At 55.8% G+C, this 119533-nt stretch overlaps 6 protein-coding genes across 15 annotated transcripts; 2 read left to right on the forward strand and 4 right to left on the reverse strand.

Moving 5' to 3' along the window:
* Positions 1-2449: 2449 nt before the first annotated feature.
* On the reverse strand, positions 2450-11845 carry SMCR8 (SMCR8-C9orf72 complex subunit). The gene is made up of 2 exons (XM_058703762.1): positions 8991-11845; positions 2450-2915 (listed from the first exon to the last, which is right to left on the reverse strand). Exons 1-2 carry the CDS (start codon positions 11348-11350, stop codon positions 2462-2464), a joined length of 2814 nt encoding a protein of 937 aa, XP_058559745.1. The 5' UTR covers positions 11351-11845; the 3' UTR covers positions 2450-2461.
* Positions 11846-12136: 291 nt separating this feature from the next.
* Positions 12137-39420, forward strand: TOP3A (DNA topoisomerase III alpha). Of its 2 annotated transcripts, XM_058703760.1 has the most exons (19): positions 12137-12518; positions 15585-15644; positions 17079-17152; positions 17965-18040; positions 19421-19529; positions 20547-20690; positions 20844-21014; positions 21290-21390; positions 23015-23089; positions 24611-24693; positions 25750-25957; positions 28022-28207; positions 28399-28528; positions 31219-31332; positions 31434-31599; positions 33056-33199; positions 35692-35814; positions 36823-37466; positions 38831-39420. In XM_058703760.1, exons 1-19 carry the CDS (start codon positions 12339-12341, stop codon positions 39007-39009), a joined length of 2967 nt encoding a protein of 988 aa, XP_058559743.1. In that variant the 5' UTR covers positions 12137-12338; the 3' UTR covers positions 39010-39420. The 2 variants fall into 2 exon arrangements, with proteins under 2 accessions (XP_058559743.1, XP_058559744.1); XM_058703761.1 differs by lacking the exon at positions 23015-23089.
* Positions 39421-45523: 6103 nt separating this feature from the next.
* Positions 45524-50720, reverse strand: MIEF2 (mitochondrial elongation factor 2). Of its 6 annotated transcripts, XM_058703767.1 has the most exons (6): positions 50471-50720; positions 49482-49657; positions 48444-48598; positions 48077-48257; positions 46456-47550; positions 45524-46070 (listed from the first exon to the last, which is right to left on the reverse strand). In XM_058703767.1, exons 3-5 carry the CDS (start codon positions 48585-48587, stop codon positions 46496-46498), a joined length of 1380 nt encoding a protein of 459 aa, XP_058559750.1. In that variant the 5' UTR covers positions 48588-48598; positions 49482-49657; positions 50471-50720; the 3' UTR covers positions 45524-46070; positions 46456-46495. The 6 variants fall into 6 exon arrangements, 5 of the variants coding, with proteins under 5 accessions (XP_058559750.1, XP_058559751.1, XP_058559746.1 ...); XR_009254982.1 differs by lacking the exon at positions 49482-49657 and having other exon boundaries at positions 46163-47550; positions 49695-50720; XM_058703768.1 differs by lacking the exon at positions 49482-49657 and having other exon boundaries at positions 50075-50720.
* A 1233-nt stretch (positions 50721-51953) lies between these two features.
* On the forward strand, positions 51954-66748 carry FLII (FLII actin remodeling protein). 2 transcript variants are annotated; one of them, XM_058703754.1, is made up of 30 exons: positions 51954-52096; positions 53778-53888; positions 54197-54268; positions 55471-55551; positions 55855-55940; positions 56067-56228; positions 56523-56626; positions 58450-58625; positions 58720-58877; positions 59697-59781; positions 60197-60344; positions 60516-60652; positions 60851-61063; positions 61361-61540; positions 62191-62273; positions 62407-62481; positions 62704-62787; positions 62904-63075; positions 63620-63724; positions 63815-64006; positions 64194-64382; positions 64471-64610; positions 64718-64967; positions 65114-65268; positions 65384-65444; positions 65530-65658; positions 65742-65848; positions 65942-66047; positions 66166-66231; positions 66316-66748. In XM_058703754.1, the coding sequence occupies exons 1-30, from the start codon at positions 52034-52036 to the stop codon at positions 66448-66450; spliced, it is 3825 nt and encodes a 1274-aa protein (XP_058559737.1). In that variant the 5' UTR covers positions 51954-52033; the 3' UTR covers positions 66451-66748. The 2 variants fall into 2 exon arrangements, with proteins under 2 accessions (XP_058559737.1, XP_058559738.1); XM_058703755.1 differs by having other exon boundaries at positions 60519-60652.
* Positions 66749-67171: 423 nt separating this feature from the next.
* Positions 67172-84732, reverse strand: LLGL1 (LLGL scribble cell polarity complex component 1). Of its 3 annotated transcripts, none has more exons than XM_058703756.1 (23): positions 84558-84731; positions 80981-81078; positions 78717-78798; positions 78499-78629; positions 77399-77557; positions 77157-77319; positions 76940-77075; positions 76561-76615; positions 76244-76398; positions 75910-76133; positions 75647-75714; positions 74409-74562; positions 74231-74335; positions 73230-73522; positions 72749-72896; positions 72326-72479; positions 70043-70338; positions 69265-69529; positions 68963-69077; positions 68653-68765; positions 68243-68363; positions 68009-68088; positions 67172-67380 (listed from the first exon to the last, which is right to left on the reverse strand). In XM_058703756.1, the coding sequence occupies exons 1-22, from the start codon at positions 84636-84638 to the stop codon at positions 68010-68012; spliced, it is 3195 nt and encodes a 1064-aa protein (XP_058559739.1). In that variant the 5' UTR covers positions 84639-84731; the 3' UTR covers positions 67172-67380; position 68009. The 3 variants fall into 3 exon arrangements, with proteins under 3 accessions (XP_058559739.1, XP_058559742.1, XP_058559741.1); XM_058703759.1 differs by lacking the exon at positions 84558-84731 and adding an exon at positions 81394-81533; XM_058703758.1 differs by lacking the exon at positions 67172-67380 and having other exon boundaries at positions 68008-68088; positions 84558-84732.
* Positions 84733-93849: 9117 nt separating this feature from the next.
* ALKBH5 (alkB homolog 5, RNA demethylase) lies at positions 93850-115496 on the reverse strand. Its single transcript, XM_058706009.1, has 4 exons — positions 113939-115496; positions 105614-105694; positions 96454-96609; positions 93850-95591 (listed from the first exon to the last, which is right to left on the reverse strand). The coding sequence occupies exons 1-4, from the start codon at positions 114706-114708 to the stop codon at positions 95414-95416; spliced, it is 1185 nt and encodes a 394-aa protein (XP_058561992.1). The 5' UTR covers positions 114709-115496; the 3' UTR covers positions 93850-95413.
* Positions 115497-119533: the final 4037 nt, after the last annotated feature.

Here is a 119533-nt window from a genome sequence, read left to right on the forward strand (position 1 = left end):
CAGAATCCTGGGGCCTCTGGAACCATCCTCGAGGCAGAGCTTCCAAGCAAGCACCCTCCAAAGTGACTTCTACTTCAGACTACCGTGTTGCATGGCCTTAGCTTCTAGAAGGCCAGATGTGACTGACCTTCTGCCTTGATCAGTTTCCCAGGTGACAGCAATGTTAACTGTAGAGTCCGTGATGCTGTGGAACAGGATGAAAAACAATGGTGGTGCCAACGATCGCTTTCAACTTTGTCAAACGGACCCCACAGACCCTTCTTTCCCTTGGAGATAAAGTGTCGTAAGGTCATGTCCCCGGAGGCCTGAGTAGACAGCAGTGAGCCACCCGCTTAGGAAACAGAGCAGCATCTTGAACACGAGGGACACGGGAGGCGGCAACGAAGAGGGGAGCCCATGGAGAGAAATAGGCATCCTACGCAGCCTTCCCCACATGCAAACACACGCTTGACATTTAAAAGCTGCCAAAACATTCCTGGCGACTCTTCTGTGCGTGAACAAAGTAACGGGCACGGGTACAAGGAACACCCGTGAGATGTAGACAGACCGTCTACCTTAAAAGGTCCTCAGTTCCAGCCTCGGGAACGAAATCACACACCCTCTGCCAGGAATGTGGACCCTGACCGGAAGCCGGCGGCCAGGAGCCAAGGGGCCACATCCTTGTGTGGAGGACCCGGGCGAGGAAGGGGCCACGGGAGGGATGTGACGCAAACCCCCCTTGGGTTCCCGCCTCCGCTACCCGACCTCGACGGTAGGCCACAAAGCTGACAGACCAGTCTCAATAGCAAGACCCCAACTACCCGGAACACGGCACCGGCAGGTGCACACACGCGTGCTCAGGAGCAACCGCCCGTGGCTGGGTCGGGTCTGTTTTATCACAATTTTCTTGGAACGAATTAAAAAGCAGAAATACTAAGAGTTCTCCCTAGTTGGAGGAAAAAAAAAAAAAAAGCAGCCATACAAAAAAAAAAAAAAGTGTAAAAACTTCAAGGTTGCAAGAAACTCTATCAAGAAACCAACAGCAACTGAGTAAGGAGCCTCAGGGGGGTCATGGTGGGTGAGTCGGGGATTGTCTCCTTCCCTGAAGGGAGGACTCACACGGGACGGGAGTGAGCTGCCGAGAGGTGAATGTACTTACGGGGGCCCGCATGGGGGCGGGAGTGAGCCGCAGTGAGGAGCATGTACTTGGGGGACCCACATGGGGACGGGAGCGAGCTGTGGTGAGGTAAGCACACCTGGGGGACCCGCGTGGGACGGAGTGAACAGTGGTGAGGTGCGTGTATCTGGAGGGCCCGCGTGGGGGCAGGAGTGAGCAGCGGTGAGGTGTGGGTATTCCAGGCCCGCGGGGGACAGATCCACGAAGACAGCCAGCCACACAAGGAGGCTCTCCTCCTTCCTGGGGGAGACCCTGCCCGCCCGGACCAAGCAGCCGGGTGGAACTGCGCCGTCACTGTGCCCACAAGACCCGCAAGAGGTAGTGAAGTGGTTGCAAAGGTTTGCTGTGGGTGGGGGACTGGGGTGTGACCTCGGCCGAGTGCCAGCAGGTCTGCAGACCTTCCCCAAGAGGACAGCGTGGACTCGCTCCCAGAAAGGCTGGTGGGCCGGGCCCCAGAGGCCCGTCCGGCTCTTCGTCACTTGCACGGGGGCGATGGCACCGTGGCCCCGGGCTCTCCAGCTGCGAGAGCAGTTCTCACTCACAAGCAGGGACTAGCGACTAACGCTAGTCCCTCCTGCTGACCCGGGGGAGCAAGGTGAGAGGCCCCCCCCCTCCCCCAGGCACTTCTGTGCCTAGCGGGGAAGCGAGGACCAGACAGGGTGCTGCTCGCTCTGCCTGCAGCCTCGGGGCGCAGGTCACGCGTCTGCCGCCACCCATCTGAGGCACGGCTGCCTCCCCTCCATGTCACTCATTCAGGGGCTTTCTCTGGGATGATGGGCTCTAGGGGGCCGAGTAAAAGACCCTAGCCGGGATCCGAATGGGGCAATGGATGTTCCGTTGTCCGGTTTCCCACCAAACCATTTCAGTTAACGGGGCGCTTCCCTTCATTTTGCGGCCCATGTGTCTGGGAGCTGAATGCGTAGCCTGCTCCTCCCGCGTGGGCTTCACCTTTCCACCCCTCACGCCCCCCACCCCCACCCCCCGCACCGTCAAAAGGGCGCTGGCTCTCTTCTGGCCTGGCTGCCAGTCCTCAGCGAGCCGAGCGGCCCCCCCTCCTCGCCAGGGGGGCCGAGAGGCCTAGTGCCGTCCTTACCGACGCCTTCGGAGAGCCAGGCGCCCGCCTCTGCCAGGGTCCCGACTCCCACACCGCCCGAGGCCACGTGGGAACCTGCGCCGCCACCTTGGTTTCCTTCCCACTCAGGTCACCAGCAGCCTAGACAGCTCAGAGGGCCGCCTGCTCGTGCCAACCCCTCCCCTCCCCGTACCCTGAGTCACAGGTCTTGGTCACAGTGGCTGGGACTGACCTCAGATTTTGTACAAAAAGCTGGGGACGTAGTCGAACCTGAGCGTGGGGTGGCCGGTCCCGGGAGGCTCCTGCACGTAGTGCAGCTTCAGCAGCTCAGCCAGGTACTGGACCACCTTCGTGTCTTCGTTCACCAGACCCAGGTTCAGCTTCAGGAAGCTCGCCCGGCGGCTGGCCAGCAGTTCCTCGGTCTCCCTGTCGTGGGCAGGCAGGTGCAGGTGGTGGCAAAAGGTGTAGAGGAAGGCCTTGGAGCAGAGCTGGGTGAGCACGCTCTGGACGTGCAGGTAGTAGGTGCTGCCCCGCTTGATGTGAGTGCGGTGGTCGGCCAGCCGGGGCACCAGGGCGCCTCTGTAGAGGGGGCAGCGCAGGGTTTTGCTGTCCAGGTCCAGGATGCTCGTGTAGCGGCTGTAGCGGCTCAGGGTGTGGAGGGTGCCGGCGGCGGCTGGGGACGTCACTCTGAAACACACAGGCCAACGTCAGGAGGAAAGACTCGGGGCGGGGCGGGGCGGGGGAGTCTTCCCGCTTCCAGGCCGGCCTCCGCCGGCCAATACTCACTGGCTCTTTCTGGAAGGCAGATCTGATCATGATGCTCTTCAAAGGGCTCCTCGCCACCCCCGTGACCAAGTTCAAGTGCCCTGGCATGGCCCACGGGCCCTGCTTCCTGTTGGCCTCTGAGGCCCCATCTGTTACATCCACGACTTCCTTGTGGCCACGCCAAGCTTTCAGAAGGGCCTCAAAATCACCGGCCTTCGTGCTCTGCCCAGAATGCCCTTCCCTTCCATTGGTACTTGGTTTATGGCAATTCGAGCCTTACCCAGCCATCCCTGATCCCCTCCTCTGCTTCCCTGCTTTCTTTGCTTTGTGACCCTGGCCAAGTTCCTTAGCCCTTCAGAGCCCCCTCTGTAAAACAGAGATCACTGGTCCTGCCTCAAGCGGTCACCGCAGAGACAAAATGGGCTGTGCTTAGGAGAGTGCCTGGCCCTCAGTATTACCAGCCCAGCAATGATCAGCGTGGGGACTGCCATTCAGCTCTTGTCTTTCCCACTGGACAAGGCTTCTGCAGACCCAGGACCATCTGATTTGGCCTCCTGCCCCACTGCCCACTACTGTGCCCATACATCAGAGGCAGGCAAGGCTTGTTCAGTGAGGGAAGGGGTCAGGGTGATCAGCCCTAGTAGCTCTGTACAATCCTCTAGATCAGGGGCGCCTGGGGGGCTCAGTCAATTAAGCATCCGACTCTTGGTTCTGGCTCATGATCTCACGGTTTGTGAGTTCGAGCCCTGCGTCGGGCTCTGTGCTGACAGCTCGGAGCCTGGAGCCTGCTTTGGATTCTGTTGTCTCCTTCTCTCTCTGCCCCTCCCCAACTTGTGTTCTGTCTCTCTGTGTCTCTCAAAAAATAAATAAATGTAGAAAAAAAAAAAAATCCTCTAGTTGAATTTTCCCAGAGAGTCACCCTGCAGTCTGGCAAATGTCTGCCTGACCAGAAATTTCATAGGCGGACACAGTTCTGGAATTCAGGGCTTGTGCCAGACCTGAGATACTGTGGACAAAGGGCTGACAATCACTTGGGACCAAGGTAACCTCCTATTTTTTCCTTCCTGGGTGCTGTCATCTTCTCGTGTAGTTAACAGCATCTACTACATACCAGGCAGTGACCTAGGGGCTGAACAGGCAACGAAGAATGAGCCTGGTCAGCTGGGAAAAAAGGACAGGCACACGGTAGGTACACTGAGTAGAGATGTGGTCTGGGTCTCCACGGGGAGGCCCGGGGCCAGGAAAATCCTGGAAGAACGGCCTCGGAGCTGGGCCTTACAAGAAAGGTGGGCTCCGAGAACCTCAGGGAGCATCCAGACCATACAAGAACAGGACCACAGAGACGGGAAAACAGCCACATGGGCCATGTGTCGTGAAAACCACGAGGAGAGCAGTGGGGTGGGGACCCCATCACATAGGTGATGAAGAAGCAGGGCTTGCAGGTGGCTCACTGGCTTCTCGGGGACACCGCCTTCTCAGTCCACTCCTGAGGCACCCTTACCTCCCTCGGAAGGGGGCCCAGGCCGCAGGCCAAATGCCTCCTCAACCTCGGCACATCCAGCCCCCCGAGGTTCTGCCGCAGCAGAAAAAGCCAGGCCTCACCCCATCTTCCTGTCCCTCCATTCCAGCCACCTGTCCTGCTGGAACACCCTGCCTCGGCCCTGCCACTCCCAGGAGCTCTGACACCCCCACACCTACCCCTACCTACAGAGGCACCACTTTTTTTAAAAAATTTTTTTTTTCAACGTTTTTTATTTATTTTTGGGACAGAGAGAGACATAGCATGAACGGGGGAGGGGCAGAGAGAGAGGGAGACACAGAACCGGAAACAGGCTCCAGGCTCCGAGCCATCAGCCCAGAGCCTGACGCGGGGCTCGAACTCACGGACCGCGAGATCGTGACCTGGCTGAAGTCGGACGCTTAACCGACTGCGCCACCCAGGCGCCCCTAGAGGCACCACTTTTTAAGAAGATGCTGCTCCTTCTAACTCTCCCTCCGCCTGTTTCCCACGAAGCTCGTCAGGAGGCGAGCCAGCACGGAAAGAGGAAAAGCCCCAGGCCTTTGGGCCTCTGCTCCTCCCACACCTGTCTTAGGTTCATTACCGCCCATCCCAACACCGGAGGCAGCCTCTGGACACATGTGGACACTGAAGCCCAGAGAGGGGCCGTGGCTCACACCAGGTCCCCCAGCTAGAAAGTGGCTGAGCCAGGACGCAACCAGGGCCTCTACCCGCCCCTCCACCCCACACAACTAGCACTCCCTCCCGTGAGTACTGAGCTCTGTTTTTCAAACAGTCCAGCGCTTGTTCCTGCTACCTGGAAGCAATACAATTACCCCTCATTTTGATTTCAAATGGGAAACCAACATGAGTATTTACCCATCTCTTATACCCACGTGTGATAGATCTGATGGACGAGCATTTCCAGGCAGAAAGCCTACTTCAGTGGAAAAAAAATCCAAGGGCGGTGAAACCGGCAGTTTTGGGGTGAGAGTCTTTAAAAACAGGTTATCATCTGAGCTGATTTTGGCTGGAGTCAAAGCACCTGAGAGGGGACAGACCCTCCTGGGTCAGAGTTCTCGGATTCCAGATTAACCCAGCACGGGGGGATCAACCCCTGCCATTGCTGAGCAACCCATCCCTGGGCAGGAACTTCACGGCCACTCTTCTACTCCTCCTCTCGAATGCTGGCCCTCGGACGGGCCTCAATCTGCCTCGCGGTTTGAAGACTGCTTCTGCCTGCTGGGCTGCCTCACCACCTCTCCGCAACTCTGAGCATGTCCAAGGGCAGGGTCCACACGGGGGCTCTGCGACATTCCGGATGCGCACCTTCCCCACGGCTGCACACGGTAAGCATCTTAAGCCCCGCTCACAGACGTGTCCAACAAGCTTTGCGAACGAACGAGAAGAGAAGACTGGCCCAAATTCACACGGCGGACAGTGGCAGCGTCAGGACCTGAGCTCACAGCGCCCACTGTGTCCCTCCCTAACCACAAGGAACCACGACTCCTCGGGTTTTCATCTCAGAATGAGAATGAGAATTTCATTCTCAGAATTCATACTGGGTCGACTGCTCACCTCCCAGGATTTCTTTGGGTGAGCGGTGGCCAAACCAGTCCCCACTCGGGTGACGTGCCCCCTAGGGAACAAGGCCTCCGACCCCTGCCCACCGTACCTCGTACCAGAGCGGGACCCTCTGGAGGCAGACGCTGCCAATTCCCAGCGTGTGCGCACGTCCAGAAGGTCTGAGAAGCAGAGCAACGGGAGGCACGTCCCCCCCTAGGGAATGTCTGCAAAGCTCTCGCCTGTCACTTCTGATGGGTCCCTCGCCTTCACAGAGGGATGCTGAAAGGCTCTAGAGCCTGGCCGGGGAGGGCCACGCTCAGCGGCTGCTGCCTTGGCCCGCCTGCCCTGAGTCGGTACGCGTCCCTGCGAGGTTATCCGAGAAAGGCTCACAGTGATCAGGTACAGACCTGACGCGATGGGCCCTTCCACACCTGCTCTCACGACGCAGGTCTCGTCAGCTCCGTGTGCAGATACAAACAGGCTCAGAGGTCAGGCTGACAGAGCGGTGACAGAGCTGGGGCTGGCGTGGGGGGCCCCATGAAGACAGCGCCTGTCCTATCACGGGGATGCACCATGGCTGACTCACCTTACAATTCTGGCAGCAGGCCGGGTGGCCGGCATTTAATAGCCGCCTATAAACTTTTGACAAATGGTCATTCAGTGATCCAACCCTCTCATCTGCTCAGGAGGGAACAGAGTCTCGCGTGGAGGAGTGACCTGTGGCTAAATACTGGTAGGGCCGGCCCCAGGACTCAGACCAACTCGAACCCTTTGCACCTCGGGGAGCCCGTCCGCCAGCTGCTCTCTCGCACCCACAGACTTCATTACTGGATCACAGCAGGTGTTCCAAGGCAGACCAGCCTAGGCCTCAGAATCCTCAACACAGCACTCCAGCCAGGTACCCAAGAGAGCAGAGCTGGTGTAAGAGATGAACTTCTTTTGCCGTTCTGGCACATTCTAAGGAGGGAATTTCAGGGAAAGCAGAAAGGGCGACACTGTCCCGAGCCTGGTCCTGGATAAGCGGGCCGTCAATAGATTGATGTGCGTTTTAGATTCCCATCTTTAGAGGTGAATAAGTGGAAAGGTCAAAGGTTGGGGTGAAGGGGTCAGCTGGAGAAGAGGTGTGTTTAAGGAACACCGACGCGTTATTCCACCAAGACAAGTAGCAAAGACAATCCATGAAAAGTCCTTCCCTTCCTATAACAGATGGGTTAAACCCGAGCATAGGGCTGGCATCAGCCGAGGGACGGGATCCCGAGAGGAAGGACAAAGCCCACAAGGGCACCCGGTGCAGCCCTCTAACTCCTGATTCTGCATCCACAAGCAAGGACTCAACTCGGTGGTTTCCTGTGTGGCCCAAGGAGGGGACTGTTCCAGGTGTCTTGGCCATGTCATACCAAGTCCCCATGACACGCTGGCAAGCCCACCCTCCTGGTCACTCAAGCCGAACACCTCAAGCCTTCCCCAAGCACCTCTGTCCCTCATTTCCCACACTTCACTAACCTGCCCCGTTGGTTTTCTTAGAACACATGATGCTGTTGGAACTCTCCTCCCTGTTCAGCAAGGCTCTGGCCACCCGTCTCTGCTCCTGAACTATGAAGTCTTCCAGGGCAGCGTCCTTGCTCAGGTACCCCCAGATGGTACCCCAGCACCCGCCAGCGTGGCCAACGAGCCAAGTCAAGACGGGGAGACAACACTTGCTTGAATCTCGGCACCACGACCCCAGGGAAAGCCTAACGCAGCAAGGGTTAGAGTGAGGGCCGGGTGACTTCTGCAAGAGGAGCAAACAGGGCAACTCGGGACACGGCGACCTCACTGATACCGAGGACCTCAGCAGAAGGCAAGACGGAAAATCAGAACAAACGGTTGCTGATTGCAGCGGGGCAGAAATTCCTTTTGCTCTTTCCATGTGACGTGGGAGGTGCAGGCTGCCTGCGTCAGCGCCTCTGTTTTACAGATGTGCAAAGTGGGCCGCTGGGAAGAGGAAGAGGGCACACCCTGAGGGAAAGAGACCCTTAAACCAGACAACTTGTCAAGCAGTATTTGGAAAAAAACAAAAGAGAGTCTACTAAACCTCCAGTAACTTGGAGAAATGAAAGAGCATTCAAACAGAGAAAGTAGGAATTGGGCCTTGCATTTCCTTATTATTTCAAAGCAGGGGAGGGGCAGAGAGAGAGGGAGACACAGACTCCGAAGAAGGCTCCAGGCTCTGAGCTGTCAGCACAGAGCCCGAAGCAGGGCAGGAACTTTCGAACCACCATGAGATCATGACCTGAGGCAAAGTCAGACACTTAACCAACTGAGCCACCCAAGCGCCCCTTGCATTTCCTTACTAAGACAGACTTCTAAGTTGGGGGGCGGGGGGGGGGGGGAACAGCCTTCTAGGGCGAACAGGACAGTGGAGTAAAAGCCACTGGACCCCTCCGATGTCCCTGTCACCAGTGATGGCTGCCATCTTCTAGGAATGCCACAGACCTTTCTCAGAAGCAGGTCTCTCAATCATTTATACCATAGTGTGAATTTGAGGATCACCAAGAACCTGAGATCTGGAAGTCAGCCGTCCCCCAACGCTTGCTGGTATACCAGATAAACTCCATGTCCTACTGAGTCAGAATCTCTTGGGAGATAGGGCCCAAAAATTCACGATCTAAACAAATTCCCCTAAATAATTCTGACCCGACAGGTTGCAGACCTCAGTTGGCAACCACTTAGGAACTGCAACCCCTCACGGGAGGGACAAGGAAAGAGAAGATCAGAGAAACGGAAGGATGTGCCCAAAGTTACAGAGTTAGTGCTGGGGGTCCGGTCTGGAAGCCAGGTCTCCCGATTCTGGCCCCACCACGCGGACGCGTTAACCTCACCCAGAGGGATGGATGTTCAAAACCTCGTCTCTAACTGGACAGGGCCCTTCCCCACCCCCGATAAACAGTTACCTCTGCAGGCCGATCAGCTTCCACTTCTGAAAATCTGTGATGTGCAAAGGAGAGGAGACCCAGTGCTTCACCGGTTTGGCGTGACGGCTGTGGTTGGGGACAAAGATGGACAGCGCCGTCACGAGCTTCCTCACTATGGTCTCATCCTCCCCCAGGACCACAAGGGTCCTCCCGCTGAGCAGGGAGTAGATGGCTGGATGGGCAAAGGGGTACTGACGGATGAATTTTAAGGCGTTCTGGCCAGCCCTCTTTTTATGCCTCTCAGAAGAGGGCCCGGTGGGATGAGCAGAGGAGGGAGTCCTGTCTGAGCTGGTGGAGGCTATACTGCTCATATTACTGGTAGTGTCCGAGTAGTTGTCCAGGCTGGTCTTACTGACATCCCGGCTAGCCAGCAGGCGGCTCGGGTCCAGCTCAAAGGCAGGGAAGCCTTCAGAACTGTTGTCTCGGGAAGGGCTGGCGTTTTCCCCCGCAAAGTCCACATGGAACCCCTGGTCTTTCTGCCTGTAGCGCTGCGGGGGGCTGCTCACTACTCCGTCCGGGTCAGAGTGTGTATGGGCTGGCGTGGAGAGGGGCACCCGCAGACTGTCACTCTCCTTCCCAATGCAGCAGGAGGAGTCCGTTTGGGACAGGGTGTTTTCTAGGCTGCCCTCCTCTGCCTCAGCCAGCTCTGGCGGGCTGAGGCTCGCCTGGAAGTGGATGGCTCCCTCGCTGTCATCTGCGTACGATTCTTCTTCGTTAATGGCACTTGGGTAGGTGGCCTTAAAGTCATCGGGGATGAGGGCCTCAGAGGGGCAGGTGCTGAGGACTTCGATGCTGTCCTCGCTGATGGTCCTGTGGCTGACTGCTTTGCTCCGGACCACCTGGGGGCTCAATGGCACCGTGAGGCTGGCCTGGCTGTCAGACTTAGACAGCACAGAGGTGGACTTCTCCGTGCCCAGAACCTCGATGCTTTCGCCACTGCTGACGCTCCCTTTCATATCCATATCCAGGCAGTCCAAGTTTTCCTGGGGGTCAAAACTGCTCAATTCTGTCACCTCCACTTCCTTGTACTCCTCATCCCCAAGTTCCTGCTCCATCTTGATCGGCACAGACTCCACACTGGACTTGTAAGAACCGACGCTAATGAACACTTGAGGAATCGGACACTCTTCCGGAGACCTGGAAGGCGGCCTGCCTGGACTGGGCTTAGGGGGCGTGCTCTCTTGTTTCTCTACCATTCTGTCGTCCCCCTCCACAAAATCTTCAAAGAGGAAGTTTGTTATGTGCTGTTGCTTTAGAAGCGCTCTGTCAATCTGGCTGGTCAGGAGGTAGCACAGGTCTCCTCTGAACATGTGCTCTATGTGGCTGAGCTGAGCCAGGGTCTGGGTGAAGTACTCCGTGTCACAGAGCTCTTCCAAGGTCTTCAACTTCTTGTCAAAACACTTGGTGGACTTTGCTTTGATGAGTTTGGGGGTGTAGGCAGGTCTGCAGGCGTAAAGGTCCGCGTCAGCCGACTCATCAGGGTTAGAGGTAGTGGCTACCTGGTCGGCCTGATCCTGCGTGTGCTCTGTCTCCGCAGAACACAAGGCAGACCCCTTCGACTTCCGATGAGGGTATGAGCGGATCTGCCTCAGCAGATCTTGGTGTTCAATTATGGACTTCTCTACACTGGCCAGCTCGTTGGCTTTCTCAATTGCCTGAGATGAGTAAAAGCCCTTGTCGTTGGCCTTCTTCTGGATCTCTGTTTCGGTGTGCAGCACTGTCCTGGTGTAATCCAAGTCTTTCAGCTTTTTTTCAAGTTCTCCCGCAAATGCCTTCCTGTTGCCCGTCTTCAAGCACTCAGAAGCTTTGGAAAACTCGGCTGAGAGCTCCTGAAACTGCTGCATGATTTTGTGCTGGTCCGCTGAGATATAAGCCATGCAAAAGGGCCTCACAAAGCCCCGGGCCTCCAGGTCGTACAGGGTAAGGTGGTGCACGTACGCAAAGGCTCCCTCCTTGGAGTCTCCCAGCACCACCTTGGAGTCCTCCACAAAGTTCAGCTTGGGGTAGGCAGAACCCGGGGGATGGCCCACAAAGGAGGCCTGGTAATCCACAGACATGATCCGCAAGGAGAAGTAATTGAGATCAAAAGTACCAAAAACTTTGGTGTCATTGGGGATGGTCAGCAAGGGTTGGGGGCCCACCTGCTCGGAGAACTCGGAAATAAGGATGAAGTCCCGAGAGAACTTGGCCCCGGACAGTTTGGACCATGGGTTGGCTCCTTGGCTGGCGAAGGGGAAGAGTGGCACCGAGTACTCCTCGGGCAAGGCGGGCTCATTGTAAGGCTCCTCCTCGTACTCCTCCTCTTTGGTGAAGGCCACCACGTCAGGGGCGCTGATCATATTTCCAGATGTATGGAGAGAACATTGAGAAGAAGTGAGAAAGAATGCGGGGTAATCAATGCAGGGAAGCCATGCCTCTGGAAGAGGAAGCAAAGTCCTTGCGGTCTTCTTTGCGCCCTCAGGGGTACTAGGCTGTCTCTCGCACACTCGAAGGCTCGAACTCCCACAATCCCGTCAGAGATACAGCTAACTCTTCCAGAGCCCCGAGGGGCCTCATGAAGGCCCGCAGGTCCGGAAGACCGAGTAGGCGGGTTACCCTCCTTCTCCTCCTCCTCTGGCGAGGGCGTCCGGCGCAGGACACCTGCAGCGAGGTCACTCGCACACCCGAACCCGCCGCGACAGCAACAGCCCAGCCCTGAACCGGTGCCTAACGCGGGACTACGGGCCGCCGCAGGGGCCAGTCAAGCGCTGCCGCCCCCACGGCCCGAGGGCAGAAACCGTCGCGGCTCCTTGGACGCCACAACCTGGAGCAGGCTACCGCGGCGCCGCCATCTTGGCATCACATGACTCGCGGTGCCTTGCGCCGCGTGACCCGGAAGCGTCCGCGTAGACTTCCGAGCGGGAGAGAAAAGGATTGTGAGCGAACGACAGGTTTGGGCGGAACTTTCCAGCGGCCTCTCCCAAGGACAATCGATTTACCAACCACTGTCGGGAAAGAAAGGAAGTGGGGCGGGGGAGCGGAAACGTACAAGGGGTCCCGAGCGCGGGGTCGTCTGGGAGTTGTAGTTCGCGGTCCCGTGGCGCTCGCACCGGGCGGATGTAGCCCGAGAAGGCGGGCGGAAGCCGGACGCCTAGGTGCGGGATTCCCTGTCGAGGCCGTGGGTCCGAAGCCCCGCGGGCTTAGGGGTGGTGGCCGGGACGCGGCAGGTGGCGCTGGCGGCTTTCGGGGGCCCCAGTTCCCTTAGGGTGGACGTCAGGTGGGCGTCACCTCTGGCTTTTCCAGCATGCTTGGGCACCCGGCGGGCGGCAGCGGGCGCGGGGCCTAGGGATGATCTTCCCTGTCGCCCGCTGCGCTCTCCGCTGGCTGCAACGGCCGGGAGCCAGGACGTTGTCCCGCGCTGCCATGGAGGTGGCCTTGCGAGGCGTGCGGAAAATTCTCTGTGTGGCCGAGAAAAACGACGCGGCCAAGGGGATCGCCGACCTGCTGTCCAACGGTCGCGTGAGGCGGGTAAGGAGGCGTATTTCCGATCAGCTGTGCGGGTGAGGGGGCTGTCCCGATCACCCAGCGGGACAGCGCGGCGAGCGCTGGGAATACAGACGGAGGCCGCTTCTCCCACTTCTGGGTCATTGCAGTGGCTTCCTGTCTTCTTTTCGGACTGGTAGGCATTTAAAAGCGAAGATGCTTCACCCATGTGCTTGAAAACCTTGGCTCCTCCTTGCGCACAGCCGCGGTTCCCAAACTAGTCTGATAATCGGTACTAGCTGGGACACTGGCTATTCTGTGGGTTTGGGGTGAGACCAGGGAAGGCTGTGTCTTTTTTTTTTTTTTCAACGTTTTTAAATTTATTTTTGGGACAGAGAGAGACAGAGCATGAACGGGGGAGGGGCAGAGAGAGAGGGAGACACAGAATCGGAAACAGGCTCCAGACTCCGAGCCATCAGCCCAGAGCCTGACGCGGGGCTCGAACTCACGGACCGCAAGATCGTGACCTGGCTGAAGTCGGACGCTTAACCGACTGCGCCACCCAGGCGCCCCGGGAAGGCTGTGTCTTAACAGTATTCCCTGTGATTTGAAATTTTAAGTTATTGGGAACCCCTGTTCACAGCACTTTAACTTGGCGGTCAAGCCGTCAAGCCCTGTCCCAGCATTCCCAGCTAACCTGGCTCTCCCCATCAACGGTGCATCCCCTGGGTTCTGCGGCCCCACTGGCTTTACAGTCTGTAAATGCGTATTAAGAGGGCAGTGCTACCTAGGCTATGGGATTAGAGGGAACCGCTGCCCTATTCCTACTAGTACAAAGTCACTCCCGAGAGATAGGCAAGTAAGGGATGAAAATTTGTTCTGGACACACTGGAGGTGCAAAGGAAGGGAAAGGTAAAAGAATTTGTAAAAGGTGGCATGGAGATGATAAGAACTGATCAGGAAAATCTGTCAAATAAAAGTGGATTGCGAAATGGTTTTCTGGAGGCAGAAAGCAGAAGTTCCCTGCTCTTTTCTTCTTTCAAGATCTCAAGGTCCTTAGACCTCCATTTCTAGCTCGTGGAGAGTGGGAGCAAGAGCTGAGGTTGTGTCTGTAGAGTTCAGACCTCTGGCCCCTCACAGGGAGAACTCTGATAGCTTTCTCCCTAACCTTTCACTATTCAAATTCTGGGCAGCCAAAATGACTTTATAAAACACAAGTGTGACTCCAGTAATCTCCCACTTAAAACCCACATTGCTTATCTCAACTGATGCAGGACAAACATTTGATAAAAATTTAATCCCCTTCGTGATCTTACAGAATAGAAATCCTAAAGGAGCCACAAAGAACCATTGGTGCTAATAAATATGTTCAGCCAAGTTATGGGATACAAGATCAACGTACACAAATCAGTAGCAATGAACAATCTGGAAAGAAAATGAAAAAAAAAATTCCATTTACAATAGCATTCAAAAGCACACTGAAAATTGCGACCTTCTTTATCTGGGTAGTTTTTTTCATGGTTTTATTTTTATATTTAGAAAGATGCATCTTAAAGAATTCTGTAGATTTAGTGGCAGCAGTATGGGAGTTCCTACAGATTACTTAGAGAAGGGACTTGTATTTTTTTTTTTTTTTTTTAGAGTGGACAGCACTGCAAAAAAGATCACAAAAGCAGGGGCTCCTGGGTAACTCAGTTGATTGAGCATCTGACTCTTGATTTCTTTGGCTCAGGTCATGATCCCAGGGTCATGGGATCGAGCCCCGTGTCAGGCTCCTGTGCTGAGCCTGGAGCTTGCTTGGGATTCTTTCTCTCTCCCTCTCTCTCTCTGTCCCTCTCCCCCGCTCACATGCTCTCTCTCTAAAATAAAAAGAGAAGGAGAGATCACAAAAGCTACATTCTTGATCTATCAACCGGGTGTTTTTTCTTTCCCCAGACTCCGAAACTGCTCTAAGTTTGGCGTATCCAGTTTCCCTGAGCACCTCACCCACACATGGGATCACACATAATTGTGTGCCACCCCAAAATGGGAATTACGGGGGGGGCAAGTTTGAAATGTCAGGAAAGACATTTCACATCCTCGAGGCTACCACTGATAGAGGAGACTGCCTGGTGGAGCTCTGGTTGTGGGATCACACACATGTTATCGGACAAGTTATTTACCTGGAGAGGATCAGAACGGTGGTTTTAGACTGTTCCCAAGAGACACAAGGGACAATGGATGTGCCCCTCAGGAGTCACTTGGGACTGGACTGGGGAAATGTACCTGTAAAAGTACTTTTTTTTTTTTTTTTTTAACGTTTATTTATTTTTGAGACAGAAAGAGACAGAGCATGAACGGGGGAGGGTCAGAGAGAGGGAGACACAGAATCGGAAGCAGGCTCCAGGCTCCGAGCTGTCAGCACAGAGCCCGACGCGGGGCTCGAACCCACGGACCGTGAGATCATGACCTGAGCCGAAGTCGGCCGCCCAACCAACTGAGCCACCCAGGCGCCCCCCTGTAAAAGTACTTTTAATGCTGCTGTGGAGGACGGTGGGATCTATTCAGAGAGGGTCTGATTCGTCCACGCTCGCAGCTAAAGAATTGCTTTATAGACTGGCTTCCAGTGCTGACTGGGGCTTGTAAGGTTACTGGATTTTAGAGCCAGAGGAGCACTTAGAGGTAACTTTATTCAAAAATAAATTGACATTCAGAAAGGCGAGTGATTTGCCTGTGCCCAGCAGTTTTACAGGCGCAATTGTACAGCCAAAAAGTAGTAGAAGGATATGGGGAAGAGGGAGGAAGTGGGCAAGAGAATTCCGTCCTAATCCTTTCTCTGCCTCTAATTTGTGACTTGACCTTGGACTCGTCCAGGCTCATCTATTCGTCGTTATATTAGCTGACCTCAGGGTTACCTTCTGGCATAAAAACTCCATGGACTGTCCCAAGCGTGTGCTCGTAACTGTTTTGAGGATCCTCTTGATAACTGGCCTTAGTAATTTAGCCTAGTTTTTATCTTTAGGAAATACTGTTATTTTTCAGTATGACCACTTATCAAGGTTCTACTTGATCTTTAGGCCAAGGAGTCATTTGTTTTCAACGTAATTTATTTATTCTTGTTTTGTGTTACAGAGGGAAGGATTGTCTAAATTCAACAAGATCTATGAATTTGATTATCATCTGTACGGCCAGGTAGGTGCTATCATATTTCTGTCCTGCAGCTGAAGTGTGCTGCTGTTAGATCCATGGGCCATTTTGGTATATGTCCCTCGAGTTTTTAGTTATGGCTATAAAAATAGAAGTTGTTAACTACAGGTTGCCGCTGAACTGCTTGTACCTTAAGAGTTATTTCAAGGGGCGCCTGGGTAGCTCAGTCGATTAAACATCCAACTTCAGCTCAGGTCATGATCTTGTGGTTGGTGGGTTCGTGCCCCATGCCGGCCTCTGTGCTGACACCTCAGAGCCTGGAGCCTGCTTTGATTCTGTGTCTCCCTCTCTGCCGCTCCCCCACCCACACTGTGTGTGTGTGTGTGTGTGTGTGTGTGTGTGTGTCTCTCTCTCTCTCTCTCTCTCAAAAATAAACATTTTAAAAAAAAGTTATTTGGGGGTGCCTGGGTGACTCAGTCGGTTGGGCGTCTGACTTTGCCTCGGGTCGTGATCTCGCCGTCCGTGAGTTCGAACCCCGCATCGGGCTCTGTGCTGACAGCTCAGAGCCTGGAACCTGCTTTGCATTCTGTGTCTCCCTCTCTCTCTGCCCCTCCTTCATGTTCTCTCTCTCTCTCTCTCTCTCGCTCGCTCGCTCTTGCTCAAAAATAAGTAAATAAACGTTAAAAAACTTAAAAAAAAAAAAAGTTATTTGATCAAGAAGAACGAGCCTGGCCATCATAGAAGAAGTCACTGTCTTTCACGAATAATTGTTAAGACCTAAAGATCTCTGGTTACAAATGAGTATTTTGTAATTTATAAGGAAGTCTCTTTTTAATGAAATATGGCCCCTTCTCTTTATAACAAGAAAGAAACTACAACACAGTAGTTTGAGGAAACTTTAAATCCTATAAAAGGCATCATGGTGCTAGAATTAGAACGGTCGTTAGTTTGGTATTCGGCTTCAAAGAGATACATTTATGTTCATTTTTTCCCAACTAGGTTTTGTTTTGTTTTGTTTATAGACTTAATTTTTTTAGAGCCATTTTAGGTTTTCGGAGCAAAATTGAGAGGGCGGTACAGAGATTTCCAATAGACCCCTGCCCCCACACATACACACCCCCCCCCCCCACCATGATCAACCTCAGATCACCAGAGCAATGCATTCTTTACCATCACAATTGTACCTACACTGACACATCATAATCACCCAAAGTCCCTAGTTTACATTAGGGTTCTCTCTTGATGTTGTGCGTACCATGGGTTTGGACAAAAGTAGGACATGCATCCGTCATTACAGTATCATGCAGACTATTCCCACTGCCCTTAAAGTCCTCTGCACTCCATCTCTTCCTTCCTCTTCACCTCCTCCAACCCTCGGCAACCCCTTTTTTCTCTTTAACAGAAGCTCCTCCCTTTTATTTGAATGATGTGGCAAAATATAATTGCCGAAAGACTAACTCGAATTTTGTTATCCTTCAGAATGTTACCATGATAATGACTTCGGTTTCTGGACATTTGCTGGCTCATGATTTCCAGATGCAGTTCCGCAAATGGTCAGTACAATGCCTGGGGGAAGAACTTTCTGATTATTACAGTAAGCTGTGACATGCTGCCGGGATTTTGAGGCATGTTGATCTTACTATATAACTTCTAATACCCAGATGACTGTCTTTGTCCATTCGGGCTGGTATAACAAAATGTCGTCAACTGTGGGGGGGCTCATAAACAATAGAAATTGATTTTGCCTGGTTCTGGAGGCTGGAAGCAGGAGATCAGGGTACACGTAGACTGCTGACCTCTCACCATGTCCTCAGCTGATGGAAGGAGCGAGGGAGCTCTGTGCGTCTTCTTTTATCAGAGCATTAATCCCATTCATGAGGTACCACTCCCGTGACCTAATCGCCTCGCAGAGTCCCCACCTTCTAACACCATCACATTGGTATTAAGATTCCAGCATGTGAATTTTGAGGGGACAAACACCATGGAGACCACGGCAGTGACCTAAGATTAACTGAACCATTGTGGATTTTTACCGTGTGTTGAGAACAAACAACCACTTTGAAGTGTTATTTTCCTTAGAATAGCCAGACCTATTTCATGTAGTCACTGTGTTACATTTATCCTATTGCAGACGTGCGTGAAAGGGCTCCAGAATTTCTTCTTAGCAGCTGCTGCTGTCACAGAAAGCAGAAAGTGCTTTGTGCAGAGGGTCATAGCCTTGCTTTTAATTCTCTGGCATTTTCACGTGGGACTTCTGTTGGGGATCCATCCGTGAGCTCACTGAGCAATTTTTTTCTTATAAAAATGGAGGACTTTCCATCCTGTGCTGAGGTTGGATGTTTTGTGTTTTCATCCTCTTTTCTAGGCACAGCTGCAATCCCCTTGTCCTCTTTGAAGCAGAAATTGAAAAGTACTGCCCAGAGAATTTTGTAGACATCAAGGTAGGATCTTTTGGAAGACATACAGCGCTGGAGTTGAACAGCTCCAGAGTGCAAAATAATTGAACAGTGACTTCTGTATTTTGAATGCATCAGAATTTAGAGATCGCGTTTCCCACCAAACTTAGTGCCATGATTTTAAAAATTATTCCTACTCAGGGCACCTGGGTGGCTCAGTCGGTTAAGCGTCTGACTCTTGATTTCAGCTCAGGTCGTGATCTCATGGTTGGTGAGATCAAGCCCCAAGTCAGGTTCTGCACGGACAGCCTGCCTAGGATTCTCTTTCTCCCTCTCTCCCTCTGTTTCTCCCCCTCCCTGCCCCCTCAAAATAAATAAATAAACATTTAAAAATTCTTCCCACTCATCGTATAAATGAGGCCACTTACTTTTTATCTGTTTATTTTCAAAGAGTTTAGTTTAAAAAAAATTTTTTTTAACGTTTATTTATTTTTTGAGACAGAGAGAGACACAGCAGGAACAGGGGAGGGGCAGAGAGAGAGGGAGACACAGAATCGGAAGCAAGCTCCAGGCTCCGAGCCATCAGCCCAGAGCCCGACGCGGGGCTCGAACTCGCAGACCGCGAGATCGTGACCTGAGCTGAAGTCGGACGCTTAACCAACTGAGCCACCCAGGCGCCCCTCAAAGAGTTTAGTTTTAAATAATGTCTCCACCGATGGAGAAGTCACAACCCCAAGATCAAGAGTCACAAGCTGTCCTAAAAATAAGCCTTTTTATTAGTAGTGGTTGTTTAAATAAATCCTAGGAATAACACTGTTAAATGATTAATTCTAAGTGATGAATCACTGAATTCTATTCCCGAAACCAATACGACGCTATGTGTTAACTAATTAGAACCTAAGTAAAAAAAAAAACTTGACACGTTGAACAAGTTAAAAAACATTAATCCTAGCTTCCATCCCGAATTAGCATGGAGAGACAACAAAGTGTAAATGGTCACGTGACAGGCAAGTTATGAGTGCTCAGGGCACCTGTAGCAGTGGTCTGCTAGCTGGGAAGCCTTCTTGGGGTGAAACTCAATTAGGGATCAGTTTCGTTTTTGACCAGGACGTGATCAGAACCACGAGAGTTACAAGTGTGTGTCAGAGCTGAGGTTTAGGTCTTGTCACACTAGGGCAGGTGCATTAAACCCTCCATCTTCTAGAAGCTCACTTTCGGGTCCGTGATTCTAAGCTGGAGGGTTGTGGTAGCAGCCTCCGCATCCTTACAGGTAGTAAGAGCAGTTTCCTCAGATCGCTCCCTCTCACCAAGGCGGCACATTCCGATAACATCACTGATGTTCGGTTTGGTCACATGTCCTTAGCGTAGAGGTGTCACCTCATGGCGACTGCGCTCTCACCGCTCTTCCCTGGCTGGGAATTTCAGAAAACTCTGGAACGAGAGACCCGGCAGTGCCAGGCCCTGGTGATCTGGACCGACTGCGATAGAGAAGGGGAAAATATCGGGTTCGAGATTATCCACGTGTGCAGGGCTGGTAAGTGACGTGGCTTCCGGGTTTCCACATGCTGGGACCACAGAAGTAGATGGTTCCCCTGTGTGAGTGGGTCAAGGCTGAGTTCCTCCTTACAGACTCTCCCCGCTGGATCCATCAGGCCTCACCAGCAGTGTGTCCAGAGCAAGTTACTGAACCCACAGGAGCCTCAGCCTTCTGGAAAGTCAGGCCAGTCTGACACAGTTCCTAGGGTGGCACGAGGACTAAAAGAGTTACCGAGTGGCACAGACCCCACAGCCCAGGGCTTGTTTCGAGTCAGGTCCAAGTAGATTGCCAGCTGCTTGAGAGCAGGGACTTCTTATCATACCTTTTATAAGTATAGATTGAATATTTGCAAGAGAACGCATATGCCGTACGGACAGTACAAAGAGTAATTCTAGAATGTTGTTTATCTGCTGTATTCTTTGTATGCTGCCTGAATATTAATAAATACTCACTGAGGTGAATTTAAATGCCTTCAACGGGGCTAATGATTGCAGGTAACTTAGTGGAAGTGATGCACAGGTCATTCTCAGGCTTCAGAGAGTGGATGGTTTCTATTTTCCCTGAGTGTTTCTGTGTTGAAAGCTGTAACGACTGCTGGGAATTTAAGTACGTTAACTTTCAGGGACAGTGTGTATGTCCTATGTTATTTCCGTGCCAGGACATGAAATTCCCTTGTAGGACCTTCTAATTGACAACATTTTATTTTCCCTAAACATCTAAGAGAACGAGTGAGATTAGAATCTTGAGAGGCTCATAAGGAGAATAGCTGAAATTCACTTAAATAGCTAAAATTCACACCACTCTTACTTCTGACAAAACTAAGCTTAGCGGTTATAGCAAAGTTTCCTTCTTAGGTGGCTAGCATACTGTTAATTTCACCTAATCAGAAAATTGGGTGCCTCACAACATCTCGAAATGGCTTATCTTTCATTCAAGGTGGTTTAAGAAAAGCGAGCCCTTTATGATGGGAAGGCAGTGTGGTTTGACTTTGATCTTGGTGACTCTGTTCCACAGTGAAGCCCAGTCTGCCAGTGCTGAGAGCCCGTTTCTCTGAGATCACCCCCCGAGCCGTCCAGACGGCCTGTGAGAACCTGACCGAGCCCGATCCGAGAGTGAGCGATGCTGTGGACGTGAGGCAGGAGCTGGACCTGAGGATCGGTGAGCCACTGGCAAACTCCCCTGGGGGTCTGCGTGGCACATTGGGGGTTGGGTTATGAACCAAGAATGAGGCTTGTGTGTAGATACGCGCAGCTCGCTTTGATCTTATGGTCCACTGCTTTCTCCTTCCTTCCTTCCGTCCTCACTGCCTAGGCGCTGCCTTCACTAGGTTCCAGACCCTGAGGCTGCAGAGGATTTTTCCCGAGGTGTTAGCGGAGCAGCTGATCAGTTACGGCAGCTGCCAGTTCCCAACCCTGGGGTTCGTGGTAGAGAGGTTCAAAGCCATTCAGGCTTTTGTGCCAGAAGTCTTCCACAAAATTAAAGGTATGGCCGGGGGAGTTGTTTATGGTGTAGAACCTAAGGGCCTGGGAAGCACCAGGAGCAAAAATGGCACTAATTAAATGTGTGAGTTGTTTAGTCTTGCTGCCCTTCGTCCCACCCCATTACGATGCTCAGAATCCACTTGGTTTCCTGAATGACCCATAATCCCAAAGCCATGTTTCCTATTCCTTTGGAATTTCAGTGCAATGTGCTTTCTTCTCTCTGTCCCATCATATGGCTTCTCTGAGTCATGGCCTTCCTGTTTGTCCCCGATACAGTAACTCATGACCACAAAGATGGTGTCGTAGAATTCAACTGGAAAAGGCATCGCCTCTTTAACCACACAGCTTGTCTTGTCCTCTATCAGCTGTGCATGGAGGTAAGAGATAGTTGGAATTTTAATGATCGAGGAAAACTGTTCTGGAAGTTCCCAGGCCACTCCTTCTGTGTTAGCAGAAGTGATCCTGCTCCCTTTTCCCACTGAACTGTAGCTTTCAGCTTGCATCTCAGGACCTCACTTTTAGGGAACCTGTAGGACGAACTCCATGAAAATGGTACTAAACAATGTGAAACCACAGGAGCTGCAGACCTTTTAGATAAAGGCAGAAATTTTAAGAAATACATAGCTGAAATCTCTCCCTAAAGTAGAATGCTGTTAGCAGAGGTCACTCAGGATCCTCTAGACCTGTCTGGAACAGTAGACTCCTAGAGCTGGAAGGGGTTTGGACAGCATCTGGTCCAGCTCCCTCTTCCCCCGGTTAGATGAGATCTAGAAAGATGAAAGTCACAAACGAGCAAGTTAACTTCATCCAGGGGCAAATGCCAGGAAGGAAAAGTAGCGGGAAGGAACAGAGACCAGCCTGGGGGGGGGGCAGGGAGGGGACCGTTCTAGGCATGGTGGTCACGGAAGACCTCTCAGGGCCACATCTGAGTGAAGGCCAGAGTGATTAGCAGGAGACAGCCAGCCACAAGGGGGCCGGGGGGTGGGGGGGTAGGGAACACGTGTCAGTAGACAAGTAGAGAGAGCGGCCCATCAGGACCACAGGCCAGTCGGTGGCCGAGTTGCGACCCTCATACTGATCGTCCACCTTGTGGTGCTGCTGCTTTTCAGCCAGTACCTGACTGCTGGCTTTAACCTGGAGGCTGCACACAGTGGTGCCTGAGAGAAACTCTGAGATCTCTACTTCGATGAGTCACATGTGCTCCCGGCTGTAGCGCCCCGGCAGGTTTATTAATTGATTTGGCGAAGGGGGACCGATGACCGGTGAGCACCGGCTGCGGTGCCAGACACGCTTTATGTTACACTATCCTGTTTAGTCCTGATAGCGCCCGTGAGGGTGGCGATCCTGTCCCCGCCTCACAGGTGAGGTGGGAGAGAGTGAAGTAATCTGTGCGCACTCTAGAGCCGGTAAGGGGCACGGCACAGCTAGCTTCTAGCGTACCTGACTCTCCAGCTCCTTCCGGAGACCACCCTGCGTCCAGGAGTCACTCTGTCCACGCCTCTGCCCTTTGACCCTAGAGGTCACGGAACTACCTGGCACGTCTCTGACACTGCACATTTACCCGTTCGAGAGAAGGAAACACCCCTGTTCGCTGGGGTGCGGTGAAGATGGTCTCCACATTGGGCTTTCCAGCTTGTAGTGTACGATTTCTCCTATTTCTAACTTGGTATCATCCTGACGTTTTAAAATGTAACACCGTGCACGTGTAGGTAGGAAACAGTGCTTAGGAGATGCAAGGCTGTCGTGTTCCGCGGGCCCTGGAAGGCACCTTGGGGCTTGTGAAGTTGCCCCTCAAAGTCTTGGTTTGAGCGGGAAGGTGGTGAGGTCTCCGCCACACCGCAGGCTTCGAGCCCACCTCACTCGAGGTGCTGTCGTGGCTGGAGCAGGGGCCTCTGCTCGTGGTGAGTGTCCTCCAGAATGGTGAGCAAAGGCTACCGCAGGACAGCTAGAGAAGGTGCGCGAAGAGGTTAACGTGGCCTCTGCTTTTTTCTGGCTCCCTAGGATCCCAGGGCAACCGTGGTAGAGGTCAAGTCTAAGGCAAAGAGCAAGTGGAGGCCTCAAGCATTGGACACTGTGGTATGTTCCAGATGACTGCACCAGGCGCCCAGGCACTCTGATTGCCTGGTGCTGGGACCAGGTTTCTACGGCAGACGGTGGCCGGTGGCACAAAGCATCACCCTTCACGAGGCCAAGCGGGAAAGCCCTTGGGGAGAACAGAAACCCCAAAACAGAGGCTGCTTAGTCTTTTCGTGCTTTTTTAAGTTAATAAATGCAACGTAGCTGCTTTGTGTGGGGTTTGGCAAACAGAAAGAGGAAGACACATCCCCCGTCATCCTTACGTAATCTCTTTTTTTTTTTTTTTTTTTCAATTTTTTTTTCAACATTTTTTATTTATTTTTGGGACAGAGAGAGACAGAGCATGAACGGGGGAGGGGCAGAGAGAGAGGGAGACACAGAATCGGAAACAGGCTCCAGGCTCCGAGCCATCAGCCCAGAGCCTGACGCGGGGCTCGAACTCGCGGACCGCGAGATCGTGACCTGGCTGAAGTCGGACGCTTAACCGACTGCGCCACCCAGGCGCCCCATGTAATCTCTGATCCAATGTGAGCATCTCCTCTTCCTGTTTTTTCTCATACACGTGATTTTTACATTGTTTTGATTAGGATAGCTGTCTTTTTCCACCCAAGCATTTTTCTTTAACGTGTGCCTAATCTATGTAAACGTTTTTTAAAATCTGTATTAACAGCCTACCTTAGGACAGCGTTTCTCAACTTTTTAGACCCACGAAGAGCCACCCTGCTGGACACAAGTTGGAGTTAACTACCTTAGGAGTGCCCCTTCCCAGTCACCACCAGTCAGGACAATTCAGGGTACAGTTGCCGTCAGGATTCACCCTGGAGGTTGAACATACAGAACAAACAGGCTAAGAAACATGTGGGGATTGGTGGGCAGTGTGGTCTTTACCTTGGGTGTGGCCCAGTGTGTGTGTGCGCACGCACGCGCGTGTGAGTGATTTGTAGGAATGACAAGGGGAGAGTTACAGACCAATTGCACAGGACAGGCATAAGTGTATTGGTCCTCACTGGTTAAATAGGCTTTGACATAGAGCCGCTGACATTGGTGGAATGTGACCAAGGGGAAGGACAACCGATTATCTCCCAGGAGTTTTTGAAGAATGGTATTCATCATCCAGAAGTTAGTAGGGCTCCAGTGGTTTTCCCAAAGTGTGGTTCCCAGACTGCCTGTATTAGAATCTGTGTATTGGCTTGCTGGTTTAAAAAAAAAAAAAAAAAAAGCAGATTTCTGGCCTCTGTCCCAGCCCTCTTCTGTCAGAATCCCTAGTGCTCAGGGCCCGGGAATCTTTTCTCTTCCTAAGTGATTCTTGCTTCTGCCCATCAAGAGCCTGAGAACCACTGGGTTGGAATCTGCTTCTGCCTGGCAGGCCCAGAAAGCTTTCTTTGCTACAGTCTTTCTCCCTCTGCGTGACAGCAGCTGGAGTGACAGTGGCCAGACATTTGTGAAGATGAGTTGTGTGGCTCTGTTGTGCCCTCTGACTCCCACACTGCACTCTGACTTGCCTATTGACACATTTAACAGGAGCTTGAGAAGCTGGCTTCTCGCAAGTTGAGAATAAATGCTAAAGAAACCATGAGGATTGCCGAAAAGCTCTACACTCAAGGGTAAATATTTGGGAATAGAATTTGGTGCATCTTTGTCAGGGTGAAGTATTTTATTTTGCTTCATTTTCTTTTAAAGATTTTATTTTTAAGTAATCTGTATACCCAACATGGGGCTCAAACTCACAATCTGAGGTCAAGAGTTACATGCTCCACCCACTGAGCCAGGGTGAAGATATTTTAGAGCTTATGGGTAAATACAGACTGTCTAGATATCACCTGAGCTCTGAAGTAGAAAAATTTTGACATTGACTTTTCTGATAAGGAAAAGAGCCCGTTGAGTGAATTCACATCTCAGTGTTGACCTCTCAACAGTCCCCCCCGCCAGGGCCTTGGCAGGTGGCAGACCACACCTTTAGTAGTCGTTTGCCATCATAAATCATCGCGCTTCAGGGGTTGTGAACATCCCAGCACCATCCAGTGACGGTGCGGTCCATGCTGTGGACCGCTGTGGCAGCCACTCGCCACAGGTGACTATCAGGCACTTGAGATTTGGCTCGTGCGAATTGGGACATGCTGGAAGCGTAAAATATGCTCTGGGTTTTGAAGACTTGTATGAAACAAAAGGATGTAAATGATCTCGTTAACACCGTTTAAGTGGCTAGTAAAAAATGGTAAATTACACGTAGGGTCCACGTGAGGGTTTGTTAGGCAGCATTACGCTTTCTATACCTGAAAAAAATTCGTAGGAGCACACTCTGTTGCTGCTCTCAAGGCCATGGGGGGTCACTGGCAGACCATTCATAGATCGGGCCAGGGCTGTGTCCCGGCCACACAACGGCTGGCAGGCTGAGCCTACTGTGTTCCCCGCCTGTGCTTCCCCTGTCATTTATCTTGTGGCTTCTTGGGGCATCTCAGCAAGAGAGCCTGCTGTCTCTCACCCCATCAGGGGGTCCCATCCGAGAACTTTTGTCAACGTAGGTAAGCTAGGTTGCCTTCGGTTGCGTTGGCCAGCTCAGATGGGACATTGCAGGTGCCACCAGGTGCTTTCAATCGAATTCAGTTGTTTCTGGAGCAATTCTAGCAATTTCTTTTTCTATTCGTTTGCCTTTGTTTTAGGTACATCAGCTATCCTCGAACTGAGACAAACATCTTCCCCAAAGACTTAAACCTGACGGTGCTCGTAGAGCAGCAGACCCCGGATCCACGTTGGGGGGCCTTTGCCCAGAGCATTCTAGAACGGGGCGGCCCTACTCCACGCAATGGGAACAAGTCTGACCAAGCTCACCCTCCCATCCACCCCACCAAATACACTAGCAGCTTGCAGGTTGGTTTCCCTAACTACTGCCTCCTAGAACCCAGGGGGAGGTGAAGGGTTAGCGGCACTTGAATTTAGTCTGTGGGCTCTTACTTGAGGAACTGAGTGATTTTGAAATATCTCTCCATTTTAGCAAAGAAATGTCAGTGTCCGAATTCTGCTGCTTCAGTGTTCTGCTTGGTGTCCGTGAATCCCCGCCCCCAGAGCAGGCTCCGCTGTCCAGCCCACTTCCCGCTCTGTCAGACCCCCTGCAGCTTTGCCGAGCCCCCCACACGTGGACTAGGAGGTTCGCCTGCCCTGTGCCCTTGCACAACCCCCACGGAGCCTCCCACAGAATCGCTTGGCCTTCTTGGCCCCTCGTTAACTGGAGGAATCCGGCCCCCATCCTCCTCAGACTCGATGGGTTTCCATTGCCATCCTGACACTTGGACGCTGTGACACCGGCCTCTTGTCTTTGGTCCGGTGGTGGCTGCAGGGCTCTGCCGTGTGTCTTGCCTATTGTCCTTCCTCAGCTGGAGAATGAGCTCCAGGAGGGCCCTGAGGGCCAAGCTGGTTAGGCTTGTTTGACAGATGCAGGCTCGTTGCAGAGCTGAACCACATTTGGTCCTTGTTTCCTTTTTTTTTTTTTTAATTTTTTTTAATGTTTTTTATTTATTTTTGGGACAGAGAGAGACAGAGCATGAACGGGCGGGAGAGGGGCAGAGAGAGAGGGAGACACAGAATCGGAAACAGGCTCCAGGCTCCGAGCCATCAGCCCAGAGCCTGACGCGGGGCTCGAACTCACGGACCGCGAGATCGTGACCTGACTGAAGTCGGACGCTTAACCGACTGCGCCACCCAGGCGCCCCATCCTTGTTTCCTTTTTTTATTAACACGCGTTGTTCTCTGGCCCTAAATGCAATACAGGTCCATTTTAGTTTAGAAAATTCAGAAGAATATGAGGAAGAAAAAAACTTAACCATTTTCTCATGTGCCAACTTTTTTTTTAATAGATGTTTGTTCATTTTTAAGAGAGAGTGTCGGAGCGGGGGAGGGGCAGAGAGAGGGGGAACAGAGGATCTGAAGCGGGCTCTGTGCTGACAGCAGAGAGCCCAGTGGGGGGCTCGAACTCAAACTGTGAGATCATGACTTGAGCTGAAGTCAGACGCTCAATCAACTAAGCCACCCAGGTGCCCCTGAAATATTTTAAAGTATGATATTTAATGATTGCATAGATGTACCATAATTTCTTTTGCCAAATCTATTTTTTTGTTGTTTGTTTATTTTTTTTTGAGAGAGAGAGAGAGCACACGTGCACAAGCGGGAGAGGGGCACAGAGAAAGAGAATCTGAAGGAGGTTTCAAGTGTCAAGCTGTTAGCGCAGAGCCCGACGTGGGGCTTGAACCCACGAACCGCAAGGTCATGACCTGAGCCAAAGTCGGATTGCCAGCCAACTGAGCCACCCTGCTCATCTGCAGGGTGCAAGATCACCCCTGCAGAAAGCACCCCTGCAAAATCTGTTTTTTAAGATTGCTTTCAACTTTCTGAGACATAATAACCATTGACCTTTGTGTAAATATCTGGGTGGACCTTTCGTTTCCTTTGGATCCATTCTTAGAATTATTGGCTATGAGTATGAGCATCTTACGGGCTTTGACAGATTGAGCCTCGCTCAGTCCTTGATTACTTCACTGGTAGAAAGTCCCATGAACCTTGTGAACGTGATGGTGTAGGGCTGCTGGCTGTAACTTTACTGTGTCTTCTATACAAGGGATCCCTTATTAGTTTATTATGTTTTTACCTTGTCTCCTCCCTTGGTGGGGTTTATGTCAAAAGAAGCACCCCTCAGTCTGGAAGGTAGGATGCCTTCCTTGCTTATCCTCACCTGATTAGGGTTGTGTCTAAGTCCACAGCACACGGCGGGTATGCCCAGCGCTCCGTGCTGCTGCGGGGGCTACGGGAGCCACGTGCCCTGTTTCATGTGGAACTTTGGGCCGGAAGGTGGCCTTGGCCACGTCAGACTACTGGTGGTGCTGCGATCCTTGAGAGGCTATCTTCTGGAGGGAGTTTCAGACCCTTTCTCTTTCTTCCTAGGGAGATGAGCAGCGACTGTATGAGTTCATCGTTCGTCATTTCCTGGCTTGCTGCTCCCAGGATGCTCAGGGGCAGGAGACCACTGTGGAGATCGACATTGCTCAGGAACGCTTCGTGGCCCACGGCCTCATGATTCTGGCCCGAAACTACCTGGATGTGTACCCATATGACCGCTGGAGTGACAAGGTACTAAAGCACAGGCCCGGCCGGAGGCCAGAGGCCACGTCTCACCCCGTGGGCCTCGGGGAAAGGGGAAGACAGCCGTGTTCCCGACCCCAGTGCCATCTGATGGAGCGGGGCCACGTTCTTTGAAATGGAAGTTGTCTTTTGCCTAAGTGCCATGCGGAACGATCTGACGCTTCTGCTGCTCTCCGTAGACCCTCCCCGTCTACGAGAGAGGCTCCCGCTTTCAGCCCAGCACTGTGGAGATGGTGGACGGAGAGACCAGTCCCCCGCAGCTGCTCACCGAAGCCGACCTCATCGCCCTCATGGAAAAGCACGGCATTGGTCAGTAGCGGCTCCAGCGCCCTCCGTATGGGCCAGGCACCGTGTCTCTTCTGGTCTTTGCCACGGGCTCTAACGTGGCCATTGTATTCTTCACCCCCTTTGTAGCTGAAGTGAGGCTTAGAGAGGTTAAGAACCTTGGTCTGAGTAAGTCCGCACATTGTGCTCTCAACCACTGCTTTACAGCAGCCGAATGAGGACATCGATGTGTCCCAGGACTCGGGGGCGGTGCGCTGGGAGCACCCTGGCCAGGTCCTGTCCGTGGACTCAGGATATTTGGCCCACACAGGGATTTGCTTCTATTTTGAATAAGTTACCAACATTTAAGGCCTGAGAGATTCCACATAAAAAATCCGTGTCTTCGTCTTGCGAGGCGTCGGGTCTGGCAGCCCGCCCCTTCGCGCCCAGAAATGGAATTGGAGTTGAATTGGAGTGGTGGCTGTCCCTTCCCCATCGCTCACACTTGGCTCCGCTCTCCGCTCGTTACCTGCCAGGCCCCTGCGGGGTCTGAGTTTGCTGCCCTGCGGCTAGCCACATGCGGCCGTGCCCTTGGTGTTCCTTAAAGCATTCCTCATAACGGTATGAGAACTGGAAATTAGGTTAAAAGGAAACTGGGCCAGAACTGGCTTTCCCGGTAAGCCCTGTGGCCTTTACAGGTTTACAGGTGGGTCCCTCGGGACAGATCTGCCACCCCTCGTCAGTTTTCGTCACGGCTCTGTGGATGGTCTCCGGCAAACCTAGTTCAGAGGGGCAGCGGCACGATGGAGAGGGAAGTGGATGGAGGGGAAGTGGGAGTTCCCTGGGCGTATTCCTGGGGCACAGCTGCCCGCCCTGGGGCACAGCCGCCTCACTACACAGTGGGTTTTGTAGTCCTGGGACTTGGGAAGGAGTGCCCTCCTGGAGTCCTCTGGCCATCGCTATACTGTCCGCAAAGTTGCAGGGTTCGCTAAAATTAAAGTTAGTTCACCCATCAGGATTCACTCATTAAAAATCTGAGGCTTCCACAGCTAGACGTTGGTCTAGGCCCCGGAGACACAGACAGGAATCAAGCCCGGTCATTCCATTCCCCCAAGGGCTCATCTAGCCGGAGAAAGAAATCAAAGCAACACTTAAGTCCAGCCCGATGGGCTCTGGCAGGGAGCGGCCAGGGGCCTTAAACCTCATAGGAAGGATTCCTGGCGAGTGAAGGCAAGCCAGGCACCGGCCGAGTCTGCAGGAGGACGGAGGCCCGGGAAGCACATGGCACTGTGGCCGGGGCTGTGCGTGGAAGGTGACGCTGGGAAGATGACTTGAGCCTGACTGCGGGGCCGGCGTTGCCCGCCTAACGAGCTCGGGTGTTGGCCTGTGGCCAGCAGAGCGCAGTTTAGGATTTCTGAGGAAAAGAGCAAAGGCTTATTTTTTTATTTTTATTTCTTTTGAGAGAGAGTGAAGGAGGGGCAGAGAGAGAGAGGGAGGGAGAGAATCTCAAGCAGGCTGCACACTGTCAGTAGGGAGCCTGATGCGGGGCTCGATCTCACAAACTGAGATCACACCCTGAGCCGAAACCAAAAGTCGGCCACCCAGGCGCTCGAGAGAGCTACGTTTTTTAATATGTTACCAGCTTTAAAAAAAAAAAAAACCTAAAAATGTTACCAGCTTTATTGAGATGTAATTCACATATCCCACGCTTGACTGATGTAAGACGTACAAATCAGCGTCCAGTATATTCACAAAAGCGTGCAACCCTCCCCACAATTAAACTTAGAACGTTTTCGTTGTCTCAGAAAGAAACCCCGTGCCCATTAGCAATCACACCCCATCCCCCCTTCTCTCCGGTCCCTCCAGTCCTGGGCAACCATTCATCTTTCTGACTAGAACGATACGGCGTGTGGCCTTCTGTGACCGGCTTCTCCCACTTAGCGTGTTCTCAGGGGTCATCCACACCGTGGCGGGAATCAGCACTTCTTTCCCTCTTGGCTGGTGCTGTCCCGTTGTGCAGGTACACCCCGGTTTGTTTATCCATTCCTCAGTCGATGGACTTTTGGGTCCTTCCCATTTGTCCCGGTGCACATTTGTGTCCGGGTTTGTGTGTGGACAGTTTTCGGTTCTCTAGGGTGGATAACCTAGCAGTAGAATTTCTGGGTCCTATGGTAACTCTGTGTTTACCTCTTAAGGAAGTTCTGGACTGTTTGCCGTGGCGGCTGCACCGTTTTACGCTCTGGGAGCAACGCTTGAGGCTTGAGGTTTCTCCGTGCCCTCGCCAACATTTGCGGTTATCGGTGCTTTTTGGTTATACCCATTCAAGTGGGCGTGAAGTGGTACCTCTGTGGTTTTGATTTGCATTTCTCTGATGCCAGAGCTACGTTTGCAGAGAACCCTTTGGCCACAGCATAAAGAAGGGGTGGGTGGAGGAAGCAGCCAGAAAGGAGGAGACCGAGCACATTGCACTGATGCAGATGACATGACATGGGCTCCAGCCGTGGCTCTGCCACATGGAGCAGAGGACAAAGACGCAGGAGTTGCGAAGCTGACACTGACAGCTTAAGTGAGGAAGTGGATGCGAGGGAGAAGTGTGGTTTCTGCGTGGGCCGGATGCAAAGGGAGGTGTCTTACCGAGAATAAGAAGTCCAGGCAGAGGAAGGTGCCCACAGGACCCGGGGGCGGGGGGGGGGAAACGGTCTGCATCACCCCGAGTAACCAGGACTGGCTTTCAGGTACTGATGCCACTCATGCGGAGCACATCGAGACCATCAAAGCCCGGATGTACGTCGGGCTCACCCCGGACAAGCGGTTTCTGCCCGGGCATCTAGGCATGGGGCTTGTGGAAGGTAAGGAGGAGGAGCTCGCGGGGGTATTGGCAGAGCCGCGTAACTAAAGTCCCCGAAGGTGTCGCCCGGGGCCACGTAGAACACCGCTCTTGCCCCTGCAGGCTATGACTCCATGGGCTATGAGATGTCCAAGCCCAACCTCCGGGCTGAGCTGGAAGCTGATCTGAAGCTGATCTGTGAGGGGAAGAAGGACAAGTTGGTGGTTCTGAGGCAGCAAGTCCAGAAATACAAACAGGTTTTCATTGAAGCAGTGGCCAAAGCAAAGAAGTGAGTCCGGGTCCGACTTGTGTGCGCACGCGGTCATTTAGCTCTGCCTCCTGGGCCGTAACCTCTCCCTGGGCAGCGGGAGCGGGTGGGGGTGATTCGGCAGAAACCGGGCGGCGCGCCTCCTCGCGCCTCCTCGCGCCTCGCGAAGTGTGCACCGCGGGTGGTTAGATGTCCTCGGGCCAGTTCATCACAGCCGGCGGTGTGCCTGGCAGGGCCGTCCCCATGCAGCTCCTTCCCCTTCGGACTTTCCTCCCGAGGGTTCCCCTTCCGCTAGAGCTTCGCCCGCATACAAACGGTAATCGGAAAGACCTGGTCCCGTCGTGCCAGGCTGTTGGCGCCAGATAGAGACGCCATTCTCTTGATTTTATTTATTTATTTTTTATTTATTTTTTTTTTTTTTTAATTTTTTTTTCAACGTTTTTTATTTATTTTTTTGGGACAGAGAGAGACAGAGCATGAACGGGGGAGGGGCAGAGAGAGAGGGAGACACAGAATCGGAAACAGGCTCCAGGCTCCGAGCCATCGGCCCAGAGCCTGACGCGGGGCTCGAACTCACGGACCGCGAGATCGTGACCTGGCTGAAGTCGGACGCTTAACCGACTGCGCCACCCAGGCGCCCCCCATTCTCTTGATTTTAATTGTCCTGAGTTAACAGGCAGCGCAGCCGTGGGGCAGGAAAACCTAGTGCTGGTGTAGGACACGTTTGCTCTGTGGAGTATTTCTGGGAGGTGGCCACGCAGCAAGCGGCACGTGTGCATGTTGTTAGATGCAAACCTGTTTCCTACCCCATGCCAGTTTGGCAAAGAAGCGGATGAGCCAGGGCACCCGGCGGGCTCTGTCGGTAGACCCTGTGACTCTTGATCTCAGGGTTGAGTTCGAGCCCCGTGTTAGGTGTAGAGATTACTTAAAAATAAAATCTTAAAAACAGAAATGGATGAGCTAGTTTATTTATTTTTAATGTTTATTCTTGACAGAGAGAGAGAGAGACAGGGCATGCGTGGGGGAGGGGCAGAGAGAGAGGGAGACACAGAATCGGAAGCAGGCTCCGGGCTCCGAGCTGTCAGCACAGAGCCCGACGCGGGGCTCGAACTCAAGGACCGCGAGATGATGACCTGAGCCGAAGTCAGACGCTCAACCGACTCAGCCACCCAGGGGCCCCAGGATGAGCTAATTTAAATGTAAATCCAGACAGACAGACACTTCTGGAGTGCATGCTAGGACCCTGTGCAGTTTTGTTTGGTGCGGGGCTGGTGACAAGGCAAAAGTACCTGCCTGTAGCTGGATCACTCCCGGGAGCTGCCAGGAGCCAGAGAGGAGCCAGGGCCGCTTGGCCAACACAGCTCCGTCTGCCTCCGTTCTCCACATCAGGGCTGCGGCGAGCAGCCCGCCGGTTCCCCTGGTCATGCTCATGCTGTGCGCACGTAAGAATATCGTAAATGTTTTGCTCTTTCTTCAGATTGGACGAGGCCTTATCCCAGTACTTTGGGGAAGGGGCAGAGGTGGCCCAGCAAGAAGCCATCTACCCAGCCATGCCAGAGCTCATCAAGAAGTGCCCGCAGTGCAACAAGGACATGGTCCTCAAGACCAAGAAGAGTGGCGGGTCAGTGCCAGACTTGTGGTGCTCACCCAGCACTTGCTGGGTTGGCCATACAGCCCCCTGCAGGGCCCTGTCGTTTCACTTCTGTGTCTGTCTTTGTTTGTTTGTGTATTTATTTATTTATTAATGTTTATTTTTGAGAGAGAGAGAGACCAGGTGCTAGTGAGGGAGGGGCAGAGAGAGATGGAGATACAGAATCCAAAGCAGGGTCCAGGCTCTGAGCTGTCAGCACAGAGCCCGACACGGGGTCGAACCCACAGGCCGCGAGATCATGACCCAAGCCGGAAGTCGGCCGCTTAACCGACTGAGGCACCGAGGCACCCCTCTGTGTCATTATTTAAAGGCAGGCGTGCTGCTGCCGGCCCCTGCACTAGGTATTGGAGGTAGAAGGCTGGCTGACAGGGACCCGGCCTTGGAGTCGTGACATGACCTGGGATCCAGAGGAGGTGGGGGATGACGGCAGATTTGCGTCCCTTGTGGATCAGACGCCGCCCACTCACCGTGTGGAGGACGGTGGAGGAGCATGAGCTGAGGACCCCGTTGGGTCTGAGTTCAAATCTCACTTCTGCCACACACAAGTGTTGTGCCCCAGAGCAGGTTACTTAACTACTAAGCACCAATTTTCCATAAACCTGGGGCGGTGGGGTCTACTCTGGGAAGGGTGAGGGTTTGGCGTCATGGGTCAGAAGTCTAGTAGCGCAGGGCCTGACGTGTTAGAGATACTCAGCGGCACTGCTTTTCTTCTTCCGGTTTTGGCGCTGATTTGGACCTGGACGTGCCACATCCCTTCTCACTCTTAGTGCAGCAGTGGGTAGGCAGTTTTTCGCGAGGCTCCCCAAGCCGGCCCCCAGCCGCTGGCAGGTGTTCACAGCAGGAGTGGGGAATGGAGAGGGTGGCCGTCATTTATCACGTGCCATCCCTATGGGGGGCACGATGCACGGTCCTCGACGTACATTCTGGACTCCATAACCACACAGCAGGGTGGTGTTTTTACCTCAGTTTCGTACGGAGTGGAGGCTGAGGCTTCGTGGGCTGAAGCGACTTGTCTACAGCAGGCAGCCCTGGGGAGCGGGAAAGGCAGAATTTGATCCCAGGTCTTCGCGGCCCTTCATTCCTTCACCCCCTTTGGGCTGCAGCCGTGTGCCGCCTCTGTGCTGCCTTGGGAGCGGGTGGCATCCCCGACTACTGACCCGTCACTGGCCTGGGCGAAGAGAAGGCCAGGCCGGCTCTCAGAAACCAGAGGCTAATGGGCCCAACTTGGCAGCGGGCAGCAGGTGCACGCATACGAGCCGGTGCTGGTACAGGCTTCGCCCAGTGCGGACTGCCACATGCGAGGGCTTAGTAAGTGCTGTGCTGTGAACTCTGAAGTTCTCTGAGTGCTTGAGTCACCGGGGGGGGGGGGGGGGGGGGGGGGTGTCTGGGGATTGTCTTGTGGAATTTACCGCTCCAGGGCTTATCTGATAGTTGCCGTTTCTCAGTGGATTAGCTGTTTGAATAATTGGGGTTTGGGGTTTGGTTAGTTTTCCCCGGTCTGGTCGTACCCAGGCATGCTCAAAGGACATCGTAAACTGTGTTCACGTTGGCTAGTCCAGCCCTGAAGTTTCGTGGCTGGAAGCTGTAAGGAATTGTTGGCCAAGGGGCACCTGGCTGGCTCAGTCGGAAGAGCACACAACTCTTGATCTCCAGGTCGCGAGTTTGAACCTGACACTGGGTGTAGAGATTACTTAAATAGATAAGAACCTCAGAATGATGTGGTGCAGGTGTCCTGAGTAAAAGCTCTTTCATCAGACAGATAGGGTTCTATTCCCAGCTCTCTTACTCACCGCATGTGCATCCTTGGGCAGGTTTCCAGACTGTTCCCCACCTCAGTTTGCCCCACTGTAAACTGAGCGTGTCAGCGGTTTCCGTCAGAATTGTCGTGTGGAGAAGTTGGGGAAGGTCTGAGAGCACACAGCCCGGAACCTGAGCAGCACCTGAGCAGAACCCTCAGGTCGTGGCCTTGCTATGGCCCGGGTTGGTCAGTGGGTTGTTTTTTGGTTTTGTTTTATTTATTTGTTTTGAGAGAGAGAGCACGGGCATGCGTGCAAGAGCATGGGGGAGGGGGAGAGAGAATCCCAAGCAGGCTGTGTACTGACAGTGCAGAGCTCAACTCGGGGCTCGACCCCCCGAACTGTGAGATCAAGACCTGAGCTGAAACCAAGTCGGACGCCTAAGTGACGGAGCTCCCCAGGCACCCTGGTTTGGTGCTTCTAAAGAAAGCAGAATCAGCAATATGTATTTCTTTTTTTCAGGAAGATGGGAGATAAATGCAGGCTAGTTTTTCTCATTTAGTACCAGCAACTGTGTATCCATTTACGTGTCCTTCAGGAAAATCAAGATCTCCCTTAATCGACTGAGGAAAAGTCTCCCTGCCAGATGGGCGACAGTCTAGGAATGTTTATTTCCTGCATGCAGTCTGGTGGCTCCTGCCTGACGCTGCTCCCTTTCCCCTCCAGGTTCTACCTCAGCTGCACCGGTTTCCCAGAATGCCGATCGGCCATGTGGTTCCCTGACTCTGTGCTGGAGGCCAGCAGGGATGGGACTGTGTGTCCGGTTTGTCAGCCGCACCCTGTTTACAGGTGAGCTGGCCCCTGAGTCGGCTGCAGGAAGAGCACAGGTGGGAGGGAATCTCCTGCGACTTTCATTCCTAGACCACTGCGTGGCCGGGGGCGAATCGGTGCTCTCAGCAGCAGCTGGGTTGGCAGTCCTAAATCGGTCTGTGTCCCTTCCCTTTCCAGCTAGATTGCTGCCAAGTAGGGCATGGGGAAGAGAATATTCGTGTGTCAGCCGTGGCTTCCAGGCTCCTCCAAAGGCCCAGAGCCCTCGTGTAGAACCGGTCCTCAGACCTTTTGGCCATAGGACCCCTTACACTGGTAAAAATCATTGAGGAGCCCAAAGAGCTTTTGTTGTGGGTTAAGCTCATCGATAAGCTTATCAATTTAGATTAACTTATCTAATTAACTAACTTATCTAATTAACTTAGGTTAAGCTTATCGGTAAGCTTATCAATTTAGATTAACCATCTAAATTAAAGTGGAGGCATTTAAAGACACATGTATTAATTTTACAATGCATACACTGCATACTGACATAAATGGCATGTTTTTACTTATTTCCAAAGCAGACCAAACAAAACAATGCATTGTTTTCCATTTCTCTAAGTCTAATGTCTGGCTTTAGATAGGACTCCGGCCTCTGCTCCCAGGCAGTGTGCTGGGCCCGTGGCATGGGCTGTGGCCTTTGGCAGAGTCGCATGCCTACAGCAGGGAAGAATGACCGCTGTAACTTCCTAGCCTTGTAACAAAATACCTTGAAAGGGCCCAGGAGCCTCCAGGAGCCTGAGAGCCGCTGGTGTTATGGGAAGTGAACCTTTCAGAGACTTCTGTATTTTGGTGGTTAATTGGGATCTTAGATTTCCCCTGCCTCCCCCCCTGCCCTCGTGACAGCTGGACGGGCTAGCGGTTGGCAGGTGGCTGGCGTGAGCTCCTGGGGCACCGAGGGGAGGCCCAGGGTGGGCGCAGCCCTTTTCGGACCAGAAGACTTACAGCTGGTGGTTCATGCTTTCACTCACCTTCTGGCCTCACTAGGTTGAAGTTCAAGTTTAAACGTGGCAGCCTTCCCCCGACCATGCCTCTGGAGTTTGCGGGCTGCGTCGGAGGATGTGATGAGACCCTGATGGAGCTCCTGGACCTAAGACTCTCACGGGGCGCCCCCAGAGCCAGCCAGCCAGCCAGCCAGCCCTCTAACCACCTGCAGGCTAGCCAGTCCCTGAACAGAATCGACAGCGCCCCGCGGGCCCTGCCACCACCCGCTGCCACTGGTGAAAGTGACTCTGTGACCTGCAACTGTGGCCAGGAGGCCGTGCTGCTCACCGTCCGGAAAGAGGGTCCCAACCAGGGCCGGCAATTTTATAAGTGCAACGGTGGCGGCTGCAACTTCTTCCTGTGGGCCGACAGCAGCCCCCCGGATGCAGGGGGGCCCCCCCCCTCGGCACCAAGACCCTCAGGTGGCTCGGCAGGACGCCCGCCTGGCCCGGGGCATCGCCGGGGTGGGTTTGGCAGACCCGGCGATGACAGCGGAGGGGGCACGTCGTGCCTGTGCAGCCAGCCCACCGTCACCCGGACGGTGCAGAAGGACGGGCCCAACAAGGGGCGCCAGTTCCACACATGTGCCAAGCCAAGAGAGCAGCAGTGCGGCTTCTTCCAGTGGGCGGACGAGAACGTGGCCCCAGGTGAGACGGGACGTGTAGCCGGGCCAGGGCTCTGCTGCAGTTCTGCATGGCGTCCACCTCCTAGAGCAAGGGCGGCCCCTGAAGGGAGGGCGGGGCAGCGGTGGGCCCGGCAGGTGCGCGGGGTCTTCATACCAAATTCAAGGCCGGCTGCAGCCCACAGAGCTGCCCACTGTGCACCCGGCACTACGCTAGACACGCTATCTGTGCGTCTTCCGCCCCCGTCAGCTCAGCATGTGCTCACAGTTGTACAAACGGGGCAGCTGAGTCCCAGCGAACCGCCTCTGCTGGGGGTTGCACTGCAGCACAGCCCGAGGTCGGCCGGACCGCTCTGTTCTGCGCTCCTCTAGCCTTGGTAGGCTCGCAAGGTCTTTGTCTTCAGCTGCGGAGCCTGGCCCTGGGGATGTCTAGGAACCTGCCCAGAGTTACATGGTTTGGGCCCGGTAACTGGGTCTGGTGAGAACCACCACCCAGACGTTGGAGCAAGGCAGATCACTCGCCCGGAGGCACTTGGAAGCGGTCCCGCCCACCCCAGTGCTCGGCAGAAGCTTAGTTGGTACCTGAGAATAGCCGAAAGCCCTGTTGTCGGACAGAGCTGGTCCCAAAGCCTAGCTATAGAACCTTGAACGAAGGGCCCGGCCTCACCGCCTCAGTTTCCTCGGTGAGCTGGGCACTTGCCTACCTTCCTCAGGGTTCCTGTCTCAGAAGAGTTTAGTTAAGTCTCAGACGGTGATTCTAACACACGTTGCCAGCTCTGCTTGTACAGGAAGAACCTAGAAGGCTGGGGAAGGCACAGGGCTGGCTACCAGTGCCCGAGGGGGCTGGAGGCAGCCACTGCCACGACAGACTCGGTTTGCAGTGTGTGAGAGGTGGTCCAGGAAGTGGTGTCTGACGTCCAGGCCAGCTGACCAGTTGTCCCGGGTGACACAGGGCGCTCCAAACTAAGAGGCCCATTTGAGGGCTGGAGGAATCCAGAACTCCCGTTTCCTGGCACGGACGGTGGGGAGCAGGTTGTTGGTCACAGGCCTGCTGGGTTTCGCTGCTTCTCCATGTGACCTCAGGCCAGTTGGCAGGATGTTGCTTCTGTAAAGAAGGCCTGTGTGAAGTGACAATAGTGCCCTCCTTATCAGGATAGTGATGGTGGGCCAAGGCCTTCAAGGACACAGGGTCCTTTAGGGAGTGGTGTCGGGGCAACGGAAGCGGGGGGACACACCGTGTGTGGCGAGGAGGGAAGGGAGCCTGGCCTGTGGGCGGACGCGACCATACAAAGGCCGGAGGGACACCCCCCGCCCAATGCTGGGACCTGTATTTCTGGCCACTTCTGTGTGTCTGTTCCAAAGTCAGCCTTCCCCTGACTCTTCCCGCAGGGAGTCTCGGAGTCCAGACCTGGCCAAGAGACAGGGGCAGAATCCAGGGGCCAGAGGCCAGAAGCAAAAGAGCCCGGGCCACTTCCTCAGACACGGGCTCCACGGCCAAGAAGCCCCGGAAATGCAGCGTTTGCCACCAGCCTGGACACACCCGTCCCTTCTGTCCTCAGAACACATGAGGCAGGGGAGGGGAGAGAGGGCCACATCCTCACACCTGCCCCTTCCGTCTCAGGAATAAGCTGTTTTCACCAGGACCAGGCTGCCCTTCGCTGCCCTGGAGGCTTTGCGGAAAGTGGCGGCTTTTGGAGTCTCGCCGCCTATCGTGCTCGGGAGTCCGGATCCGGACCGCTCTCTCGAGAAGTCCCGTCTCTGGTAGACAGTGGCTCCCCGCCTGGGCTTCTTGCTGCTGGCGCCGCAAAGCATTTACCAGCGGGGTTGGTGCATCCCGCGCTGTGGCTCCAGGCAGCCTGGAAGGGGCTTCACCCACAAACATTCTGAGAAGGGGATGGGAGTGGCTCTTGTTCTAGAATTGTGTCCGTAGAAGCAGCTCCCACAGCTCGTGTGCCTTAATAAAGAATTCCGTCCCTCTCTTCTGGTGGGTGTGGTGCAGCGTCTGGTGAACAGTGGCAGAAACGACAGACACAGACGCCAGCCAGTGCTCGGGGGGACCTCTCGCCTGTCTCTGGGCCCCTGCGCCTCTCTTCCCGGCCCCTGCCCGTCCTCCCTGTCCACACAGCAGGCAGCGAACCCAAGCGCTCCCAGCCCCACAAACGGCTTGCCCCGCAGAGCAGAGACACGATACGAGATTCCGGATGCTTCCACGCTTCGCAGAGGTGGCCGTGTCCCTGGTCTGTCTTTACAAAACCCTCTGAATGATACATAACCGTGTGGTTTGTTTCACTGGTTAGAAGATAAGCAGAAACGGGGTGTGAGTTGCCCGGAGTTGCAATGCTAGTAGGTGACGAAGTGAACTCCCTTTGGGTTTTGGACTCCTGGCCCTGTACCGTTCGGTTTGACCGACAGCTCCGTTCCCTGCCTGGATGGCAGTGGGCAGCGTTTTTGTAAGAGCAGAGGGTGGCCCAGAGTTGCTTGTGGAGCGTCCGGGCGGCGGGGTGGGTCACGGCCCTGCTGTTGTGTTTTATTCCCCTCCCCCCAGCCTTCGGGAACCCCAGTCTACTTTCCATCTTGATGGTTTTCCCTGTCCTGAACATTTCTTATAAACGGAATCACAGAGCATGCGACTGTGGCTTCTTCCGACTTAGCGCGTCGTCTTCCAGGTTCATCCACAAGCGCGTGTCAGTACTCGTGACCGGGTGATATTCCATCATGTGGATGAACCACACTGTGTCCCTCCGGGCAGAAGTTGACGGACATTTGGTCCGTTTCCACATTTTGGCTCTCGTCAATAGCGTTACTATACGCTCAGGTACAAGATTTGAACATCGTGGGGTGCCCGGGTGGCTCCGTTGGTTAAGCATCCAACTCTGGATGTCAGGTCAGGTCCTGATCTCGGGGTCGCGAGTTTGAGCCCCACTTTAGGCTCCGCTCCGCGCATGAAGCCTACCTAAAAAAAAAAAGACGCGACACCCTGTTCTCAATTCTTTGTGTGCACACCTGGGACTGGACCTGCCGGCTCTCCAGGTGATTCTGTGCAACCGCCAAGCGGTTTTCCACAGCAGCTGCCCCATTTTACGTTCCCGCCAACAGCGCACAAGGGAGTTCTCCGCATCCTCGCCAGCACGTATTCTCCTCCTTTGGATTATTATTTTATTACCCATCCTAATGGGTGTGAAGTGTTCCTGTGGTTTTGACGCGCATTTTCCGAACGGCCGTTGACGTCGCGCATCTTTTCATGCGCTGTGTCTTGTTGTTGTCTTGTTGCGTAAGAGTTCTTTATAGGTTCTAGATTTTACGTGCGTATCTGCGGATTTTAATCTTCCCACAGGTAACTCCCGTGTGTGCCAGGACCAAACACTACCGGGTTGGACTGTCCCCGGGTCAGACCTGGCTGGGGTGCTGACTCTCCACCAGCCTGCGGTGCCTCCCCGGACTTGTGCCCTAACTGCTGAGCCGGAGAGGCCTCATCCGTAACTGGGTGATGGTACGCACCTGGGGGCTTTTTGGCGGGAGGGCAGAGCCAGGCCTAACTGGCTGCAGTGAGAACGTCACCAACAGAACCCGCGGGGGAGTTTTCCAGGTCCCTTGATGGCCTGCTCAGGCTGGCAGCGTTCAGGCAACAAGAAATTGATCTGTCCCCCTCTAATGGTGCCTGGAAAGGTATGGACCCCCACGTACAGCTTGTGTGCGGTGCAGGGCCGAGGCGAAGACCACCCCAGCTCGCTGAGTCCTGGTTGCAGCTGAGCACTAGGCCAGGCGGATCACGCGCCGTGTTAATCGGCTTCCCAGCCTCCCTGCAAGGCAGCGCCTGCTGCCCGCCTGATGGTGGAGATCGCGGCCCGGATGGGGACCTGCTTACCCCTAGAAGCTGTCAAGCAGGAGTTCACGTCGGCTGCCATGCCTGCACCTCGGAGCTCTGGGAGAGTCCACACTGTTCTCCACGCTGCGGGGCGAGCCGCCTGCCGCCCCTCGGAGGAGAGGAAGCCTGGCTGATACCGTGCACACCTCCCCGTCAGCTGGTCTGCCTGCCCCGGGCTCACAGAATCCATCTCTGATGCTTCCTGGTCTTAGAGCAGCTGGAAACTACAGATAAGTCCCCTTCCCCGCCCCCTGCCGCTCCACGCGTGCCGGGCACACTGGGCACGAGCTCCTGGGACAGCGGCAGGAGACGCTGCAGCCCTTTGGGGTGAATCACAGCCCACGCTTGCCCCAGGAACACGTCAGCTGCTCAGACCCCGGGATCGCACGTGGTGTTCGAGTTCCCGGGACTAGAATACAAAGTGGTGCAGGTTCAGCGAGCGCGCCAGGTGGTACCACTCTTCGCCCCTGGCCGTCCCTTCCAGGGTCAGATGTGTGCGCCCCATCCCTGCCTCAGACTGCCGTGTTCATGGTGGGTGAGCGGGGCTCCAGGTTGCGAAGTCACGACTGAAGGCGCTGGGGAGTCTGGCCTTCCCACCGGCCTGAAGGCGCGGCCCGATGGACTGTGCTGTCCCAGGAAATTGGCAGGAGTGCAGAAAGGACGCAAAACAGCGTCCTGGGAGCCCGTCTTTGGGGTACACTCTGGGCTTCGTCCGCTACAGCCTTAGCGTCCTCAACAAAGCGAGTGCAATCAAATGGTCGTGTTGCTGGGGTTTGCTTGTTTTTTTAAAAAAAATAACTTTATTTTTCTGATTACAAAAGAAAAATTGACTTCTGAAAAATGTAAATGCGTAAGACATATGCGATGTGCCAGGTTGAAGGCCTCCGTTTTAGGGTGAACAGGCCGGAGGTGGAGCAGTGGCCTTGGCCTACAGGCTGCTGGGTGGGCAGCTCCAGCCCCCACCCCTGCGCCCCAGCGCCCTTTTGGGCCCCTCCAGCCACATAAATCTGAAGGGGAAGGGCCCTTTGCCACCAAAGCTCGACAAGTGCCTTCCTCGCGTGCCTCGTAAGCTAGCTCAGAGGCAATTCTCGAGGTAGATTCTGGCTCGTGAAGGAACCAGGTGGCCCCTCAGCTGACACTGAAGTGACAGCTTCTCGGCGCGGTCCAGGTAGGTGTGGAGAGCCACAGACAGCCGGCACGGCTGGTGGGAGCGTGCATCTCCGAAGTTGTGAAGTCTGCTGGAAGGAGGTTGGGAGCCGCCTCGATGGGGCAGAGGCGTGGGCGTGGGCCCCGGGCTTCCGCCTCCCCGACGCAGACACTCGCCCTTCCTGCCCGGCCGGCCGGTGTCAGCTCGGTGCTCTGGGCCAGTTTTATGGCCTGCTGGCCCACGTCCTTCCAGAATGCAGTTTGGCCGGATCCTTCAGGGTCTGAACACTGAATGCTTTGCACTCCCAGGAATGTCCTGTGCCACAGTTTGTGTGCACAGAGACTTTCTTCATGGTTTGTTGTTGTTGTTGTTGTTTAATGTTTTTTATTTATTTTTGAGAGACAGAGAGAGCGAGAGAGCAAGCAGGGGAGGGACAGAGGGAAACACAGAGTCTGAAGCAGGCTCCAGGCTCTGAGCTGTCAGCACAGAGCCTGACATGGGGCTCGAACCCACGAACCGTGAGATCATGACCCGAGCTGAAGGACGCTTAACTGACTGAGCCACTCAGGCACCCCAGGGTTTATTGTTTTTTTTTTTTTTTTTTTTTTTTTTTTTTTTTAATTTTTTTCAACGTTTTTTATTTATTTTTGGGACAGAGAGAGACAGAGCATGAATGGGGGAGGGGCAGAGAGAGAGGGAGACACAGAATCGGAAACAGGCTCCAGGCTCTGAGCCATCAGCCCAGAGCCTGACGCGGGGCTCGAACTCACGGACTGCGAGATCGTGACCTGGCTGAAGTCGGACGCTTAACCGACTGCGCCACCCAGGCGCCCCGGGTTTATTGTTTTTTAAGTACAATTATCCCGTTTATGGGTGGGGGATACGTCCCAAGACCCCCCCGCAGTGGATGCCTAAAACTCCGGATAGTACCAAACCCTATATCCTCTGAGTTTTACTATGCCTTTTCCTAGAATACACGAGAAAGTTGGAGAAAGTCCAATTTATAAATTAGGCACAGTAGGAAATTCACAATAACTTATAATAGAATAACTATAACAATATATCGTAATAAAAGAGATGTGAATGTGGCCTCTCTCTCCCTCTCAAAATACCGTATGTCACTTGTACCCACTCTTCCTGTGAGGATATGAGATGCCAAAATGCGTGATGAAGGGAGGTGAATGGTGTGGACCTTGTGACCTAGCGCCAGGCTGCTATTGACACGACGATACAGCAGGAGGGTCATCTGCTTCTGGTCCGCAGTCGACCAGGCAGAACTGAAACCGCGGAAAGCGAAACCATGGGTAAGGGGGAACTACCGTCATGGCGAAGATTGGAACAACTGGACAGGTCGGCTCTAGGGAATGAAAGGCAGCCCCACTTGGTAGACTGTTCTGCAGCTAAGCGTTTCCTGAAGAGGAGTGCAGACAAGTGGATTTACAAAAAGGATACGTTTTATGTACAGTAAGATTTATTCTGGACTCAGGGTGGAAGGGGTGTCGGTGACATGTTTTAAATCAGTAAGTTTCTATTTGCTGTTTTGGGGGGGGGGGGCTGTTTTTTGTTTTTTATCTGCATCGGCGATTGTCTCTGAGCAGGTAGCATCTGCTGTGCCACAGTCATCAGAGCTCCTGGCTTTGGGTCACATGGTAAAAAGCTAAGTCAAGGACACAGATTGCCTGCTTTTGCCACCGTGGCCAGAGTCTAAATATTAAGACATTTAGACCCTGGGCTGAGCCCGCAAGTGGCTCAGACTTGGCGTGGCCCTTGCTTCGTTAAAGGGGTGCGTGAAACTGATCACCAACCGCTCTGGGCTGGCCCAGCACACAAGGTCCTGAAAAGGCTCTTAGCAAAATGATGATTTGTTTCCAGTTCTCTGGCCAGCAGCTGAAAGTCCCAGACACTAACCTTGGGTAAGTGATGTAGCCACGAGCACCTCCTTTCTCTCTTTTTTTTAATTCATCCTGGGTTTTTCTTGCTGAAATCATAGTGGGAGAATTTCTCAGAGCTACCTGAAGCATGGGGCTTCCACGGAGGGCACCACGTGGTGGGGTTTGATCATCTACGAAGAGGGGCTCTGGACTCAGCTGGCTTCCAGACTGCTGCCCCCGGCTGTGCCCAGCCAGCCCTCCATGGGGGTCCTGAGGAGCACGGCTTGGTCAGACACAGGCCTGGCACCGGGAGCCCCTTGCTGTGTCGGTGGGGAGGCGGCAGAGGCCAAGAGTCTGGTTCCTATGTTAGCCAAGCCCCGCGCTAACACCACTCCAGCAGTTACTCCGGGCACCTGCCTGAGAAGTTGGTATTACGTAATTTACTTTACCAACAAGAATACCAAGGCCCAGCCTCTGTCTGCCTCCAGGCTGCTCCCTTGCCAACACCCGGCTGCCATTACAGCGGCTCAAAGCTCCCTGTGCACCGGTTCCCAAGCCAAGTGACCCGAATGGACCTTGGCTAAGCCAGTCTCCCGCCCTCTGACCCTCACCACAGCCTCTCCGTGGAGCCATCCAGCTGTCTGAAGGCCCGTGGCAGGGCCCTCATGACCTTCAGAGGCAGCCCACGGTCCCACATCCAGAGGTCCAGGCATCTCGTCTATTCCATGTGCAGGCTCTCAGACGAGAGGGGACATTGATCCTGCTCCTTGTCCTGTACTCCCGGTTCAAAGGGGTGGGTTCGCCTCAGGAAACACACCAAGATGGGAAAGAAAAGCAGGACGGGAACAGTGGCGGTGGTGGCCACACCCTGAGCACTCATGGCCCAAAGCACACGGGGGTGGGAGGTGGGAACCTCACATTTCTCTGAACACTGACGAGCTGGCTGGCGGGCAGCCCTGGCTTGCCACAGAAGACATGGGGGCTTGAGGAGTTGAGGCTTTGGGGGGAAAAAAAGAGTCCCTAACTAGTTGGTTCCCATTACTAAAGTGAAACGTCACACCAGGAATCCTTAGTATTATCCCTCCGCGTAACCTACCTTTCCAGTTCGGTCCTAACACCTCCAGGCTGATCCCGAGACCTGTGGCCAAGCTTCCAGGACTCCAAAGACCGGTGTATAAGGGCCCAGCACAAATCACACAGACGTTTGAATTTTTCCTTTTATTCTCATTCGCATTCTTTGAGGCATAGCTTTGCTTCAGCAAGAAGGATACCAAAGACGGGAGGGATGCCTGGGAGGTGGGGCGGCCCTCCCTCCCCACCTCTGCCAGGCTTCAGTGAGGACACAGGCGTCAGCGGGGAGCAGTTCAGGTTGGCACTGTGGAGGTCAGGCCCGCTCAGCCGGCTTCCCTGGGAAGGCGCGGCCTCCGCTCTCCGGCCGGACCCAGCAGCAGCTAGTCGGACAGCCCTGCCTCTAGGCAAGGTGGGCAGCACAGGGAACCTTGGCTCCCCCAGCAGCGGAAGGGGGCTCTCCCAGGGGCCTCTCTGCCCAAAGAGAAAAATGGCCCGGTTGGAGGGAGAGGGGCCTTCCCCTGAGGTAGGAGGTGGGCAGCACGCCAGACTGAGCTCCTGTTCCAGGCTAGAGGGGAGAGCTCGACAAGCCAACTAGACACGCAGGTGACCTCGGGAGACGCGGCCTTTAAATCAGCCCCAAAGCTGCAATCCGGGGGTACCAGGTGACTCCGGCCCCTGGGGGACAAAACAAACACGTCGTATTTACCGTCCAGCACCAGAAGCCTCGAGATGCCTGCAGCTGGCACCCGAGGAAAGCGCTAACTCACCCTCTCGACAGAAAAACGGAGCTGCCTTTATCCCCTGCCTAGGACAGCAGAAGCCGTGTTCTGTCAGTGCGTTCACTGCTGGTGACGACGGACCGAGCCCAAGGTCCTAGGGTCGGCCCGAGGGCTGACGGGGCGGGAGAGGCCGGCTGCCCCAGAGGCCCGGGCTTGGGGCTCCCCGGACTGCTGCCCGGGACATGCTAACCCCGCGGACTTAGAGCACCCTCCTCTATTCTGGCTAAAGCAAGAGAAAAAGTGCTCTCCAAATTCCTGGAGGGGAGGCGCACACAGCTCACCAGCATCAGCACGAGTGCCGGCCGCCCTGTCCCCACCCATCTAGAGCAGACACTCGGGGGCCTGCAGGCCGCTGTAGAGCGCGAAGCCGATGTCGTCAATCTCCTCCTCACGCAGGCCGCTCAAGAGGTTCACGCCGGGGTTGAAGTGGCAGGGCAGGCTGGCCCGCTCCAGGCTGTCGATGAGCGACTCCAGGGCCTGCAGGAAGCGCTCCCCCAGGGCCGCCTCGGCCCAGTCCACCTCCTCCTCCCCCAGGCGCAGAACCACCTGGGTCAGATGGCAGCGGTCCAGCCGCCCCAGGGCCGGGTGGCCACAGCAGACCCCGCACAGCAGCCGCAGCAGCCGTCGGCGGGTCCCGGCATCATGCTCGTCCAGGGCCCGCAGCCTGGTGGCCTCTGCAGGGTACAGGTCCTGCAGCCAGAGGTTCCCGGCCAGCCCCTCCAGGGGCCAGGCCAGAAGGAGGCGGTCTTCGGCGTCGGCACCGGTGACCGCCAGGAGCACGGCGACGGTGAGCTCGAGGCGCTCGTGCTGCACGTCGAGCAGCAGCTCCTCCGAGGCCACGCTGGGCCGGATCAGGCACCCGAGGAGGCCGCCGATGGCCGGCCAGTTGACGGAGGAGGCCAGGGCCTTGCGGAGCAGCTCCAGCAGGACCCGGGAGGAGAGGTAGCCGCCCACCAGGAAGCGGTCCCAGGGGCTGCTCCCGCGGGGACGGAACTCAAGCTGAGTCCTCCGCACGGCCCAGCAGCGAGGGTCCCTGGCCACGGTGTCCACGCCGGGCACCAGGCCCCACAGGCCCACCTCCAGCACCAGGGGAACCAGGAGGCGCACGCGGCTGGCGGCCCCTCCCTGGAGCCCGTCATAGAGCGGCCCGCCGGGCACAAGGGCCCCGAAGGGCAGTTCCGGGAATTTGTTCCGCAAGTAGGCCTGCAGCTCAAGGGCGATGTCACCGGCCAGCTGCTTGGCCAGAGCCACGTGGGCCTCTGGGATGGTCACGTGGTCCCGCTCGAACGCCAGCAGCTTCTCCTGAAACGTCAGGCACAGCGGTGCTGGGGAGCTCGGCTGAGGCAACGGCTGAGGCTCCGTGTCTGAGGGCCCCTCTGCAGAATGAAGGGGTCAGGGACTGTGTCAGAAGACCCCGCGAAGAGCCAAGAGGACTCTACCCAATTACCAGCCGTGTGACATCCTGGGTCTCGTCTTCTTCGCCTGTGAAACAATCACCTGAGAGGGCACTTAAGCTCAAGTCCTCACGCACAGGGAGCACATGGTGACAAATTCTCACTGCCCCAGATCCCCCGCACCCTAAAACAGCTTCATGTAGAAAGGGAAAACAGGTTACTGGCCTCAGTTTCCCCACCTGGGGCCCCCCGCCGTCGTAACGCTGCTGCCATGCTCTGGTACCACCCTCCCAGTCGCGTCTTGGTGGCCGGAGCCTTGACGCCACCCAGGAGGTTAGCAGGGCAGAGAAATACGCCACCATTAATCATGCAGGGAGACGGTACCCTGGAGGAGCAGGGACTTGCACGGGTCACACAGGGCAGTCGAGGCGGAGTCTGGGTTGCATCTCCCAAATGTGACCACCAGAGGGGGACCTACCCAGGTTTGGGGGGAAGGGGTGCCGCTCACCGGGGGCAGATGGCAAGGGGGCGGGGAGCGATGCTGGCTGGCTGAGGGCAGCAGGTGGGGTCCGGGGCTGCAGGCGTGGCGTGGTCTTGAGTAGGGTCAGTTCCTTCCAGCTCTCCTCCAGGCATGTGGTGTCCCCTTTGGCATCATCCTCGTCTCGAGGGCTGGTGGCCCTGTCGATGAGCTGCAAGCCGAGTGACAAAGATCAGAGCATCTGAAGCCTGGGCAGCCGTGCCAAAGCCGGTGGCAAAGCCGAGGTTGCCGGGGTAGAGAAGCAGGTCCCAGCTGTGGGCTGTCCCCACCACCCTCTGGGGCCCCACTGCAGGGAGGACAGCGGTCCCCAGCTATAAGTGGCTCAGCCTGGCCTTACCCGCTTCACAGCCAAGGTAGCAATTCCCAGCACAGCGGCCCCACCAACGCCCAGCACCAGGCGGGCATTGGCCAGGAGGAAGTCCACAGTGCTGCCCAGGACCTCGTCACGCTGCCTCCCCCGTTTCTGGGAGAACTCTGCCATGGTCTGTCTGCCTGTAAAAGAGCGGGGTGCAGGGAGAGCTAGATGGGGGCGGCCAGGCTGGCAGTGGGACAGACCCCATCCTGCTGGGGTCGCTGAGAGTAGAGCCCATGAGAGGCGATCCTGGGAACTTCTCAGGAGAAAGGGTTTCTTGGGAGGAGACAGGGAAGGTCACAGAGGCCTGAAACTTGTAGCAGGTCAGAGAAGGAGGCCCATCTTCTCCATCCCACCCTCAAGGACCCCCTGCATCACCTCAGACCGCGAGGTGGGTCTTATCATCACGACCGCCATCTTAGAGAGAAACAGGCTGCCAGACCACACAGGGAGCGGTGTGGACTCGGACCCACGACTGCAACGCTTCCTGACTCTTGCCCACCCCCAGCGTCCAGTCAGTCTCCGGGGGCCTATGGCCAGGTCCTAGAGGCTGCTTCATCCTGGTTCTTAACAAGGGCTGGGCAGAGCAGGAGGAAACCGAGGCCTAAAGACACAGCTGGGGTCCCAGGCAGGCTGCTCTGGAGGGCCCCTCAAGCCTTTGAGGGAACCTCAGTGAAGCTCAGGGGGCCTCAGTTACCACCACCCCCCCACCCCCCCCAGATCTCAACAGGGTAATAGAGGTATCAAATCAAAGGTTGGGAGGAATGAGATGGCCCAGGCTGCCCAGGGAGGGCAGGAGACACTCGTCAACAGGTAGGTGCCAGTCAAGGTTGAAGACCCAGTTGTGGGGACAAGCAAGCAAGGTTTCTCTAAAGACCCCAAACAGAACTGGCTTAGTGCATCTCTGGGCCCCTCAGGTTTAGAATAATAACGGGGGGGGGGGGGGTCGTGGCCGCTGTCCTCAGAGGCTGGGAGCCCAAGCAACAGAGAGAGAGGAGGGTCCGAAGCCCCAGCTTTGTTCACCTGTAAAATGGCACAGGCAGTGGTGAGGAAGGATTCACAAGCGAGGAGCCCAGAACTGTAGCGTTGGTTAGGGCCGGGCACTTGGGAAGCAGAGGCAGAGATCCTTCCCAGACCCAGGCCACCAAGCTCCAGCCTCAGGTTCTTCCAGGGGAAATCCTGCCCTCAGGCCCTGAGAGCTGAGGGGGTGTGTGACCAAAGCACAAGCTCACATACCAGGCAGTACCTGACCAGGCAGAACCGTCTTCTGTGCAGATGCCTGAGCAGATGACCATGGGCCCAGAGCCATCTTGGGCACCAAGGACTTCTGCCCTCCCTGCTCAGCTGTGGGTGCCCACGGCTCAGTTGCCAGGTGACCAGATGCCTAGAGCAGCTAAAGCCTGAATCACTTCGAGACTCAGCCCCAACACCGCCCCCAATTTGGCCAGACTAAAAATAGGACAAGAGGGCTCTGGGGCCTGGGTTGGTCAAAGGCTAGGGTGATGACCCACCAAGGCCCTGAAGCCATTTTTAGTCTCCTTATCGGTGATCAATATTGTCACCCGTTTCCAGAGGAACCAAGAATCAACTCACAAACTGTAAAGCGCTTTAAATACCTCCTATCTAAAGTGGACTCGGAGCAATCCTTGGCGGGGTCGCACAGGCCCCAGACAGAAGCCTTCCAACTCCCCGAAGGGGGAGGGGGCGCGGGTGGTTAAAAATAACCGGACTCTGGGCTTCCGGGCCCCACAGCGCTCTGAGATGCCTCCCGTCTTTCCCTTCCTCCGCCACACCTGCTACCCAGGGCAGGGGCTGAGCGGGCCGCGCAGCAGACCCTAGTGGGCCTGCCACGGCCCCTTTCACCGAGATGGCACCCAGGCCCTGAGAAATGCTGAGCGGTACGCTAGACGTCATGGGGCGGAGTCGACATTCGAACCCCAGCCTGGGGCCCAGAGCCCTTCCCTCGTTCCCGGTCCTTGACCAGGGGCCCCGGCGGAGACCACGCCCCCGACCTGCGTCCGACGCACGCTCCACGCCCGGGACTGGGTGACCGGGGTCGACCCGTCACACTCCGGCTGTACGTGCGTCGCGGCTTCAGCACAGCGACCGGAGGACACAGCGAGTCTGCTCGGGCCCCTGAGCCCGGACCCGCCTGGGAATGGAACTTGGAGGACCCGGGAACCGAACACCGAGGCCCAGTGGACTGCCGCTGACCTCCAACGCTTGCAGACAAGCAAGCCCTGCCTCCAATTGGAGCGCTCGAGGCCCCGCCCACGTCCGAAAATACTGCGCAGTTTAGCCAATGATATGTAGGCCACGCCCCCTCCGGCAATCGCCCTCCCTCTTGGGCGGGACTCTTGGACGCACTCCGGATTTAAAGGCGCAGGGCCGAGTTTCTCCCCCTCGCCCCCACTCGAGACCCGGCGGTGTGGTGGTGGTCATTAGAGTTCAGAATGTTCATTAGAGTTCATTAGAGGCAGTCCCAAAGGCCCGTTGTGAAGGCGTGTGTGCTTGCATGTGAGGCAGCGGTGTGGAGAAAGATATCTGAGCTTACGTTCTCTCCCGGGCCTGCAAACAGGTGTTACCTGGTCCCAAGGCCCGCTTGCCTGACCCTTTAAATCACCTCTGAGGGCGCCTCGGTGGCTTCGTTATTTTATCTGTTGGTCTGCTGGGCACACAGTGTGACTCAGGAGGCTACCCATGCCACCTGTTCCGTATGACCTTGTGCGGGCCACTTTTCCATTCTGGCCTCAGTTTGCTCTCCTGGAAAATGGGCATTCAAGGCCGCCTCCTCTCCTGCAAAGGATGATTATGCATATAACCTGTGGCTCCCTCGGCATTTATTTATTGGGGACCCACTATGTGCCGGCTGGTGGGGGAGTAAGGAAATAGATAAGGGTGGGTGTTGACTCTAAGTGGGAATAATAATAATGTGCCACTTACTGAGTGCCTGCTGTATGCTCCAAGCTACAGTTTATTTGTTCCTGGAGACAACCTTAGGAAGCATTTCACAGGTGAGAAAACTGAGGCCAGGAGCAGGCCTGGGGTTTTCCTTGAGTCCTAGGTCCCAAGGACCCAGGCGTCATGCTACCATTGGTCGCCATGCAGGGCCCAGTGCGGGGATAGAAGCTCCCAGGTCTCTGCGTCCCTGGGGCCTCGGTCTATAATCTCTCCAGAGGTCATGGCCAACACCAGCTGACGCAGCAGCCCAAGGGACAGTGCCTGGACCTGCAGGGCCTGTGACACCCCTCCCCCCACCATAAGTCGCTGGAATTTAGCCTGGGGGTTATGAAGCCTTCGGGAGCACAGGGGGAGCCCGGACTTTTCGAGGCCTCTCGGGTTAGCGAACAGACGGGGAAACTGAGGCCCAGAGAGGTCTAACGCAGAGTGGGCGGGCCCGGCGCTTCCCCGTGGCGCGCCGCGTGCGCGGGCAGGCGAGGGGCGCGGCCCGGGCTCCGCCTGCCCGCGGGCCCGGGCGAGGGCGGGTTAAAAGGGCGGAGCCAGCGTTGGCCCAGCCCGCGGCTCGCCCCGCTGCCCCCCCGCGCCCGGTACGGCCCCGCAGCAAGAGCGGCGCCATGGAGGCCACCGGGGTGCTGCCGTTCGTGCGCGGCGTGGACCTCAGCGGCAACGACTTCAAGGTGAGCCGGCCGGGCGTGGGGCCGGGCCTCCCTCCAGGCCGTCTCTTCCGCCCGGGCCCGCGCCGGTCTCTGCTTCCTGTCCCGCCCGCCTCCGGGCCCCGCGCCGCCCAGGACTGAGGACGGCCCGGGGTGGGGCTCCCCCCGGGCCTCGGGACCTTGCCGGGAACGGACCCCCGACGCCTCAGCTCAGGGCCCGCACGGGAAGAGCGAGGCCGGCCTGGGCCTGACGGACGCTTGGGGGCGGAGTCACGCCGGGGAGTGGTCTGGGGGCCCCCACCCCGCGTCCCAGACCGGGCGTCTGGGCCCCGCCAGGGCCGGAGAGTGGCCTGGGGGGCTGCGAGCCTCCGCTCCCGCCTCCCCGGCCCTCCTTCCCCGCCCCTCTGAGGTCATACGCCCAAGCCAGGCCCTGACTCATGGCCGGCTACCGGCTGTCGGCTGGCTGTCGGGGGCGGGTCTGGAGCACACTCATCACTGCCCTGTCCCTGCCACCGCCACCCCATCCTGTGTGGTCTTGGGCAAGTCACTTCCCCTCTCAGAGTCTGGGTTTTGTCATCCGGTGAAGGGACTGTAATGTAGACGCATGGATTAGTTGGTGTGGAGACTGTCAGGCTGATGTGCAAGGCCTTGGGGTGGCTGCTGTCTGAGCAGCTGCTGGACTGGTAGACTAGGGCCTCAAGGAACTGGAGCCCAGCCTTCCAGCCAGTTGCTGGGTGAGGGGGTTCTAGGGGGTCCAGAATGAGGTGGGCAGTGCTGGTGACCAGAGGAGTGGGAGGAAGAGCTGGCCCAGCACAGGAGGGGTCAGTGAGCAAGCAGACTGACGCTGGGGTCAGTGTCGTGTCAGCCTGGATCTTCAGCACTGGGGGGGCCCAGGCTTTGACTAAGGTTGGGTTAGACCAGGGCTGAGGAGGCTGGCGGGTCCTTCCTGCATTTACCCACATGTACACATACCTTTGACCCAGGGCCCAGGCGGCCACACCACTTTCCTCAGTCCCCATCCCTAGTGTCCTCACCTGAGGTCTCCATTGTCCTCTCCAGACTGGGAGAGTCTGAGTCACCAACTGAGAATGTGGCTCTAGGGGAATGGGGACACCAGCCCAGGGCGCTGAAGGCACGTGATGCCTCAGACTGCCTGCCATAAAGGCTAGGGGTACTGAGGCAGGCATTCGAATGTGGGGAACGAAGACATGAACAAGGCCTTGCACAGGGGGTTGGACCTTGGCAATGGCTTGTATGCCGATGGCAGGTTGGGGCACAGTCAGGGCCTTGTTGGAGCCTTAGGAGTCCCCCCATCTCTGGCGGCCTAGGTAGGGCCTGGAATGGCAGGCAAAGGTATTTGAGCCAAGCTAACCACACAACTGAGCACTGGGATGTCCCCTGGAACAAGCCAGTTCCGTCCTGGCCCTTTGAGGGCTCGGAATCCAACAAGAGATCTTAGGCCAATAGCCATCCTGATAATTAGTCGGTCCTAACACTTTTATCATGAGGAGCTCTTATTAGCCCTGTTACATTGATGAGGAAGTTGAGGCACAGAGTGGCAAAGTGACTTGTCCAGGGTCACACAGCTGGTGAGAGGTGGCTCTGTTGCTCTCCCAAGGCTCCCATGCAAACGGGGGGACACAGAGGGTGGTGGAGCAGGGGCGCCCGTCATCCCAATCAATCTCACCATGACACATACCCCCAGGGCGGCTACTTTCCTGAGAATGTCAAGGCCATGACCAGTCTGCGATGGCTGAAGCTGAACCGCACGGGCCTCTGCTACCTCCCAGAGGAGTTGGCAGCCCTGCAGAAGCTGGTAAGGGGCTCTGGGCAGTCAGGGAGGGTCCCTGTGGATTGGGCTGGGCCAGGTGGGCAAGCCTGCACAGAAGGCAGTCGACATAGAGGAAGATGCTGACAGCCATGAGATGGAGTGAGCACCCTGTGTTGGGAGGTATGCAAGAAAAGGCCGCCATGGGAGGGAGGGAGGGTGGGAGGCTGCAAGGGGTGGGCTGAACGTGTGTGGCTGAGGACCCCCTGGATGGTACAAGGTTCTGGTGGCAGTAGGGGGACTCTGTAGACACCTTACCCACACTGCTGAGCCTCTGCTCCCCCGTCCTGGCCCAGGAGCACTTGTCTGTGAGTCACAACAACCTGACCACGCTTCACGGGGAGCTGTCCAGCCTGCCGTCACTGAGGGTGAGTGCTGCCAGAGGCCATCGAGCTTGGGGGCTGGGGCCAGAGTCCAGCCAGTGGCGTGAGGGCAGGGCCAGACCCCAGGCTGGACCGGCACCTCTGCCCATCCTGTGTCAGACTCGGGGACCTGTTCCTAAAGGGGAAAGGACGTCGTAATCCGCTACATTAAGTAATGCATGGGGGGGAAGAAATGTAAAAAACCCAAACTCCCACCCATTTTAGACAAATACAGTGAGAACAGTTGATACCAGCCAAGCACTGTTCCAACTCTTCCCTAATGGGTTTTTTTTCATATCGTCCTGACCTTCGCCAAGTTCACAGATGCAGACACTTGGCCACAGAGCCAGGTCACTTGCCCGAGGCTGAGGTCACTCGGCCAGGCAGGGGGAGAGCTGGGGTAGAGTGCGGTTTGGTCAGAGCGGTCCTCTCGCCCCTCTGCTCTCCGTGGAGCCTCTGACGTCCCAGAACGTCAGGTCCCCATCCAGACCCTTCGGGCCTCGGTGAGGGTTTTTTCTGTCCAAGGCCAGAGCCCTGAGCTGTTAAGAGTACAGCCCCTGGACTTGGGCTGCCTGAGTTCTAATCTGGGCCCTGCCACTTCCTGGCTGCATGACCTTGGACGAGGCCCCTTCCGTATTCTGGGGAGGGTTCCGTGGGTGACGCTGGGAAGGGGCAGTGTGGTGCTGCACAGACACGAAGGCTGAAGGAGAATTGGTCGCAGCCGGGTTGTGGCGTCGCGGCACAGTTCTCTGGCCTGTTCTCTCTCCCCCTCAGACTTTCTCTGCATGTCTGTAGATGAGGTTTCAGCCCCGAGAGGAGGAAAACAGACTTGCTCTCAGTCCACACTCTGATTTCTCTTTGGTCCAGCCCCCTTCCTCTGCCCTAGACACTCTGCCTCAGAGCTACGCATTTATCTCGCTCTCTGGACTTGGGAAGAAGAGGGATTGTTCAGTCAAAAGGGTTCCCTGAGCATGCTGTACTGGGCTCCAGGGCACACTTGAGCTGGGGCTTTGAAGCGTGCATAGGAGCTCATCAAGGGGGGCTAGGAAGAACTCTCCAGGGAGAGGGACTATGAGCAAAAGTCAGGGTGGGACGGCACTTGAGCCTGGCCTCTGGTGGGTTTCCTGGGGAGGTGTCCTTCCCTGATCTCTCTGCTGCTTCCTGGGGGTGGAAGCCAGGAATCATGGACTCTCATGGTGTATCCCCAGGCCATTGTGGCTCGAGCCAACAGCCTGAAGAATTCCGGAGTCCCCGATGACATCTTCAAGCTGGATGATCTCTCGGTTCTGGTCAGTGGCTACCCACCCACCTGGTGCCTGTGTTGGCCCACCAGTCAGTTCTCCTCTGTTAGAGCGGTCTCCTCAGCCGCTGTTACACCGTTTTATAGATGGAGAAACTGAGGCTTTAGAGTGCCTTGCCTGAGCTCATTCACGGAGTCAGATCCCTAACCTGGGCACCCTTCCTCTCGGGGTTCTGACTGTCTGCTTTTGGCCCCGAAAGCTCCTCAGCCACTCCTTCCTCAGTCCCCCATCTGACCCCCAAGGCTGGCCCGTGTTTAACACCCCTGACCTGGCCTCGCCCGTTCTACACAGGACTTGAGCTACAACCAGCTGACGGAATGCCCACGGGAGCTGGAGAACGCCAAGAACATGCTGGTGCTGAACCTCAGCCATAACAGGTGCCTGTCGGCTGGGGTGGGGGGGGGCAGAGTCTGGGGGGGGACTGCAACACGGGTTGCATCCATCCAGGAGGGGTACGTCTGGCCCTGACGGCCCCTGCCTGCCCCACCCCTACCCACCCGCAGCATCGACACCATCCCCAACCAGCTCTTCATCAACCTCACTGACCTGCTGTACCTGGACCTCAGCGAGAACCGTCTAGAAAGCTTGCCCCCACAGATGCGCCGCCTCGTGCACCTGCAGACACTGGTGCTCAATGGGAACCCGCTGCTGCACGCACAGCTCCGGTGGGCGCCTCCTCAGACCACGCCCCACCCCCGAACCCACCCTGGGGAATCTGGCCTCGTCCCTCAACTCCCCCGTAGCCCTGGCCCTCCCTGCTTCGGGCCCCCACCACATCCCTGCCCCTCCTGTGTGGGCTGGGCCCCTCAGGCCCCATCTTTCCTAAGTATCAGGTCCTACCTCAGTCCTGAGTCCTGTCTACCCCACCCTGCAGCCGCCCTTGACCTCGTCTTCTGAGACCCTCTCAGCCCCGTGCGCTCGGGCCTGCCCCCGGCCTGACCACCCACGTCTCCCTGCAGGCAGCTCCCAGCTCTGACGGCCCTGCAGACCCTGCACCTGAGGAGCACCCAGCGCACCCAGAGCAACCTCCCCACCAGCCTGGAGGGCCTGAGCAACCTCGCAGGTTGGCAGTCCCTGGGTGATCTCGGGCTCTCGTCCCCTCGGGTCCCTTGCTTCCTTGCTCCCTTATGGAGGAAGGAAGGGATAGATCCTGCTTGTCTGCCCACCTGCCGGAGGGCAAAGGACGCGGTTATGTTAATGAGTAGTTCTTTCCTTACCGTGACAGCTAGTGGTAACGCCAAATTATGAGCACTGGCTTTTTTTTTTTTTTTTCCCTTTTAATTTACATCCGAGTTAGCTAGCTTATAGTGCAACAGTGATTCCAGGAGTAGATTCCTTAATGCCCCTTCCCCATTTAGCCCATCCCCCCTCCCACAACCCCTCCTGTAACCCTCTGTTTGTTCTCTGTATGTAAGAGTCTCTTATGTTTTGTTCCCCTCCCTGTTTTTATATTATTTTTCCTTCCCTTTCCTTATGTTCATCTGTTTTGTTTCTTAAAAGTCCTCATATGAGTGAAGTCCTATGATATTTGCCTTTCTCCGACTAATTTCGCTTAGCAAAATACTCTCTGTTTCCATCCACATTGTTGCAAATGGCAGGATTTCATTCTTTTTGATTGCCAAGTAATATTCCATTCTATATATATATATATATATATATATATATATATATATATATATACTGCATCTTCTTTATCCATTCATCCGTCAATGGACATTTGGGCTCTTTCCATACTTTGGCTATTGTCGATAGCGCTGCTGTAAATATCGGGGTGCCTGTGTCCCTTGAATCAGCATCTTTGTATCCTTTGGATAAATACCTAGTAGTGCAGTTGCTGGGTCACAGGTAGTTCTATTTTTAGTTTTTTGACCAACCTCCATACTGTTTTCCAGAGTGGCCCCACCAGTTCTCATTCCCACCAGCAATGCAAAGGAGATCCTCTCTCTCCGTATCCTCGCCAACATCTGTTGTTGCCTGAGTTGTTAATGTTTGCCATTCTGACAGGTGTGAGGTGGTATCTCAGTGTGGTTTTGATTTGTATTTCCCTGATGATGAGTGATGTTGAGTATTTTTTCATGTGTCGGTTGGCCATCTGGATGTCTTTGGAGAAGTGTCTATTCGTGTCTTTTGCCCATTTCTTTGCTGGGTTATTTGTTTTTTGGGTGTTGAGTTTGAGAAGTTCTTTATAGATTTTGGATACTAACTCTTTATCTGATATGTCATTTGCAAATACCTTCTCCCATTCTGTCGGTTGCCTTTTAGTTTTGCTGATTGTTTCCTTTGCTGTGCATAAGCTTTTTATCTTGATGTGGTCCCAATAGTTCAGTTTTGCTTTTGTTTCCCTTGCCTCCGGAGATGTGTTGAGTAAGAAGTTGCTGCGGCCAAGGTCAAAGAGGTTGTTGCCTGTTTTCTCCTCGAGCATTTCGATGGCTTCCTGTCTTACATTTAGGTCTCTCATCCATTTTGGGTTTATTTTTGTGTGTGGTGTTAAGAAAGTGGTCCAGGTTCATTCTCCTGCATGTCGCTGTCCAGTTTTCCCGACGCCACTTGCTGAAGAGACTGTCTTTATTCCATCGGATATTCTTTCCTGCTTTGTCAACTATCCATTGGATATTAGTCGGCCATACATTTGTAGGTCCATTTTGGGCTTCTCTGTTCTGTTCCATTGATCTGAGTGTCTGTTTTTGTGCCAGTAACAAGCACTGGCTTTATGGCTAGACTCAGCGGTGTGAGGAAGTCTTTCCACATGTGAGGCTCAGAGAGGTTAAGTCACTGGCTTCAGGCCGCAGAGCCTGGAGGCAGTGGAGGTGGGGCTCACATTAGGGCTGGCTGCCCCTGGAGCGGGCTGCGGGGGCCCCAGCTGATGCACCCCACTCCACACCCCAGACGTGGACCTCTCCTGCAACGACCTGACGCGGGTGCCCGAGTGCCTGTACACCCTCCCCAGCCTGCGCCGCCTCAACCTCAGCAGCAACCAGATCTCGGAGCTGTCCCTGTGCATTGACCAGTGGGTGCACGTGGAGACCTTGAACCTGTCCCGCAACCAGCTGACCTCGCTGCCCGTACGTCCGGGCCTAGGGTGGGGAGAGGGAAGGCTGCCGAGCCGCCCTGGCTCCCGCCCCTGACTCCCGCCCCCCGCCCGTGTCTCCCCTCTAGTCAGCCATCTGCAAACTGACCAAGCTGAAGAAGCTGTACCTGAACTCCAACAAGCTGGATTTCGATGGGCTGCCCTCGGGCATCGGCAAGCTGGCCAACCTAGAGGAGTTCATGGCCGCCAACAACAACCTGGAGCTGATCCCTGAAAGCCTGTGCAGGTGCCGGGGCGAGTGGGGGCGGGGAGACTTATGGCACAGAAAACCCCAGATTCGTAGTCAGAGCCCCCCCTGCAATCTCTGCCCATCATGCAACACGGATGGGTTAACTTGGCCTTGTGGGTCAAGACCCACGTCCTGTGCCAGCATGAGTTTGGTCTGTCTCCTTCTGGAGGTCACTGTGTCCGCTGGCATGGCCTCCTCAACACTCTGAGAAGTCCTTCAGGCAGAGAACAGAGGACCCCTCAGCAGCTTCCAAGCTAATTTGAGGACAGAGTACGGTTTGGTTTGGTTTTTTTTTTTTTTTAAGTATATTTGTTTATTTTTCAAGAGAGAGGAAGAGAGCACCAGTAGGGGAGAGAGCAGAGAGGGAGAGAGAATCCCAAACAGGTTCCATGCTGTCAGTGTGGAGCCTGATGTGGGGCTCCGTCTCACAAACTGTGAGGTCATGACCTGAGCTGAAATCAAGAGCCAGACGCTTCACCGACCGAGCCACCCACGCGTCCCTGAGAATGATTTTTAGTGTCCTGTTGGTCACGTGCAGGAGCCTTTAACTCTGCAGAGGGCCTCTTTGAAAACTGCTGTTGCGTAGAAGCCACTAGAAGATCTTCCCCGTCACGTAGCTTGAGGAGACTCCAGTCCCACTTGCTTTAGCCTTTCCTGCCTCTCTCGGCCTGTTTAAACCCAGTGGTTTCGTAACTAGCTGGGCTACTCAGTGCCTCTGGTCTCACCCGGCTCCCCGTCTCTGGGTCCTGGAAGTTTCCCTGCCTCCCCTGCAACCTCCTCTGTCACCTCCCTGAGGCTCCGGCTCTGTCCTCACAGGTGCACAAAGCTGAGGAAACTCGTCCTGAACAAGAACCGCCTGGTGACCCTCCCAGAGGCCATCCACTTCTTGACGGAGATCGAGGTCTGGGCGGGCCGGGGCCAGTGCCAAGAGGGGCCTGATGGGGAGGGTGGAGGTGCAGACAGACACCCCCTCAGGAAAGAGCACACAAAGCAGTGTCACTGGGGTGGGGACACCCAGCAGAGGCCCCCTGGAGCGGCGGCAGGGCCACAGTTGGGAGAAGGTGAACCGCATCCCGTGTCCGTCCGTCCCGTGCTTGATGGCATCGTTTTAGCCCCGTGACCAGCCTGCAAGGTCCCGTTTCACAGATGGGAAAGCCAAAGCCCACAAGGGGCGGCCGCAGAGCTGGGATGAGAAAGAACCCCAGCCCCCGCCCTGGACCTCTCCGCACTAGCAGCTGCCGAGAGCGACAGACAGGGGTGGGCGTGACGGGGCAGTGGATCTCAGGCCCACCACCTCTGCTCACCCCGCGAGGCAGGTCCTGGACGTGCGGGAGAACCCCAGCTTGGTCATGCCTCCCAAGCCCGCTGACCGTGCTGCCGAGTGGTACAACATCGACTTCTCGCTGCAGAACCAGCTGCGGCTGGCAGGTGCCTCCCCTGCCACGGTGGCTGCGGCAGCAGCTGGTAAGCAGAGGAGGTCGGGCTGGTCTGGGAGCCCGGGGCATGCTTCTGCCGGCCTCAGCTTATCCATCTGCAAATTGGGTGGGACACACATAGCTTCTGGATCCTGCGAGATGGGGCTGGCCCCTGGTTGGCTGGGTGCCCGAGGGCCCAGCTATTTACTCCTCCCCTAAGCAGTAAGTGGGCCCAAGGACCCCCTGGCTCGCAAGATGCGGCTGCGGAGGCGCAAGGACTCAGCCCAGGATGACCAGGCTAAGCAGGTGCTGAAGGGCATGTCGGACGTGGCCCAGGAGAAGAACAAAAAACAGGAGGTAAGCCAGGTCAGAGCCTGGGAGGGGACAGGTGTCCCTGGGCTCTTCTCAAGACAGACTGTGTGACCCAGACCAAGAGGGAGAGTGGGTCCTGGGTAGAGAGGACAACCCATGCAAAGGCCCTGAGGTGGGTAGCAAATAGAGATCTGCCTGAGTGACTGTGACGAGGCAAGCCATGCCTTGTGACCGTGACCCCAGGAAAGTACTGACGCGCGAGCCCCTGGGGGCAAGGCACGGCGCTGGGACCAGAGCCTGGAGAAGCCGCGCCTTGACTACTCTGAGTTCTTCACGGAGGACGTGGGCCAGCTGCCGGGCCTCACCATCTGGCAGATCGAGAACTTCGTGCCTGTGCTGGTGGAGGAAGCCTTCCATGGCAAGTTCTATGAGGCTGACTGCTACATTGTACTCAAGGTGAGAGTTGGGCGTGTTGTTGGGGGTTAGCCCCCCCCCCCCCCCCCCCCGTAACCTTATCTTAGATGGCTCAGGGCCCCCAGCTCCACAGTTTTGTTCCTTGAGGCAAGCTGGGAGGGGGAGGGCTTTGCAGAGCAGGTGGGGTGGGGATGTCCTAGGCAGAGGTGTGACAGCTCAGCCCACCGTGGGAGTGGGGAGTCTGTGGCCGCTAGAGTGGCCTTTGGGGGGGTGAGCTGGGAAGCCAGGACACCTTGGCCAGGGCTGACACGGCCTATGCTGCCCGCTGCCCCCCACCAGACCTTTCTGGATGACAGTGGCTCACTGAACTGGGAGATCTACTACTGGATCGGCGGGGAGTCCACGCTGGACAAGAAGGCCTGTTCTGCCATCCATGCCGTGAACCTGCGTAACTATCTTGGTGCCGAGTGTCGCACCGTGCGGGAGGAGATGGGCGATGAGAGCGAGGAGTTCCTGCAGGTGCCAGCCAGCCAGAGGGCGGGGCCTTGGGTGGGGTGGGGCCGGGAAGTGGGCGCGGCCACAGGCTGAGGGCGGGCCAAGACCTCTGGCTCACCCTGCCGACCCAGAGGTGTTAGGGGTGGAGACCGAAGGCAGTCAGGGGAACTGGGTGAGGCCAGAGGTGGGGAGCCTGGGCCGGAGGCCAAGAGAGAGCTGGGGAGCTGGGGCCGATAGCGCCAAGGAGGCGGGGCCACGCGCAGGACCCCGAGTCAGAGAGCAGGGTTAGCAAGCTGTGCTGTCCTTTCGGCCAGCTGGCTACGTGGAGATGCCCATACACACGACGCTTTACTCCGCTCTCTTCCGTGAACCTGCTTGGTCCTGTGCCCTGACACGCGCGTATCTAGACATGCTGTGTGCGGCTAAACCTTAACAAGAGTGAACGCACCACGAACACATAGTTTTGTAGCTGGTAACGTTGAAATAACGAGTTTACGTTTATAGACACAGATCGTGTTCTTCTTTGTTGTTGTTTTGTTGAACTTCATCACGGATCTGTGGCACTTGATGCAGGGACGGGCAACTCTGCCCCCCCTGACAGGAGGTATTTGAAGGAGGGCCGGGGGGCGGGGGGGATAGCTCAGTGACAAGGGACCACACCCTCACACACACAGGTGTTTGACAACGACATCTCCTACATCGAGGGAGGAACAGCCAGTGGCTTCTACACTGTGGAGGACACACACTATGTCACCAGGTGAGGGGGTGTGTGGGTGGGTGGCACTAACCTGGACTCAGCTGGGAAGGGTTGGGGGAGAGGGTGTTAGGGCTAAATCGGCCCCTTCGTGTCCCTACCTCCCACCCCCTGGTCACTCTTGCTCTGCTGCCAGGATGTACCGTGTGTATGGGAAAAAGAACATCAAGTTGGAACCTGTACCTCTCAAGGGGGCTTCCCTGGATCCAAGGTAGGCCCCCATGACCTGAGGTGGGAGTGCTTGAGCCCAGACCTCCTCCCCACTAGTGGGGGGCAGATTTGGGTTTTAGAAGAGGCCTTCCAGCAATCCTTTTGACCCCTGTCTTATCGAGTTTCGTGGTACCCACAGGGGCATAAACCCCATAAGGAGGGATTGGGGCCGGGTCTAGGGCATGAGGGCAGTTGCTGCCCACGTTCTGCCCCTCCCATCCAGGTTTGTTTTCCTGCTGGATCGAGGGCTGGACATTTACGTGTGGCGGGGGGCCCAGGCCACACTGAGTAGCACCACCAAGGCCAGGTACGAGGACTACGCCCTGCTGGGACATGGTGGGGAGTCTTCTGCAAAGACCGACTGCCACCTCTAAGAAGGGGCACAGGACTCACCAAGGGCTTTGCACACCACTCCCCCTCCAGGCTCTTTGCAGAGAAAATTAACAAGAACGAGCGAAAAGGGAAGGCAGAGATCACACTGCTGGTACAAGGTCAGGAGTCCCCAGAGTTCTGGGAGGCGCTGGGCGGGGAGCCCTCTGAGATCAAGAAGCATGTGCCTGATGACTTCTGGCCACCTCAGCCCAAGCTGTATAAGGTGAGCTGTGGTGCTGGGTGCAGGGCTGGCCTGACTTCCTGAGCCTCGCACCACTGTGGTGGCTGTGGACTTGGGTGGGGAGAGGGTGCCACCTTCTGGACAGGAAATAGCCAGAGCAAAGGTCTAGAGGCTCTGAGTGAGGCCGTGAGAAACAGTGTTAGGGTGTGTGTTTCCAGGAAGGTGGGGCTAGAGAGAGGCTGCAAAGTGCCTGGGTTCCAGGGCTGAGAACCTGGCCTTAATTCTGCAGGTGACAGGAAGCCCGTGGGGGTTTTGCAAGCAAGAAAAGGACGAGTTAGAAGATTAGAAAAGACAGTGAGGACCTGGAGAGGGTTGGCAGGGAAAGCACCATTTAAAAGCCCTTCCACTGATAGAATGCCCTTAAAACACTGGTGGAGGGAGGAAACTAAGGTCCAAAGAGGAGCAGGCAATGGTCCTGAGCACCCACAACAGGGCAGAGGCCAGACTCCAAAGCAGGGGGCTGCTGGTGGGTTGGGCTCCTTCCCCCAGACCCTTCCCTGCCACGCCCACCTGTTCATCCTGCCAGGTGGGCTTGGGCCTGGGCTATCTGGAGCTGCCACAGATCAACTACAAGCTCTCTGTGGAACATAAGACACGTCCCAAGGTGGAACTGATGCCGAGGATGCGGCTGGTAAGACACACAGAGGGAGGAGGGCGAGGGAGCCAGGACCCCTCCGTGGTGGTGGCGCATCAGCATTGACCTCCAGCCTTTGCCCCGCAGCTGCAGAGCCTGCTGGACACGCGCTGCGTGTACATCCTGGACTGTTGGTCGGACGTGTTCATCTGGCTGGGCCGCAAGTCCCCGCGCCTGGTGCGCGCCGCCGCCCTCAAGCTGGGCCAGGAGCTGTGCGGGATGTTGCACAGGCCGCGGCACGCCACCGTCAGCCGCAGCCTGGAGGGCACGGAGGCGCAGGTGCGTGTGTACCTCTCTGGCGGCCTCTAACCGGCTATCCTGCCAGGCCCCGCCCCTCCGGCCACCAGGCCCCGCCTTCATTTCTAGACCACACCCCGCTTTTCCGGACCCCGCCCCCAAGCCACCCGACCTCTGCCTTAACCGCATCAGACCCCCACTCCAGCTGGTGTTGTCATCCCTTTGGCAGGTGTTCAAGGCCAAGTTCAAGAACTGGGACGACGTGTTGACAGTGGACTACACGCGCAACGCAGAGGCCGTGCTGCAGGGCCCGGGACTCACCGGGAAAGTGAAGCGCGACGCGGAGAAGAAAGAGCAGATGAAGGCTGACCTCACCGCGCTGTTCCTGCCCAGGCAGCCGCCCATGGCACTGGCGGAGGTGGGGGCGGGGCCCTGGGGGCGGGGCGGGGGAGGACTTGGCCCAGGACCTGCCCTGCCCGGTGGTGACTGGCGGCCGTGGCCTGCAGGCCGAGCAGCTGATGGAGGAGTGGAACGAGGACCTGGACGGCATGGAGGGTTTTGTGCTCGAGGGCAAGAAGTTCGCGAGGCTGCCGGAGGAGGAGTTTGGCCACTTCTACACGCAGGACTGCTACGTCTTCCTCTGCAGGTGCCAACGCGGCGCGCCTCGGTCGCCCGGCCCCTCCCCTGGGGCTAGGGGCCTCGAGCCCCCGCCTGCCGCTCTCTGACCCCCCCCCCCCCCCACCCACCCCCCAGGTACTGGGTCCCCGTGGAGTACGAGGAGGAGGAGGAGGAGAAGAAGGAAGAGAAGGAGGAGGAGAGAGCAGGGGCGGAGGGCAAAGAAGGCGAGGAAGCCGCGGCTGAGGCAGAGGAGAAGCAGCCGGAGGAGGACTTCCAGTGCATCGTGTACTTCTGGCAGGGCCGGGAAGCCTCCAACATGGGCTGGCTCACCTTCACCTTCAGCCTGCAGAAGAAGTTCGAGAGCCTCTTCCCCGGCAAGCTAGAGGTAGGTCTGTCACGCCCACCCCAGCTCCAGCCACCCCCCACCCCCACCCCTGCACCTCCTGAGAGGGACTCAGACCCAGGGGAGGCTTGGCCTGAGGGGCAGGGTGGGGGTCCAAGGAGCTGCCCTTAACATCTCCACACCCCCAGGTGGTCCGCATGACACAGCAGCAGGAGAACCCCAAGTTCCTGTCCCATTTCAAGAGAAAGTTCATCATCCACCGTGGCAAGAGGAAGGCGGCTCAGGGTGCCCTGCAGCCCAGCCTCTACCAGATTCGCACCAATGGCAGCGCCCTCTGCACCCGGTGCCTGGCCCGGGCAGGGGGAGGGGGGCGCCGGGGGTGGGACTGGGAGCACAGGGTGGGCAGACGGGGGTCAGTGGCCAGCCGCGCCTCCCTGCTGACCCCTCCCACTCCCCAGGTGCATCCAGATCAACACAGACTCCAGCCTCCTCAACTCCGAGTTCTGCTTTATCCTCAAGGTGGGTTGTGGGTGCCGCCAGCACTGTGGCTCAGGGTGGTGGGTTGTAGGCGGGACCTGACTTGAACCCCCTGCACGCTCCCCAGGTTCCCTTTGAGAGCGAAGACAACCAGGGCATCGTATACGCGTGGGTGGGCCGGGCTGCGGACCCGGACGAGGCCAAGCTTGCGGAAGATATCCTGAACACCATGTTTGACGCCTCCTATAGCAAGCAGGTGACCAGGGCGGGTGGCAGGTGGGCAGGCGGTCGTGTGAGGGCCGACAGGGGACCTGGGCCAGACAGACGCTTTCCCCACAGGTCATCAACGAAGGTGAGGAGCCCGAGAACTTTTTTTGGGTGGGCATCGGGGCACAGAAGCCTTATGATGGTGACGCCGAATACATGAAGCACACTCGGCTCTTCCGGTGAGGCCAGAGCCCATACCTCTCCCCGCGCTCCCTCCTCAGTCCTGGCAGGCTCCTGCGACCCTCAGCCTCTCCCTGACCCTTGACTTCCAGGTGCTCCAATGAGAAGGGCTACTTCGCCGTGACCGAGAAGTGCTCTGATTTCTGCCAAGATGACCTGGCGGATGATGATATCATGCTGCTAGACAATGGCCAAGAAGTGAGCCCCCTGCCCCCCCGCCCATTCAAGGGGCCTACCCGCTGGTAGATGGGAACCCGGGGCTGGAATGGGGGTACTCTCAGGTCCCGTGAGACCACCTGTCCTGCTGTCCCCACAGGTCTACATGTGGGTGGGGACCCAGACGAGCCAGGTGGAGATCAAGCTGAGTCTGAAGGCCTGCCAGGTGAGTCGGTGGTGGGGGGGGCCGGGGCTGGGCCTGGCGGTCCCGGTGCACCGCCCAAGACTCACACCTTCTCCTGTCGGTCAGGTGTACATCCAGCACATGCGATCCAAGGAGCACGAGAAGACCCGCCGCCTGCGCCTGGTCCGTAAGGGCAACGAGCAGCACGCCTTCACTCGCTGCTTCCACGCCTGGAGCACCTTCCGCGAGGCCCTGGCCTAGGGTGGCCATCACCCGCCTGCAGTGCCCCCGCCGCGACCCCACGCCAGGGCGAGGAAGGGCCTCTGTCCGTCCACTGCCTGCCAGCAGAGGCAGCCCCCGCTCCAGCCACCACCCCCAGCGCCACAGTCCCCAGCGCCACAGTCCCAGCAGCACCGACGGGGAGACCCTGACCGGTGCCCTCAGGCGTCTGGGCACCTGGAGTCCCTCCCTCCTGAGCTCCTGTGTGACGCCTCCTCCCCACCAGGGATAAAGCAGGTGTGGCTGCCTTTTAAGAGATATTAAATGCTTTTATTTTCAATATTAAAAATCAGTATTTTTAATATTAAAACAGCGCTAATTTTAACAAAATGACAGGAAAAAAAACCCCAAGGTACAATCTACAGGGAAATCCATCCTGACCGACCTCCCCGCCCCCCACCCTCGTACACACACGCACACGCACGCTCGCACACGCACACACACACCCTGACTGGGCCCCCAGTCCTGGGTGCCCGGCAGAACTCCCAGTCGTATATATGCGCACATCACAGACTTGGGCGGGGGGGGGGGGGGGGGGGGGAGTGGTGGGTGCTGGCCCAGGAGCAAGTACCAAAATAGTTTTAGAAATGCCTGTCCAGCCCGGCACAGGCGTTAGAAAAATATTCTTTGCAAAGGCAGTGGGGAAGGACGGTGTGCTGAGTGGGAGGTGGCATGGGGCTTGCCAGGCCCAGCAGTCCTAACTGCCTACTGGAGCGGCCAAGGTGAATCTACCCCAGAGGCTCTGGGCTGAGTCCCGGGCCCACACCCCCCCCCCCATACCGCACTGGGGCAGAGGTGGGCCTGTCCCTCTGGAGGCTGTAGGTTAGCAGGTGTGGGTCTATGCGGAGGGGCCAGGGGTCCTGGATCCCAGCTCCCAGAAGGGCAGTGGGTAGCCAAGCAGTTCTGGCCTTCCTGGTAAAGGAAGAGAAGAGGGGTCAGAGAAAGCCAGGGAGCCGAAAAGTGTAAACGGCCTGGCTGCAGAAGTGCCACCGTGCCCCCTCTAGGGCAGGCAAAAGGGCCACCCCACCCATTTAGGAGCAAGGGTCTTGCAGGGACAGCCAGAGGTGGGCTTGCTGACTCTGACCACTGACCACGCTGGGCCCACTGAGGCCCAGGGCGTGGTCAGGGAGGAGGCAGCAGCAACCCCGGCAGCAGATGAAGAGGGAGCTTGGGGGTGGGGGTCTCTGCCCGGCGTAGGGCCAGGCTGCGTGGGTAGGGGCACCGGGCAGCGAATAGGTTGGGCAGACCTCTGGGCCCCAGATCTGGGCTCCAGATCCAGGCCCCGCTCACCAGGCTCACCTGGCAGGACCCCACCACAAGAGCCTGAATGATCATCTCTGCAAAATGGGCTGGCCACACCGGCTCCTGAGCCCCGAGCTGCCACCACCTCTAAGTGGTTTGCTCTGGCCTGGTTCCAAACGCTACCCATGCCATCCAGGAGCTGACAGGCCGGCCTAGCCTTTCTAGTACCGAACCGTGAAAATCAGGGCTGTCAAACAGTAAGGACCAGGCAGACCCAGGGCCCCTAAACCCGCAGCACCTCATTTGATCAGGATGGCACAGGCTCGAGCCTCGTCTTCGGCCAGGTTCCTCAGATTCTTCTCAGATTCCTCCGAAGAGCTGCGGGGAGGGGAGCGGAGATCAGAGGGTCCTGGGACCTGGCCCTTCCTGGGGCCTCTGTGCCCAGCTCTGACAGAAGGCAGGCAGAGGGTAGCAGAGGGAGGCTGGGGAGGACCCAGGGCAGTCCCTCTGTGGACCCGCCCACCCGCCTCACCCCAGGAAATCCTTCACGTCTTCCACCGTGACGTCCCCTGTCGTGTCCAGCGTGGTGTCAGCACTGGTGGCCGAGTCGATGGACATGGGCGAGAGCGTGGCCTCGGGTGGCTCTGGGGTATCTGCGGGAAGGAAATGATCGGGACCCCACCTGGCCGTCTGGGCACCCTCTGCACTCTACCTTCCATCCCCTGGGGACCTGACTCGGCCCCAAACCCAGCCCACAGTGAGACTTGGGACTGCAGGCAGACCACCACCCCCACCTTCCCCCCTCCTCCCTGGCCTGCCCACCCCCCCCCCCCCCCAGGCTTCCAGCCTGTCCGGTTGCTGCCACCTACGGAGGCTTGCCCCCCGTCCTGCGTCAGCTGCGTGGATATCCTGCCACTTTCACTTCACATCCAGCGTCCTTACCAGCTCCCTTGCTGCGGGCAGGACCAGGGCTTCCATCGCGGCTCCCTGGGGCCAGGACCACGCCTGGGGTCCCATTAGCCTGGCTCAGCTTGGGCGACTCTCGGAGCCTGTGGCTGTAGAGATGAGGCCACAATGGGTGCCACAAGCAGGCGCCTCAAGTCTCAAGTGCCAGACCCTACCCTCCCTCTCCTGGGGCCCAGGACCAGAGAGGGGTGACACGAGGGAGGGCCACCCTTGTTCCACGCAGGATCCGAGCATGAGGATGAGACCAGCCTTAGTGAAGGCCCCCTGGGCTCCCCCTCCGACGCACCTGGTGCGGGTGGTATCTCGGGGCCAGCTAATGTCCAGAGAGCAGAGCGGCTCTGTGATGTTCCGAGCACTCAGAGAGAAGCGTTCAAACTCCGATGGAGAAATCAGGTAAAAACCTGGGTGGGAGGGTGAAGAGTGGGGTGCAGTTAGGGGGTGTGACTGCAACCACAATCCCTCAGTGGCCTCCCCCTGGCCTGTGCTGGCAAGTCCCGAGCCCGCCCTGGGGCCCCTCTGCTGACGCTCCCCAGCAACTCTTCCAGCCCCGCTCAGGCCGTTTCTGCCCCCAAGAAGCCTTCCCCTCACCCTGGCCGTGGCGCGTGAAGACACAGGAGGCGATGCCGCTGATGTCCTCCTTCCGGATACAGGAGTAGTGTACCTGGGGCCGCAGGCCAGGCACCGAGAAGACGTGCACGTCGCCCAAGTTGGTGAGGCAGGCCAGGCAGGTTTCAGCGTAGTCCTCACAGGCCACGCTGGCAAACGTGGCAAGGGCCACCTTGCGCACCCGACAGCCCTCGTGGGCCGTGAGCTTGAACTTGGTCTTGGCGCTCACCTTGGGTAGTGTGAACACCTGGCGGCAGGCGGGCGGCCGGTGAAAGGGGCTGGCCCTGTCCGCACCCGCAGGGCCCACCCTCCCAGATGCGGGCACCAGCCCCCGCCCCGAACCCGGCCTGCCAGCTGGGCCTGCAGCCCCGGCCGCCCGGCGGCCTCCCGCCTGGGCACCCTCTCCTCAGACTTCACCTAGGAAACCTCCCAGGGCCCCCCCATCTGTGGCCAAACCAGTCACACTGGGTTGTAAGGGTAAGGTGGCTGGTATCCACTCAGGTCACGAGTTCCTGCCAGACAGAGCCCTGAGGAGTCTTCAGAGGGTCCTGGCAGGGACTCGGTGAGGCAGGAGGGTCCTGGGGGGATGTGGCTGGCTGAGGGAGCATCTGGGTTCTCCAGGGGCCATCTCTGCTAGTCCAGGGGCATGTGTCTCAGGCAGACAGGGGGTCTCAGCAGATGGGGAGCACAGTGAGGACAGAGTTCCTGGAAGGTCTAACGGTGTCAGGTAGGAGCCAGGAGGGTCGCCACGGTGGTTTACCTTGAACTGCTCCTCAGACGCGATGAGCACAGCGTGGCCGCCCTGCATGTCAGGCGCCTGTGCCAGATCCCGGGAGGCCTCATAGGGCTCGGGCAGCGGGCGGCCGCGCCCATCCAACACGGCGATCGCCACCACGGGTGCACGGTGCATCAACTGCACCTCCTTGCCCAGCACGGCCTCCACCGCCCGCTCGGGTCGCTTCTCACCACCTGCCGCGGCCGCCGGCACCTCCAGCGCGTAGGCAAACACGGACCCCGAGTTGGTGCCCGCCCACATGGTGGGTCCATGATGGGCCGCTGCGGGACGACGGGGGCTGGTGAGGCGGGGTGTCGGCCGCATGATACAGGTTCCTCCCCTCCTCTCCGGATACCCCGGAATCAGTTCTCTCGTGTCCCACGCCTCCCCAGGGACCTCAGAGGGCCTCAGGCCCGAGGCACCTTCTCTATATTACTGACGAAATTTGGGGCCTCAGATACAGTCCTCCTACAGAAGTGGGAATGGCCCCCAGGACATCTCGAGGATGTCAACAGGCACCCAAACTAGACCCTGATCTCTCCAACCCCATCCCACTGTACCCTCAGCCCCCATTTCAGGAACAGAGTACCCCCCCCCCATGCAGCCCTGACACCCCCTCACCATATGCCATCACTAGTCTTACTGACAGACTTGGAACCAGCCCGCACCCTGCAGATGCGTTCCAGCTGGCCACAGCCCACCCCCCGCCGTGTGCTTTTGGCCCAACAGCCAGACGTGGAGTCCTCAGGGCCGGGGTGGAAAGAAATGAGGCCTGCGGGACGCTGTCTAGCCAGCTTTCCCTGTGTGGGCTGAACCTCTGGGGAAGGTCCTTGGTGGAGAATCACAGCTCAATGTCCAGGAGCCAGCAGGAGCCAGAAGGAGCCAGCAGGAGCCAGCAGGAGCCAGCAGGAGCCAGCAGGAGCCAGCAGCCACTGCTGTGTGCCCTTGATGAATCGGTGGCCTCAGCAACAACCACCAGGGGGAGCCAAACCCCAGGGAAAATAAGCAACTCAAAATGTTGCCCAGACCTAGGACACCCAGCCAGCTGGGAACCTGAACGCCATAAGCCTTCTCGTGGTGACAGCGGAACAAGGTAAAGAGCCTGGGGCTACCATGTCCAGACTCTGAGAAAATCCACTGGATAAAAGATCCTCAACAAATACATGACATCAGAAGGCGGGGGGAGGGGGAGGGGGTCCCTGCTCAGATTCAGAGCCTGAAAGCCACATCAGTGAAACAACCAAGTGCAGAACGACTAGATGCTGACCCAACATCAACTATAAAAAGGCATTCTGGAGATGAAAGGAGAAAGCCACCACAGCCCGAGTGTGACAAGAGACTGGATCAGCATCGGTCCCGCGGGGTGCGATGCAGGCACCATGGCTGTCGGTTATGTCTGTTAGACACACACTCAAGTCCTGATGTACAGATATTCATTGAAAATGCTCCAGCAAGATAAAAGCCACTGTGGGGGGGGGAGGGGCTGAGTGGCTTCGTCAGTTAAGCGGCTGCCTTCAGCTCAGGTCATGATCTCATGGTTCATGGGTTCAAGCCCCACAGTGGGCTTTCTGCTTGGGCTTTCTGCTGTCTGTGCAGAGCCAAATTCAGATTCTCTGTCCCTCTTTTTCTCTGCCCCTCCCCCACTTGTTCTCTCTCTCTCTCTCTCTCTCTCTCAAAAATAAATAAATAAAAATTTATTAAAAGCCACCGTGTGGGGCGGGGACGGTGCAGCAGCAGATGGCTGGCTGTCTCTGTGGGGCGACTGCACTCCTGTTGTTGTGTATGGTGAAAATTCTCCATGGTACGAGGTAAAAATCCATCAGTGAATCAGTCAATAAACCAGACCACATCGGTCTGCAGAGGACCGTCCCGGGGCTCCCACCACTCAGGGCACTCACCACTGCAGAGTGAGGTGGCCAGCACCCAGCATCTCCCCAGCCTCCCCCTCTTCTGCAGCCACCACACCCGGGTCATCTCCCCAACACATACCCACCTCAGCCGCTGGCACTGGCTGACCCCCACACTCTCCGCCCCCAGATCTTGGGCTCCCTTCTCCCTCTTCAGGTCTCAGAGGCCCGGCTCACTCACCAACCCCTCACAGTTGGAAGTTCCAGGGGGGACCACTTGGGGTGGCCGGGGCACTGTCGCCAGCTCAGTCCGGCGCATAGGGTGTGCCTTCCAACCTCCCAGACGGCGCGGTCCCACCCTTCCCTGTTTCCTAGATGGCCGGCTCAGGCCCATCCCCCCAGTCCGTCCCCCTGGCCTCACCATCTCGAAGGAACGTGTCAGCGAAGTAGAGGCAGCGAACAACACCCGAGAGGGAGTCGTCGGCAGAGCGGGGCTCAATGCGGCGCTGCACGGGGGTCATCTCCACGTCATGGGGGCAGGCCTGCTCGGCCAGCTGCGCATTGGCCTCCTGCAACTGGAGGGGCACAGCCTCCAGAACTCCGCCTCCCCAACCCCCTCTGCTCCCATACAGCCTGGTGCCGACATCCCAGCACCTTCCCCGGCTCATCCTGATCAGCGGGGGGGAGGGGGGGGGTGGGGGGGATGGGGGGGGATGGGAGGGGGGCCCAGGGGCCGGGGCTACCGAAGGGAACAGACACTTGGCTCTCGGAGCTGAGGCTCCACTGCTGTGCCTGGCCCCAGCAGGCAGAGAGGTGGCATCCGGGCAGCGCAGCCCCGCCTCACCTTGCTGTTGGCATTAGCGGCCCGCTTCTTGCCCGAGACTCGGCTTTTGCGGATGCGCCGGAAAGACTGGCGCAGAGACTTCTTGAGCGACTTCACCCGGGACAGCGGCCCTTCCATGGCCAGGGAGTCGTTGGGGTGCAGGGTGCACCTGGGGGCAGGCAGGTGCCAGTTGTGCCACGGAGCAGACTCCTGGAGCAGCCGCCGCGCTCCCGCCGGCCCCGTGGCTCAGGAAGCCGGAGCCCCTCTGCCCCTCGAACCCAGCAGCCGGGGGCGCTTAACACTCTACCAGCAGCACTCTTCACAAGGACAGAGCTGCCAGCGGGGAAGACGACTTTAAGGTCGCCCTACCTGCACCATGTCAGATCTCAGGGAAACTGAGGCCCAGACAGGTGTGGGGAGACACCAAAGGTCTCACAGGAGGCTGGGGCCAGGTGCAAGTACAGCCCCCGCTCACCGGGCTCCGGGCCCACCACACACACACCTGGCCAGCACGGGGCTCTTGCGCTGGTAGTCGAAGAGGCCAAAGCCATGACTGGTACCGAAGGCCACGAGGCTCCACTCGGCATGGAGCGTGACAGCGGTGACAGCAGCTGGTGGCAGGCACTGAACCAGCACTCGGGGCTGGAAGCCAGCGGGCCACGGCAGTGGCCCTGTGCGCGGACTCAGCCGCTCGTGGCCCTTCCACGTGAAGCCCTCTCGGTCCTGGAGGAGGTCCACACTGGCCACGCTGACCGCCTGTTCTGATGGCACATCACTTAGCTCCAGCACCAGCACCTGAAAACACAGCCAGGGCAGGGTGGGGGAGGGGTCAGTGTGGAGGACAGGACTACCCGGGCCCCACCTGAGCCTGCAAAGCCACCGTTAGGCCAGTCCCAGTACTGTCTCTCGTTTATCCGCTTAACAAGCACTCATTGAAAGCCTAGTGTATACCAGGGCCTTCACTGAGCACTGGGGAACACAATGGTGACCAAGACCAGCTGGTCCTTGCCTTCCAGGAGCACAATATCCCACCCCTGCAAGTCTCTCTCCCTTTAGCAATGAGCATACATTGAGCACCTTCTGCATACTGCACGAGTCAGAGGGGAACGGCAGTCACCAAGACCCACTGGCCTTTGGAGCAAAGCACCCCCCACTAGCCTGTCTCCCACTTAACGGTAATTACCCACTGAGCCCCGTATGCCGTGTTGAGTGCTGGGGCACGGCAGCGACCCAGACCTGCTGGTCCCCACTCTCAGCGCTCACCTGACACCTGTGCTCCCGCCCCTGGTGTGGTTCCCTGCGGCCAGAGCTTGGACTCCAGGCCTCCTAGAGGTTCCACCTCCCTGGCTGGCCTCACCCCAGCCAGCCCCACCTGCGGCCCCATTCCCATCTCCGGGCTTTTGCGCATGTGCGTCCCCCGCCACTCCACTAGACCCTCTAGGTCGGGCCCACCTCCTCCAGAAAGCCCTCTGAGACCCCGAGCCTGGGGCACCTCCGCCTTACCTGGCCCGCAGTGCCAGCCACCACCATCTGGGCTGTGTACTTGCAGAGCGCCACCTTCTGCACGCCGAGCCGAGGATCGTCGCTGTAGGGGTCAAAGCAGCCCACCTGCGGGGCGGGATGGAGCGATGACATGGGGCAGAGCTGGGACCAGGCTCCCCAGGGCCGGGGCAGGGCCTACCTTGCGAAAGGGCGGCCAGTCGTCCTCAGCGGCCTGGGCCAGGCTGTCAGCGTGCTCGCAGTCTGTCTGGAAGAGGCCAGCTGTGCTGAGTTTGTAGAGCGGCCGCAAGGCCACACCAGATGCGTCCCAGAAGCGCACGGTGCCGTCCTCGTGGCTGTAGGGAAGGCAACATCAGGCCCACCCCGGGTCCCCGTGCGCCACCCCCATCCCGCTCACCCAGTGACCACGCGCTGACCACCTACTACGTATGCCAAGCACTGACCAGACTCCCACTGCACACAGCAAACAGGAGGCATCTACTGTATAGAGCAAACATATCTTGAGTGCCTACAGTATGCCAGACCACATGCACCGGGGCCCCTCAAACAGGGTGAGAAGGTATGGAAATAATCACCAGTGTGACGAGCAGGAGATGACAGAGGAGATAATGCAGGGAACAGAGGACTACGGGCGCGTCCAGAAAAAGCGATCGGGCGTTAGCCATAGAGCAGAAGGATCATGAGGCATGAGGCAGCCATGTAGGCAGAGCAGCAGGAAGCCTGGGGAGGCTGGGAGGAAGCAGGGAGGGGAAGCGGGGGGCAGGAGCAGACAAATCTGGGGTGCAGCCTCAGGACACAGCTGCAGAGCCCACGTCAGGGACCTTTGGGCGGTGGTGGGAGCCCAGAGCCAGGGCGAGAAAAGGTGTGTGAGTCTCTGGGGCTGGTTGGGATACCTCCAAAAGCTCTGAAAGCCATGATTAGGAGCTCTCAAGCAGGATAGGGGACACTGGAGTCAGAGGCCTGAGGGTCCCAGCACAGGCAGGGGCAGGGCAGGAAGTTGGGGCCTGAGTCACTGGGCACGTCAGCGCCCGCCAGGCCCAGACTGGGCTCTCTAGCACCTGCCCTGGGCAGATGAGCGTGGGCCAGCCCAGATTTTCCAGTCCCAGGGCAGGCCGGGTGGGTGGAGCTCAATTCTAGACCAAAAGGCAGGGCAGGGCGGGGCCTTTAACCAGGGCCTAGGGAGGCTTCATCCCAATCCACCCTGCAGGAGAGGGGAATGGCCTGGTCCCACCAGGGCTGGGGCCTGAGTCACCAGGCAGGTCAGTACCCACCAGCCCAGGATGGGCTCCCCTGCACCTGCATGGGCCGCACCACGCTCCATTTACCCAAATACACACGCGTACACACACACATACACACACACACACGCACACACACGTCACACCTGTGCTTGGCCATGGAACACATGTGTCTGCCTACCCAGTCAGCAGTAGCCCCCGCTGTGATGGCTCCTGGGCCAGGTTCCGGCCCCCGGTGATGGGCCAGCTCTGGGAGAGGGAGGCAGAGATGTGGAAGTGGAAGGTCAGGACAAACACCTTCTCTCCTCACCTTCAGCATGGCACCCGGGGCCCAAGCTGCCTGAATTCCCCGTGTACACCTGCTATATCCCCACCTCCGGGCCTATGCCTGCAACACCCTCCCTCCCCATGTCCCCGCCCCTGCAGGAGGCCCTGGGCACACACCGAGGCGCTGGAGGCAGGCTGGGGGCTCTGCTGCTCGCCGGCGCTCACAATGCGGGCCCACAGCTTGGCGGGGACGTTGGCAACATGTGCCGAGCAGGTGATAGCAGATGAGTGCAGCGGGGCCAGGTAGGGGGCAGGCACAGCAGGCCAGCCAGGCGTTTGCAGGTCGAGCACCACCAGCTCCTCTTCGAGCAACACAGCCAGGGCCTGGGGCTCGTCGAACTCTGCGGGGCGAGGGCTGGGTGAGCAGAGCCACGGGGGGGGGGGGGGGGGGGGGGGGGGGGGGGAGGGCGGGGCGGCGCAGGGCATGGGGTGGGGAGGGCAGGGCACACACCGTCCTCGGGCCGTGTGCTGTGAACCGTGAAGAAGTCGATGATGCGGGAGGTGAAGTCCAGCGTCACCAGAGTCTCAGCCCGGAGCACACTCACACAGTGGCGGTCACCGTAGCTGGCGCGGGGCATGCCTCCACTAAAGATGATGAAGTGGTCCCTGCACGGCAGGCGGGGAGCCACGTGAGCCACCCAGACCCCAAGTGCACACTGCCCGACCCAGGGAGAGCGCTGCAGGACATCCCTGTGCCCCAGAGCCCACCCTCCTCCCCCCTGCAGACACAGCCCCCAACCCACATCTGAGAACCAGCTCCCCACCTACCCAGATGCACAGTTTCGCCACAGAATCTTGTTAATGGCTTTGCAGGGGAAGGGGCCTGGAGGGGTGGGACAGTGTCGGGCTCATTCGCTCACAGGGACCAGAAGGGCCCCAGGTCACATTTCTCCAAGCTTCTCCCGTTCCTGCTCTGCCTCCATCATCCTGGCCTCACAGCTGCTTCCTGACCCCGAGGGGAAGGCCCACTGCCCAACCGTGCCCCCCAGCAACCTCACCTTCGAGGACGTGGCTCGGCATGGCATCTCACACAAGGCCTCCTGGGTACCCCCACCAAGGCCGGGCAGCCCCAAGTGCCTGAGCTCGGGGTCCCCGGTCAACCCCACGCTCAGGTGGCAGGGCTGCCCTCAGCCTCCCCAGCACTCACCATAGGGCGTGGTGGCTACCGTGGGCTGTGTCACGGGGGAGCCGCCGGCACCCGCAGACCAGACGGCGTAGCTGCCGTCACTGTGTGAGCTGACCAGCGTGTTGCCGCTGCGCTCCCAGCACAGGCTCTCCAGCTGCTGCAGGGGGGTAGGGGGGGCAGTGTGAGCAGGGCCCTAAGCAGAGGGCCCCGGCTGCAGGTGCCGGCCTCCGTCACACACCTGGTTCCCCAGGAAGACACGGTCCGCGCACTGCGCCGCCCTGTTCCAGATGACCAGCAGGCCCCGGCTGTAGCCGATGAGGATCTTGGTGGGGTCCCGCAGGTGTCCTTGGAGTGACTCCACGGGGCCCAGCGCCTTCCCACACCGGTAGTCATCTGGCACGCTGCAGAGGGGCGCAGGTGAGCCGGCAGGAGCACCACCCGGGCGTGGAGAGGCTGCTGGGAGGTCCGCCTGCCTCTTACCTTCGAAGAACGTCGTCCGGGGCAAGAGTCTGCCCCTCGAGCAGCGTCAAGGTGGGCACGTCCAGGAAGAAGACGCTGCCGCCCTCGGTGCCCAGGGCCGCCAGGTCACCGGCTGCCAACAGCAAGACCACCGTGACACGGGCGAGGCTGAGCGGGCCACTGCAAGGGATGAGGGGAGTGGGTGAGGGCGCAAGCCCGTCCGCCCGCTGAGGAGTGGTGTGGAGGGGGCTGGGCTGCTACTGGCAGCTCATTATGGACCCTCTGCGCTCATAGAGGCCGGATTATCGAGTGGGCTGGCTGGCGCACTGGGAAGGCGAAGGTGGTGGCTGCGGGCATCACAATTAGCTCACTCAATTATTCATCAGGATGTTGGGAAGGAGAGGGATAAAAATAGGCTCCTCAGGTCTTGGAGACGGGCTCCCGACCCCTCCCCCTCACTAGGAAGGAAGGTAGGAACCAGGCCAGTGCCTGGGCCAGGACCAAGGGCTCTAGGACACACACAACCCTCCTGAGCCTCACCCAGGAACCCTGTCGCCAGCCTCAAGATGTCTCCCTGACTTTGCAGGAGGGCCCCAGATTGGACCTGGCCTGCAGAGGATGGGAGACCCCAGGAGTCCACCCCCGTGTGAGGGTGTCACCCAGCCCCCAGGAGGAGTAGGACAACTCTGTTTCAGCAGGGCCAGACCGAGAGGCCCCTTATACTCTCACTGGGGGTCTAGGCCCACGCCACTGACCTCTGGAGCATCCTGCTGGCACCTCATACAGCCTGGGACGATGCTCCTTGCCCCCCAGCTGCCCTTTCACCCATGTACATTATCACCCATCGCCCCCTCCAAACTGTTAAAGGCCCCAGCGGTCCCCAGAGCATGGACACTACCTGCTCACCTCAGACTTGGCCAGAGCCCCCTATTTCACACCTGCAAAATCCACAGGGCACATCTCTCCGGGCCCCGGGCCCAGCCCCAGGTACCCTGCCACCCCGTATCCTAGCTTGAGGGAGGCTTCCTACCCCCACAGCACCTTTGCAAGGCTGGCTTCCACAACCTCCCCCGGGCTCCCCCTGCGCCCGGCAGCTGGTCCCCAGCCAAGTCCTCCGGTACCTGGCACAGTCAAAGCCCGGCCGACTGGGTGGCTGGAAGCTGAGTGCTTCCTCCAGGTGGGCGCAGCCATTGTGGTGGACGATCTCCCAGAGATGCAGGCTGCTGTCGTCCAACAGGGTCAGGAGGCGGCCCTGGTGGATGAGCAGAGACCAAGACTGGGCTGGCCTGGGATGGGGAGGGCGTGGGGGCCACGGGAGCCAGTGAGGGTGGAGGCTCACCTGGCCAGGCAGGAAGTGCATCTGGGTAACAGTGGCCGTGTCTCGGTGTAGGCCGGTAAACTCCACGCCAGGTGCACCGTAGCTGAGAGCACAGGTCAAGGGCAGAAGCAGATACGGGAGATCCTCCTTTCTGAGAACGATTCCAACGGGCCCCAACCAGGCCTGCCTACCCAGAAGCCCTCCAAGGTCCAGATGGGACCCCTCCCTGAAGAAGCACTGTCCTATCCCCCCAAGATATCCCCGGGCTCAGCATGCAGGCTCCACTCTGCTCCTGCAAGTCAGTTACTTCCTCATCCGTAAAATGGGCTAGTGAGTCCCACTCCCACCTTGTAGGGCTGATCCAGGGCAAGTGAGAATAAAGACATACCCAACACAATTGGCCCAGGCCCGGCAGGCAGCCAGGGCTCTGCCCTGTGTTAGCCGTGTGCGTGTGTCTGTGTACATAAGAGCTGGGCCCCCCCCCCCCCGGTTCGGATCATACAGGCAGAGACGCCAGGCCAAGCCTGGGCACGGAAGTCTGGAGCAGAGGAGAGTCCAGGCTGCCTCTTCCCACAGCTCCAGGCCAACCTCCGGCTATGGGCAAGGAAACCAACCTCCCTCTGGGGCACGCAGCCAGCAGCCCCCACTGTGACCAGGGAGAGGCCTCAGCCTGCCCATTTCACAGACAATCCGCAGAGGCTTAGATTGGGTGACCCGCTTCAAGTGTCTGGTGTCAGTGCCAGAGTCACAGCAACACCAGTCGGGCAGGGCCCAGGGGGCCCCAGGAGGGAGGGTTAGGGAGGGGTCAGCGTTGCCCAGCAACAACGCAGGAGCCGGTTGCTTTGGAGCTAGAGTTAGGATTCCCTGCAGGAGCCAGGAGAACACAGAAGAGGGGACAAAAGAGAGGGCAGGAGCGCTGGGCGGGAACCAGGGTTGCCAAGGAGACGGGCCACCCTTGAGGGGGAGGGGTGGCTTCTGTGGCCAGCCTCAGTTTCCCGACCCAGGGCTGGGAGCTAGGGTAGACTGGGGGAAGGACTGAGGGGACAGAGGAGGGCCCCAGCTTCCTCCGGGGATGTCTCCTCGCCAGTACATCAGGTTCTTTGTGAGCAGGAGGAGCCTGTGCGTGAGACCACGGAGCGACAGCTCAAGTGGCCAACAGAGTCGCGTGGAGCCAGGGCACTGAGAAGAAGAAAGGGCTTCGGGACCACGATATACCTGTGAGTCAGGACAGCACCACAAGGAGTGGGAGCTGGCCAGGAAGTGCATGCCCCCCCCAGGGCAGATGGGGACTTGGGGGCAGGGGGTCCAGGCATTGCCCCCTCCCCACCCCCTTCCCTGCCCCACCAGTGCCTCAGGGGCCCACGGGAGAGGAGGGGCATCCTGGCCCAGCCACACTCCCTGGAGAAGGCAAACTCACAGACCAAAGGCCCAGACGCCCACCCCTGTCTGGCCACCCAGCCCTGGGGTGTGAAGACCCCCATCCCCACCCTGCCTCCTTCCAGGCACTGACTCATCTTCCGCCAACCAGTGTCCCCAACGAGGGTACTGAGAGCCAGAGGGTCCCAAGAGGAAGGGTGAGGGTGGGCACCCCTCACCGAGCCGCCTCCAGCCAGACCCCACACCTCTGTCTCCCCACCCAAGGGGCTTCCCCGAGGGCAGTGGGGGTGGGGTTCTCCATGGCAGGCAAGGAGCATTCAGCTGCCTGCTTGCCCCCACCCCACCCCCACCCTGCGCTTGCAGGAAAATGCCCGCTTTGTGCGGCTCACACGGCCCATTGTGCAGCCGCCAGCATCCAGGTGGGGGCCGCGCCGCGCTCACCATGCTGAGCCTGGCACTGCCCCCAGCCCCTCAGCCGAACACACGTGTCTTCGCATTGGCGTACGTGTGTGCCCAGTCACCAGGGCAAGGCCCACTGTGTAACCCTGGCCCACTCAACACCTTTGCTGGGTACCGTGCGTGGTTAGCCTCCTGGCCCGGTGTCCCCAGTCAATTAATTGCTGGAACGACGCTAGGGTCGCCTAGGTAACTGGCTGGCTGAAATGCAGCGATGGACAGCTGTGACCACCGCAAGCAGACCCCATCCACCCCCCCCCCCCCAACCATCTCCGCGAGGAAAAGTCTCAGGGCAGAAGCCACACCACCAACCTCCGCCAGGATCGAGGCGCCTACTGCGGCCTCCCAGGCCAGCCCCCCTGCCCCCCCACCCGGCTGAAGGAGCCCACATACAGGGAGCTGCAATCGGGAGCTTCCGAAGGGCCCTGAAGGCCTCAGTTCCCAAAGGATACATCTTGACGGCCCCAGACCTGGTGCCGATGGCCATGATGCGCAGCTCCGGGTCAAAGGCCAGGGCGCTGGGCTGGTTGGGGAAGCCATGCTCCACGGTCTGCGGGGGAGGGGAGGGCAGTGGCATTGGCACAGGCACAGGCACGGCCGCCCCTGGCCCACCTGAGTCCCACCCCAAGGCAGCCTCCAGACTATGGCAGCTGCAGAGCAGGACTGGAGCTGGTCCGTCTGAGCTCTGTGCCTCAGTGTCCTCGACTCTGAAACAGGTGTTCGCGTGTCCCGTCCACACCACAGAGGCCCTGCCCCTGCCAAGCCCCTGTCTTTCTCAATACCCGTGTCCGGCCCGCTGTGTGCCGGGCTCTGGAGACAGAGAGAAACAGGACCAACGGGGTGCAGGCACAAAAGTCAACCCTACCTGTCCCCCAGAGCAGGGTTCTGCATCCCACTTTTAGCGGTGAGCCGCCATGCTGTCCGTAGTCTCATATGATGTCCCTGGCACTCCCCACAGGCCCCACATGGAGATCGGAGGGCAACACCCAAGATCAGCTAGGTGGAGGCTCTTGACCCTCCCCCTCCCCCGGGGCCACTCCTCTTGGCAGGGCCAGTCCCCCCCGCACAGACCCCTGCCCACCAGGTTCTCGATCCTTCCTTCCACCCACTCATGCTTTCCTCAGTTTTCCCACATCCACCAAGGAGCTCCTGCTCATCCCCAGAGGCCCGGCTGGAGGGGCCCCCACCCGCTGTCCTCAACACCAATGTGGGTCACCGCATGTGGGTCCAGGTATCTCCTGACCACTGCCTCAGCAAGACACACATTTCAGAAGAAACCCTGGTCCCCAGGCCTGTAGCCCCGGGCCTCCACCAATCCAGACAGGGACTGAGCCCTTTATGCAGCCTGCATGGGCTCAGGCTAGTCACAGTACTCCCCAAGCCTCAGTTTCCCATCTGGGCACGAGGGGCAGTGAGCCCAACCTGAAGACAGAACAGTCCGTTTAGCTGGGGGGTAGAGGGGAGTGCTTCCCTTCCCTTCCTGCCCCCACGCTAGCATCACCACACGTTTGCTAGATCTGACCATCTGACCGTGTCTAGCCAGTCCCCACCCTCTGCTCAGGACCCTCTCCAAGCTCCCACCTCACCACCTGGCCCCTCCCTGTCCTCTTCTTCCCACTCTCCCCCAGCTCACTTGACTCCAGGCCCAATGGCTTTCTGCTCTCCTCCAATTTACTAGGCAGACTCCTGCCTCAGGACCTTTGCATCTACTGTCCCTCTGCCTGGAACGCGCTTTACCCAGCACTGCCCAAAGAGGGGTCCTTCCCACCATTCAGGTCTCAGATCGGGAGTCAACTCCTCACAGCCCTCCCTAAGCCACCCTGCTCTAGCAGCCTCCCTGTCCCCACACTCCACACCCCCAGCCTACTTTATCTACAGCACTGGCTGTTATCCAAGCTACTGCACATTTTACTCTTTTGCTTTGGCTTTTCACTGTCTCCCCCACAAGTACATGAGCATCCTGAGTGAAGAGGCACTTGTCCCTTCTGGTCACTGCGGTGTCCCCCATACCTAGAAGGGGGCCCTGCACACAGTAGGAGCTCAGTATCTGTTAAACTGACATAGAGTGGACATCCCACAGGCACCTTGTGGGCAGGGCGGGGACTTGGATGTGAGACTGAGTCCAAAGTCCAGGCTTGCTTCTGACTCTCCTGCCATTGCTTGGGAATGTGGGACCCATTTATTCTCTAGTGATCACCTACCACCTCCTCTTGTGACCAAGCCCCTTGCCCCAAACCACACCCCTCCCGCCAATGCTGCCCACTCAGAATGGGGCCTCACTCTCCTTAGCAGGGAGCCCTCGGCTTCTACCAACCCAGGGCCGGCCAAGCGGAGCCAAGCCTCTCCACCACCTCTCCTCTTCACACCCCGACTCAATGGCTAAGGAAGTGACACCTTAACACATGCCTGCCGCCACCATCATTCTCTCGCCTCCCAGGGCTTCGCCCTCATAGCCACCCAGCATAGGAAGGGGGCCATCCGGGAGACCCTGGGCACCAGCCTCCCCTCTGGGCCCCTCAGGCCCCTGGCAAGTGCTCAGCTGCCAAGTCTGAAGGTCCTGGCAGCCTCCCCATCACCAGGAAACCTTGCCTGCCCTGAGAGACATTCCCACCTCAGCCACTGCAGGTCCAGTCACCCCAGGGCGTTCTCCTGGACGAGAGTGTCCTTGAGTCTGGCCCAGGACCACAGCAGTCCCTCCAAAAATCCGTGCCCCTCAAGGCTAAAGTCAAATCCTGTCGACAAGGGGACACAAGGACAAAGTGCCCCAACTCGCTCCGTGACTTTGACAAGCCAGACGTCACCCCTCTCTGAACCTCGATTTTCTCACCTGTGTGACGGGGATAACAACTCTAATCCCCAAGAGCAGTGAAGGGCTGTGCAATCAGAGGTTTGGAGTAAAACTGAGGCCAGAAGCAACACCCCAGGAGAAGTTAACAAGGCAAAGGTTGGGGCCTGGATCTACCACACACCAGTGCAAGGGTGGGAGGAGGTGGGGGCTGCAGGCAGCCCCTTTCCCATGGCCCCTCTTGCCCTACCTGGGAAAAGAAAGGAAGGAGCAACCTTCCACCCCCTCACCTCCACCTTGGCTCAAAGGCAGGTCAGCTGGCCCATGTGATACAGGGAGCCAGAGCCCACAACCAGGTGGCTCCATTTCACAGCAAAGGAAACTGAGGCCCCACACACTGAAGGGTAGTTGAGGACAAAGCCAGGCATCTTCCTTGGAGCCCCCAGCAGCACAGGGCAGGTCAGAGCCCCACAAGGCAGAGCCTAGGGCCTTGGGGGAAGGAAGGAGAGGAACATGGAAGGGATTTCCCAGCCCCACCCCCCAACATCTGCCTCTCCTCCTCACCCCTCCCCACTGGCCTGGGTGCAAAAGAAAAACAAACTGGGGCCCTGGGCTGCCCTCAGGGCTGAGCAGGGGCTCCGAGAGCCCCCAAAGGAAGAGAAATAAAGAGACAGTGAGAGTCGGAGTGAGAGTTCTAGAGACCGCACAGGGACATATGCAGGCAGAGACACACGCAAGAAAAGACCAGCAAAGACTCACAGATGCAGAGACAGAGAGATGAAGGGAGACAGAGAAGAGGTACCCAGAGATACACAGGGACAGAGGTAGAGACACCCCCCCACTCCCCGGATACACAGGCATAGGCTGAGGATAGGGAGGTGATCACAGGCAGGGACAGGGACAGAGACCCAGAGACAGGCAAAGAGTCGTACAGAGACAGAGACACACAGACCCAGGTAGACAGAGACCTGCAGAGCCAGGGCCAGTGAGGCCCACAGAGACCCGGACAAGCTGACTCGGAAAGTCCGCGAGAGACCCAGACCCACCCAGAGTCCGAGAGTGGAGCAGGGAAAGAGGCGAGAAGCGGGGCCCGAAGAGGGGCGCGCGTCCCGGCCCCCGCGCCCCGCCCCAGCTGGGCGCCCCCTCCCTCCGAGCCCGACGTGGCTCCGGCCCCCGGGCCCCCGGCTTGGGCCCCCGGCCCGCCCCCTCCTGCCCAGCCCGAACCGCCGCCACCGCCGCCGCACCTTGTTGAAGGCGAAGAGCTCCTGCTTGAGCTTCTCGCGCTGCGGGTCGGCGCCCTGCCGCCGGAACCGAAACTTCATCATCTTGCGTCCGGCTGCCGGCGCCGCGCCCGCCGCCGCCGCCGCCGCCCGCAGGATGCGCCGCGCGGCCCCGCCGGTCCTGAGGCGCGGGCGGGGCGCCAGGCGGCCCGGGCGCGGGCGCGCGGGGCGGGGCCTGCACGGAGGCGGGCGCAGAGCGCAACCGATGTGCTGCCCGACCAATACGTGTGCCCATACGCCGCCCGCCCCGCCCCTGCGGGCCAGACAATGGGGGAAGACTGGGCCCCCGGGTTCGGCAGGGCTCGCGAAGGTACTCTCGCCGAGCATGCGCTGCGGTGTGGGGCCTGCCGGGACTTGTAGTCCGTGAGCCAGGCCTCCTGCGTGGGCGGCTGGGGACGAGCCTTGGAGGGGGCCGGCCAGTGTTCCCGAACTTGGAGGAGGCGTTTTCCTTCCTCCAACCAGGAGGGACGTGCTTACTCGGGTAATGAGGCAGACCCGTCCCGAAAGCCAGGAGAGTTCTGACTGGGGCAATTCCCTGACCCCCTCAGCCTCAGTTTCCCCATCTACGCTATGGTCTAGTGATTGCCAAGTTATATTTACAGTTTCACGGGACACCGCTTTGTACCCCAGTGGGCCAGAACACCTCCCCCGCCATGCTTTTACCCTGGCTGGGTGGTCAGTCAGGAATGCCCTCCTCAGCGCCTGGCCCCTGGGGAACTCCTACACATCCTTCAGCATCCAAACTCCAAGGCTACGTGTGGCAGCACCGGATCCTTAGGAGGGCCGTCGGGTAAAGACAGGGGCAGGTAAGTAAGAGGCCCTTCCTCAGGAAGTGACATTTGGGACCATCCTGAGATTGGATGTGGGCTGTTCCGAGATGGGGGAAGGGCCTCCCCTGCACAGGGAACAGTGTATAAACAAAGCTGCACCCCGCCTCCACTCTCAGAGGGACAATCGGCCTGTCCCCACCCACCTCCCAGGCCGCCTTTTCTCATCTGGACGATGGCCTCAAGGCTGAACCTTTCCTTCCAAGGCTGAGGATCATAGGCTGCCCGGGCTCAGGGCTGGGCAGAACGGAGGAGTTCCCAGAAGCCCCGGTGGGGCAGGTGGACCCGGGCCCAACCCCAGCAGCCTGACTTCTGACCCTGACGTAGCTGCCAAGCAACAGGGGCCTGGCTGTCTCCCCCACCCCCACCGCCACCCCTCCGCTCCCCGCCCGCCCACGCCCTTGGGGCTGCATCTGGAAGAGGAGCTGGTGGGGGAGCAGCGAGGTGATCAGAACAACAAATCTTAGGAGCACCTACTCTGGTAGGCACTATTCCCAAGCCTTTCCTAGTTTCAAATGACTTCATACTCTCAACTTACGGGTGAGGGCGCAGGAAGCCCTATTCCCCACTTTACAGTTGGGGAAGCTAAGATAGATGGGCAAAGTCCAGGGGAGAGCTTTGGCCCGAGCTGTGCGCAGAGCTGGCTGGACAGAAGGGTCAGATCCCTCCGGCCACTGCCCATCCCACCCCCAACACAGGCAGCTCAGGCAACTCAGAGGCCTGGGTTCTGGTCCCTGCCACCCTGCCACTGGCTGAGTGACAAGCCCTGAGCCCCAGTTGCCTCCTTTGCAAAACGAGAGCCTCACAATGGGAAGCGCTGTCAATTTACAACCCCCGGCATCATCACTTACAAGCTGTGTGGCCTGGAGCCAGTTACTTAAGCTCTCTGTGCCTGTTTCCTCACCTGTGAAAATGTGGAGACCATTAGTACCTACCTCAAAGGGTTGTTGTGAAGATGAATTGAATTAGGACTTGTAAAGCCCTTAGAAAGCTCCAGGCAGACAGGAAGAGCCATGCAGTTCAGAGAGTTCTTGCTAATTGCTATCTGAGCTCTTCCCCTCTATCACCCTGGGCAAGTCCCTGCCCTCCTCAGTCTCCATCTTTCTGTCTTTGAAAGGGGACTTAGTCATCAGGCAGTAAGCAGCCCTGCCTCCCCACCACACCCCCAGCTCACAATTGCAGGGGGTGGGGGACCGGGCTGAGTGGAAACCGTGACCACCTAGTACCATGATGGGAGACGCACGGGGGGCTGTGGGAGCCCAGAAGTGGCATCTGACCCAAGGAGGTGTCCTGGAGGGAGGGGGAAATTCAAGCTTGCCTGTAATGCATGAGGAGTTTCACAGGAAGAGAGACCTGGGGGTTGACAGAGAAGGGTCCCATGGCAAGGAGGCGTTCGTGGTGTCGGAACTCACCCCCATGCTTGTTAACAATGCAGATTCTAGGTCCCCCAGATGTGAATGCCCCTGGAGTGAGCCTCCAGAATGTGGATTTTAAAACAGCCCTTTCTTGGGTGACTCAAGCCCAGCTTGGCCTCATCCGATCAGTTTGAAGGGGGTTAAATGGGTGCACGGAAGTACAAACGGGTAAACCGAGACTTGGGCAGACTTGCCCAGCCCATGAATGGCACCGGAGAAGGTACCATCCCAGGCTGGGAGGGTCTGGGGCACTAATGACTCTTTGTCTCTCCCCTCCCCCAAGAGCCTGGTTGGGAACAGGCCTGTGATTACTACAATAGCCCAAGGCAATAGGGCCAGGCCACTAGGCTCATCACTTGATGCAGGAAACAGGCTCAGGGGAGCCCAGGACAGGGCTTGAGCACAGGATCTTCAATGATCTCAGGCACCCCCATACCTTCCTGGGAGCACTGAAGGGAAAGCAGTTTCCTCCTTTGGATCTCCCAGCTTCGGGTCAACCTCAGGCCAGGGGTGGATTGCTCCCTTCTAGGCATTTCCTGGGTGGGGTGGCCTCTCCCTTCTCCCGCCTCCTCCTAGGGCACTCCAGGGCCCTGGCCCAGCTCTAAAATGAGACTCCGGTCTGGCTTCAAACCCCAAGACATCTTGCTAACTGGCTGACCCCAGGTAAGACACTTGTCCACCTTGGGCCTCAGTTTCCTCCTCTGTAAAATAGACTGTGGACTGAATGAGATGATTCAAAGTAGGAGTCAAGCATGGGGCAGGTTCTATACCTAGTGAGCCACCTGTTTTTAGGACTCTCCCTAGGACCCACTGGCTCCCTCACTGTTCTTCAAATGTGCTGGATGTGCTTCTGCCTCAGGACCTTTGCAGTTACTGATTCCTTGCCTGAAACACTTTGCCCCCAGGTTTTCACTTAGCCAAACCCCTCACAAACAAGCCAGAAGTAAGTTACTTTTAACTTAAATGATATTTGCTCAAAGAAGCCTATTTCCCTTACTCCTGATCCCCTTCTCTGCCTGATTCTTCTGATGACCTCTTCCCACTCACTACCTATTTGACTTCTTTATGTGGATATTGTCTCCCCAGCTTGAGAATGAGCTCCCTAATACGGTCTTGGTGGTTTTTAATGCCATTGTTCATTGCTGTGTCCCCAGTACCCATAACAGTGCCTGGCACACAGTAGGTATTTAACACATTAAAACATACATATTTTAAAAGATCTGAAGCCATTAAGACAAAATGTTAATATGTGTGGTAGGTGCTCTTGTGGCTTCTCTGTTAGCTTAAGTATTTTTCAGTGTGTTTGAAATATTTTATTAAAAATATAAAACACAATGGGGCACCTGGGTGGCTCAGTCGGTTGAGTGTCTGACTTTGGCTCAGGTCATGATCTCGCAGTCGTGAGTTCAAGCCCCTCATCAGGCTCTGTGCTGATAGCTCAACTTAGAGCCTCCTTCTCTCTTTGCCTCTCCCCTGCTTGTGCTCTCCCTCTCTCTCTCTCAAAAATAAACATTAAAAAATTTTTTTTTAATATAAAACACAAATAATCATCATCCACATTGTTTAGGAGTCAAGTTCATAGGAAATGGTGGTGGACGGCATGTGGAGAAGCAGGTGGGTAACAGGGGTATCCCCGAGCCAGGCTGGCGTGCATCAAGGACTTCCTCAGAGGCAGACGCCCCAATAAATGCCATATCTGTGTTTTATCTGCTTGTATCTTTGCAGCCACGCTGGAGGGAGGTACAAAGGAAGATCCCACTTTACAGACAGTAAATGGAAGCTAAGGGTAGAGAAGTGACTTGCCCAAGGCCACCTAAGAAGGGAAGGAGGGAAGGGTGACATGGGAAAGCCCCAAAGGGAGGCAGAGTAGGGGCAGCGAGGGGGTGGGAGGAAAACCTGACTGAGAGAGGCAGGCCCTGCCTTCCAGGAGCTGGCCCAGATCCCGGCTGAGGCCACGACCCTCCTCTGCTGCCCAAACCACACACGCAGCTTCTTCCTGGCTGCTTCCCCCGGGGGCCAGGCAGCCCTAGGATTCCTGGAGTGGAGTGTGGGCTGGGGGTGGGCAGGGCCTGGGGTGGAAGGAAATGAGGGAGAAAAGCGGGTGGGGAGTCGACTGGGAGGTCACTGGGGAGTCTGGGCCCAGGAGTAGGAGAGGAGTGAGCACCTCATCCTTCATGGTGAATGAAGCTGGCTCTCAGGGTGTTCTTAGGGTTTAGATAGGCGAGAGGCCGGTGGATGTGGGGGCCTTCAGTCCCCAGAAGGTGAACAGTGTGCTGGGCCTCCGTGAAAGAAAGGCCAGATAGGAAGAATGGTGGAGCAGACCCAGCCTATCCTCATTTTACAAGGGAAGATGCGGGCTCCAAGAGAAGTGACTGGTCTCTAGACCTCCAGCCAGTGGTCCTTCTCTGGATACAGGACTCAGCCCTGATGCTCCTGACACTCCCCCTGAGCCTAGATCCTGAGTTGTGCTTTTTTTTCCAGCTCCTACTGGGCCATAGGACCTGGTGATTCAGGTGCACCCACCCCCTGCAGGGACTGTCAGGTTTGATGATCCAGGTTGACACTGTCATAGGCCTATCTGTGCGTCATTCCTGTCTGTGGCCCCAAATTCTTTTTTTTTTTTTTTTTTTTTAATTTTTTTTTTAACGTTTATTTATTTTTGAGACAGAGAGAGACAGAGCATGAACGGGGGAGGGTCAGAGAGAGAGAGGGAGACACAGAATCAGAAGCAGGCTCCAGGCTCTGAGCCATCAGCCCAGAGCCCGACGCGGGGCTCGAACTCACGGACCGTGAGATCGTGACCTGAGCTGAAGTCGGACGCTCAACCGACTGAGCCACCCAGGCGCCCCTGTGGCCCCAAATTCTAATCCTGCCTCTTCTACTTCATTTTTCTAGGCCTCGGTTTACTCATCTGCAGAATGGGGGAAAATATTAATTGCTACCATTTATTAACACTGAGCATTTAGTCTGTGCCAGGCCCTGCAGTCGTTCATTTAGTCCTATGTCCATTGTACAAAGGAAGAAACCAAGATCAGAGAGGTTAAGTAATTTTCCCAAAGTCACATAGCTAGTACGTAGCAGAGCTGGATTTGGGCCCAGGCCCCAAGTAAGGTATTAAAGGTTGTGGTGAGAATAAATTGGGACAGCTTGTAAAGGGCTGCACTCACAATGAGAGTCCAGGAAGAGGGAGGAGTTGGGTCCTAGTGTCCCAGCCTGGAGTGGAAGTGCTGGGACCACACAGCACACTCTGGACTGTGCTGAAGGAAGCCAGGGGTCTGGGGAGCCCAGAGGCAGCCCTGAGGAGACTGGATAGGGGGCCAGAGAAGGTAGCCTCCAGTGGAAGTTGCCCAAAGCAGAGGGCATTGGCACGTGCCAAGGTTCATGGGAACATACCCTGGTGGGTTGGGTGTCTCCTCCTCCACACACCAATTAACCCTGCCAAACAGGGCAGAAGCACTGAGGAACCTAAGTTCTTGCCTGTGGGGCCTTAGCTCCCCATCCAAGCCAAGGGACAGCTGTCCCCTGCTCCACTCTGAAGCACTGTCACCTAGATTCTGCTGCCACATTGTGGGCACAGGGAGAACTGCACCGGTGAGCACCCAGACACGTAGCTGGAGGACCCCTCACACCACCCAGTGGCTTCAACCCTGCCAGTAGGCCACAGCTCTTCAGTTTGGAGCCCCTTAATCTCTTGCTAATGCCAATGCCAATCTCTTAATGATTTCGACTTGTCCTCAACAACAGCAGCCTGAGGGATCCTAAGTCTGATCACGTCCTCTGCTCAAAACCCTCCCTTGGGAAGCCACTCACAAGAGCCAATTTTAAGTAAAATAAATTTTTTGGAATTTTTGTGATTCAGTTGTTAAGGTCATTATTGAGAATTATATAAAATCATGTTAAAAACAAAGGTAATATCCAGAACTAAGCACTTCCTATTTTACAACATTCTGCTCATCTCTCTACACTTTCTTTTCCTTGCATCTGTTGTCTCTGTCTGGGGGAGATACTGTGCAATAGTGTGCTTCTGTCCACCTCTTCACAACTCCACGTTCAATGACTTTATGTTGACAGCTTTCAATCAGCCACTACAGGAGTGTTTACACCATGGAAACTGGCAAACACCACAGATCAGGCTGGATTTGATGACCTCCTAGACCAGTGCCATCCAATAGGGAGAGAATGCAAACCACATATGTAATTTCACATCTATGAGTAGCCAGATTTAAAACAGTAACAGGAAACAGGTGAAATTAAAGTGTATTTTATTTAACCCAGTATGTCCAAAATATTGTCATTTCAACATGTAATTAATATAGAGTAACTCAGGATTTATTTTACATTGTTTTCATACTAACTTCAAATTCTGGTGTGTATTTGACACTTAAAGTACATCTCAGTTCAAACCAGCCACATTTCAAGTGTTCAACAAATTGTCCAGTGGCTGCTGTATTGGAGAGCACAGGTCTGGATTTAAGAAATCAATGGAGAAAATATTGATGATGGGGATTAAATTTTAATAGTGCTGAGGCTGAAAAATTTCAATCCAATTAATGTAATCTGTTCAAGGATGAGGAACCAGTAGGTCACGTTATCAAATTTAATGACAAACTTACTGGGAAGAGAGTGGTATAGTAGGCTGAACAGTGACCCCCAAAGATTTCGGGTCCTAATCCTTGGAACTTGCAAATTTTTGTACTTCACAGATGTGACTAAAGATTGTTACATGGACAGGTTATTTTTGATTATCCAGGTGGGCCCCAAATCCAGTCATTAGTGTCCTAATGAGGGATAGGCAGAGGGGGATTTGGTACACACGAAGGGGCAGCCACGTGACCACGGAGGCAGAGGCAGGAGTCCTGTGGCCACAATCTGGCAATGTCGACAGCCACCAGAAACTAACTGTTAGACGCAAGGACTAGAGTCTCCACCAAGGAGCATGGTTTGAATCGTGATCTCAGCCCAGTGACAGGGATTTTGGCTTTCAGACATTCAAACTGTGAGAAAATAAATTTCTGATGTTTTAGCCCCCAAGTCTGGGGTAATTCGTTACAGGAGCCCTGGGAAACTAGTATCAGCAGATGGGCTACAACTCCATTCGCCATATATCATGGTTGAATTACAACCACAAGTAGGCTACAAATACAAGAATTCAAAAAGATCAACAAAAGCATTCTGTGAAGAACACTTGGCTATGCAGAACTTATAGTGTACTGTATATCTTATTATTTGTATTTTCTATGCTATACCTCTTGTAGGTCAGCATAATTTAGAATAGCCCTGTGTGTGAGAGAGAGAGAGAGAGAGAGAGATACCAGATCTGTCTTGTATCCTCAGCACCCAACACAGAACCTTGCACATAGTAGGACACTCAAAATGTTCTCAATGAGGGGCGCCTGGGTGGCGCAGTCGGTTGGGCGTCCGACTTCAGCCAGGTCACGATCTCGCGGTCCGTGAGTTCGAGCCCCGCGTCAGGCTCTGGGCTGATGGCTCAGAGCCTGGAGCCTGTTTCCAATTCTGTGTCTCCCTCTCTCTCTGCCCCTCCCCCGTTCATGCTCTGTCTCTCTCTGTCCCAAAAATAAAATAAATGTTGAAAAAAAAAAAATTTTTTTTTAAAATGTTCTCAATGAATGAAGGAGACTTTGGGCCTCAATTTCCCCCCAGTTCAGTAGGGTTAGGGGAATGGAATGGGCTCCTCAGGAAGGCAGGGCTGGTGCCAGATGCTGTTAGAGCACCTACCATGGGCAAGATTGGGCTGGAGGCAGATTCAGGGAGTCAGGTACGGGGGACCCCCAAGGGCTTGGGGACTACTCAGAAAAATAGCTTAGTCCAGAGACAGGGTGTCTTGGAAGTGCTGTGCAGAGACTGAAGCCAATGATACAGCAGGACCTGTTAGGGCTAGAGCCCCTTCCTGCAGCTTCTCCTGTCCCTCATTCCTGCACAGCAAAGGGCCTTTTTCCTTCAGGGACTAGAAAGAGCCCGAGTGTGGTTTTGTCACAGTTACAGTAGAGTCCCAGCTCCCCAGCCCTCCACATAAGCCCCCCATTTTTTGCCTGAGTCAGGGGCCTGGGCAGAAAGTGGAAGATGCCCCGCTTCGCCACGTAGTCTCGAGGACTTTGAGCAAGTCCTTCTCCCTCTCAGCTCCACTGCCTCCTCTCTGGGGCAACCATGGCCCCGCCCACCCTGCCCAGTGGCTACCCCTGCAGGTCCAACTAGCCACAGACCATACGGAGGCTCTACCTCACTGCTCTTCATATCCTCTCACCAATTTGTAGGACTAAGCCCTAGCTGGTCACTTGCTCCCTCTAGATTCTCTCTTCTGCTCTCTTAAATGGATAGTTAAGGGACTTGCCGGGTTTCTATTGCAAGAATTTGGCCAGACTGGTTTGGGCACTGGAAGTGCATGAGGGAGACTCCAGACTAAAGCTGACCAGAATCTGGCAGCCAGGACCGGGATCTGGAAGGACTAAAAACCCTCTGGGCCGAACCCCAGTCCACCTAAACACGTCAGCCTCATGCCTGTATCTGTATCCCACAATTCTGTAGTACATCTTGAAAGCAGGGACTAGAAGCGTTTTGCTTACTGTTGCGGCCACAGGGAGAGCTTGGCCAAAATACAGAAGAACCCAAGAACTGTTTAATGAGCAAAACCACTTGCCTACCTTTTACAAAGGCCAGGCTCTCCCCATGCTCACGTTGTCCCTCCTTCACTGGCACACAGCCTGTCTGATCACACCCAGGAGGAAGGGCTTCAGAACTCAGCAAGGTGTGATCCTGGTTCCTGTAGGCCCACGGCGTCCTGGGCACCTGGATACTCGGTCCATCCTCCTTGGAGTAGGAGAGAGGGCAGCAGGCAGAGGGCAAAACTACCTGCAGCCCTCAGCCCTACTGTCTCCTGTGGAGCCTTCCCTGGTAGGCAATGAACGCTGGCCTCCCCAGCCCAGGTTCAGAGTTAAGGAGAAAATAAAGGGATTAAGGAAGCACCAAGTCCTCTCTTATGACAGGATCAGACAACTGTTTCAAAATATATTAGATTTGGTTTTTATTGTAGAGCACACATATCAGGGCAAAGTGCTGCACACACAACTACAAATCATTTTTGGGAAAAAAGCTGTAAAAAAAATAAAACTGCAACTGCTTTAGTTATGCAGTCCCGACTTGAATCCACGCTGGCAAAGGAGTTCTGGCCCCTGAGAAGGGCTTCTCGATGGTGGCTGCCCCAGATTTCTGCAGCCTCAGGCCTGGGCCTCTGTAAGACAGGGCACAGGGCCCCTGGGGTGGTGGCAACCTGGGTACTGGGAGGGCCTCTGCTCTCAGCAGGCCTGGGGCTTGGCCCTGGCTGGCAAGGAGACATTCCTAATGAATCTACGTCATCAGAACCTTGCAGCCTTTGAGGATCTGAGTAGGTAGAAACTGCCAAAGACTTTATTTTTTCCTTTTATTATTTCTTAAAAGCCCCTTCCCAGCTCCCACGCCCCTGAGGCAGAGGAGGCACCAACCCAGTCTGCAGTCCTGAGCTCTGGCCTTGGATGCATGCTACAGGCAGACGGGGGGGGTGGGGGGGGGGGTGGGCGCCTTCCTATGGGGATGACACGGAGAGAAGGCCCAAGCTGGCCAATGTAGGAGAATGGAAAGGGTTAGGAAAAAGCCAGGAGACCAAAGGAAAAAATAAAAACTCAAAAACAAAAGAAAACAAAAACCCTACCACACACCACAACAATTTTCCATACCCCAAATGCTAGACTTGGAAGGACACCAGTCCCTCTAGCTAGAAACAATTCCTAAAACTGCCCGACATGGGAAGTCTAACTGTTCCGTACAATCACACGCATATGCTTGAAAGGAGCAACCCACCAAAGAGGCGTGCCCTCAGCAAGAAAGGTCAGGACCACTGTAGCCAGCCCCTCGGCAGCCCAGGGACCTGTGGGCAGAGCAGGCCAATGGGCGTGGAGGAAGCCCGGGGTCTCAGCCAATAACTTTGGGGTGGCAGATGACTGCTGAAACCTCCACCCAGTCATTCTGAACAACTCTGCTGCAGGAGGAAGAGGGGGTTTGCGTGAGCTTCCAGGGCCTGGAGAGCGGGTGAGAGGTGGGAGGACAGCAGGCCTCCCGCAGAACCAGCAAGGAGCACGAGACCTCAACCCAGCACCCAGACATCAGTGGAAGGAGAAGGGGCAGAAGACTGAATTTCATTTACAACACTGAGAAGATTTACATTTAAAGCAAAACAAGAATTTTCTTAACCAAAACATTTTGTTGTTTTTAAATAAACCCAGCCTGACACAGCCCCACTTGAGGACAGCTGCTCCTCACACCTCTACTGGCCACTCCGGCGTGAGCTTCTGTCCTCTACAGATGCCAACAGCCTTTCCATTTTGGAGGAAAACCAAGAACATGAGAATCAGGTCCCAACCAATTCTGTTCTTCAGCCTTAACAGGCAGCAAACCCAAGGAAAAAAATGTAAGGATCAAAAAACAAAAAATGAAAAATAAAAACAAAAACCAAAAAACCGAAACGAAACAAAAGGAGAGGGCAGCTACGTGAGGATCAACCAGAGTTCCCAGGAGGGCGCGGCAGGCTTCAGTGCCTCCGCATCTTCACCTTTCGGGCGGGGCTGCCTGCTGCCTCCGAGCAGTCCTCCCCAGACTCATAGGACTTGCGCCAGTAGTTCTCAGAGCTGAAGCTACTCCTCCGACGGTGTGTGGGCAGCAGCACCGAGCGCCGGTTCTCTTCCTTGTCCATTTCCAGGATCCGAGGCCTGCAAGGAAAGGGGTGGATGCGAGCGTTACCTCACACCCACCTCCGTGTCTGGGTGGAACCCTCACCATCTGTGGGACGGCTCACCCAGCTGGGTGGTTCTGTGTGAGGGGCAGTACTGCCAGAAGTACTGCCATCGTCTCCGTGCCCAAGAAGTGCAGTGGCCACACCTAGTCTTTGAAACACCTTTCAATCACCCCGTAGGACACCACCATGGCTGAGATGCCAGACGCCAGAGAGGTGGCGGCCTTCCCTACCACAGCCTCTTAGACCCTGCACCGTCCTGCCATCACCTCCACTTCTCAGTCCCCGTTTGCATCACCACGTAGCTCCTGCCCACCCCTACTCTGCTCACCGACTCCACTGGGCCCTGAAACCAACAAGCTCCTTCTGCCTCACCGTTTTAGCCCAGTACTTCTGGTCTAGACCGGCCTTTGCACACGGCTTTCTCATTCTTCTCATCTCAAACATTTCCCCAGAAACCTTCCTGAATCGTTCTGAAATGGGTCCCTGTCCCTGGTCTACTATCTTTCAAGTCCCAAGCTTTCCTTCTAACATTTAAATATAACCACAAAAGCATTTGGGCAGACTGAATAAGGGAAGTCATGGGAAGGCCACGAAGCATTCCCACTTCTCAGAATCTCGGCCCAATCCCTTCTCTCTGTGGGGTACACGTAGTTGGTCACAGGTTAGGTGGGAATGCCACCAATGCCACTGACCTAGAGGAGGCAGACATAAATCTCAGAAAGGTGAACAATGCCAGACTCCTAAGCAGCTGACCCAGGCTTCCCCACCCATCTCACTCTGCAGCCAGGCCAGGGGGCTGCTTTGCTGGCCTTTGTGGAAGGTTTTAGGCTGAGTACCTGTGGGCAGCATCGGGGTCTGCCTTGCGATGGGACCGCTTAGGCTTCAGAGCAAGGTCTCTGTTATTTCCTGATAGACGATCTGAAGCATAGCTGGGTGGTAACACGGAGCTGCTCAGGGACTTTGTTTCCAACCGGGGTGCGTCTAATCTCGTCCTGCAAAGGAAACACACATGGGGTTATCAGTGGGCCTCTGGGGAGGGTATGGGCCCCATCAAACCAATTCTCTCTCTGGCCAGAGAGGGGGGTGGGGGGCAGCAGTCTCTACTCTGTGCCTCTGTCTCCTCGTGGTTCAACTAGGTCTGGCTGATTTGCAAAGACCCTCCATCTTAAGTTCAGGCTTAGGAATAGGACAGGAACACTTTTATGTGGAAACCTCTAATGATAGGGATCTGCTGCCCCAGGGGAAAGATCCAGGGCTCTCTCTCAGCTGGACGAGGCAGCCCCGCTCACCCTACTCAGGCCCAGAGGGTTCTCTAGGGCATCTACTCCACCTGCCAAAGTACTGAGGACCCTAAAATACTCTAGCAGATGTCTTCATCCTTCCCGGAAATACCAAGACAGGAAGGAAAGTTCCTCTGGTCTGAGCCTATGGAAGGAAAAAGAGACTCTCCTACACCCTCACACAGGAACACTAAGACTGTGGCAGAGCCAACAGAGCCCAGGCCCAACTTCACATTCACACACTTGGCTCTGGTCCTACCACAGCCACCTGGCAGCTTTTGCTGGTTACAGGATGCTGACCAATCCAAGGCCAGGGGGCTTTTGAAGGCAAAGTCCCCACCTAGCACAGAGTGTGAGTTTCAAGAAACACACTGTCCAATACAAGGAGAACATGCACGTATGGATGGGGAAGACAGTGATGGGGGAGAGAGATGAGGAAGAGAGATATGGGGAAGAAGGAGATGGAGAAGGTGGGCAGAGAGGTAGTCCAGGGAAGTGATCTGAGTCCTTTACGAAGCCAGGCTAGGAGGAAGCTAGCCTGGGAAACTTCAAAGAAGCCCTGAAGCTTCTTGGGTGATACAGAGAAGGCTGGCAAGTCAGGCTGGTGGCAGCAAGGGACAGGAGGAAGCCTGGGGTAGGGAGTGATGGGGACACATGTGGCAGAAGGCCCTGAGGCACCATTCCCAGAGGCAGCTGTGCACAACGTAGTCACCTGGTTCTGAGGAACGTGCTGTGGTCAGGGCAGAGCATCCTCACAATAACACTGCAGGCAAGACAGCAGGAGGGAAATCCAAGAGCTGCCCTGGCCTAAGCCACATGGAGTTCTTGGTAACAATTGTACCCAAACCCCACAGGTCCCCCTACCTACTCCCACTGGCTGGCCTGCTGTAAATAGATGAGGAAAACTAGGTCGGAAAGGTGATGAGTCACAGGTCCTGGAAATCATGGGGAAAAGGTTTAAGCCCAGGTGAGACGCCAAGCCTGACAAGCCCGAACCATAGGGCTTTGACCCTAGGCAGGGGCCTTTCTCTTGAGGCCAGCAGGGGGCGCCTTCTAGCTGGGAACTAATGTTCTAACACCCTTAGGCCCAAAGTGGTAGGCAGGCAGGACTACTTTCCCTGCCCCTTTGCTTTGGCCTCATGGACCGGGAAGCCAGAGTGGTCCATCTGTACTGACAGGCTCATCAGTCTCAGCCTCCACTCTGGGCACTCCAGGCTCAGGGAAGCAGGACCTACCTAGAAACAAAAGGAAGAAGATGCAGCACTAATGGTGCCTCTTAGAATCCAGGCTAGTAGTCACCCCTTTCTGGGCCTACTTCTCCATCTAAGCAAAAGAGGGAGAAATGCAGCTGGCCCTAGGGACTCTTTCAGTTCTTAAGGCTCTAGAAACCAAGTGGCCTCCTTCAAGGCTAAGATTCTTGAGAGGAGTACCAGGAAGAGGTGGTGCTAGGCAACACCCAGACATGAGGGTGGGAATTAAAATCACCAGAGTCCCCAAGGACCTCTTCTTTACCAGGTCAGGCCTCCCCCCACCTCCCCCCACCCCCCACCCCCACCTCAACCCTCCCTGCTGAGGGGTCCAGGTGGCAGAGATCAGACCAAATGAGACACTGGCCATTAAACTTGGCTTAGAGTATTCTAAGCATGTGAAGCCTTATGGAGTAAAGTCCCCCTCTGGCCCTGTGGAGCTAATTCCAACACTAAGAACCCTCAGGTACCAGGAGCACATGCTCAGGGCAGGAAAACCCCTGCAGGATGAAAAAGCCCCAACAAAGCTCTGGTGGGCAAGGCTTAGCACCCTGCAGTTGTTTCCTCAGGTAAGTGAGGGATGGCAAGGAAACCAAGAGCAGGGCCACCAAAGAGAGCCTGGCCTGCACACCTCTGAGGTTGGAAAACACGAGCATATCCTGCCACGCAGGCACAGCTGGCACACACCGATCCCTGGAGGGGCCTCCACCCTTCCTGAGCTGCCTTCTTGGGCGGCCTGTCTGCGCAGCCAGGGACAGTGGTGGTGGCCTCTCACCATGGCTGCAGGACCACTGGAGAGGCTAGGGAGACAGGTGGGACCAGATGAGACTAGAAAGGCCAAGGACATGGACCGGCCCTGCTTCTAACTGCCTGAAGGAGGGGAAGAGAGTTGTTCCTTGTACACGATAGTTCCGCTGCCGTCAGGAGGCACCCTCGAAGAAGGGTTAATAAGAGGTGACCCTACCAAAAACCTTGCCTCCTGGACCCACCTGGGGACATAAAAGTGTCTGGGCCCCTAAAGTGCTCCTGACACATCCCCTGGGGCTGTTACAAGTACGTTTCAGAACAGCTGGAGAAGTTCTTGCCCTCCCTCCACTCCCAAAGAGCTACCATCCTGCAGGAAGCCAGGACAGAATAAGATCCCAAATGCAGAGCCCACTGGTAGCTTCATTTCTGAGCACATCCCTCTTAAAGGCAGCTAACTTCCAAGAAGCACCCTAGGTCCCTCAGGATTCAGCAAACAGATCCATAAACTTGAAGTCAGGAAGCCCAATTCTCGCAGTAAGGGCTAGGCCTGGGCCTCCTCAGGTGGCAAGAGGAATAGAGACTTGCCTTGTAGATCTGAGTCGATATCCAGGGGTTACAGTTACAGCAAGGCACCCCAGGTAAGTGAGGTCACCCACGTGTCGGGACAGCCCTCAGGACAAAACAGGGATTGGGTCCAGATACAGATGAAGCCAAAACAAAGGGAGGATGACAGCATTAATGTTAACACATTAACACGTGACCTAAAGGGAAGGAGGGAGTTGACTGTCCCAGGAGCTCCCCTCTTATTCCTTTATCAATCACTGAATGAATACTCCAGAGAAGCCACTGAGGAGGATTATTTCCACTGTGGGGATGGGGAAGCAATGCTCAATCAGAGACCAAATCACTGGCCTAAGTCACACAGCTACCATCCCATTATGGCCTCTGAAGCCCAGGTGGGCTCTCTGTACTACGGCAGAGAGCAGAGAGCTGGCCAGGCTGCCCACCATTTCTGGGAGAACGGCAACCGGTCTGCACCTCAGGCCTGGATGCCAACCATCCCACAACTTCTGGCTCCACCCTCATGCCAAGCACCCCTGTGCTTGGTACAAAGTTGGACTTTCCCATGGGAGTGAAGAGGCAGGCAGCAGGCCTGAGTGCCCCCTTGTCTACTAAGTGACCGGGGGCCTCTAGGTCTAAGCTCTAGCACCTCTGAGAATCAGATTCCCACACAACCCCAACCTGTACCATTGTCTCTCTGGCAACAGTACCCACCCCCCATCTTCCACCAACCTCCCTCCAACGTCACACTTCACTCCCCACAAAGCAGCTCTGAGACAGGTATAGAAGCCTGCTATGGTCAGGAGGGCCTAAAAGGCACATGAGGCATATATCTTGAAGAAAGGGGTTCCATACCCAGGCCTGCAAGATAACCAGGTCCCAAAGACCTCTCCAAATCATTCAGTCTAATGACCAACATGTCACACCACATACTTGCAACCCAGAGCTCCAGGAGCCAGGGCCCCCCAGATGACAGACAGACAAAGGGGCCAGCATCATGGGTGATTAGGAATCCCCTTGCTCAAGCCTGGTAAGCCTTGATATCATCCTCTAGGACACCAGACAGCCAGACAACAAGCTTGCTTTCCCAGCCTGGGCCAGTGAATGACGTATTTCCAGGTTTCCCTCTCCTCCCACTCTCTGGGCCTCTGCTCACACCTTACTTCGAATAGACAGTCTTCCTCATCCCCTACCCTTGCTTCATCAAAATCAGAGGGGAAGTATGGTGAGAAAGGGGCTAAAAGAAGCAGACACAGCATTCTTGAATTTAACCATCCCTAGCACCACTGCTGCCTCAATTTACAGGTGAGAACACAGAGCTCAGATAACCAACCCGTATTCAGTGAGGAAGGGGTAGAGCCAGGCCAGGAGCCTAAGCCAGTTTCATGCCCAGGTGGTCTTAGCGCCCACTTCCCCCCCTCCCCACTGTTCCTTGTGCAGGATATACACACATAGACACACACACACTCACTGGACCAGGAAATGAAAATGGGTTAACCCTTGGACCAGGGGACATGAATCAGGGAAATAGAAGCCACGGCTTGGGTCTTGGTGGGGGCAATGTCCCAGGCCTAGTCAGGGAAACCTAGAGCTAGCCACCCCTCCCCATGCCCAGAGGGACAAAGCCCAGAACGAACCCTCCATTCTCACCCTCCACTCACACACACAGAATCTCACATTTGGACCACTCTGTTTTCCGGGACAGTCTCCCCCTGACCCCTGGACCCCTTGGCCTGAATGACCAAATAAACCGTTTAGCTCAATCAACCTCCTACAAACAGTCTCTCTCATGCAAACCCCACACTCTACTGCTTACTGGCACACACCAGCCTTGGTTAACATTTGGCAAATGAACCTCTAGATGTTCTTCCCAGCTTCAACCCACTCTGAGCCGAGCTCACTTGACCAAAAGCAAAGAAGTGGGTTATTCACAGTCTTGAGCCACTTTATCTGACTGACTGGAGAACCATGCAGGAATACAAGTCTTGTAGGCAGATTTGGGACAGCTGTGGGTACCTTCTGTAGACCAAGGGACTGGGTGCCCTGGCCACCAAGTGGAAAGCCCTGAAGGCCCACAAGCTATCTCCTGATGATCAAGAGTTGATCTAAGAACTCCTTCCCACACTACCCCTCAACTACAGAGAGCCTCTATACTTCCTGCCTTCTAGCCATTTTTGCCTGCCCAGCAATTTCTAGCTTAGGAGCCAGATCTACCAATCCTGTCCCAACCCACCCCCGCATCCCACTAAGCTGGATTTAATTTTTTAATTAAAAAAAAATTTTTTTTTTTTTGCTGGGTCCCAGCAGACCTACTTTGTGCTTTTAAGACAATGCTTACTTTGCTTGTGGTGTAATGGCATGCAAAATGTCAGCCTATTATATATCAGCAGACCCAAGTTCAAGGCCTTACTCAGCCATTTATGGTTGCGACCCCAACAGACTATAACACTAAGCTGCAGCCCATGGATTCCACTCATGTGGAAGCTCTCAGGTGGTCACTCCCAGCCTCCCAGTCCTCCCCGTGAGAAACGATAGTACCACTCACGTAAAGACTTGGCACCAATCCCAAAGGTGCTGCATTTTGTTGAACCAAAAAGCACTTGGTGGCCAACCACCCATTTCCCACCATGAGGCCTTTAAAAGGACTGTCCCAGCTCTGACTCACCTGAGCTGGTGACAGAGCCCCCCACCAGGCTCTCCCACAACAGCCTGTGCAATTGTTATCCAAACTGAAGAGAAGGCAGGACTGGCTCCATCCCCCGTGCTTCCGAGAAGCAGGGCCAGGATGCTCCCCTTTTCATCTTGTCACCTACTTGTCCTTTTCCAAGACAAGCCTATATAGCTACTCTGGAGCTGCTCCTCATTCACCTGAATTGTCCTCCTCTGGTACTTCCTCTGGGCCAGGCCTCAATGCTGGGCCCGGATGACAGGGATCTCCCACCCCCACAGAATGCAGATTTTGGAAAATCACAACAGCAAGCATATGGGCTATAACAGTCTACAGCGGCGGGGAAGTGCACTGAGAGAGCTACAGGTCTGTGTATGAGGCTTCCTGCATGTCAAAACAGTTCATACCTGAGCCTCGAAAGATGGCTAGGTTAACCAACTTTTAGCATACGCACATGGGTCATTTGCAGGGTAGGTGGAGGACGAGAAGATGAACATGTTAGATGGGATCAGACTGCTGCAAGAGCCCAGGATCCAAGTACGTTAATATAAGTGAAAACTCCAAGAAATTAGGCTGGGTGGATAGGCAAAGCCCAACAAGGATTTTACCCTGGGCCTCTCATCTGGTCACCTGAGTTGGCTCCCTAAAGTTGGGCACTACTCTAGCTCAGCTGCCCTGGGGGAGCTGGGGGCTACCCTCCCACTCCTCTCCAGCACCCTCATACCAAAGCTCTGTGCTTCTGCTCTCTAGCCCAGTCTATGGCGGACTCCTGGGTCCATTCAAGTCAAAAGGTCAAAGAGTACCAGTCACCCACAACAGTCATTCTCCAAGGTCAGACCACTGCCAGGGGCCCCACAGGCCAAAGAGCTTCCAGGAGGAGCTGTTAACTCCGTAGGCTCCCTAGCTCCCCTGAGACGCATCTGACTCAGCCAACCTGGGATGGCAGCCTGGGAAGTCAAGCATGGAAGCCATCATTCAAAAGGAAAGAAACAGCTGGAAGAATGACCTCCAGCTATGGCTACTTCCATGTGCACCTCTGGTGAAGATTTCCTGGGGATAAGCTACTATGAGGCTTGGAGGAGCACCTGGCAAGTTGCTGCTCTGGTTTTACATCACTCTGGGAGTTCCTCTCCAAGTGCCTGGTTTAGGTGGATCACTTGTCCCAGCCTAAGAAATGAATGCATAGAAGAGGCCAGAAGGGAGCTACACTCTGGGCTCCATCACTTCTGTGTTCTGGGTTTTGGCCTGTGCTGGGAACCACAGGAAAAGAAAGCAAAAAGGCAGATAAAAACCCTTTTTCTAATGAATTCCCGGAATATTCTTAGGCTAGAGGGGAGATGCTGCCAGCTCCCAAACAGACCCATGTCTGGAGCTGTCACATGTGCCTGGTGCTCTGCAGGCATCACAGGCTTGTCAGTTTTGACTTGACAAAATGGCAGAGCCATGCCAAAGAGATTTCATCACCACATTATTCTGGAGTTCTGAACCCAAAGGGCCAAGATGCTCAAGTTATAGACTGAAGTTAAAAAGATGGCTCGGTCTGTTAAGCATTCAACTTCAGTTCAGGGGAGATCCACAGTTCAGAGGTTCGAGTCCCGCGTTGGGCTCTGCGTAAAAAGCTCGGGGCCTGGGGCCTGCTTCGGATTCTGTCTCCCTCTCTCTCTGCCCCTCCCCCACTTGCATGCTCTGTCTCTCAAAAATAAAACAAAACAAAAAGATGGCAAGCCAGAAAGTAAAGACATAGTTCAAAACAAAATAAAACAAAACAAAATGTGGGGCACCTGGGGGGCACAGTTGGTTAAGCATCCAACTCTATCTCAGCTCAGGTCATGAGTTCATGAGTTCTACCCATACATCAGGCTCTGTACTGATGGCGTGGAGTCTACTTGGGATTCTGTCTCTCCTTCTCTCTGCCCCTCCCGTGCTTGTGCGTGTGCTCTCTCAAAAGAAATAAACTCAAAAAAAAAAAAAAAAAAAAAAAAAAGGAACACAACTCCTAAAGCCCCAAGCTGGAGTAATCTGAACATAAAACAAATACCCGTAAATCCATATGGGTATAAGTAAACGAATAAAGAAAAAGAAATATACAAATGAGAGAGAAGAAACAAAATCTTCCTGCAGAAGAATTCCAAATAACTTGTGTAGCGATTCCCCCCCAAGGGAGGTGGAGCTAACTCCTCACTCCTTATTCATGGGCTGCAGGTGGCGACTTCCCTCCTGAGACAGGGGAAATACTGACTTTAGAGTGCAGAGAACCGGCGAACACAGCCTCAGCCAGATGTGCGAGGTCAACATCAACAGCGATTAAGTCCTATGCCCTCGATAGAACATGAAGAGAACGGGGCTTTACCTCTGTAGATTCCCTCCCCCAAAACCCTAACCCCAATCTAACCATGAGAAAATGGTTAAATTCTAATTGAGAGATATTCTACAAAATACCTGGCCAGTCTGTTATCACGAATAAGTTTAAGAAACAGTCATAGCCAAGAGGAGCCTAAGGTGACATGACAACTAAACGTAATGTGGCACCCTGGAACAGAAAAGTTATACTATGAAAAAACTAAGGAAATCTAAATAAAGTAGGATTTTATTAAAGTATCAATACTGCTTTTTTGACTGCAATGAACATATCGTACTAATGTTAAGATGGTAACGACAGAAACAGTAGTATGAGGAACGCAAAGAGACTGCTACCTTTACAATTTTCTATAAATCTAAAGCTATTCTAAAAAATTGTACTTAAAAAAAAGACAGTAAGCTATAAGACATCGTGTTCCAGCCGTGGGGGGCAGGGGGGGGGTCCAAGCATTGGTTCTGCTTTCCTCACTGATGTCTGTACAACCCTGGACAATCATCTAGCCTATCAGGACCCCGCTCTAAAGACAGACTGGTCTTGACCCAGCATCTGCTTAGCTCAGTCCATTCACATACCCCACGAGCAGAGAAAAAGAAGCACTGAAGAGGCCAGGTCAGTACATCCCTGACTCCCTGGCCAGAGAGGAGGGACAGTCACAAGCTAGGTGAAGGCTGAACACTACAGCCTAATGCCCCACCTTTGTTTTCTCTTCTCACTCCCTGCTCCTCCTAGAAGTGAAAACCCAGGCATTTTTAAATCAGGCTGCTAAGGCGCAGTCTAAAAATAACCAGCAAGAGCACATGTGACAAATCAGAACCAAGGAGATGGGGAAAAAAGAGGCGGAGGGAAGGTCTGGAAGAGGGGTCCCCAAATAAGACTATGCCTATAAACACTGGGAGCATGTGCTTTTGCTCAATCCCCGACTCCCAAGTTAAGCAGCCACAGAGCTTAATTTTCCAATGAAAAAAACCAAAACAGCTTTTCCCTCACGGAATTAAAAAAGTATGAAACCTTATAGCCTTTTCCTCTCCCAGGCTTCATGCTGCCATGCTACTGATAAAGAGGAGCCAAGTTCTAAGGGAAACCAGACCTACATCTCCAGACAGGCCTGCAGGTGCCAGACAACGGGACACTTACTTCCTGAGGATGATGACCGCTCTGCGCTCCTTGATGTCCTGAGGCCGTATGCAGTGAGTGATTTCATCAGCAGCATATCCACTGAAAATAAACACAGAGCATATGAGCTTGGAAAGTGAACAGACAACCAAAGTTCCTACAGGGTAAAGAGACAGAAATATGGTCCAGGTCTTAATAGACATCTCTACCCTGTTATTTTGAGAGGTTCAAGGATCTACATGGAAAGGGAAATAACCTCATAGGCTCTAGCATGATCCACTCAAGAACAAAACCTGGGATGAGGCAAAGGCAGGCTTTGAGGCAGACACCAAAGCAGGAATCTCCCCACACAAGCCAGGAGTCCTTCTTTTAAAGGACCCCCAAGACGGTACACCTTTAGTCACTTCGGAAGCAGCGAGAGTGACTCAGGCCAGACCTTGGTGAAAAGACAAAGTGCATCTCCTCTGCTTCTTCCTTCCCTTCCCCCTACCTTTAGGCATGAAGAGGAAGCCAAGGAAGACACTGACAGCCCTGAGTCACCAAAGAGAACTAAGGCTGCAATGTTCAAAAAGAGAATTTGTGTACTTGAAAACAAGCTTTCAAAAACCTCCATTTGGGGGGATCCAAAATCTTGAAGACAGCTGTGTTTGGGATATTTTAAGAATTCCCATCACACTCAAATATCTATTTATTTTCACCAAGTTACACAATTTTTAAAACTGCTTAGACCAATGAATGTGGGTAGATGACTGTCCTCTTCACAGCTAACATCTTTCCGATTTGAAACCCTGGAAGCAAACTCAGCATCCTGAGCCTCCTCACATGCCCTCACCCAGAGGCACTCCCACCCCAAGTTCGTCTGCCGAGCTGAGGCAGCTCTACACAGCCAGACACATGCTCAGGCACAGGCCTAGTGGGAGGTGAACACCTTCTTAGCCTGCTCTTGCTCAGCATCCCCCTGGGCCCCCCAGACCACAAATTTTCCTCTCCATGGTTGTAACCAGCTCTCTTAAGGGCAGCTATAAAGACACCTGTATAGCTGTCAGAAACACTGCAGGCCAGGAAAGAACTCCTCAAAATGGCCAGACTGCCGCAATGTGGGCAAGAACTAGAAGACAAAAAAAAAAAAAAAAAAAAAAAGAAGAAGAGGGAAAGCCCTCTGATTTGAGGCCATGCTGGGAAGAGACACAGAATCTTTATCTTAAATATTTCCCCTCCAAGCTCCTCCTAGGCCAGAGGTTTTGAGGGTTTTTTTTTTTTTTTTGTGAACACCAGTCCTAGGAGAAACTATGGACAAACATCCACAGTCAAATCAGTTTGAAAAATATTGAAGAGTTTAGTATGTTAAAGAATCTGAGAATTACTACAGCAAAAGAATCTGCTGACTTTGTTTAACTGAGCACTGACCAAGAACCTTCTCTCAAATAACACCTATTAATATCTGTAGGCCTACAGAAATGCCACAGGGAGGAGCTGAAGAGACCCGAGTTAAAACCTGAGTTTTGTCACCTTCTAGGCTTTGTGACCTTAGTGAAGTCACTTGCTGGGCCTAAACCTGTTTCTTCATCTGTAATAAGGACAGCAGGTTTCGGGTGTTCACTTTGTTATGCTTTAATACTTAGGTATTCTTTTATGACTGCTAATAACAAGATTTTTTTTTTTTTTAATTTTTTGAGAGAAAGAGAGTGTGTGCAAGCAAGGAGAGGGGAAGAGGAACAGAAGGAGAGGGAGAATTCCAAGCAGGCTCCAACTTCAGCACAGAACCCGTTGTGGGGTTCGATCTCATGACTGTGGGATCAGGACCTGAGCTGAAATCAAGAATTGACTGCTTAACCAACTGAGCCACCTAGGTGCCCCAACAATAACAAGATTTTAAAGGGGTGGACAGAATTAGAATTCCCTTCCAGGCAGAATTAGAGTTCTAGGACCACGTGGTTGGCACCCCTGGAAGCTGTAGGGCTGCTGTGAGAATTAAGTTGGATAATGCAGTGTGCCTGGCACTGCACTCCCATTTACCACGCACGCGACCCAAGACAGAGGGCCCTGGACCACCCTGGGGCAAGCTAGAGACTTGGGCTCAGCACCTACCAAGGAAATGTGATCTGGGTTCCTTTTGCAGGGATATACCAGCAGAAGAGGCCTCATGGGTCCCATTCCAGGGCTAGGAGTTCCAGAGCTTGTCCTAGGCTCCTGTCACTCCACATTGGAAGAATGCAACTGTGGGCTGCAAGACTGGTCTGTATAAACACAGGACATCCCCAGAAAGAACTAACTCCAATTCTCCAAAGGTAATCCAAGGCACATTTTTTTTTTTAAGTTTGTTTATTTACAGAATGAATGAATGGACGAATGAATGAACGAATGAATGAATGAATGAATATGGAGCAGGTTCTGCACTGTCAATGCAGAGCCCAACATGGGGCTTGAACTCCCGGAACTGTGAGATCATGACCTGAGCTGAAATCAAGAGTCGACACTCAATCAATCGACTGAGTCACCCAGCTGCCCTCAAGGCACATTTCTAAGGCCTGAGCCTACAGTACTGGCCACAGGCAACCTACTGTTAACAAGTATTAGTCCATTTGACATGGCTATAGGCACCTCGGGTCCTCACCTCCCATCTTCAACAAAGAACCATTTCCCTTAACACAAAAGGAGCAAAGCCAGACGTTTGTCACACCTTAACTGCCCCCAACCTCCCAAAGGGCTCCAGGATGAAGAATAAGCCATGCCAGAATCCTGCCACTGAGTTCAGGCCTCAGAGGAACTAGTATGGAAGGAGGACTATACAGGCCCCCAGAAATGACCATGGCACTGAACGCACCTGAATGGCTCATTAGCACAGGTCTTCTAGAACTTCCTGGCAGCTGTGACATAGCCCACTGACCCATCCTCAGCACCTCAGGCTCCTCTGGGAGCAGGAGGCTCTAAGTCCTGGCCAAGAGAAGCTCTTCTGGTTAAACTTCAGCAGAAAGTGTCCAACAAAGACCACAGAAGATTATTCACTGCTAAGGAACCTACAAGAGAAACTGTCTGAAAGTCCCAATCTGCCAGCTTGAAACTTAATATGCTCTGGGTCCAGCCCTACCCTTGGCATGAAGAAAAGTTCCAGTGCCTCCTGCTCTTTTGTTTTCACAGGGAAGGGAGAAGAGGAAATACTTCATGCTGGTCAGCCTCCTGCTCCCTCCTGAGCCCTTTCAAGATCTCCCCACCCCACGTGGCAGTGACCACATGCCACGAGCATCAAGAGTGACAGAACCTGGCTCTGCCACCCACTAGCACTATGCCTTACAGGAATTCTTGAGAGTCGCCCCCATCCCCCGCCCCAGGAAGCTTTCCTCAAATCTCCCAGACTGAGTTCCCCCCACACCATCCACCTACACCTCTCTACTATGTTTGGCCTCATGGAAATTGTGTTTTCTCTACAAGACAAAGCGCTGCAAAGGTCTTATTTATCTCTGCACTCAGTTGTCCCTAAATAAAATGTATGTTAAGCTCAACTATTCTCAGTTTCTACATCTAAAAAACAGATCTCACAGGAGATCCTTCCTTAGAAGATTAGATGGAGGTTAAATGAGGAGTCTGAAAAACTCTAAGGGACTGTGCAGGACTGTACACCTCTCTTCTAGGAGACAGTTTTGGAGACTGTTAAGTTTTGGTTGTTAAGGCACATTTCCAAGATGGCCACCAATGCCCATCTACTCTGTGCCCTGCCCAGGACAGAACAGAACCAGAGATGGAGGGACTGGCCAACATCACCAGGACTGCCTAGTGACTGCCTCCCTCTAACTACAGCTACCTGCTCTGGGCAGCCCCCAGAGGTCATGCCACTGATAGGCCTGCAGGACTAAGAAACTTAGGTTTTTGGGGACAGCATGCCAGCCATATGGGCACAGGTGAGGGATTATGAGCTCACACTCATTATAACCAGACCCAAACTTCTAAAAAGACATATGACCTAACTTTATGAGAAGTCCTAGGACTTTCTGATACATAAGGAAGGTTGGCCTGCTTCAGATCCCAATTCTCTACACATCAAGGTATAAATAGATAGTACCTGAGCACAGAAAGCATCTCGTCTCCAGAGACACTTTACCTAAACTTCAAGCATTCGATAATATAGGAAGAAATTCAATCTTCGGTAACAACTCTATGGCATCAACAGCCCCATTTTGCAGAGGAAAACTAAGGCCCAGAGAGGTTAAGAAACTTACCAAATGTCAAACAGCTAAAATGGGGACACTGGAACTCTAAATCCAACTCTGATTTCAGTATCTATGCTATACTGATTTTTGGTTTTTTGGTTGGGGGGGAGGAAGTAGGTAATGAGGAGTAGAGAGAAAAGCCCATCTGCATTTTCTGATCACAAGGTCCAATCTGCCCTGAGGGCCGCACTGGCCTCAACAAATGACATTCACATACCCACCATCCCCAAAGAAGAAATCTCCAAAGATGAGCCCATGCCCCCAGACAGCTAGCACCATACCACAGCGATGGATGCACACTGATTGCCCAGGCCAGAAAATGGCCAGCTAGCCCTGAAATTTTTACGGCCTATTTACTTTATGCTTGCTCTGAGTTTCATGATTAAGTCCATGGTTCACCTGCTAGCTTCCTTTCCTTTGCTGCCTTCTGCCTTCTTGTTAGGCTTGGCAGAACGAAGGCCAGTCAACCCCCCGGCCCAGGGGTCCTCCTGGGAATGCACAGCCCTGACTTCATCCTAAGGTTCCTCCCCCTCCTGTGGAATCAGAAGATCACACACAAGAGATGTGGCCCAGGACCTATCTGCCCTACTTTCCCAACTATTTTAAGCCAGAAAGCTAAATTCTGCTTTCAAACAGCTGAACAACATCAGCCCTTGGCCCAGAACGGACAGGGGTGCCCACTCCACCCGATATCAGTTATTACCTGGAAGTCACAGGCTTTGCTCACCTCTGCATGTGCCATGGTTGGATGGTAACAGTCATTTCCAGGCAGGTGGCTAAGGTCTAGGTCTCTAGGCATGTGACCACCACAACCACAGACCATGCAACAGTGATTAAAAGTAGCAGCAAGCAAGCAATTAGGCTTGAGGAAATTATTCTAATTAATCCAACTGAAATCTGTTTTAATCTGCCCATTCACCCTACAGAGAACAGGAGAAGGAACACAAGAAAAGGTGATATGAAAAAAAGATAAAAAGATACTTAAGTCCCCAGAGAATAGCACTAAGAGGTGACCCAACTAGGCCCAACATGGAAAGGTCACAAAACAAGCAAACAAAAAACAACTGGGCTTGGAAAGAAGTTTGAAGCACTTCCAGAAGGGTCTGTGAGGCCTTGCTCTAAATGTCCACATTTGGACACTGCTGAGTCAATGTTTGTCACACGCTACCATCTACACCGACAACTATTAAATATAAAACTGTATCCCTGCCATGTTGCCTTGGACGAGTGCAGACTCCACTGCCACCAACAAACAATGTCTGTGAGGAGAATTACTAGAACCCCTCTCTACCTACAGAGAACCACTATTTTCATCAGTCCCTCCCTTCCAATCTGCAAGACTTAGGGCTCATCACTCTGGGCTGGGATACATACCAGAAAGTGACAGAAAGCATCCCCTCTTACTAGTTTGGGGAAGAGACCAAGCAGCATTTAAAGCGAATCACTAACAGACAGGTGTTCACCCACCTGCATACCAAGTAAACTAGAGAGTTAAGTGAGCAGGTGCTGGAAGATTAAAATTAGCAGGGCATCCAGAACCCTGAAGCAGAGGCTCTCAACTGGGATGATTTTGCCACCCCGCCCTGGGACATCCGTGGTCATCATGAAGGTGATGCTGGTATTTAGTGGACAAAGACCAGGAATGCTGCTAAACATTCTACAATGCACAGGAGAGCCCCCACAAAACGAAGACTCGGCCAGTCCAAAATGCGAACAGTACTGCTACTGAGAAGATCTGACCTACAGCTTTCCCATGGCATGCCTCACCAGAACCTCTACTTCAGGTCCTGGTTGAATCTGAGGACTAAAGACAAATTCCATCAGCCTCAAGTCAGCATCCACCTGCCCCCCATCTTACTGATGGCCACCTTCTGGTACTGCCACCAAAGATGCCAAGCTCTCCCTGCTTCTTTGCTTGGTTAACTTCTAGTCACCTTAGTGCCTTACTGCCCTCAAGTTCTATCTTTCTGCTTCTGAAAACTTCTAACACTACAAAATGGCTTAAAAGGTTCTCTGCCCTCCCACCTTCAAAGTACTTCTGCAGCTACCTTCCTGGGCTTCCATTAAGCTGTGCACTCCATGAAGAGAAGAGCCCTGTGATAGGGTCCACCAAATCTCTAGCCCCTTCCCCCAAGAAGGGAGCAAGGAATCATTACATGGTTGTATGTGAAAGCAAACACCCATTTAAGTGTCTACCCTGTGCCAGGCTCTGTATGAAACGCCAGATCACCACATAGGCTTTGGAAGCTGGCATTAGCCCCACTTTACAGATGGGAAAACCAGCTCAGAAAACGCCCACAAGAGCCAAAAGCAAATGAGAGCTGAGCTGGATTCAAAGCCTGGGGCAGCACTTTTCAGGACATGACTGAACCTCCCACATTAACTCCACAGCCAAGTCAGAATCCAGGAAGGGACTGGGAAAGCTTTAGGACTTTACTATTCCAAGGAAAAGATGAAGAGAATTTTCCTGATGATGCAATCCTGCTGATCACTAACAGACCTGCATTTTAAGAACTTGAAACTTCTGCTCTTCAATACAAGGGTGTGCATGTGCGGGGAGGGTAGGGGGGAAGGTCTCAGTCACAAACCGCCTCTTATGATCTCCCCATTACATACCCAACCACCGCTAGACCTCCTTGAGGATCCATGACTATGCAGAAAATTAATATCCCCTTAAGAGACTAAATGGCCTTTATGTGAGGTCCTTTTAGCATCAAGAGCCATTCTATGAAGTCAGACACCAAACTGCCCTACACAGCAAGCCACTTGTGAAGGTCTGCTCTGGAAATCCCATCTTAAAAGGCTCTGCTAAGACATCAATCTGGGAGCGCCACTTAGATCTGAGGACAAGCTTGGAAGCTCAAATGACAAAGGGGCACCTGACAGATAAATGGCCCTCTAAGTTTCAGATGCCTAAGGAAGCCAGAGTAGTGTTTCTGCTACCACTGATTTCCCAAACTTTCCCATCAGAAGACCTTGAGTATCGCAAAGCTCCGCTGCCACCCCCAGATAGAGAAGCAGCCTCAGCTGTTCAACTGAAACGAGATAGATGACCTGCCTCACGTTAAGAGGTCTCCAAAACCTGCTTCTCCTCATGACCAGGGCCTATAGCACTGACTTCAAAGGTTAAGCTGCTCACAAAAATTTGGTGTGTCCTGATCCTGTACTAGAATTCAGTGGTCAACCAAGCTGCTTTGAGCAGCTGCAGTCTCGATCCCCTAAGAGGTTTTGGGGATTTACTGAAGTACCATGCTAGATTACTCGTTTTAAGGCTGGAAGGGCTCTGCTTCAAAAAATATCTTCTGCTTCACACAAACAACAAAGGTGTCCCAGCAGGCAATCATTTTGGGGGGCCAGACTACGTAATTCTCAGCAGGATCTGGGGCCCAAAACAGGCCAAGAACCTAAGTTCTGTGTCTGACACAACTATAAGGCCAAATACCAGGTAGAGAGATCCACTTTTGTTTCACATGGCCCCGGTAGCAGGTAACATATTCTTACAAAAGGCCAACGGGCTCTTCTGCAGCCGACGGGGGCGGAATTTTCAGTCTGTTTGCTGCACTCTATTTTTGCCCCAACCACTAATCTGTTCAACTCCAGGGAAGTCACTCCCCATATTGGAAATAGAGAACGTGTACCAGTTCAACACTTTTGAGAACGTTCCTCTGTATTTTCTGTTAAGGAATCCTTAAACATTTCCTCTGTTTAAAAAAAAAAACAAAAACAACAGAATGGCAGAGTTGGAAAAACTTTTAAATAGAAATTCAACTCATTTTCTTAAAAACAGATTTGAAAACAGAGGCCCAGAAAGGAAAAGGGACTTGCTAAAATCACACATAGAAAGACACTCCTAAAATCCTAGCCTTCTAGAAATATGCCTTTGTATTAATTCTTGATCAAGTGTGCGATCACTCCAAACCTGCCCTCCGGATATAAAATTCTGATTGGTTCCCTGACCCCTCCCTGCTTTCTTACTAGCGGTTTTAAACGCAGACCCCTTTCCTCCTCACCCTCTTCACCCCCAAAAGCAGAAGAATGGGTCAGACTGTAAAGTGCGGGCCATTTGCTGCTGCCTCCTGGGTGAGGGTGGGCAGCTAAGGCAGCAGGATGCAGGGCCGCCCCCTCCTCCCAGGTGGGTTACCTGAGCACAGTCACGCTTCCCCTGCGCACCGGCAGAGAAAGCACAGGTTCCGACACTCGGATAGGCTTGAACTGGAACTTGCAGCCGAAGCAGAGCGCAGAGTCGCTAAAGAAGGACACGGACACGATGGGGCGCTCGAAGATGTGGATGGGGTCCACGTGAGACACAATGCAACCGCCGGGCTGATAGTCGTTGATGACGGCGCTGTTGACGAAGCCCTCGGGGATGACGCGGTGCTCCACCAGCTTCTGGATCACCAGCTGGTGCACCCACTCGGGGATCTCGTCCACATCGCCCGGCGGGTAGAGGCGCTCCTGGCCGGGCCCGCGCTTCTGCAGCTGGGCGCCGTACGTGTAGCCCTCGCCGAAGAAGTACTTGTTGCGCAGCGGGGCGCGGTCCACCGTGTGCTCGTTGTACAGGCCCTTCTCGGCGCGGGACACCACCTCGTCGATGCGGGCCTCGATCTTGGCGCACTCGTCCTGGCTGAAGAGGCGCATCTGGCGAATGCCGCTCTTCACCTTGCGCGCCTCCTCCTCCTTCTGCAGCTGCTGCTCCTCGTAGTCGCTGCGCTCGGGGTCCGAGTCCTCCTGGTATTTGCGCTTGGCCCCGGACACCGGGTAAGGCTCGGCCGCGGCGGCGGCGGCGGCAGCGGCGGCCACGGCGGCGGCGGCGGCGGCCGCTGCCTCCCGGCTACCCGCCTTATAGTTGTCCCGGGACGTCATGGACTTGAGCTTCTCACGCAGGTCCGTGTAACCGCTGGCGGCCGCCATGGCCCCCGCGACGCTGCTCTAGGGTCCGCCGGGGCGGGAGGGGCGGCCGGGCATGGCTCTCGGAGGACGCGCCCCGACGCCCCCGGAGGAAAGGGGTTCCTCAGCGCCAGGCCCCCATGCGAGGCCGGAGGACCCGGCGGGGGGCGTCAAGGGGCCGGGCGCGGGGTCGGGCCTCAGGGGCGGAGGGTCATGCAGCGGTGGCGGCAACGGGGCTTCCTCCTCCTCCACCTCCTCCACGTCCCAAGGAGCAAGGGCGCCGGCAGCGCCTCATGCCGCGGAGGGCCGCTGCGGAGAACCGACCCGACTCCCAGCCAGACCCTCGGACGCCCGGCCCAGCCCGCACTTTAAAGCGCTCCTCACGACGTCACGGGCCGTCCGCCCGACGTCCGCCAGCGCCGCTCCTCAGCGGGCTTCTCAGCGCGCACGCGCAATGCCGCCGGCCACCGCGGCTCTGCGCGCAGCAAGCATGCGCGCGCGTGTAGGCCGGGTCACCAGGGGTGCCGGGCGCAAGCGCAGATGGGGACCGCTCGGCGTCCGCCGCCCCTCCCCCACTCACTGAGGCGCTCCAAGGGAGCACCCTCAAATAGCAACCTGCCTTCTTGTCGTGCCACCTCCGCGACCGAAGGGCTCCCTCCACAGGGGTGCGCTCACGCTGTCAACGCTGTCGCTGTGCTGCGTCACGGCATTGTCTAAATGCTCGAAAACGCCTCAGCCCTAAACGCGCAACCACCGGGGAACCGCCACAACCTAGGCTGCCCCGTCACCGCCCCCTTTGGCGTTTCCTGTTCTTTCATTGGGTCACGGGCCACGCGCTGGGCGGGCCCAGACGGTAGCTTCCGGAAGTTGGTTCGCGTTCATGCCTGTCAATCAGGCGGTCGCCTTGGCTACTGCGTCCGTCACTTAATTAGGTGCGTGGAGGGCGTCGAGGACCCCTGAAGGATGAATAGGTGGCTATGTAAGTGCCTGAATGGGTACGCCAACGGAGAAAAGCCCTCAGACGCTTTAGGAAACTTCTGAAACCAGCGGAAACTTCTCAGACTGCGGCCCCGAGAGCACCAGGCCCCGGCTCTGAGCCCGGACGGCGACAGCCCCAGAAACTGCACGCACTGAGGGCGCACCTCCCTGCCCCCCCCCCCCCCCCCCCGCCTCCAGCCCCGCCGCCCCACAGCCCCGGCGCCCCACCGCCCCCGCCGCCGGGAGTGGACGTTCCACGAGTCACGTCCCGGTGATGGCGGGCGCGTGCGCAGCCGCGGGACGCGCGGGGATTTGGCGTAGGTCTTGCTTCGGGCTAGAGATGGGTGTAGGGGCACCTCTTCGGGAACGACCGAAGGAAACTCACGGAGACTAGTAGGCTCACGGTGAAGGCAAAACTATAGAGAATTACTATAGACGATTCAAAAGTTTCGCAGCAGTGCGGTTGGATAGGGTGCACGGCGTGAGCAAAGGGGTGGCAATTCCGCGCAGCGGGGGGGGGGGGTTCCAGATTATAGTTTCTTCTCGAAAACCTCCCGTGACTCCCAAGATCGCGTTCCTCTGTTTTGCTTGGCGTTCAAGGCCTTTGTTCAAGACCTTTCCGGCCTTGCCTCCTCTCCCCTCTCCGCTAACTCTGAGCCCCAGCCTTGCTCTGACGCTGCCTGGGCTTGCAGACATACTCCGTCACACCTCCTGGCCTTTGCCCAAGCTGTTTCTTCCTCCTGAAATGCCTGTTCCCTTCTACCCATCTCCTTCATTTTGATTTTTTGAGGCTCACCTCACATCCCTAGCTGACTTCCCAGATTCTCATTGAAATAAAATGCATCCTTGGTTTCATGATTTGGCTTCCGCATCTGCCTTCAACCTCACCGCCCCAGCCATATTGCTCCCAGCCAGCGTCCGCACCCTCTCCACCACCGTCCCCACACCCCGATATGTCAAGCAACAGACTGACAGGCATGAGTTTGAATCTTGACCTCCTGACAGGCTGTGTGAACCTGGGCAAGTGACTCCTCGTCTCTAAATCCGACTCTGATCCGGTCTGTAAAGTGGAACATTAGTACCCATCTCAAATGGTAGTTGTGAGAATGAACCACAGTCGTGTGTGTGTTAAGGAGACTGCACATCGGTAGTCGGGGTCTCAGTTTCCAAGCTGAAGGGCCTACTGGTCCCTGTCGGGAGATGGGGCATGTGTAGTTACTCAGGCAAGGCCAGGCCATCAGGGCCTGTGAGATAGGGAATCCTGGACACCTGGTGCCATCCCCAGGCTCCCTGCTGGGCCACCTTCCAAGAAATAGCAGGTGCAGGGGAAAATGGGGCAGCCTCTAGTAAGTCCGGTTCTGGCTCTTTTCTGACACAGCCTAGTGGGGCGCTGGTGCTGGTGGTGGTGGTGGTAGGAAGGCAACTACAGGTAGTGAGAAACTGGCCAGTGGGCAAGGCTGTGGTCAGGTGGCCTGGGCTCCTGCTCCAGTCCTGCCTGGGCCATACTGTGTGAACGCCCGCGCAGGGCCTCCTTTCCTGCATGATGAGCAATTAGCCTGTCTGTGAAGGCTTGGGCTCTTAGAAAGCCCGGCACCCACCCCTAAACTGCCCTCTAACAGGGCACTGGACTCTCGCACACCTGCTTGACAGAGAGGTTACCATCTCAGTAATGAGAAAAACTCCCAGCGTCTCCTCTGTGGAGCCCAGCTCCCCTCACCCAGGCAAAAATGAGGCTCATCTCTTCTCTAGGTCTCAACAACCCCTCCCATCCCAGGCACCTCATCCAAAACTTCCATGTGCTCCTTCCTGATTTCTAGAGCCAGAGCCCTCACCTCTCAGAGCCTCACAAGAGAAAGCAGACTCTGGAGCCAGCCTGCCTGTGTTTGAATCTTGGCTAGGCTTACAGGTCACCTGCTTCATTTCTGTGGGCCTCAGTTTTCCCATATATGAGATGGCAAAAATAGTACCAACTAACCGGGGGTACTTTGAGGGTTAAATGGGTCAGTGCATGTACAATGCCTGGTGCAGAGTAAAAACTTGGTAAGAATGAGCTTTTTAAAGAAAAAAATTACTCCCCACCCCAGACATCTATTTGTATCCTATGCGGGACCCAACGATGACCACTTAGAAGGTATTTGCTCTAACACTTCTGGCCGTGTTTCCAGTTTCCAAAGAAGGGAGTAGAGGCTCACAGAGGGCAAGGAGCTTGCAAAAGGCCACACAGCTAATCAGCAAACGTGCAATTTGAACACAGGCCTCTCTGGCTTTACAGCCTGGGCCTTCAACTACCAAGCCAAGATTCTCTCAATAGGCCTGTGGGTTCTGGGCAGCGGAGGCACCCGGAGGCAGGGAGGGGAGTATCTGGACACCAGAACCTGACCAAGTCTAGTCTATTGTTGCACACAGGGGTAGCAATGAAGTCCTTCTGGTTACTTTTTGGTGCCCAAATATGGCACATCCTGTCACACCCATCTGGGACCTCAAGCCTTTACCAGTTGACTGTCTCAGACTCCCATGCCACCTAGACATTTCTCCTTTATTGTTCTCACCACACACTAGTCTGGGAACCCTGAGGCTTGGTCCCTTCGCTCTGGATCTCCCCACACTTACCTGGAGTTCCTGTCTTTTTGGGTCCTGGCCCAGACAGAGGGGCCTAGGATGCCTGGGGAACACAGCAGGGGCTGACTCTTCTGTCACCCCCAACTCTCTCCACTCTGCCATGTGGGGATTGTTACCTCCTTTTACAAGGGCCTGAATTGCTGATGCTATCGTGAGTCTCCAGAACAGCTATTAAAAGCATGAGCCATGGGGCACCTGGATGGCTCAGTTGGTTAAGCATCCAACTTCGGCTCCGGTCATGATCTTGCGGTTCGTGAGTTTGTGCCCTGCATCGGGCTCTCTGCTGTCAGCGCAGAGCCTGTTTCAGATCGTCTCTCTCCCTCTCTGCCCCTCCCCTGCTCTCTCTCTCTCTCTCTCAAAAATAAATAAACATTAAAAAAAAAAAAAAAAAGCACGAGCCTTATGTCTTAAGGCCCAGGTCCTGAAATCCAAAAGCTCTGGTGTTCTGGTTATCCAGTGCCATGTACCAGGCCACCCCCAAAACTCAGACTTCAGTCACCTGTCCAGCTCACCAACCTGCAGTCTGGCCAGGGCTGGGCTGAGAGGCTCCTCTCTGTCCCATGCGTACCAGCAGGACCCCTCAACCTCAAGGAGCCGCTTCCAAAGGGCCTCAGTCACATGGCCCACCTGTAATCTGAAGCCCACAAGGCCTCTCGCCTCTCACCTGGGCAGAGTGACTGTGACAGGGGCAGCCCGATGGATAACTCACTCTTTCGGCCTCCTCTTTTCCACTTGCCCCATGTTCCCAATCAGCTATATGCACTGGACTCCTCACGTCGGGGCCAGGCTGCTTTCTGGGGAAGCCAGCCTGCCGGGTGAAGGTGGGACAGCCCTGCGGTATGTGCGTGAAGGGCTGTTCCTTGACCTTTCCTGTCTCGGGACAGCCGGATCGATCCCCCAGAGATAACAACTCCTCTGCACTTGTCATCACCAGCAGTGTCTGCACCACAGAGCTTCCCAGCTGATGCTACAGCCGCTCCCCCCTACTTTGGTCTCCCTGTCCCCTACATTCACTCTGCTCTGTGGCCGGGATGATCTTTTCAAAGTATGATCTGAGCAGATGCCCCCGTCTCCCACTGAAAAACCTTTGAAGGCTCCTCGTGACTCTTGGGGTGAAATCACACATCCTTAGCGTAGCAAGCCTTACTCAATACCCCCTGCTGGCCTCTTCAGCCTCAAGTCCTCCACTGGTGATGTCCCCTCCAGGGTTTCTGCACATGCTGCTCCCTCCCCTCATCAGCTAGCTAGCTCC

Source organism: Neofelis nebulosa, chromosome 16, assembly GCF_028018385.1.
Source record: "Neofelis nebulosa isolate mNeoNeb1 chromosome 16, mNeoNeb1.pri, whole genome shotgun sequence".
In the NCBI taxonomy this organism is placed as follows: Eukaryota; Metazoa; Chordata; class Mammalia; order Carnivora; family Felidae; genus Neofelis; species Neofelis nebulosa.

What these genes read in the sequence shown, in the direction of transcription:
- SMCR8 (XM_058703762.1), bottom strand. Translation starts at nt 11,350, where the DNA reads ATGATCAGCGCCCCTGACGTGGTGGCCTTCACCAAAGAGGAGGAGTAC. An exon ending in AAGCTGATCGGCCTGCAGAG is followed by an intron (nt 2,916 to 8,990) that starts GTAACTGTTTAT and finishes TGTGTGTTTCAG; the next exon opens with AGTGACGTCCCCAGCCGCCG.
- TOP3A (XM_058703760.1), top strand. Translation starts at nt 12,339, where the DNA reads ATGATCTTCCCTGTCGCCCGCTGCGCTCTCCGCTGGCTGCAACGGCCG. An exon ending in ATGACCGCTGGAGTGACAAG is followed by an intron (nt 28,208 to 28,398) that starts GTACTAAAGCAC and finishes TGCTCTCCGTAG; the next exon opens with ACCCTCCCCGTCTACGAGAG. An exon ending in AAGACCAAGAAGAGTGGCGG is followed by an intron (nt 33,200 to 35,691) that starts GTCAGTGCCAGA and finishes TTTCCCCTCCAG; the next exon opens with GTTCTACCTCAGCTGCACCG.
- MIEF2 (XM_058703763.1), bottom strand. Translation starts at nt 49,767, where the DNA reads ATGGCTCTGGGCCCATGGTCATCTGCTCAGGCATCTGCACAGAAGACG. An exon ending in GCCTGGTCAGGTACTGCCTG is followed by an intron (nt 48,599 to 49,694) that starts GTATGTGAGCTT and finishes GCTCTTTTACAG; the next exon opens with GCAGACAGACCATGGCAGAG. An exon ending in CTACCTTGGCTGTGAAGCGG is followed by an intron (nt 48,258 to 48,443) that starts GTAAGGCCAGGC and finishes CTCGGCTTGCAG; the next exon opens with CTCATCGACAGGGCCACCAG.
- FLII (XM_058703754.1), top strand. Translation starts at nt 52,034, where the DNA reads ATGGAGGCCACCGGGGTGCTGCCGTTCGTGCGCGGCGTGGACCTCAGC. An exon ending in GACACACACTATGTCACCAG is followed by an intron (nt 62,274 to 62,406) that starts GTGAGGGGGTGT and finishes CTCTGCTGCCAG; the next exon opens with GATGTACCGTGTGTATGGGA. An exon ending in AAGCACACTCGGCTCTTCCG is followed by an intron (nt 65,849 to 65,941) that starts GTGAGGCCAGAG and finishes CTTGACTTCCAG; the next exon opens with GTGCTCCAATGAGAAGGGCT.
- LLGL1 (XM_058703756.1), bottom strand. Translation starts at nt 84,638, where the DNA reads ATGATGAAGTTTCGGTTCCGGCGGCAGGGCGCCGACCCGCAGCGCGAG. An exon ending in TGGCGAAACTGTGCATCTGG is followed by an intron (nt 76,399 to 76,560) that starts GTAGGTGGGGAG and finishes CCTGCCGTGCAG; the next exon opens with GGACCACTTCATCATCTTTA. An exon ending in AGCCTGCCTCCAGCGCCTCG is followed by an intron (nt 75,715 to 75,909) that starts GTGTGTGCCCAG and finishes TCCCTCTCCCAG; the next exon opens with AGCTGGCCCATCACCGGGGG.
- ALKBH5 (XM_058706009.1), bottom strand. Translation starts at nt 114,708, where the DNA reads ATGGCGGCCGCCAGCGGTTACACGGACCTGCGTGAGAAGCTCAAGTCC. An exon ending in GGAAGCGTGACTGTGCTCAG is followed by an intron (nt 105,695 to 113,938) that starts GTAACCCACCTG and finishes GTTTATTTTCAG; the next exon opens with TGGATATGCTGCTGATGAAA. An exon ending in GACCCCGATGCTGCCCACAG is followed by an intron (nt 95,592 to 96,453) that starts GTACTCAGCCTA and finishes CTTTCCTTGCAG; the next exon opens with GCCTCGGATCCTGGAAATGG.